We start from the raw sequence: 144,179 nt of genomic DNA, 5'->3' as shown, positions 1-144,179 counted from the left end.
GATGCACTGCTATCTGAAAACATTACAAAGTTAATTTGCATTGTCTCATGAGATGATCAAAAGCATTATAGTAATATAAATTAATATGGAAATTTTTTTTACTATAATCGATTTTATTTAGCATTTTAGCCAAAGTCCATGAGACGAGCGACAACGAGCCACGCTGGTCACTTGAGTCACCACCTGCCTTTTTTTAGACTCGCAAAATTAGGGGGCAATGATCACATCCTGATACGACGGCTGAGCCGCAAATCGCCTTTGCGATGCTCCACATTGTTTGGCTATGCAGCCACAGAGTCACGTTTTTGCCAAAAATATCGGGGGGGGGAGCGCACGCAACCAAAAAACCCCCACACGCGAATCAGCACGACGGAGCGTAATTTTAATTTAAATAATCCGCAAGTCGGGGACGCCGTTGAGTCAAATGTTCAGCGCATGAGTCCCTTTACGACTTGGGTGAAGGCTCAACTCCTGATACAGCCGCGCATTGCGCCCAATTCCATCGTCTGGCGCGGGAGTTAAACCAATGGTGGGGTAAAGTGTGGGTACGAGGTATAGGCAAACTACCCTCTAGAGCTCGCTCCAGTGTGGAGGGAAAAACTGGAGGACCCAGAGAAAAATCCACGCGAAAACGGGGAGAAGATGCAAACTCCAAATATACAGTAGGCATCAGGGTTGGGATCGAACCTACGACCTCCTGCATCTCGACGCCTCATGGCCGGGCGAAGCTGCGGCTCAGGTAGCGGCCGTTCCCCCCCCCCTCGTGCGTGCGTCCGTGTGTGCGTGCGCATTTCTCCACGCACCGTTGTTTTCTCCCATGGGCCAAAGCGCTCAAGGGTGAGATATCAAAAAGGTCCCGTGCAATTCAGCATCAAAGAGGTGATCACACTCACAGCAAAGCTGCCCCCACCACCTCTCTCCTCCCCATCACCTCCTTCTTTCTGCCAGGCCACACGGTCATTGCACGGGCGACAATCGGCTGTCCGCCAACTTGTTGTATAAAGGCCTCGGACATCGCAACCTACTCTGCCAAATGACATCGGCAGCTGTCTTTCCATGTCCTATTAAAAACTTCGAAGTTGCTTACCCTATTAAATCCACAGAATTCTCCGCGTGCACCTGTATTCAAAAACCAAAACGAGGTTCCTGTTTAATTGCTCCATTACAAAGGACGCCAATGGAAGTGACGATGTCTCTGTGCTGCAATGTATAATTGGAATCAAACGCGAATGATTCTCTGATCGCTGCTCAACTGCTTGTTGGGATTCGCGACTGCAGCAGCCACAACAAGAAATGTTATTCTCTTTGATGCTGGGGTCCCTGGCGAGGGCACAAAGTGGAACACGTAAACAGAAACACGGCATTCTAGGCCTCCTGGCCACGGCACGTGAGCGCGCCGCACCGAGACAAAGGCAAAACAAAAACAAGGCGTATTCTTTGGGTCTTTCGGTAAAGTCACGTAGATCGGTTCAAAGAAAATAACAAAAACTACGACATTTCGATCGCAACACAAGCGGTCGTCATCACGACGTCATCACTATGACCGCTTGTATTGCGATCGAAACGTCGTAGTTTTTGGTTATTTTCTTTGAACCTATCTACGTGACTTTACCGAAAGACCCAAAGAAGATTAATTCCTGCAGTTACGAAAGCTGTAAGTCAAGATAAAAACATGGCGGTCGCACAGACCAACTTGAAACGTTTCTCCCACAGCCTTCAAATTTTAGAAAGTCAAGTTCAGAAAGTTTGGTTTAGAAAGTTTAAATGGACGTATAGCACCTGCTATGAATTTTTTGAGAAACAGTGAACGTTGAAAAAGACTGAACAAAAGCGTCCAAAGAGGCGTAGATCGCTGCACGCTTTGCATTATAATGATAGAGAGGAAAACATGGATGAGAGGATGTACACACGACGGCACATTGACCGTGAGGAAAAAATGACTGGGGCAGGACACTTCGCCCAGATGGGACGCTGGCCGGTGGTCGACAGAGCGGCAGCCAAATGCAAGAACGCACCCCGAGAGCACGTACGCCGTGGGGATGGAGAAATGAAATCAGCATGTGTGCCACGTGAATTGTTGCATCGTCACATTGTGAGAGACTGGCGCCGGAATTGAGAGACCTGAAACCAACAGTGGAAAGATGGTGGCTGATTGTGGGGAGCGATAGCATGGCGGTTAGCACGCTGCGCTACCCAAGTTGGATTCCTGCTCACGGATGACACTAGTGACGATTATCTGAATCGGTCCTGGGCCTCCCCCTAGGTCGACTCAGCCTCAAATTAGTACCTGCTGCGGTGCGAAATTATCGCCACTGGGAAGACAATGGCGGCCGGGTGTGGTGCTGGCCACCCACCCCCTTCGTGAGCCATGCCCGGCCTTCATTAGGTGTTTGCCCACACCACTTGCCCCAACAGTCTGTGCAGGCTATACGGGGGATCTTTGTTTGATGCTTTGTTTTTAAAACTCAACGACTTATCAGAACTTTGTCAACGACTGCTACGCAGAGGCCCTCGTGCGAGTCGCGCCGGTCCAGGCGGAGTTGTTTGACCATGCTTCGCCACGCCGGTCGGCGAGATTCCTGGCAGCGAACTGCTCAGACATCACCGGTGCTGCCCCCTCGTGCGTTGCTAAATGACACCCAGAGCAGCAGCAGCAGCAGCATCAGCAGCATCTCCCAGTGGGAAAAGCAAACAACATTTTTTTTTACAAAATACAAATACGGGGTGGGAGGGGGGGGGGATCAACAAACCAGGTCACTGTTTCCCGGCCATGAAGCTCGTCCATGCACGTGTGCACAAGCCAAGCTTTTTGCAGAAAACAGGATGCAAGTAATTCTTGAGCAGAGTGGCGGGAATGTGTCTTGTGGCGTGAGAACCACGGTCAGTTGTTGATCGTGACATCAAGAGCCGGCGGGGGGACCGGGAGTGGTGCGGGGGGGGGGTAGGACAAGCGTCCAATGATGCGCCTGCCAGAGCACCGAGCTCGCAACGCTGACAACAACCTGGCCCAGCCACATCACCGAAGCCTGCGGCAATAACATTTATTTGCACAGCGCGATAGCTCTGCTCTCCTCTTCCTCCTCCTCATTGACCTCTCCATCCCGCAAATGTTGCTTCCTACAGCGATGCTCGGTGCACCTCATATTGCATAGCAATTTGAGATGCTCTGCAAGCACCGATTGTGTTGTGTGGTGTAAAAGCGGTTGGATTGCGGGAAGTGGGGTATTGAATTTGCAACAACACCGGGGGATGTGGCGCACCGAAGGAAGCGGTAACGAGGTGCGTGCTGGCACATGTCCCCAACGATCCCTTGCCCTCCGTCGTGTTCGTGCCAAGTTAGTTATTTATTTTTGTTTACGCAAAATAAAAAAACATACATTTAAGTAAGCGAGATATTTCAGAGACTCTCTCGAAACGGCTTGATGCGGGGTCACAAGGGCTCACGCCGTCCCCGACAGCGAGGGTCACACGCGGCCCGCACATTGCGCGTGGGCTACAAGTACGGGCGCCCCTTCAGTCGGCAGACCGCTGGACGAGGGCCACCCCCTCGTCCAGCGGGTTGAAGGGAGGGCCGATAGGCGAGGGACATAATAAGTGCAGCACAACGATGCCTCACTTGCTGCTGCCGATGACCATCGCGTAGCCCTACGGCGTCGGTGCACGGCGGTCACCCGTCCGAGTGCTGCCGGCAGGCCCCCCAGCCTGCCGAGTTGGCGAGAGGAAACGAGATCGAAGGGGGGCATCGCGGGTGACTTTGCTCGCAGGCAACGCTCTTACGCGACCTCAATTCACGCGCCGCGGAAGCAGCTGCCAGCGTGAAGTCGCGAGCGACGCAACGGCGTGGCGCGCACGGGGGAGTTGTGGCGATTGTTTTTTTTCTTTCCGGGAGAAGGGCGGCACGCATCACAATCTCATTAACGTCCCGCCAGCGACACTTTCGTTGCCGAGAGAAAAAATAAAAAAACAAGAATAGCCATCCTTGTTTCAAGCCGAGAGAGCCCTGCTTCCCGTCTGGAATCGTTGACCAGGAACCGCACGGGTACCAGTGCCAACGTGGATTCGTGCCGGCTGGAGCCGCTCGCCCACCCCTTCTCCTCTCTAACCGTAAAACCCGGTGGAGGAAGATCGTTTTGGGGCATTGGCGTTGCACCGCCAGTAGCGCGATCGTCGCTCGTTGCAGAAAACTATACATTATTTGTAAAAAATATTTTACCAGGAAAGGCCCACTGAGCGACGCAGCTCTTTCTCAGAAGCGACCTGGCTACAAACTACAGCTCAAGGAAGCGGCTTAAAATACTCCAGACGCATGTTTCTATACTCGGTCGACGTGTACATTATTTTGCGAGCACGGAAAACGTCTCAACGCCATGGCCTGCAGTGACCAAATCGATATTAAAGGGAGTGTTTTGCAAATATGGAGGAACACTGGTCGCGCAGAGCCAGGCTTCACAAGCTCGCTTGCTGTACTGCCATCTCCTGGCCAATTCGAGGCCTGGCGGGGTTTGGGAATCCCGCAAATCTGCGTTGGCTCGCTAACCTGAATCAAAATCAGAATACTTATTCATACCGGAGAAATATAATGAGCTGTAAAGCTCTTTTCCACAGATGTCCACCGTCGCCTCCGAAGTGCCGGACGGTAGAAGTGTGCCCGTACTCCCAAGCGGTGAGGGCCCGAGCCAGCAGCATCCCGTCTCTCGCGAGCCACCGCCCGCTCCCAATCCCTGTGACGAGCGCGGTGACGCGTGCACAACTTCCCAGCCGGCTCCCCCCCCACGGGGACTGCACCTGCCGCCACGTCCGCCAGCCCGCCCGCGCGCTAAATCAGGACTCTTCCCACAAGAAAGGCGGCCGTGTTAAAGAGGGGAACTGCCGACGGGAGGGGATGCTCGGTGTGGGTATTGTGAGAGAGTGGGGGGGGGGCTCTCCCAGACACCTTGGGGCTCTTCCCCTCCCCTCCCCCACGTGGGAATCTCAGAGAAAGAGAGACAGAGACTGTGTTTGACCGCAAAACACGGGACAGCCATACTGGCTTTGCTCACGTCCACGTACAAGCAAGTTACGTAATGGAGAATTTGACTGTTCGTTTTATACATCTGCGCCATTCGTCCAAATTGCACCGATCGCAATTGCTGAAGAAACGCCGACAAAAGTTGCAAGGCAGCCAGGCGAGGGTTGGCCCACCAACCCTCGCCTCCCTCCACAGTGCTGGACTACAGCAAGCTCCATCGGCGCCGTCCGGCTGTGGCCAGACACACGAGGCGAGCTGCAGTGTAGTAATTAGTGCGCTGGGCTACAAACACTGCAATCAGAATTTGATTCCCGGCCTCGAAGGTGGTATCTAAACCGGTTCGTACAGCCTTCCCCCCCAAATCCACTTTCAACGACCCGCACCGACCAGCACGGTGTTGGGGAGGTTTTCATCCAGCAGTGAATTTATAAAAGGTTGTAAATAAAAAATGATGGGGAAGATGATTGAAAACATTCAGTGTTCGCGAGCAACCTACTTCATGTACTTCCATCTACTGGCAGCTGCGCAATGATCTTTGCAAGGCCCATCAACTCTACCCAAAGCACCCGATGCTGGCCTTGGATGGAGCTGATTTACAATAATTTCCCTGACACTAGTAGTGGATATTCCACATTACTATGACAGTGGCGAGCAGAGAAGCACCAAAGTGGGCCTGCTATGAAGTGGTGCCACTCATTGTATTGGCGACCTTACAAAGGTGCCTTGAGTGCTGTATCCCACAGGGCGACCCGGCAAGAACTGGAAGTCATAAAAAAACAACACTTCCTCACACGTACAAGATTTTCCATGTGTGTGTGTATGATTTTCATTCCTGTGCGAGATGATGTGAAAGGTTAGCGCTGGGTGAAAGAGAACAGACAATGCAGGCAGTAGATGTTCGCTTTCTCCGCCGGTCTCGCGGGCCGGCGTGCCCGTCTCAGAATGGTGCCGTGGTGGCCAGATGTTAACTACCTCGCCTGGTATACAGGAGGACGTGGGTTCGATCCCAACCCGAACGCCTATAAATTTGGAGTTTGTGTGTTCTCCCCGTGGTCACGTGAATTTTTCTCCGGGTCCTCCACTTTGTCCCTCCACAATTAGAAACGTGCGTTGAGAGTATTTGGCTGCTATAAATTTCCACGTGATAAGCCACTTCATTGGGCTATCATTAGTGGCCAGGTCGCTTCTGAAAAAGACCTATATAGCTCAGTGGGCCTTATCTGGTAAAATAAAAAATAGTTTAGAAAATAGAATTCCGGGTTTCACAGCCATCGCGTGACGATAGCTCGAGACAGAAAGCGCTCTTTGCCTGGGGAAGCCTCGGCTGGGACCCTTCCAAGGATACCCTAGGTTGGGCTTGCAATGTTCAGGCATGTCATATAAATAAAAGTAAAGCAGTTTATAATGCACGCAATAATTCACGGAAGTGACAGAGTCTGAGGTACGGGGCCAATCTCAGTGTTGCTCAAAAATCAGGCAAGAGAGTTGGTGGAACTTTTAAGAGATAGGTGGGAGCCTTTAAGTCTTTTTTAAAAGTCAGTGGAGACTTGAACGCTGCTGCTGCGAATGCGCAGCAGCAGTGGGAACAATGATGATGATGACAATGATGATGGCCGCGTTCCAGACAGCGGGGGCTGCCACAGAGAAGCTCCGGCTGGCAGTGGCCACGGCCTGGCTCCTCGGTGCAGAGAGGAGGAAGGGGTTGTGAGTGGCGCTGTTGAGAGTTCTACCGTGAGCAGTAATGCAGGGTGACGGGAGAGCGAAGACAGATGAGGTGGACATTGTGGAGGTGTTTGAGTAAACAGAAGTAGATTGCTGAGAGGGAACCGGTGTGCGTCTGTGGGAAGAACACCGTGACTCTAAAAAAACCGAAATCACGTCAAGTATCTACATGCCTCAAGGCTCACCAGTGGAACACAATCTTGAAAATTAATTGTATTACGATCAGTCAGAAAATTATCTGTCCAAGCTGACTTGCGCTACAGGGAAGATATTATTTAGCACCAATGTAATGTTTGGGAGATGTTTGAGATTCCTCTTGTGGCACAGTTGCTTCTGCGATGTTTATATTTACTTTGTTTTGCTTTTGTCATTTTGGTGAGTCAAATCACTTTTCAGATGAGATGCATCCTGCTCCTCGAGAGTTCTCGGGTAAACAAAACTAAAAACTCAACTATATTGTCGCATAGATGTAAAGGTGCACAGGTTATAACAAAGTGGCCGATGCAGTGACTGGATGGACACATGGCTCACAAGCTTGAGTTTCGGCCTACTGCGGTTCACGCGCGTGGAGTCTGCTAGTAGCTTCTCGCTACTCCACAGTCCTCCACACACCCCGGGGCTCCCCACGATGAACGATCGCTGCCTTTCGGTCGCGGGGTTTGTACAGCCAGCACCGCTGAGTCTGGAGTGCTTTTTTGGAACATAGTATTTTACGAGACGCATCGACCTGTTATACTTGTTATTGACGGAGCACTGTCCACCAGATACACTGCAGGGGATTTGACTCCAGGATCTGACTTGGGTTTTTGGCGCAGCGATTATCCCTCCCCCCCCTGCACCCAAACAACCATAATCATTGCACTTGTAGACTAGGTCAGTGTCTGCTGATGTCGTGAACCGATTTTAGTAATCACCCCTGCATTAGTAATTTCTCTCTTCCTGTATGCGTAAGCCTCTGTTGGTCAAACAGTGCTTACCCAAATTCTGATGCATGCACGGCGATGACGGTGATGACGACGATAATGACGGTGATGATGACAGCGATGACGTGCACTTAACGATGACACCGAGGTTGCTGATACGGTAAAATGACCTTCAGTACATTTTGCATTTCGCATACCGCCTTGAGCGTTGTACCCAAAAGAAGAGATGGTGTGTCATGGGGAGTTAATGCTCTGCTTGCATCACAAGCCTTGGGCCAGTATCTCTGAATAAACTGGGTTCGAGCCCTGGGCTGGGTCATTTTCAGGGTGGCCAATGCCCATGTCACAGTACCAAACCAGTGACGATTAGAAGCGGTGTTTGGATTGCGGGCTCCCACATCTGTGCTGCAAGCCCACCACGTGCGCAGTGAACAACCTGAAACTAAACTGTTTTTCATTTGACCAGTTAAGGCCCACTGAGCTGTAAAGCTCTTTTACAGAATCGACCTGGCCAAGAATGATAGCCCAATGAATTGGCTTATTATCATGTGGAAATTTATAGCAGCCAAATTCTCTAACATGCTTCTAAATTTGGAGGGAAAAACCAAAGGACCCGGAGAAAAATCCACACGACCATAGGGAGAACATGCAAACTCCAAATATACAGGCATCGGGGTCGGGATCGAACCCACGACCCTCTGTAAACCGGGCGAGGCAGATAACATATCGCTACCGTGGCGCCCCAATCAAAGTGAATCGTACTCAAGGTATGCAGCGATGAATCCGTTAAAACTACTCGCGACATGCACACCGAACCAGCGAGCAGACATTCATTGTTTACAATGTGTGCCAATTAATTATTAGGGGTGTAATGATGCATCTGTACTCAATCGGAATCTAAATAACAATCAGCGTCCCCCCACTGTGAAGCCTTGGCTTCACATTCTTGAGATTTGGCGAGGCTTTCCTGGGTAAACGAGTGTCGTCCTAAAAAGCTCGTGTTATATGCAACTGAATCGCACGTGTAAGAATGTATCATTTTTGGATGCACTGACACTAAAAGTTAAATTATCTACGAATATTACATTTGGGCTAATAAACGAGACTCAAAAAACTTGGATATACTAAAATCGTTAAAGACAAAACATTGTAAAAAATCTGTCCTGAGTCGTGAAGAGTTTGTAAGATTGCCGTGTGGCAAATGGCAACATGCCTACTGATTAAATGCCAATTGTACAATGAAGCTAACGGGAAGTATGTATGTTGAACTTCTTTTGCACCGTACATAGCCAACCGTGCTAATCGCAGGTGCGGGGGAAGGAAATCGGAGGAAAGCATGAGAATAGATGACACAAGAGGTGAGAAAAACATTGATTTGATTCTTATATCGAATTGCGATGCCAAATTGCAATCATGTATCGAACAGTTGGAGGGGGTGAATTGTTACGGGCCAAGTGCGAAAGTAGTTTCATCCTCTCCTAATTGAGTGTAAAGAGTTTGCTACAAAAGAAGGGCCAGTGACCAAAACGTCACCTAATATAGATGTTTTATTCTAAGGCTACGCAGTGCTCCCTGTTTGTGCCGCGTAGAGGGTGGGGTTATTAACCAACTTGGGATTCTATTCCCAAACTGCTAACCTGAATACACACACCATCGGTATTCTATGCATAGTTTAAATATATTTTTTCGAGTGACATGACAAAGAAAAACAACCGGGTATTTCAGTGACGGAAGGGTTAACATAATAAGACAATACATGTTTTTTTTTGTAACAAAAAAAGTAACATGTGCACATCCTGTGCTTACAAAAAACACAACAGCAGCAGTGGCAGCAGTAGCCCTACAAGACATTCCCAGGGAATGCTACACACACACGCGCAAAGACAAAGATCCCCCGTATAGCCTTAACAGACTGTTGGGGTAAGTGCTGTTCGCGAGCACCGGTACACAGGGGGGTGGGTGGCCAGCACCACGCTCGACCGCCTTTTTTTCTCCCCAGTGGCGATGATTTTTACACACCGCACTACGTATTAATTTGAGGCCGAGTCGACCTAGGGGAGGTCCAGGACCAGTTCAGATAATCATCACTGGTGTTGATCACGAGTGGGAATTGAACTCGGGCCGCTGGGTTCGTAGCACACTACCTCTCACCACACACGCTAAAAACACACACATGCTAAACACACACACGCACTAAACCCAAAAACCCCAGGCTCTTACCATAAAATCTGATTCTTCCTGTTTGCATGTTTAGGCCCAGACCTCCGATCCAAATGTAAAACGTGAGTGGGCTACGAGGAATGTAGCCACGGTTACCAGCTCTCGCCGTGTTACGGGAGAACGCGACAGGGACGTTCTACGAGTTAGTCCGTGCCGCCACGCACTGCTGGCAGCGAATCTGAATTTCCTTGTGGAACTGACCCCGCAGAACAAGAGGGTGTGATGGCAAAAGTTGTTGTTTGTCTGCCAACTGGAAATAATTGGGGGGAATCTGAAAAATCACAAAAAATATTTTAAAACTACATAAAGATAAAAAAAAATCCACAGATAAGTGGTGATAAACCAAAGACTTTGCTCTGAAAATGATTGGCGAAGTTAAGCAAGGCTTTCCTGTCTAAAACTGCACTGTAATTATTATGGTATTGTAGTGCCCCTTCAATAACCAAACATCATTTTAACTTCAAGTGCTTTACCAAGTGAAGATGATCAGGGAGTTTATAACACAACATCCTTCACGCACTCATCACACACAGCACATGGACTGCAGATGCATCATCTCTCTCTCTAAATCAGCCCAGGCCCGCCCGTACACCACTTGAAATGTGTGTGACCACACCCACGATGAATCCCTTTCCTCACCCACCGCCCACTGTGAAAACAGACTCCGGTCCGTGCAGCGTCGAGGTCCTCAGTAGCCTCATCTTTCCTGCCATTTCTCAGTTGCTCTTCCTATTTCCGATTCGTTCTCATTTCTCTTTCCTTTCTCATTTATGTTCTGTACTCTCCCCTTCCCATGGTGTGCTTTGGGTACAAAGTTGCCAGTTAATTATTACCAACTTCAGAATAAGAGACATACTTCGACAGACAATTATGTTTGTGCTGTGGGTAACCACGAGTTGCCTACACCACCACGATTGTTTAGGATGCTTTGGAGTTCAGTGGAAATGTTCAAAAACCAAAATAAAAAAGCCCAACTAAGGCCGTGTGTTGAGCACTCTGCTAAAGAGCGTGACAAATAATACAGGGGATCAAAAATAAACAGAAAATAGTGATAATTAACAATGCCAATTATTGACCCTAAAATCCTCCAGATTAAAGTCTGTCATCAGGAGGGTCCTACATTGGTACATTTGGCCAATTTCACGAACGAGTATTTGGCAGCGTAGTTTACGAGCCCAGACCAAGTATTTTAGCCGGTTCCAATTTATTTAAGTGATCAATAACAGTGAATTGTGCGATAACAATTTGAAACGAATGGGGTTATCAAGTAATTCACTCTCATTAGCCGTGTAAATAGATCGGTACTACTGAAGTTTTTGCTATCTTACTTAGGTGGTGGTACCAATGTCTGCTGTGGCCCGTGGAGGAGTGGGAAGAAACTGGAGTGACCTGGAGAACACCGTCACACCGAGAATGGGAGAGCACTCAAAGTCCCAAACGGAGAGATGAAATTCAGGCAGACCAAATCGATATGGAACCTCGGGGTCCCATAAGCCCCCGGCTCTCGCATTAACTGCGTTGCGATGTCATTTTATGTCTGTTGAAGGAGAACGATATGGAAATCTACTCCTCTCAACGAGTTCTACACGATGCGCTAATCAAAGTTGCAAAGTTTTGTTGATGATTAGGGTCCTCGCTGCGCTTGGACGACATGACAACAGAATGATCCGCGCCAGGTGGGTAGCGGCGTTTGTGTGTGCGGTGGGATGGAGTCGCCAAAAATAAATAAATAAATTACTATTTTGACTTCCGTTTATTCGGGACCCCGGGGTCCCGCCATAAGGTTCATTTGTAGACTGAGCCCATCGCTGTACTGCCTTCGCATGGCCACCTCAAAACATGCCCATGGCCACGCACCGACGACAAGAGGCAAGCCCTGGAAGTGGCCGATCCAAGCACAAACCGGGCTCAAAGCTCCGAAGTCTCCGACATCCGATGAGATCAGGCACATGTGCTCAGAGTAAATGAATCTTACACGAACGAGTGTAAAAACACACGAATAAAGAGTAAAGCTTAATTAGGACATGTTGACAAGTAAGTGCCATAAGAAGGAAACAAACAAAATGCCCATAATTCTGTGATTGAGCCACTTAAACATTAAAAAACTGCTTTCTTACAAATCTGTTATTGTTAAACTATAAAATAAATTGTTTCCCGGAGTGTGAATTAGAGTAATCAGGGGTCCGTGCGTCACGGCCAACACGCTTGGCGCGTGACACAACCCCAGCTGAACGTCGCGCGTAGAGCTACGCTAATCTCCGCGTGACGTCACTGCACAGTCAAACCCATTTCCACCACGAGCAGCAGCAACAGCAGCAGGAGGCAGAGACATTTACTCCCGGCCGCTGGATTCCAGGGCCCCGGGTCCTAGGGGCCCCGGTCCTGGAAAATTGTCCGCACGTTCGCAGCACAGGAACCCCTTCGCTGTCGTCAGCAGTGACTTGTTGGGGGGCACGTGATGCCTCTCCATGCCTCATGGGAGGCGGTCGGTGTCGCACGGCGGGAATGGGCGGTGGTGACGGTGGTAGCGGTGAGGAATGGATGGTGGTAGCGGTGGGGAGTGGGTGGTGGCGATGGGCAGAGGTGGTCGTGGTGGTGAGGAGTGGTGGTGGTGGTGGTGGGGGGGGATGTGTGGTGATTGTGGCAGTGGGGACGGGGAGAGTTGGTGGTGGTGACCGTGGGGATGGGGATGGCAATGGAGATAGAGGGTGATAGCGATGGTGGCAGTGGAGATGGCAGTGGGGATAGGGGGTGGTGGTGGCAGTGAGACTGGGGAGTGGTGGCGGTGGAGATTGGGATGGACAGCGTTGGTGGTGAAGATGGCGAGTGGTGGTTAGCGGTGGGGAAGGGCAGAGTTGGTGGTGGTAGCGGTGGGGAGGCTGTGGAAACAGGGGGTGGCGGTGGTGGCAGGTGGTGGTGGTGGTCGTGTGGATAGGTAGTGGTGGGGATGGGGACAAATGATGGCAGTGGCGGTGGGGTGTCGGTGGGGGTAGTGGTGGGGCTAAATGTGGTGGGTGGGGGTGGGGGGCAGGCGCTGGACTTCAGGTGCACAGGAAATGCGGCATTCTCTGCGTCACGTCGAGTATTTAAAGGCCTCCGGGTGCCTCCACCCCCACCGCTCGTGCTTCCTCCCGGAAATAATTGTTGTGACATCGCTCTCCGGGGAAATTTCCCCCCCCCCCTCCACATCAACCCGACCACCTCTCTTCTGCCGAGTGTGTTTTCAAACACAAACACGCAGAGCCTCCGTTGATCTTTATGGGCCATAGGAAAGAGCGTGTGAGCAAACAGTCTTGAATAACGGCAAGACACACGGAGCAACGGTGTGGCCATCGCCACGCCCGGCTGCCTTTGTATCCCCAGCGCTGATGTTTGCATACCACACACCAGATATTCACTGAAGGCTGGGCCTGATGCGAGCCGTGACCGAGTGCAAGTTCAGATCCCTCTTGTCACTAATGTGTATTACGTGGCTGGAGAGCTGAATCCAAGTCAGTGCCTTTCATTAACAGCATAGAGTGTGAGCCACATGCACGCACACACAGACACATAGCTGAAAACTCATAAGCACACAGAACAACAGCCGCCATTCAACACTATGTGGTGGTGATGTCACCACGGTGCTTGTGCCAGACTCGGTGCGCTTTCAGACCACGTGAAGTGTGGAATGCTCGCTGGAACGAGGTTATGGGTTGACCAATTGAAATGACTGGCAGATGCACCACCTGTACTCCTGACTGTGTCAACTTGCTGTGCTTTAGCCACCCGGCACTCCACTCATTGTTGTGAGCATTGCTCCTCCACTCTCCGTTGTTGCAGGAGGGCGACCACCTCCAACTGCTCAGGAGCATCCTTCATGAGCCTCCTCCAAAGAGGTATATCTCGACACCTCAGGTACCAGTCATCGGCAAGTCCATTCAGCTCCATATCCTCTTGTACCGCATCAGTCCATCTCTTCTCTAGCCCATGCCGTGCCTGTTTAGCCCCCTCTATCCAGTCAAACAAAAGCTGTTTGCGCATGCGATGGTTGGGTATGCGGGCTACATGACCCAGCCAACGCAGCCTTGCCTGCCAGGAGCTCATCTTTGGGCCCGTGTCCAAATCGTTCAAGGATTTGTGAGCCCCTCACACAATCGAGCCTGGTTAAACCCGGGATGGCTCATAGGCAGGCCAGCTTGAATGTTTATGCTTGATTTGAAGCTTTCGTGACTGCAGGAATCCATACTCCTTGGTTCTTTCGGTAAAGTCACGTAGGTATAAAAATAATAGATCACGACGTTTCGATCGCAACACAAGCAATCGTCATCAGGTGGGACAACCACAGCAAGAAAAACTGCTGAACCTAACCAGCGTAGATGTTCCATTAGGGCCTCCTCCACAGAGGCCGATCTCGACACCATTGGCATCACTCATTGGCACGTCCACTCAACTTAAAGTTGCTGTGTACCAAATCGGCCCATCTTGACTCTAATCCGTGCCATGCCCATTTAACCCGCAAATGCTGTTGGGCATGTGGTTACATGACCCAGCCAACACATCCTTGCCTACCGGAGCCCAATCATGGAACTGTCCAGGTCTTTTAAGGATTTGCAAAGCTCGTCACAGAATGCAGTTTGGAACCCTGAAAACATAAAAAGCAACCCAAAACCCTAGCCTCCTGATGGTATCACAGGCCTTGACCAGGCGATGCTTAATTGCTCGTTTGAGCAATGAGAAGCTGACATCTGTAATTAAACCAACCCCTATTACCGGGGACAGCATAATCCTGGCATCATTCTCTCCACTCTCCATTATGTATGTATGTATGTTGAACTTCTTTCAAACCGTACGTAGCCAACCGTGCTAATCTGAGGTGCGCGGGAAGGACAACAAACTAAACAGAAAAGTAGTTCTAAAGAAATTAGTTTTCAATCCAGATGATTTATAAGTGCATAGCTCCAGTAGCTTCATAATATCGGAAGGAAGAGCATTCCAGATGGCCACAGAAGCACAACTGAAAGCGCGCGATGCAGTAACGATATTTGTTCGATGGCTAGCCAAAAGCCACTGCTGCGAGAATGACCGGAGTTTGTGTGAGGGGGGCGGTTACCTACGCCCCCCCTCAAACCACGGGACCCCCCAGACTTCAAAAGGCACCTCGCACGGTCGCACGCTTGCCGCTCAACGGAAAGCGTGGCGCGAGAGCCAAATGCAGCCTTCCCTTTCCAAAACACCTTTACACCCCCCAACCTCTCCCCTCGCTGCCGCTTGTTCCCATTGTCCAATTCCTGTTGTTTGGCCTCCAGGGGCACTGGCAACACAAGGGGGGCAAGTATTGGTTAACACAACCGGCGAGCAAGTGGACAACCAAGCGCCAGCCTTGCCCACGCGCTCACCAATAGAAGACGCGACGCACGCGGATAGCTCTCGTCTCGTAGCTACGCACCGGAGAAGCTTTGTTGACGCAGTGACGTCACCGCAACAAAGCACAGGAGTGACGCCACACGTGTCGGAAGAGTGCATCTGACCGTAACTTTAGAATATTATTTTCTCACAAACAAATCTTCAGACCTGTGTCAGATAGCGTACGATACATCTCCATGGTGTGTGTGTATATATACCCGGGCTAACTGTTATTTGGACCGTGTCTTCCTTGAATCTGGACTGCCTTTGGCAATTTATGGTAGTTACTGCTACTACCCGCTGGTCATCTGCGCAAGCACGCTTTGTTTGCCTGTATGGGGCTGAGGAACGGCAGCTCTCGTGACGTCTGGTTGCTGCCTCCTGGGAAAGAGACCCGCCAGGCCGAGCAGCCCCGACTATTTCTAGAGACATTGTAAACTTTCCACATGGAGCGTTTTAACAGAAGCGGGGGGGGGGGGGGGGGGAACGAGACCGTTGAGAGTGCGCCTCCTGTGCTAACGCGGTGCACCGCTCCTCGCTAAACGATCACAAATGTCAAAAAGTTTTTTTTAAGGGCTGCAGATTGCTTGGGATGAAAATGAAATACTTTTTTTGTTCAGCATGCTCTCGGCCAAGCTGTGTTTTCTGATTCCCGTAGTGTTCACTGTGCTGTCCCCGCATCACTTAGTGGGACAGATAAATCCTCAATTAGAACTCGCATGGCGAGAAGTGCAACCCCTTGTGTACGAGGGAACAACCCTGGGACAATGTCACAGAACTACTTCTCAAGTTAATTTTAATAGGCACTTTGATCTACGCTAGGGGAAAGCGTCTCAAGTCTGTCGATCATTCAGACATTTTAATTCGGAGCTCGAATATTCCCAACTATGTGAAACCTCCGGTTAAACGTTATGGTTTTTTTTTAGCAGGAATTGGTGGCTGAAATAACCTTTGACAGCATCGAATATCTTCTGAAAGATTCCGGGCACTCAATGCTGTGGATTTCACACCTGATGATGATTGCTTGTGTTGCAGTCGAAACGTCGTGATCATTTTATTATTTAATATTCATATTATTTAATTGTTTCCCTTATACGTGACTTTACTGAAAGAATCAAGATTATAGTTAATAGTTTAGTTTTAATTGAAATGCACATGACACATTAGGTGTCCAGCTTTATTTTTTTACAGAATTTGAGGAGCCATACGGACAACGTGACTGGCAAACGACTCGTAAGATCGTTTCCGCAGGGAAATGCCAGCAGCGAGGTGGCGTCACGCGTTCACGATGGTAACCCAACATTTGTGCGACCTGGCCCTAACGATCCACTCCAAGGGCAAGAGGGCGGAAGCCATCGATCCCCGTTCGGCTACATCGATGGTGACACACTGTTCAGAAACACTACCAATCAGCAAAACTCTTCATATCAAAAGGAAATTAAAATAAAAAAAATCGACTTCTTCAATTCCACGGGACGTAAGATTCCTCCTAACGAGCATCCTGAGTTTGAGATGAATAACTGCACTGGGGGGAGGGGGGGACGAAGGAGTGCGAGGGCCGCGTACCGTTGGTGGCAGCGGCGCTGATCTCCTTGAGCATTTCATGCTCCATGGCCGGGTGGTTGCAGATCTCCTCCCAGGAGCCGGTGATGCCGAGCCGGCCGGCCAGCTCTGTCAGCATCTTCAGGTTGGGAACGACGAAGCAGATGACGTAGGTCTGATCGCTGAGCGAGTGCCCGGGGGAGTGGAGGAGAGAAGTGCAACACAGGGAGAGAACACAAACTTCACAGAGAAGAACAGGGAGAGAACACAAAACCTCACACAGCACAACAGGAAGAGAATGCACAAACTTCACGCAGAAATATGTCCGAGGTGGAAACAAACTCAGGACTTCTTCCTGTAAAGGCATAAAGTGTGACCGCTGCCAACACCCTGCCGCCCCAAATTGTGTCCCTGCAGCCTGGCCCTCACCTGCTGGCGTAGGCACAGATGTTGTCAATGATGGGGCAGTTCTTAAGAGCGGACTCCACCTTGCCCAGAGACACGTACTCCCCGGCCTGCAGCTTCACCAGGTCCTTCTTACGGTCTACGCGAGTGTACACAGCAGACACCCCCCCCACCATCACAAGTCGTCAACTCTTATTGTAGAGTCACAATGGCAAGCGATGATTCCGAACTTGACGTTTCAGCTGACCGGCAACCATGGAAAAATATTGAGGTTAACGGAGAGGGTAATAAACACATACTGGGGTGAGGTCAACTCTGTTCAAATGGGGAGAACCTTCGCCCGCACAAACAAAGACAAAGCTTCTCCTTACAGCCTCAAGAGGCTGTTGGGACAAGTGCTGTTAACGAGCACCATTGAAGGCCGGCAACGGGGTGGGTGGCCAGCACCACGCCCGGCCGCCTTTGTCTCCCCAGCCGTGATGTTTACACACTGACCCATCCATAAGAGATTTTTTGGGTTAGATCGCGTAAATATATAAAAGTGTTGTTACAACCTGCCACCACCCGACACAGCCAACTAGTAAGGGTTGTCACGTAAAACAGAACGTGCCAATTCGTCACTAGTACAGCACACCGGTGTGTTGAAGAGGGCTCGCATAACGCACATGCATCATGTACGTTGACTCAGTAATCCACCCCCCCACTTGGCGCAAGAGCGCAGAAGGGTGGTCACCACATCTACAGCTGTATAGAAGGAACGAAACAGACTTCTCCACAAATCTGGCTGTCGCCTGATGAAGCTGGTTGTAATTACTGGTGAAACGTCGTACTCAGATTGTAAATGTTGTGGCTTGGCTCTCCAACACACACCGGTGTGCTGTACTAGTGACGAATTGGCACGTTCTGTTTACGTGACAACCCTTACTAGTTGGCTGTGTCGGGTGGTGGCAGGTTGTAACAACACTTTTATGGATGATATTGGTCGCGAAAGCCTCCTGCTGCTGCGTATTACACTGAACCAGGTGCTCCTTTGAGGCCGAGTCGACCCAGGACCAGTTCAGATAACTTTCACTGGTGTTTGCCATAAGCGGGAATTGAACTCAGGTCGCCGGGTACAGAGTGCAACGCACTAACCTACACGCGCACACACACGTGCACACACGTGCACACACACGTGCACACACACGTGCACACACACGAATAGTCGCACGTGGTGCGTAGCTGCACGTCACCTATGAGTCGGAGGCAGCCGCTGGGCAGGATCTCGCCGATGTCTCCCGTGCAGAACCAGCGCTGCGCCCTCGCGTCCGTGTGGAAGCCCTCGCGCGTCAGCTCCTCGTTGTTCAGGTAGCCCATCGTCACGTTGGGCCCCCCGATGAGAACCTCCCCCCGCGGGTTCGGGGAGTCGTTCACTGTGTAGCCGCCTGGTAGGAGAGGGGCGGAACGGCATTCACACAGCGCAATGTTCCATCTCCAACTACAATGTAACCTTCAATCTCCAACTACAATGTAATGTTCAATCTCCAACTACAATGCAATGTTCAATCTCCAACTACAATGCAATGTTCCATCTCCAACTACAATGTAATGTTCAATCTCCAACTACAAGGCAATGTTCAATCTCCAACTACAATGCAATGTTCCATCTCCAACTGCAACTCAGTCGGTGTTTTTGCCGTCCCTCTCCACCAGGGAGGCCTTTCCCTCAGCTCTTCCGATGTGTTCCTGGGTTGCGCTTCGTTCGGCACAATGTCCGACGTTTCGCTCCAAGCCCGAGACACGTTCGCCTCGCTTTGGCTTTGCTCACTTTCTGGAATGAACCCGCTTCATTTTGTGTAAACCTGTAAAATCAAAACTGGGGCAGAGTCTTCCTTGCTTAACCAAATGCTGATATGGAACACTGGTCAAAAAAAGGCCTCTTGTATTATGGGTCCAACATGTTACCGTCTAAATGCCAAATTTAATTTCATTAGGTTCCAAGAGAAGCTCTCATCAATTGCAGTGAAACGTCGGGACCCCATGCCGAACACCACATGATTGGTGGATCACACAGAGATGGAGCCATCAATTGCATGAGACAGATAATTGCAGAACAGTGAAATGGAATGTATAGAAGTTAGCAAAGCAAGTAGGCTTCTGACATGCTGGACAGCCGAGTTCAGGGTCTCTCTCCCCATACATGTGGGCACCTTATGGGAATAATGGGCCTTGCGTCCTTCATGAGAATGTAGAATATCCACCACTGGCTCATGACTGACAATCGAATGGGAGAGAGATAAACAAAACATACTCTTTGGTTCTTTCGGTAGAAAAATAAAATAAAAAATAATATATCACGACGTTTCGATCGCAACACAAGCGTTCGTCCTCAGGCGGAAAAAAATAATCCAGCAGTGGAACTGCTGAACCAGCGAGAGAGCTGTTACAACAAGAGGTTATATATGTGGCTAAGGGCACGCAAGCGGGGTCTGAGCTGGAAAGGAATTCCATCCCCGGACGCACGCACCTCAGTTGTGTTGATGGGGGAGATTATGGAGAGAGATTAGGGAGAGAGAGATTAGCATGAATGAGCTTCTGTCACCGCATAAGAGTATCATCCCCACATATGCGCACAACAGCAGTGTTAATGGGAGATTAGCACTATGTTGATGGGATCGATTAGGCAGGGAGATTAGGGGGATTAGCAAGTTAATGTAATGTCTATGTGTAACACAAGCTGTGGCGCTGCCAACTGCGCTATGAGAGGCAAGCGCGTCCACGCAAGAAAACCACCGCAACGGTGGTCACGCCAGGAAGACACACAGCCCATCACACAGACAGAACCATCGATACATCGAGGCTAAGGGAGCAGAGGTGGCCATATTAGTAAGACCCCAGCCCGTTAATGCAGAGGTACCTAACAGGGCAATGGAACTCAGAGTCGGAGACTTTGCTTGGTTAATAATGTCCTTCTAATGATTGCTCAGCTTTTAGCCATCTTCTCGGTTGAAATTGTCTCCGTGTTTATATATCTGGATGGCTTCATGGACAAATCTTTGATGGTAGCCTGAAGGTTTTCAGAGTACCTTGGTCTCGGAAAAAACAATATCGTGCGAGCCCACTGCGTTATAACAATGACCAGCTAGGGCAGAGGTATTGGTTCTGCCGTGTTTAAAATCTGCCTTGTGTTCGCGAACACGGTCCGAGACGTGTCGTGAAACTAAACAGTAAACGTCAAAGCGCTGGGGACACCAGCATCTCTGCTGGCAGCAGGCCTGCAGCAATAACGGAATATCCATTGCGTGGATGGCGGGGAGCAGTAAAACGTCATGAAATGTGAAGTTTCTGAGAGCCCGGCACAGGAAGGAGTTAATTTGTACCAAGTCGGAGTGTGCCGGGAACCAACATATGAAGAGGCCACACGTCTATGGCATGCATAGAGAGTATTTAGTGATGCCGTTGCATTGCCAGTGGTGCACAAGCACAAAAAATACAAAATCTTAATAGAATAACCCTCTGTGGTCTTGACAAGTATATAATGGGCATCCTTCTTCAGGGCACACAGAGAGACGGGAGAGGTGGCAGAGTGGACACAGAAGTGCGATGAGGCATTCAAAGTGGGTGGGTGGAATACGGTTGGGTGGGGGGTTGTTGGGGCCGAGAATACGAAAGACAAATAAAACATAAATATATCTTAAAATGTTTGTTTCTGAGTTGCGCTTTGCTATGAAAGTGAGCAGAGGATGTTTAGCGCTTTATTTTTCCTTTGAGGATATAAACAGAGGCCATGTGCTGGGCTGAGGGTGGCGGGGGTAGGGGGGAGGCCTCCATGGGGGGATGTTTAGAGTTGGGAGGAACATACGGCCTTGAACTTCACTCAAACAAGTGGGCAAAGAGCCCATGCGACGCGAGCACACACACACACAGCCCCCCCAGTTCAGCCCCATAGACCGCTGGGACAAGCACTATTAGCGAGCACCTCTTAGAGCCGGCATGGTGCAAGATAAGGTTTTGCAGCCAGCATCACGACCTTTGTATTCCCAATGTATTCCCATTGCTGATATTTCCCAAGCGCACTTATATTTAAGTCCGCGTTAACCTAGGAGAGGCCCAGACACAGGTTCAGATCCAATTCTCCAAGACCGGGGATCAAACTCAGCTGACGAGGATGAAGTGGTGTGCAAATCGCTGCACCCCTCACATATACCCAAAGCTAAAGATCCCCCATGTAGCTTACATAGACAGTTGGAGCAAGTGGTGTTAGCGAGCACCAATGACAAACGAGGGGAGTGGTGTGGTTAGCACCACGCCTGGCCGCCTGTGTCTCCAGTGCTGCTATTTATACAATGTACCAGGTACTCAATGAAGGCTGAGTCGACCTAGGGGAGGCCCAGGACCGGTTAAAAATTTACGCTGAGCTACCCACTACACTCACGCTCCACCCACACACATACATTCCAATCCAGCCACCCACAAACACACAATAAACAAGATACATACATATATATCGTATTCAAATGTAATATTAATGAAGTTTTTGTGTAGGATCCTAGACTTAACAACTAAAACTGCAAATTTAGATTTTAGTACAAATTTGCTGGACTTTGCTGAAAGATATCTGGGCTGAAAGGCCTTTGGTAAGTCCTTGCTTAAACGGCCGTTCACACAATGCGTTTTCGCAAAAACGTGCTTCTATGAGAAAATACTTTTCGCCCAAAGCGGAACATGCCCGTTTTCACAACGCGGTTTCTGAGCGGTCAACGACAAACTACTTTCTTGAGCTGTGCGGCTGAGCGGCGTAGGAATTCTGGGTATACGCCGCGTGGAATGATACAGTACGCGGTGGTGTACCTCATCTCAATTATTTGTCCCCCCATCTTACCGCGTGTGCGGACATCGTACCTTGCCAAATTTTATCGCTCCGTTATTTATGATGGGGAAACTGAATTTTTGCTGAACGCGGCACTTTTCAGGAAAGCATCTACCGTGTTAAACGAGGGATTGCGGTAAAACAACGCCAGCTCGTGGCATCTCTTTAATGGGCCTACACGTTACCATTGAGACTCAGGATTGGTCCTGCTTCACCAATGCCGATGGAAGATGTTGGTCGATAAAAGCCACTCATCAACACTAAATGTATTTTAACTGGGCAATAAAACAGGCATGGTTAGTTTATTTATTTATCGTAAGTCAACAATTATTTAGCAAAGGGATGTTTCATAATACCTGCAGAAAATCCACAGACACGAGTGGTGAGAAAACTCGGTTGCTTCCAGTCTGTCTCAAACTCACTTGCTGTACTCACGGCCCTCACAGGCATGGGTGCTTCACACACATGAAGGCAACTCCATCTGCGCATGAACAACCAACCCTGTTTGTAAGTCACTGGACGACAGGCGTGTGCCTCCATGCCTGGCCAGGTGCGCAGGTGTGTTATGCGCGCACGCGCGCAAGAGCACAACAACTCACCCTCCTCCCAGTTGCGCAGCTGGATCTCACAGCAGGATAGTGGAGCTCCCACGTGGCCCGTGCTGTAGTCTTGCACTGGCGGGCAAAGAGGATACAAGTTAGACAAAGATTCCCCCCGTATAGACTGTCAGGACAAGTCCTGTTAGTGAACACCTATGAAGGCGGGCACAGGAGTGAGTACCCAGCACCACGCCCAGCCACCATTGTCCCCCTCGTGGCGATGTTTACACACCACACCAGCTATTAATTTGAGGCCGAGTCGAACTAGGAGATGCCCAGGACCGGTTCTGAAAATAGTCACTGGTATTTGGCTGAGTGGCACTCGAACTCGGGTTGTTGGGTTTGTAGCGCCACAATACCGTGCACGCGCACACACACACAAAGGCTATCGATGCTAGTGCAGCGAGCAAGCGCCTCTTAATTCCAGTACGGTGTGCAATGCAGCGTGGGGCTCCTGGCTCCGAATCAGAATCTTCATTTAGACCCGGAAAAATCCGATGAGCTATGAAGCTCGTTTTCACAAATGTCCAGTAGACTGATGTTTACAATTGTAAATGTGTGGGTTTACTCTCCAACACACCGGTGTGCTGAATGAGTGGCATGCCTTGTTTACGTGCAAAACCTTACGAATTGGCTGTGTCGGGTGGTAGCGGGTTTAACGACACATTTATATTAACGCGATCTGACCCCCCAAAAAAAACCTGTATTATGGATGATTTAACACGTTGATTATGAATTATGGATGATGTTAACATCTCTCACCATTTGTTCAACCTCATTAATATTGCTGTTGTCATGAGTAAGACTCACTAACCAAGTTGCTGCTGCAGTTTTACTTCTCAGACTCAATGATTCTTTGCAAAAGGTTTGGTGTTTGAACATCTCAACACCTAAATTTCGATTTAAAGCTTTCGTGACAGCAGGGATTCATCTTATTGGTTCTTTCGGTAAAGTCACGTAGAAGGTAAATAATAAAATAATAAAAATTAAACATAATAAAATACAATTCTCACGACGTTTTGGCCACAACGCAAGCAGCCGTCCTCAGGTGAAGAACAGGTCTGTCGGAAAGACGGCTGCTTGCGTTGTGGCCAAAACGTCGTGAGAATTGTATTTTATTATGTTTAATTTTTATTATTTTATTATTTCCCTTCTACGTGACTTTACCGAAAGAACCAACAAGATGAATCTCAACACCTGTTCTATTGCCAGAGAGGGTAAAACCTGTTCTTATTTTTTCAGACTCAATGCTGTTGTTACTGCTGTGGGCAGGACCCATGAACACTGAAACATCTGCTGCTGTGTTACCCATGGGTCAGTCTCATGACTAGAGTTGCTGCTGGTGTTCTGGGATACTCACGCTCGGCGATAGTGCCGGCAGCGCAGGTCTCCGTGAGCCCGTAGCCCTGCCCCACAGGGCAGCAGAAGCACACGTTCATGAAGCGCTGCGTGCGCGGGGACAGCGGCGCCGCGCCCGACAACAGCAGCCTCACGTTGCCGCCCAGCAGCGCACGAAGCTTGTTGAACACGAGACTGTGCACCGCAGGGGAAATCCACACAGTCGCGCGTTCCTCAAACGTTCTCTCTCCTGTTTGCCCACGATGTTAAAAAAAATGTTGCCCCTTACGTCAAATTAAGTATATTTTTAAAAAAGTTTAAATTATTTTGCTGATTGGCCATGTCAATCGCCGAGCCAGCATAGATAAGAGGCCAGTTTTGTTCAGGTGCTTATGCAAAACCAGCCTCTCGTGTTTAATGAGCTGGATGGTCTCAGCCGGATCGCCAGTGACTGCATGAAAACACTCATCAATTGGCCAATTACACCTTAATATGTAGAGGACCCCAGAGCTTGGGCAATTGTTGGTGCCAGCTCATCGTGTGACTGCTTTCCTCATCGGCTGTGCTTTCTCGTGCCTCCGAGTCATTCTCTCTCATTGAGTGCGAGCTAATATTCTGTGGAGCATTTTACATCGAAATGATTATCGTTAAAAATGCAACGTAAATCTTTTCGTTATCCCTTTTGCATTTTTCAGTTATCGAGCCTTGAGACGAAGACATTTCCATTCGGACCACCCTACAGTTATCAGTGCATCACTCTGTGAGAGAACAGCCCGACTAAAAGATTACTTTTCGGAACTACTTCTGAATTGATTCGAGTACAATTATTTTATCCACACGAGGGACACACCTTTTATATGCCCTGATAGGAGTCACATGGAAATGAAATGTATTATAGATACATCTCAGAGCTGGAATTTGGAAAAACTAAATGAAAAACGAAATTTACATACAATGGCTTTTTTGTGTCACGAGATTCAAATTCACTCAAAACTTGAAGAGTCAAAAGTTGAAACTTCGCTAATAAACTGAAGTGTCAGCAGTTGTCAGTTTGCTTAACTGAAGTGTTTTATCGGTTGCCAAATCGCGAAACAACTGAAGTCACTGGTTGCCAGTTTGCTCAACAATCGAGGCGTCACCGGTTGCAGAGCGGCGTGTCGAAGCCTCGCTCCAGCTGCTCCAGCTTGTAGTTGTAGGCCAGCTTGAAGACGATCCTCTGCAGGAGGCTCATGCACTGCACCTTGCCCATGACGCCTTTGTAGATGCGCTCCATGATCTCCTGCAGAGACCAGGGCGAGGGGCGCACCAATGTGCGCATTTATGTTGAACGTCTTTTGCAGCGTACGCAGCCGACCGTTCTAGCCGCAAGTGGCGGCATCAGGGGAGGAGCGGACATAGACGGGCGTGGCCAGTGTTGGGAGAATGTGGCCGAGGGTTCACATTACTATTATCACGAAGCTTGTTTAGCCAGAAAGGCCTCTCTGAATTTCAAGACTCTTTTTTTTCATGAGGGTCCTGACAATTTTTCGCAGTAGGGGGGTGATGCTGCTACATGTCATCCCAAATGAGTAATTTGAAGGTTATTTTTTAGCATTTAGATATTTGGCCAATATCAGTTACATTCTATGTTTTTTCGCTATGAGAGGAAACCAGAGAACCCAGAACAGGGGGGAGAACGTACAAACCCCACACAGAAAGGTGCGTGAGTGGGGAATAGACCACAGACCCTTCTTGCCGTAGGGCACCAATGTAACCACTGCGCCACCCACACATGTGTAACGAAATAAATGGGCCGTTCTATGGCGACAGTGGGTGTACTATACATCGCCGTGGCGTGCGATGTACTTACGTGGCGGACAACATCGTGTGTCCATAATATTGGTCGCGAAAGCCCACGTGTTAAGCATCGTGTGTGTTGCCGAGTGAGGCCGGCTCTAGTAGAGCACGGCGTGCGATGCACCGTCATCGGGTACACCCCGTAGGCGGGTGTAGTACCAGCCCTAGCGGGGCTTGGTGAGCGCTGGGATAGCACGGGCACCGCGCGTGGCGTGCGGGCTCCCACAGGGGGAGCGGGAGAGTGTCAGCCCAGGGACAGGGTTGCCCCGGGCCATGACACTCTGGTTGACCCCGTACACACGTGATCCGGAGTGTCCATAGAGAGGCCCCCAGGTGGGGGGGGGCTAGGGGGTGATCACGTGTCCGGGGGGAGCTCTCGAGAGGGGTCGGGAGGGAGCTTAGAACGCTCGCGAAGGTGGGCGGGGCCTGGGCGGAGCCGGCCCCGACGCGGGAAGATGTAAGGTGGGTCCCTGAGAGGGACCGGGGTCGCTTCGTTCTGCAACCTGGAAGCTCCACGCTCTCTGTCTGAAGTGGCCCGGGACCCGAGGGGGGGTCCAGTCCGTCGTATCCATAACTCCTGTATGGTAGTGTAGTTAGCTGGGTGGTCACCACTCTAGGCTGTATCTGGTGAAGGGGCAGTTACCCCTTTGTATAGACGTGTTGTGTTATAAATGTGTTGCCTCTCAAGAACAACGTCTGCGACTCGGTTGGACTCGCTACATATGTATGTTGAACTTCTTTCGCATCGTACGAAGCCAACCGTGCCAATCGGAGGTGCACAAAGATCCACACACAGCAGACTCGCCGTCGCAGAATACTCACGGGAACGGCAGCCATGAGTGTCGGCCTCAGAATGGTCACGTCCCCCTGGCTGCCCTTCTTGATGCGAGTCGACTGCGGGGTGGCGGAGAGAAGACAGCCGTCGGGAAGCGGGGATCAACGAGTGAGGAAGCAACGTCACACAGTGTCCCACGGCAGGAGGCAGGCGATAGCACGGCCTCACCGCGTGCACCACGTGGTCTTTCTTTCCGACGGCTGATGTGGATGCAGAGCAACAACGACAATTTAACATTCAGGTGGTCAAGCCACACAACCGCGTCAGAAGTAGCGAGGAGTGTATCTCTGTATTTGTGGATCGGCCATTCCATCGTTATATGTTGTACGGGCTGTTCTGGATAACCACAGTCACACACCGCTGGAGAGTGTTGCTGTCACCACACTGTGTGGTGACGGCATTCAGCTCACAGCTGGCGGGTGCGGGTTTAACATTTCCACGTGATAAGCCACTTCGTTGATCTATCATTTGTGGACAGGTTGCTCCTGAAAAAGAGCTATCAGAATATTTTATTTCAGAATCAGAATTTGTATTCATACTGGAGGAAGCTGATGAACGATACAGCTCTTTTTCACAGATGTCCAGTAGTTTCACAGATGCCCGGTCGACAGTCTTTTATTTTATTACATTCGTTTACCACGGCAAGCCTCGAGTCAGTCTCATGAATCTCTTCCAGGAGGGTCTAGTGAAGTTCGTTTTTTGCAGTCGGGTCCTGCTGTGTGTTCTGAGAGCGCGGTGTTCACCTCTGACGCAGTCTGTTCCGTTGTTGACGGATTCTCGGTAAAGATCACTTTGATGTCATTGTTGTTGTGCCCATGTACCATGGGAACACCCTTGCAATCTCGCTGGGTAACCGGTTGAATGGGACTTTCCGTGTAACAAATAAACATTGATCTATTGATGTATAATCCCAAATGAGTGAAATCTCATTCAACCGTTCCCATTCCGATGACGTACGTGTACGTCATAGGCTTTTCCTCCAATTCCGTTCCGATGACATACACGTACGGTAAAATAAAATAACTTTATCGGTACCAAGGCTCCCACAAGGCCATTACGAGAGGGGGTGTGGCACAGTTTTTGGCGCCAGCTATCATAGAGTGCGGTGGTCGTGTCGCTACTCTTCCCTGCGGTGAGTACAATGTCTTTAAAACCAATGGTGCTATGCCTCTCTAAATAAAAATGAATGCCAACCACTTGTGCGTTCGAAGATTCGGCGGCAAACGGGACACCCACCCTGCAACTTACAAATGTCTCAGAACGGGAAAGGGTTGAGAGGGTAACTTAGTCCCTCCATTCCTACCACAGAACCACTTTGAATGCGGCCAATCTTGTCAGACGATTATGAAGGCCATAACAAAGATGACGGTAAAGACAATGGTGATGACTATAAAAACTAAAGATAACGATGGAGATGATGATGATGGTGGTGGTAAGTGGTGCTGATGACCCTCAAGATGGTGGTGATGACTGTCAAGATGCAAATTGATGCCAACAATGAAAACGAAAGTGAATATGATGACTATGATGGCAGTCATGCATATTTACTGCTTGTTGACGAGAGCGGAGATAAAATAAAGCTCACGATGATAACGATATGAGTAATACTTAAGTCGATTGACAATGATGATGAAGGTGAAAATAAAGACAATAAGGACGATAAACCTGGAAACACGTAAAGGAAACCACAATGATTGTCAAGTCTGGACAGGAGATTGATGAATTATGTTGATTATTATACAAACAGAGACAATATCATCCATAAGTGGTTTTTGGGTTAGATCGCGTAAATATATAAATGTGTCCTTAAAACCCGCCACACAGCCAACTAGTAAGGGTTGTCACGTAAACAGAACGTGCCAATTCGTCACGAGTACAGCACTAGTGTATAGTGTAGTGTATAGTGTAGTGTATAGTGTAGTGTATAGTGTAGTGTATAGTCGTGTAGTGTATTGTGTATAGTAGTGTATAATGTAGTGTACTAGTACAGCACACCGGTTGTGTGTTGGAGAGCCAAGCCACAACATTTACAAACTGAGTACGACGCTTCGCCAGTAATTACAACTAGCTTCATCAGGTGACAGCCAGATTTGTGGAGAAGTCTGTTTCGTTCCTTCTATAGAGGTGTAGATGTGGTGACCACCCTTCTGCGCTCTTGCACAATGATGGGGGGGGGGATTACTGAGTCAACGTACATTATGCATGTACATTATGCGAGCCCTTTGAACTTGTCCTTCCTGTCTATTGTGTTTATTAAAATAGCCCTACCAACAGTAATCCCTATTGAAGTACGCTGCCCTTTGTAGGCATGCATTTAAAGAATGTATTATTTGATGATTCGCTTCCACGCAGCACTAAGACGGTAGCTCTCCGAACGTTTAAAATTATTTTGATTTCTTTCAATTTCGATAGATTCTCTAATTAGTCTTGGCCAGTAGTAGCTAGTTTTGCACAAAACTTCAACATTATCGAAATCAATAATATTGATCATTCTTAACACTGTAACATAAAGGTGATGATCAGCAGAGGTGGGACAAAGTCATTGTTATGCAAGTCACAAGTAAGTCTCAAGTCTTTGCTCTCGAGTCCCGAGTCAAGTCGAGTCAAAGATGAGGCAAGTCCAAGTCGAGTCTGAAGTCATCAAAATCATGACTCGAGTCTGACTCGAGTCCAAGTCGCATGACTTGAGTCCACACCTCTGAGGTGGGACAAAGTCATTGTTGTGCAAGTCACAAGTAAGTCTCAAGTCTTTGCTCTCGAGTCCCGAGTCAAGTCGAGTCAAAGATGAGGCAAGTCCAAGTCGAGTCTGAAGTCATCAAAATCATGACTCGAGTCTGACTCGAGTCCAAGTCGCATGACTCGAGTCCACACCTCTGATGATCAGGCTTTGGGTTAGGACGATGATTACTACAAGGACGACGACGGCGGTGTTGAAGCTCACACAGAGACGGCGATCGCGATGGTGCCAAAGGCAGCAGTGGCGGCCATACCTGGTGCCGTTCTCCTACCTGGTCTGTGAGCGTCTGCGCCGACGAGTAGCCGATGCGGCAGCCCCGGGAGAGGCAGACCATCTCGGCGCCCAGCTCCAGCACGTGCGCCAAGGGCAGGTACCCGATATACGTGTCATCTCCACTGCGAGGCGACACGGCACAGGGCAGCAGAGCCGCTCAACAACCCGCCATGCAGACCACCACCGGTGGTAAGAAGAGGCTTTGCCCTTGATGGCAATAACAAATATATAACATTTGCAAGGCACCAAGTCTTCATTTGCCACACATACCCGTGGAAAAAAATGCAAACAAACATCCCCCGATAATGTTTGCATCGACTTTGAAACCAAATGGCCTACACCTCTATGGCCTTGTCTCACCAGTGTTAGAGTGGAGAACAAGACTAAAAGGTCCCATAGATGCAACGGGTGGCGATTGAGATCCTGCAGGCATGCGTACCTTCGAGCGTGCGTGCGTGGCAACAGTTCGCATGCAGTGCTACAGCTCCGTGGACACCGGTTACTCATGTGACACATCGTAGCGTCACTGGCACACAGCGGGGGGGGGGGGGAGGCGCAATCCCCCTGCCGCGGGGCGCGCCGGCCTCACCAGATGTCGTTGATGCGCAGGTACATGCCGGTGATGGCCGCCACCAGGTTGGAGTGGGCAATGCGCACGCCCTTGGGGATGCCGGTGGAGCCGCTCGTGTACATCACCACGGCCAGGTCGCGCGGGCCGGGACGATCGCGCGCGCGCTGCCCTGCGCTCGCACACCCAACGCAACACAGTCACCCCGCCTCCCTGCGTAACCCACACGACAAGGCTGCTTGGGGCGACTGATATTGCAGGCGAACGCCTACGGAGGTCGGCGCGCAGCACGAAGGGGGTGGTGTGACCGGCACCATGCCCGGCAAGCCTTCGTCTCCCCCAATGCAGACGTTTACTCATCGCGCGAGATCGGTCTCACCGGTTCAGAAATCCGTCGTCGGTGTTGGCCGCGAGCGGGAATTAAACTCGGGCTGCGGGGTTTGTAGCGCAGTACGTCAACTGCCGTGCCACCACTCACCACCCGCACGGGGGGAGGGGGTCTTTGTCTTGTGTGTACATGTACGTGTGGTTTAGCAGTCGGTGCGAGCGTATACACATGTATATCTGTAATTTAACACGTAGGCCTTCGCGACTGATATTATGAAATCAGTGGTTTTGGGGTTCTCATTGCCACGTGGGTAAAATGCCAATGTGTGTCATACACCGTCCTCCACCCCACACAGCCAAATAAATGAAGTTTTCACGGAAGAAACGTGCCATCTATTTAAGGCCGAAGGCTGGAGTACATTTTGACAATTCTGTAAATTGCCTGATGATGCTGGTTGTTCCGAAATGTCAAATGTTGTGGATTGCTCTCCAAAACACCGATGAGCTGAAGCAATAACAAATTGGCACGTTTGTTCATCACACGACAGTGCTATTTATCTCACTGTGTCAGGTGGAAGAGGGTGTAACCACACATCAATTGTGCTTTTACTCACATGATGATCCGACCCAAAAACCCATTACCAATTGCGTGCGCACGAGTGTCTTTGTGCTCATGCTGTTGAGCGCGAGTGCGTGCACGTGTGCACGTGGTGCGTCCTTGCGTGTGTGACGTACGGTGCTGGGGTTTATCGCCGAGCTCCTCCACGTCGCTCATGCCCATCACCTCGATGCCGCGGGGCAGTTTGACCCCGGCAATGCCGCTCGACGTGCCGTCCACCAGCACCACGTAGCGCAGGCGCGGCACCTGCATGAGGATCGCCTGCGACGCGGCCACGGAGTTGGGGAGGTCAGTGACGGTCAGCGCGCAAATAAAGCACTCCGCTGGTTTATTATTATTTGTAATTCTTATATTGCTTGTTTGCCCAGGAAAGCCCCGCTCTTTGTCTGGAGGGTCCTGCCAGTGTTTGTAGTAAGGTTTGATATTTCTACTTGTAATCCCAATTGCGTGGGTGCCGCGGTGGCTATGAGATGTTAACTACTCCGCCTGGTGTGCAGGAGGACGTGGGTTCGATCCCGAGCCTGACGCCTGCTGCTGTATATCTGGAGTTTTCACGTGCTCCCCGTGGTCGTGTGGATTTTTATCCAGGTCCTCTGGTTTTTCCCTCCACATTTAGAAACATGCGTTTAGAGTAAAATCTTGACTTAAAGCTTTCGTAACTGCAGGAATTCATATTCTTTGGGTCTTTCGGTAAAGTCACGTAGATAGGTTGAAAGAAAATAACAAAAAAACTATGACGTTTTGATCGCGAAACAAGCGGTCGTCATCAGGAAGAGGGGGTTATAGCTTCTAAAGGTAAACAACCCAATCTTCCTGATGACGGACGCTTGTGTTGCGATCGAAACGTCGTAGTTTTTTGGTATTTTCTTTGAACCTATCTACGTGACTTCACCGAAAGACCCAAAGAATATGCGTTTAGAGTATTTGGCTTCTATTGGTAGTGTCTTCAAAAATTACTCACACCGTCACGTTGTTACAAGTCACCTGCTTACACTTTATTCACCTGTTCTCGTGCCAGTTCTAGGCACTCCTATAACTAACAGTACGGTCACATCTACTTAACTTATCTATTCTGCACCTCACTTATCCTGCACAGAGCAGCTCTGCTCTCAGCGTCTCCGCACACAGCGTCTCCGCACACAGCGTCTCCACCACTGCCCTCACCTACGCTCCCTCAGACCCGCTCACCCGTCTGTCCCAGGCGGGGGGTTCAGCCAACACCCGCCCGGCGACGGCGTGAGGGTTGAGGTCCCGTTGACGGCTGGAGCGGCAGCAGCGAGATGTCTTCACTCTTGGTTGCCGGCGACAACAACTCCCCTCGCTCACACACGGACCGTTTATATCCCCCTGCTCATCCCGAGCCCTCACGTGTTTCCACGTAAGCTGCCGCCAGGCCGGCGCCAGTTGTCCCATTAATCTCTTGTCATCACCCCCCATCTCCCGTCTCCTAGGCGCCAACCTCCGGACACAGCATAGCAGCTGTTTGGCCTCCGTTGCACCCGCTTAACTGTGGGCACCGCGTATTTCTCTGCTCTACATATACATTTACAGACAATAAGCTATCATCTGTGGACAGGTCACTTCTGAAAAAGTGCTATATAGCTCAGTGGGGCCTTAGCTGGTACAATAAGGATAGCTTCGTTTTAGTTCAGATGAGAGACTGCCCTGGTCTCTGTGGAGTTATCACCCAACTAAACAAAACCAACTTGACACTGGGAAGGTATTCCAGGTGACGGGCAATACCTGCAGTTTCTTTTCGAGCAGGTCGGCGCTGGTGATGACGTGCGTGACCCCGGACTCGTTGAGGCCGTAAGCAATTGCATCCTCGCCCAGCGTTGCGTAGAGCGTCACCACTGTGTAACAACGGCAACAACAAACAACAACAATGGTCAGCCCTCACAGGTATGACAACAACGACATGTATGTATGTATGTATTTTGGACTTTCTTTGCACCGTACGTGGCCAAGCATGCTAATCGGAAGTGCGAGAGACACATTATCCATGTGTGCACATGCAACATCTCACGTATAAACACTCAAACTGGCAGAAAACATCTTAATATTTATACTGGACTTCAGATTCTGGGGCAATCGCCAGGAACCACAGACAAGCATGACAGCATCCCGAGTCTTTAAGGATCATGGGAAAGACAAAATACAGATAGGGGTGATGAAACTTTATGAGCAGATAATTACTATAATCATGAACGCAATTTCTAATGCGCACATATCTCAAGAATCAGATGCATTGTTCGAACGCGGTCTCGGGAGGCACGGAGCCAGAGTTCAGTCCCTCGAATTGCTGGCCTGAACAGTTCAAGTTCATTTATTTTCAAGTTCATTTATTAGGTATAGCCCTGTGAGCCATTCGGCTCTTGAATCGGGTGCAACCGCAACAAACAAAAAACATGAACAAGAAAACATATTAAAGTGAATATGTGCAAACAGAAAATCCAAGAAAAGACAGCAAAATATTGCAGAAAAAGCACCGTACACCAACACTGTGTGCAAAAATCCCAGTGGGATGCAAGTCAACAGAAGAGCCAGATGGGTAAGCCAGAACAGGAGAGCCTGAATAGGAGAGCCGGAACAGAAGAGCCTGAACAGGAGAGCCTGAACAGGAGAGCCTGAACAGGAGAGCCTGAACAGGAGAGTCTGAACAGGAGAGCCTGAACAGGAGAGCCAGAACAGGAAAGCCTGAACAGGAGAGCCTGTAGACAAAAGAGGGAACAGGCGAGCCGGAATTGGTGAGCAAGGAAAGGTGAGTCTTGAGCTGTTGTTTGAAGGCGGTGCTTGATTGCAACGTTTGTGCAGCGGGAAAGCATTCAAAATATATGCCTCTGATGAGTACACGGATAAACCTTTTGACAATCTACCGCAGGACGAGGGCCTCCACACGCACAGGCACTGGGATTTTTTTGACCACAACTCCACTAAGATGGTCTGTGCGGGTTGGTTGAAAGCATAGACACGGGAGCTTAGAAGTACATTACAACATTGGATTGTTCTGCACCGCTATCTGATGCCCACAAGACAAATCCCCTCAGCCGACAAAACCTGTTATACATGGTGGTCACCCACCCAGTCTCAACCCAGGCTCACCCCTGCTTAGCTTCCGAAGAATTGACAAGATCGGGAGCATTCCTAGTGATTTGGTCTGAGGCGCTCCACAAATGAACACAACTGAAACGTGGAAGAAAATATCAATAGAATTAGTGACAACGACCCCATGCCAGACTTTCCTGAAAAGTTTGCTTAGTTTCAGCGAGGCTTTCCTGGATGAATAAACGGATACTGCAGCAGAAGAAGCAGCAGCAGCTGTTGTAACTATTCTCTTCGATGTGTAAACACGTGCGCACGGGCGCTGGGTGCGTGCGTGCCAGCACTGTAAACGAGCAGTGCGTGGGAATGCATCTGTGCGTGCGTTCGCGTCCCTGCTTGTGACGCACCGCTCGCTGGCTCTCACAGCCAGCTGTGTTTGAGACCACTTCCTGCCGCCCCCCTCCCCAACTAACCCCCACCCCCTCCCCTACTCGTCCCCCACCTCTCCACTAAAACTACTTCCTACAGCCCGGCAACCCTCTCCCCTCCACCTCCCATACCAACCGGCATCCTACTTCCTTTAAGAGCAGGTCATCAGTGGGGACAGCAATCACACTAAAGCAATGACTTCCTTTCTGACAAACCTCCCCCACGTCTTTCAAAAAAGAGTCACATACAGAGTGATATTGAAGCTAAAAATAATAATAAAAAAGTCTAAAGTGGGTGGTGCTCATCCCGACTGAGTCTGTGAGGAAGCTACTTGCTGTACTACCTGATACTGGAACCACATTGTTCCTTGGTATTTGGGTTAGAGTTAACAATGTACCAGGAGTGGGCTCCCGATGTCATGGTAATGCCGAATAATCAGGTCTAGAGATGGGCATTGTGGATGGTCTACTTCGCCAACCGCAAAGTAACCAACCTCGAGATTTGAATACACGTGGATGTAGGTCTCTAACCCAAGTACTTCCGTTTACCTGTTGACCAACCGTGAGCATCTCGGTTTGAGTGATACGCGAATGAAGAGTCGTCACGCCGAGTTGTGAAATCAGAATTTGCGCTGCTGCGTGGCATGCGCCATGTTGTGTTGCAGACTCGCAAGAAGAGACGCAAGGAGACACCGCTGGCTGTCGCTGCCCACCCCTCTCTCTTCTCCACATTGCTACCTCTGCCATCGCTCATATTCACGCTCGTCTCACAACATAATTGTATATTTAACATTTGTGATTCTTGTATTACCTTTTTGTGCTTAAACATATCAGACTAGATTGATATACATTTTTCATGTTTGTCATTTTTTTCTAATTTTACGTAAATTTCAAGTATGGCCCCTCAGCGTACGAGCAGAAGCGTTGGTGATTTAAGTGCCTCATCATCATCAAAAGTTAATGCAGATTAATTTACTGTACTTTTCTTAATTAAACATGTTCTTAAACGTCACTGACGTTCCATTTATGTAGTGCGTTGTGGTTAATTTTAGTGAACATAAACAATGTTTATGAGATTCATATGTTCACTCACGACCTTGGTCCATTAACTCTATTTTCCCCATCAGGTTTTAAGTTTACCAACGGGAAGGGTTTTCAGGAACCGAACCCTCGCGTTGGCAAGGCATTACTGTATTTATGTATTTATTTATTCTGTGCAGAAATGAAAATGTGATGTCGCATTAAGTGTTCTTCCCGCCAAAAGTGCCGTCACATGCCGTCATTTTGACCGTACGTGGCATCACTTTTACTTTAATTATTAAAATCGAAGGCGGTTACTTGAAAAATAACAGTTTTTTTACCGATGGAAGTCCACGAAGAAATACAAAAGTATTTGCATGTAATAGTTTGAAATGCAAACACACTCTGCCCTGAAAGCTACCCATCGTCGGCTTCCATGCTGATAATTAAACACTTGCCAAGACAAACGCGTGCTCAAAAGCGTTACAGAATACACGTGCGTGCTTGACATTTCCTGACTTGTTCTGGGATTTATGCCCGGCCTTCAGACCGCCTGCCTCTTCCCTCTGGATTGGTGCCCAAAAATCTAAATTTGTTCAGGAGGGTACTGATTGAGCTGTTTTGAACATTCTGTTTCGATTAATCTTTACACAGCTGGGCGGTGCTGTCACTTGCATGCACGTGCATGTGAAGGTGGATATGAGTGCGTGTAAATGCGTGCGTCGTGTAGTGTAGCGGTTAGCACGCTGCACTACGAACCCGGCGACACTAGTTCGATTCCCGCTTACGGCCAACACCCGTGACGATTTTCTGAACCGGTCTTGGGCCTCCACTATGTTGACTCGGCCTCAAATGAGTACCTGGTGCAGTGTGTAAACATCGCCACTGGGAAGACAAAGGCGGCCGGGCGTGGTGTTGGCCACCCACCCCCTTGTGTGCCGTGTTGGCCTTCATAGGTGCTCACTAACATAATCTGTAAAAGGCTATGAGGGGAATCGTTGCCTTTGTATCATGTAATTGCTGCGGATACGTACGCGTACGTGGACGCACATTTGAGCGTGCATTGTTGTGCGTGCACGGATGCAGGTGGGTGGGTGTACGTAACGCGCGTACTCGTGCGCGTCACGCGAGCGCACCCGTGCGTGTTCACGTATGCGAGCGCACGTGAAGATGTGCGCGCATCCATGTGCGCGCACGAACAGCACGTGCCGTCGCTCGCGCGGCCGTGCGCGAGCGCCAATTCTCACCGGGGAAGTTGTACTTGAAGCAGGCGATGGCGCTCACCACCCACTCGGCGCGGGTCTCGCAGAAGATGGCGATGTTGGCGCGGGGTTGCTGTCCCAAGGCGGCGAGGCCGCTGCCCAGCTTCATGGCCCGCTTGTCCACGCCCTCAAACGACATCCACTCGTAGTTGCCGAAGATGGCCTGCGGGCCAAGGGCAGAGGGTGCAACCAACAGCTCCCAGACGACGGGAATATAAATCGAGCTGGATGACCCCCCCCCTCTCTCACGGTCCTGTGATGTAACAATCCACACAGCACCTGCACACCGCAACCCGGTTCCGTAGCCCCGTTTCCAGAGTGGACGTGCCATCGGGTAGTTTCTTATCATAGACAAAGGTGGCTAAGCTCCTTTGGCTTGCACCTGTGCACAGTGGTGAGATGTTAACTACCTCGCCTGATAAACAGGATGGGGGTTCGATCCCGACCCTGACGCCTGTTCTATATTCGGAATTTGCATGTCTCTAACTGTGGTTGCGTGGAATTTTTCTCCGGGTCCCGTCTGTCCAATATAGCATCTGATGAAGCTGATTGTAATTATCAGCGAAACGTCGTACTCAAATTTTTAAAATGCTGTTGATTCTCTCTTCAGCACACCAGTGGGCTAAAGAAGTGAATAATTTTGTCCTTTGAAAAACGTGACACATTTTTTACATTTATAAATAACGCGATCTGACCCAAAAACCAATATTATGAGTAAGTACATATGCCAATACTTGTTCACCGTGTTTAGTCTGGTCTCCCGCGTGGTCCGCACTTAGTACTATAGCCTAGTTTAAACCAAAAATTGCAGTGCTCATGAGCTTAAAGCATCCTGGCTCACACTGCCGCCCAGTGACGCATGCTGGTGTTGCAGGGTGAGTAAAGACCGATACCAAACGCGTAGAACAAATTGACTTTGTGGATATGTTTTTTTTTACTTTACCAGGCAAGGTCCCACTGAGTTATACAGCTCTTTTTCAGAAGAGACCTGGCCACAAATGATAGTTTAACGAAGTGGTTTATCATGTGGACATTTATAGCAGCCAAATACTCTAAATGTATGATTCGAAATGTGTAGGGAAAAACGAAAGGAAGAACACGCAAACTCCAAATATAAAGCAGGCATCAGGGCCGGGATCGACCCCACGACCTCCTCTATACTATGCGAGGTAGTTATCATCTCACCACCACGGCGCCATAACATGGGCAGCTGCCTGAATTCGAACCTCGGATCTCAGTGGCATTGTCTCAGTGCTCTGATCTCTCAGCCACCCGGTTACCACCTCTGTGAGCGCCAGCTCAACGCTCCGACCTCTGAGACCGCTCTCTACCTCTCTGCGAGCCCCGACTCGGCGCTCTGACCGGTGAGCCGCCCTGCCGAACCTCTCCTCTGCAAGCCACTACCTTCTTGAAGAGCTTTCCGTTGGGCTGCATCTCCTCCTCCTCGCTCAGCAGCACGCGCGTGCCCAGGCAGTCGTGGATGGCAAATCGGTCCACGGCCATCTCGAACACGCGGTCCAACGTGTCCACGCCCGGCGCCAGCGTGCTCTGCAGCCCGCTGGAGTCGCTGACGGTGCGGTACGGCCCCCCTGTCCTCGTGCAAGTCGACACCGAGAGCGCCGCGGCGGGAAAACGACGACGGCGGCGGACGGGACAAGCGGATGGATGGTGTAGGGAACAAAGTGAGGTGCGCGATAGAATTTCTTTTTTTGCTAAATAATTAATTTTGTTTGTTTTTCGCATCGCGTAATTTTTTCCGATTTTTACTTTCGACATCACATTGTGAGAATAGGAATACATACGGAAATCTCATGAAGTAGTGAGGAAACCCCCCATGTGATGAGGAAACAGGATTGGAGAAAATACGCACGTGAGATTAGTTTCTTATAAACAGTATGAACTCGTTATCACGAACCGTGCTTAGAACGATCCCCCGCTTATTACGAGCAGAGCTGCACACACGCTGCCAGATAGCCAATCCTCATTCGTTTTTTTATAGTGTACTGTACAGCACAGTTTACAGACTACCTATGCAGTACTGTGTACTGTGTGGTGTACTGCATAGAACACTGTACTGTAGAGTACCCTGCATGGTGAAAACTGTTCACATGTATGACACACTGTACTGTACAGTGAATACCGTACACATGTATCACGTGGATGCAACATTTGTATATTGCATCAGATTCGGAGGCGTGTACAAATACAATTGTACACTTATGTGCCGATGCATTCAAGGCTCAATTCATTCAACCTATTTACAGTGAACACCCTGACAAAGTTAACTTTCTTGCAGGTCCCCAAGTGGTGAGTTTTAATTTATTCCACTTTCAGCATCATCTCATGAGATGAAGAATTAATTTGTTCAGAAATCTCACAGAGAAATGCCAAGCCCACGTTTCCTACAAAGGCAGAGCAAGGGATTGTTCACAGGACTTTTGAAAACATCCTTCAATTGGCATTTTTTTTATTCTTTACACAAAAAAGGTTACACTTTCCAATACACTCTGCTTTGAGATTGTCACATAACAGTCAAGAGGTGGAATTTTGCCAAACACGTTTTTGAAAACGGTTGTTATGTGCCGTCATTGTTTTTGCATGTTTAGCTTGTTGTCCTTCCTCTGCAGCTCCGAATAGCACGGTTGGCTCCGTGCGGTGCGAAGGAAGTTCAACATACATTCCATACATTGATGACTAAGGCGGAGGCCGTTGAGAAGGGTGGCTGCCTGGAGTTGAACCCAGGTATCTCGGCTGTGCCTGGTCAGTGCCCTGACCGTGGGCCACCTGGCCACCGTTGTCATTCAAATCCACACCTGGCCACCTTTGTGGCCAGGTGTGGATTTGAATGACAATTACCGAGCAGACGCTGTAAAAGAGCAGCATTCACAGTGGCGGGCAAGGGAGAGAAGATTAAGCAAAGGATGTGAGACGTGGAACGTTTGGCATTTATAATAATTTGCTTCTTTCTCCCACTGGCATCTCAGTACCAGCTGTGTAACATCACTGGATGTCAGTGAATGAAAGCTAGAGAGACAAGCCCAACAAGTACTTCCCAAGTCCTTTAACTTGGCCTCTTATCCAGACGAAGTGGTAGTGTTACCTGCGCTGTCTGAAGCCAACTCTACCGTTCATGTAGAGGGGAGATTACAAGGTCAAGAGGTCATCACAGCCAATGCTATTGATGCCACCACACATCCACTTATCTTCTTTTGTTCCTTCCAATAAATCGTACAATTATTTCACAGTTGATACCAAAGCTCATCATCACTACCATTTCATGCAGCTTGAAATATTCCCGTTGGTCTCCGACCTCAGGACGCCAAAGCGATGTCTGTCTGGGTAACCGACCCTCCACTTCTTCATCCATCCTGCACTTGTCCCACCCAAAACAACCATCTCTCCACGATTACATCTACGATACTTTCCTGACACATTCTATTCCTAAACTCCCAAGTTACTGACCCTATCCTCCTTCATCCTGCACACATGCCCCATTCATGACAACCTTCTCTTCCCGATTATGTGTACATATGGGGCAATTGTTGGGGTTGGGGCAGTCAGCAGTAGACCACATGGGGTCGAATGTGCCAAGAACAGCTTCGATGCACCTGTCAAGTTTCTGTGAAGATAACAATGCCAATCAGCATCAACAGATCACATGGGTAACAGTGTAAGGACCATTAATATTATGGAGGAGTGTAGAGGATCACAGATGGATTTGGTGACACTGTGGTTGGCACACTGTGTCATGAACCCAGAGACCAGAGTTGCCTAAAAATAATCAATTTGCATCGTCGCTATGGAGAACGTAAATAACAAAATGGATAAGCAAACGATATGTCTCCAAAATATATCTGCCTCTCCATGTAAAGAATACAATTATTCTGTACACAACCATTCAGCACGACATGTAGAAACCGGTCCGTAAGTGACACGGCAAACCCACCGTAACAAAAATAAGTGCAGGCCAGAATACCATAAGTTTCAAACAACATAAAGGCAAAAGTACACCATTTCTGTGCATACGCAAACAAACACTTTTTGTGTTTAGTTTGTTGTCCTTCCCCTGAACCTCCAATTAGTACGGTTGGCTACGTAGGGTGCAAAATAAGTTCAACATACATACAAGGATAAGTGTTATCTGTTCGTCTATTGAGTTGGCTAACGTCAGTGGTAGAGAGGTCCAGGGCGAAATTCAAAATTCACTTCACCAACCCGCAACGACCAGCCACAGCGGTGGCGACGAACATTCCAATAACCCCCACGATCGATGCGGCACGGGGGGGGGGGGGGCCCTCATCCGGCCCGTCTCACACGGGCGCCCACGGCGTCACACGCCGCTTACCTCTCCCGGCGCCGCTCGTGGATTTGAGGCGTGCCACGGCCTCCAGGCGCCTCCGCCGGGCCTCGTCCGGGAAGAGGAGCCGGGGCAGCGCCGAGATGGCCGACACGGCCCACAGCAGGGCGCGCAGGGGCAGCACCAGCGGCCAGGGCAGCTCCTGTCGCAGGTCCATTTCTGGGACGAGCCGGAGGGCAGGTGGCCCGGAGGGAGCGGCGGGCTGTTTCCGGGCGAGCAGCGGCAGCCAGCCGGAGGATGGGCGACGACGACGATGGGGTCACCGGTCAAGAGTTCAACTCAGGTTGATGGCGTCTCAGTCCTGCACCGTCAAGGAAAAAGAGTTTGATTCCACTTCATATTTTTGCTAAATCGTATTAACATCCTCAATATCAGCATATTGCTATAAAGAGGAAGAAAAATCATATGTACGCACGGATTATGTGCGCACGTGTTGTCTAATGAAGTGTTTAAAACGTAGCGTGAAAGACATCAGGCAGCTGTCAGAGAAAATCGCCGTTGCACATTTGCAAACATGGTCCTCTTTGGTTTGGATCTCAAAGTTTTGGTAGTTTTGTTTCGATCTGATTATCTTTACAAGAGTTAGTGTGGCCTCCCCCACCCCAATCCACAATATGGATGGATGGATGGATAGACGGAGCTGATGCATACACGCTTTCAACCTCAGTTGCAAAGCGTTAAAAAGTCAAAAGCGGCAGACTGACATCTGGACAAAACACATCTTGGCGATTTGCCACATCACCTTGGCAATGTGTTCCATCGGTTGGTAATGAAGACATGGCTCGTTTTGCCAAAAAAATTATGAAAAGGAACATTCATCAGTATGTGAACCGGGCCTAAAGTGTCTCAAACAAGCATAGGTTAGTGCTCGTCACTTATGACTCTGAGACAGTGGTGGAAATTCCACAATCCTATGGTGGGGGGACAGTTTGTCCAAAGGGAAACTACTACTGACTTCCCACAAAGTGATACGTACATTCCATCAATCACTCACAGAATAAAAATTTTTCCTGGAGAAATCCGATGAGCTATGAAGCTCTTTTTCACAGATGTTCAGGACATTTATATTGAGCCAAGTGCTCGACTAACCACAGTGCCACCAAACCAGATTCAGATTATCATCATAATCCTCATCGTTACACGACTGCCAATGCATATAAACATTTGTGTCCGCCATTCTGCATCTAACCAGACAACCAGAGTCGAATACGTTTGAGCAATACACCAAAACATAAATATCCATCTTTCCTGTGACAATTTAGTTGCAGATGCTTTATTGAAGATGGGATTTGTGCTACGGCAGATATGTGGTAATGTGACAAGACCATTAGCATCCACTTTCCAGCAGACTGCACTCAAGATATGTATAGCAGAATCAACTCCACACCTGCAATTGTTGAATTTGTAATTGTGAAAAGTCCCTTTTGAATATATACAGTAGATTTAAAGTCCAAAATAAATAAGCAGACGATGTCTCCCTTTACATACCTGTTCCTCCAACTACAAAATATTGGAATTTTGCCTCACTTGATACAGTAAATTTAGCTGTGACGGTCCCACCTGATGACGGAGACTTGTGTTGCATCCGAAACGTCGTGATTTATAATTTTATTTCTATTATTTTTATTATTTATTTTTACCTACATGACTTTACCGAAAAAACCTAAGAGTACGAATCCTTGCAGTCACGAAAGCTTCAACTCTAGAATTACAAAATATAAGTAAAACAAGATGCTCTCTGGGAGTCAAAAATTTCAGCAGCATTAGTTGAGCACAAGCAACAGTCTGCACCGCTTTTGACAGTGTCTCACCAGCAGTCCGGCTTGTTTGAACCAACGCTGAGCTGCAAGGATACGGGTCCTCGTTCGATGCAAAATTATTTCTGTAATACATAACATTATCGTTAGCTTTGTCACAGAGAACATAAGTAAGCAAATAAATAGGCAGACAATATATATTCATATAGTGCCCAAGCGTTCGCTCGGGACACACGTCCGAGGGTGGAGCGTGAACGGGGGGGGGGGGGACGAGGCGTGACGTCAGCACCACACGGGCACCCGGCGTAACGCTGTGGGATGGCGGGTGATGGCATCATCACGCAGATGTGCACGACGATGCCGCCACCACCACGCACGCGCTGCACTCGCGGCGGGAGCCAGGCAGCAAATCAGCCGGCAAAACTTTTTTTCTCATATAGTATGATATATTCTCCACGCAAAAGGTAAAGATTGTTATTTTATAGTACTGTATGGGGGTGGTAGTTCGTAATGTTTTGAATTTTTTATTGCATTCAATCAATTATCAGTGTGTTCCACCCACTCAATGCAAGTGTCTGCGTGCCTCCCACACACTAACTCAGCATGGAATTCCCGACATTACAGCAATTCACAGCCTTTTATCAATGCACCTTTGGATGAAGGCCTCCCCATGCTGTGTCAGTCATGGGGGTTGTTTGACCATACCAGGCTGGATTGTATGAGCTCACAAATCCTTTAAAAAGTCCCATCGGTGAGCTTCTCTGGCAGGCAAGGCTGCGTTGGCTGGGTCATGTAGCCCGCATGCCCAGCCACCGCATGCGCAAACAGCTTTTGTTCGGCTGGATAGAGGGGGCTAAACGGGAGCAGCATGGGCGACAGAAGAGATGGACTGATGCGGTACAAGAGGATGTGGAGCCGAGTGGACTTGCTGATGACTGGTACCAGCGGTGTCAAGATCGGCCTCAATGGAGGAGGCTCGTTAAAGACGCTACTGGGCGGTTGGAGGCAGTCGCCCTCCAGCAACAATGCAGGGAAGAGGAGCGATGCTCACAACAACGAGAGGCGCTACGGGCAGCTAAAACACAGCAAGTTGGCACAGTAGAGGGCAAAGATGGTGCATCGGCCAGCTATCTCAGTCAGCGCATGGCATCTGGGTCTGTTCCGTGACCTGCATTCGGGCATTCGACACATCACGTGGCCTTAAAGTGCACATTTCCTGGCACAAGCGCCGTAGCGAAGTCACCGCCTCTTAGTGGCGAATGGCGGTTGTTGTTGATCATACGTCACCAAGCTGGCGAGTGTGGGTTGGTGAACAGAGGGGCCCGAACTACTGGTTAAGATATCAGTTACAGGAAGGGTTTTTTTTTGTTCCTGGGGAAAAAAATCCACAAAATCCAAATACTTATGCACTTTTCCTGCATGAGGTAACTGTAAACTGACTTTCCACTCAGACATAAGTGAGGCCCTGAGTATCTGTGGGGGTAAGGTGGCGAGATGTTAATTACCTGGCCTGGTAAACAGGAGGTCGTGGGTTTGATTCTAACCCTGACGCCTGCTGTATATTTGGAGTTTGCGTGTCTCTCTCCCTGTGGTTGTGTGGATTTTTCTCCAGGTCCTCTGGTTTTTCCTTCCACATTTAGAATCAACATGCATTTAGAGTATTTGGGTGTTATGAATTTCCACAAAAGACAAGACACTTCTTTGAAGTGGCCAGGTCGCTTCTGAAAAAGAGCTATATAGCAGTGGGCGTTACCTGGTAAAATAAAAAAAATAGTTTAGTTTATCCGAACCCTAATTATATTATCTGGAAGTTTGTAGCAGTAGCGCCACATTCCCATGGAGGGCGCTGTGGTGCACCCGCTGACGAGGTGGGAACGCGTTTACCCGGCAGGCTATGCACCCTGTATGTCTGTGTAGGTTGTTAACAGCTCAGATGACTCGAGATCTGAGCTGCGGTGAACAACCTCATGACGCTGGATGTCATCTCCGGCGAAACGTCGCACTCATAGAAATGTTGCGAGATTATTCTCCATCACAGCGATGGTGCTGCTGAAGCGGTCATAAATTCGTCACGATTCATTCCCGTGGCACTTTTATTGATTGGCAGTGTAGAGTGGAGGAAGGTTTACAAAACAATTTATTTACACAACCTAACCCAAAATAAGCATTATAAATCGCAGAGGTATGCATAACTATACCAGTGAACGGCAGCATCGATGACAAAAAAACATGACTTTTTACCCACATCATTGAGGCCTGTATTTTATTAACTTTGGAAAGTTTCCTCATTTGGGATTTAGGCAATTAGAGCGCTGGCATGTGGTCACTGGCTCTTGCGACTCAAGGTTAATACAATATTTATAATAACCATGTAACAAGCATCATCCAGGCTCAAATACCTGCTTCCAAATTGGGTGATTGTCCTACACAATATAATCTACAGCAGCATAACTCTACACTGTTTACGAATCTATCACAGGTGCAACAGGAGTGTGAATGTAGGGATTTCATAGTAATCTGAAAAAATAGGCAATGTTGATGGCTCTCTATAATTGACAGTGTTGTGAAATAGATGTTACGAATCATGGACTCATCGATTGATGTTGATTCTTAAGCTCATGATCCACGCATCAAATCGTTACATGCGCAATGTTCTTAGGAGTAAATGTTTTACATAATGGGCAAAATATATCCCCTGTAGCCACCGGTAGCTACTACATTCAGTAAATTTTTCAACTAAACTATTTTTTTTATTTTACCAAGTAAGGCCCACTGAGGTACGTAGCTCTTTTTCAGAAGTGACCTGGCAATCACAAATGGTAGGTCAACGAAGTGGCTTATCACGTGGAAGTTTATTGCAGACAAATACTCTAAACACACATTGATTCTAAATGTAGAGAGAAAACGCGGAGGGAAGAACGCATTCTTCAATTGTAGTGCACTGATGGTCTCAGCCAACGACTGAACACAAACATCCATCAAGTTAATTTGGTTCTGCACTTATTTTTGATAAATTACAGCTCTGCTAAGTAAAACGATATCGGTTTGACTGTTATGGGATGAGCATTGCTTTTACGTGCAGAGCAAGTGAAGACTTTCAGCCGACTACTGTGCAAGGGATGTCGCTTGAAAAGTGGATTTCCAAAGTAGCTCTGGAACATTTCTTTCTGTGGGCCCATTATCTAACATGAACCGCTGCTCAGCCAGAAGTCCTAATGGATACTTTATGTCATGACTTGATGTTGATTATACAATCCGGGGGTTGGGAATTAATTAAATTAATAATGACCCTAAATAGCAACAATTCATTGATAATTCATCGACTCAGAAGTTTTTGGTTTCCTCCGGTATGAATGAACACTCATTAATTGGCCGAAAACATCTTAACAAATAGAGGACTGTAGAGCTTGGGAGCGCGGACACACCGCCCCGGTTGCCTTCCAGTTTGTCTGCGGTTCCTCAGCAATTGTGAGACCCAATTTGCATGACCGACAGAAGTATATATATATATAATAAACGTTATTGTTGTATTGTATTATAGAGGGAATCTATGAATCTGAAGTGGTACCACTCACATGCACATTTATTAATGGGAAATGACACACCGTTGCAAGCTAGATTCGATGCCAATACTGAGAGCATGATAAAAATGTTTCTATTAATTAACTGTTTCTTTACCATCGCTTGTATTAAATGTTCTCATTCACTATCGCACTTTCATTTGGACATCAATCCACATTAATTTGCAACGTTTGTGCGCACATCTGTTTTATACTTTAATAAAACGGACATCCCTAATCCACTGCTGGATGAGGTTCTGTCGGTTCTGGGGAATGTTTGACCATGTGCTACCACAGAGAAGGGGGGAAAGAGGACAGGACCAGTTCAGAGATCAATCAAACCATCCTCCTTCTTGGGATGGCTGATGTGGACGTAGAGACGTAACTAGAATTCCACATTGACGTGGTTGAGCCAGATAATTGCATCAGGAGTAGTGGAGTGAATCGCTCCTGTGATACCTCCTTCGAACTTATCTTGCGTTCACAGTATGTACGCATGTTGAACTTCTTTTGTAAAGTACGTAGCCAACCATGCTAATCGGATGTGCGGGGGAAGGAAAACAAACAAAATACAAAAAGCAGTTTTAAACAAATGGGTATTCAATCCAGATTATTTAAAAGTGCACAGCTCCAGTGGCTTCCAAATATCGGAAGGAAGAGCATTCCAGACCGCCGCAAAAGTGCATATGAAAGCGCGCGATGCGGTGACCATTAGCGGAGTACACAAACGACTGCGCCACTGTTCCTCCACCCCCACCCCCCAAATCTGGTTTATACACAAAACTGTATAAACGAACACGCAGCGTGACGCCACAGCGACACACTGCAGATTGTCCCGAGCCATGTGGTTCAAACTCTGTGCATTTCTCGTCCTAGCGGGGGCATGGGGCTTGGCTTATCTGCTGGTCATCTGTCCAACCAAAACACACGACGGCGATGCTGTGGGATAGAAAGTGATCCATGTTTAGTTTGCGATGAAGCAACCCCACATTTTCCATAGTCCAAATTCACTAGTGCCGCTTGTTGTTTCCAGATGAAAGATTCTAACACAGCACTCCAAGGCAATCATCGGCATTTGGATGATGCTGATGATAATGATAAATAATATTTAAGGGAATGATGATCATGAATTTTGCTTTGACTTGAATTAACTTGAACCTAACTTTGGAGCCTTCTTTAGTGAGGTATTCTAACATTGCCTGCTCTCTCCTCCCATTAGATATAAAAATTACTTTGTCAGCAAATGTGAGATGATTAATATTTCCTGTTTATATAGTATCTAGAGTACAATATTTAGCAAACCTCTTGTGAAAATCGCTCGAATAACTTCGTTGAAAGTGTCTCCATGTCTGATTACCCTTCGATTAATTGTATCGTGCACTTTGCAGAAGGGTCATTGCCGGAAACGTCGCCTATGTTTTTCCTTATAAGGAGTGTTATTGACTCTGGTCTTGAGTTTTTAATATGCATTGTGGTCCTGTCTTCATGTAATCAAGTAGAAACATCACAATCAATTAACAAGTTTGCCAAACAATAGGATATATGTATGTAATAGGCACAAAAGCAGCAGAGTATGTAATGTGTTAGTTTTATATTGTGTCAACGTTCATGCAAATTGCATCTCACAATCGCCGTGGAACCAAAGATGAGCTGAAAGGCAGCAATCAGGCGGGGTGAGCCGGCGCTACCAACAATTGCCTAAGCTCTGCAATCCTCTACATATATATTAAGGTGTTTTCAGCCAACTAACGAGTGTTTATACATGTGGGAGGAAACTGGAGCACCCCGAGAAAATCCACGTGTGCAAGGGGGCAACACTCTATCCGAGAGCAGAAGGGACAGACGATATCAGTCCGCACTTTGCTGTACTGCCTTTCCCCAGCAAGCCAGGGTATGGCACCTGCTTGATGCCCATGGGAAAGAAGCTTCGCAAGATGTGTGCGATGGATACCTAGGACAGAGGATGATGATGATGGTCGTGGTAGTATTGATAACTATTATGATGATGATTATGACAATAAAGATAACGGTGAAGATGAAGGTGCTCATGAGAATGAAGAATGATGAGGACACGTGATAATGACTATTCTTCTTCGTGTCTCCTGTACAACCTATTAAGTATTTTCCCAATATTCTGAACAAGCCACCGCTTCTGGTGTTTTGCCAAATCTTGAAGAGTGCATTGTGGTGCTGCAGGGCATCTCAGGAGATGATCAATGGTTTGCTTCTCCTGACAAGCACATTGTTCGGTTGTGCAGAAGCCCCATGATTTCATGAGAGATGCATTTGCAGAAACCCACTCTCAGTCTGTTTAGGCTCCGCCATGTGTGCCATTTGGAATTGGAGCCAGATGAGAGCTCCTCACTGGAAATGACGATTCCTCGCCGGCTCCATTCAGTAGCTTCGCCACTTAATTCTTCCCATTACTTTTCCCAAAGGGAAGTTCTAGCAGATTCTGGTGATGTGGTCAGTGGTACGGTGGACCACAAGAAGCTGTTTCTCAATGACAGACGACGGTGTGCTGGCTGATGGCCATGTAGCGGATGACGGACGTCCCACTCTAGGATTTGCCAGTCGTGGTCACCTGCTACTCTCCTCCGAATGTTAGGGGGCACTATGCCAGATAGTGCATATAGGCAAGGAACAGGGGTAGCTTTCAGGCACCCCGATATGATTCTGATTATAATGATAAATATTACGAGGATAGATATCATAAAGATGATGATACAAATACCGGTTAAGATCACGATGAAGGCTAACGATGAAAACGAAGATGGCAGTGCTAACTTTGTTGTTAGTTTCAGCATGGGAAAGACACCGAGTCTCTAGACTTGTAAGTTTACAGGCACAGAACAAATAAACAACAGGGACATGCGGACTGCGGGAGTGTTCTCCAGAGGAGGCAGTCTTCTTGTTATTCTGCTTCTCATGGCGATCCGCCCCACATCGATCTCCCTCTCAATGCAGCGACGTGGAGGAGCGGTGGCGCTGCAGTAGTCCTCCGGCAAATGCCTACGAGCCAGCGCGGGGTTGGTGGCTCACGCAGATATTTGTTTAACTTACAAACCCACTCGGTCCCAACGAATGGTGGAACAGCGAGAAGATTCATAAAATAATTTGTGCAAACATTTGAGTGTTTGCACCTCATATAAATGCGTGCTGCAGTTTTCTCATAAATCGAAAGTAAAAGTGTAAAATTACAGTCTCAGTCTCTTACTACTGTCCCTCTGACTTCTCCATTTGTGCGCTATGAAGAAGGGCCATTGTGCAAAACGTCACCTATTGTATAGTTTCCCCTTGAAGGCCACCATGTTATTGATAATAAACGTTTTTTGGTTACTATGTTATTGACGAACGTGTTAAGTTTATTGTTGTTTGAGCGCCACTGCCAACGACGCAGCAGTAGTGTCACCGAAGAACTTGCTTCCACATTAAAAAAGAAAATCGCCAAACGTGCTAGTGTGGGACTCTCCTTAAAAAGCATATTGAAATTAAGAGAGGCTTTCCTAGTTTTTAATATGGCGTTATATTGTGTTCATTAATTCCTTTTAAACGGAAACCAGTTGCAGGTACAGCCCAAAAATGACACCCATCACTGGGGCTGCAACCCAGGAATGTTGATGTTCTGGCTCAGTATGCTGACAAAGCATCGGGCTCTCTGAAATAGCCAGTGCTCGGGACTTGAACTCAGGAGCTTCTGGGTCAGTGCGCCAGCATTGGGACATCAAGCCAAGGGAACAATCCAGCCATAAAACATCGGTTCTTACAGGAACATTCATACAAAAAATACACGTCACCTCCACCACGTTTTTGCAACCACAGACGAACACAGCTCAACATGCGCATAAAAGGGGTTATTACCTAACAGCCAAACTGAGGCATATTTCTTATATGTCACCTCTGCCTGCGGCTCCCTGCAAAATTCTGGCAAGGGCATGCAATCATAAATGACTCGTAGCAATGCACATGCGATGATTACAGTTCACTGTGGGTCATCTTCTCACATGCTGACACTTCAGTACTGGCTCAAAAGTGCAAGGCCGAGGGTTGCGCAACCCATCATAATTAAACCCATCATTACCACATACACAGCCATCGATACCACGACCATAATCATTAGCGCGGTGACGTGGCCTGGCGGTAGCTCGTTCACCACTTGTTGCAGTTTCGCGGTTCGAATCTAGCGGCCGCCCCGATTAACACAGCAATATGCAATAACCACAATAATAATACTACTACGCGCGCCGTTTGCTGCACAGTGGACGTTAAAGATTCCCGGACGTCATTCGCAAGGGTAGGCCATTGTGTCAGGGTCCAAATTTGTCAAATTCGAAGATTACACCACAAATTACTCAATCGGGATTACTCTGCTCCATACTGGCAGACTAAGTCCCCAGGTCACTCTTGCAAATGAGACTCAACCTGGTCTCTTGAGTCTAACCTGGTTCAATAATACAAACTTGAAATGTGACCTACCAATTCCACAATGATCGATCAATCAAAAACAGACCACTACCATTATTATCATTACCAACATTACGGCCATCATGAATTCAACGTCAGTATCACATACACGATATCACAATCGTCATCTACTGCTCAATCATTGCCATCTCCACCAGCGGCAATACCGCACATGCAGTTCCATTATCATTCCCATCAACAGTGTCAACATCAGCATCTCCACCACCATCAACACAACATACACTCCACTGCTATCATTACAATCACCATCAACATTCTCGTTGAATCTTAATGGATCCTAACTTTACTATGGGAGTATCAATTTTGCTTTAGACAGATTGTAGTCACTCATTTACATAAATTAGATGCCTAAATATGTTGCTAATGCTCAAAACAGTACATCCACTTCATGTCTTTGCTACAAATTCGAAGTTACTGGGGCTCCATTAAGGAGCTGGATGAAGCAATTAAACCCGAGTAACTGATCAAAGCTGGTTCCCAAAGTTGGAGACGCCAACCAGAGCTAAGAGGAATGTTTGCAAACAAGCAAAACACATGTTGGCTTGGCAGCTACCCATGTGAGTGTGTGTGTGTGATTTGAAAAGTGGGGAGAGGCAGTGTAGTGGTTAGAGCACTGCGCTATGAACCCGGCAATCTGAGTTCCATTCCCGCTCATAGCCACCACCAGTGACGATTATCTGAACCGGTCCTTAGCCTCCCATAGCTCGATTCAGCCTCAAATGAGTACCTGGTGCAGTGTGTCAACATCGCCACTGGGGAGAAAAAGGTGGCTGGCCGTGGTGCTGGCCACCCACCCCTCATGTCCCGTGCCGGTCTTCATATGTGCTCACCAACCGAACTTGTCCCGACAATCTGTTAAGGCTATACATGAAATATTTGTCTTGCATTCAAATAGGATGAGCAGCGCTCGCCATCATCCAGAGCATACATACTGTATCTGGATTTGATTGTGTATTATCATATTATTGGTGTTACCCTTCTCTTACTCACTGAAGCCTCGCGACTGTTTCCAGGAGGTTCCAGTGCCGAGTTTTCACAAAATAGTGGGGTTGCGATGACAGAATAGTGGGGGGTTATATTTGAATCCCAATTGAGTAAATGAGTTCCAGACAGTGATCCTTCTTCAGAGTGAAGAGATTCAATGCAAACGATCATTGAGAGGGCTACATGTTGTGGCACGGAGGTAAAACTTAAACATGGTATAGGAACAAATCCTTCATGGCTACATGCTTTAAGCAACGCAACATGCTAAGGACATATGAACCCGATATACTGATGAAAGCCCTTCAGCGACATCACAAAATAAAAAAAAGCATGGGCATTTAACTGTAAAAATAGACTCAATACCTGTTCCTTGAAACTTGAGTCACTTGTCCTTAAAGAACAGTGGCTTTGTTCGTCATGGCCACTGAAAGTTAGATAAACTATTTATATTTTACCAGGTAAGGCCCAATTAACTATATCGCTCTTTTTCAGAAGCGACCTGGCTTAAAATTCGCAGTGGCTTATAATATGGAAATTCATATCAGTCAAATACTCTAAACGCATGTTTCTAAATGTGGAAGGAAAAAACGGAGAACCTGGAAAAAAATCCATGCGACCACGGGCAGCGAGAGACACGCAAACTCCAAATATACAGGCCTCAGGGTCAGGATCGAACCCACGACCTCCTGCATACCAGGCGAGGTAGTTAACATCTCACCACCGGTGAGCGTGCTGGAGATGCACTATCGACAATGTTCACTCTCTCGTTTACCAGAGAGAAGTTATGAAAAAGTCGGCCACAAACGAGCAGTAAGCAGCTTAGTGGACGTCCCCCCCCCCCCTCCATAACTGAACAAGGTACAGAGCGTTTAATAGGCTTCGCTTAATCGTACGTAAACGCTGTGAAACAAAATTAAACCGATAAGCGGCCGCAAGCTGTGGCTTTGCACAATAAATGAAAGGTGCTGTGTGGCTGCCACTCGTGCGCGGAATTCCTCGCTCGATCTTAAACTGAGACCGACCGCAAAGAAAACCCCTCGGGTTCAAAGTCGGTTGAAGCGAGAGCTTGCGAAACTCTCAAACCTTTCTCCAAAATGGGACGGACAGAGAGACGGATGGCTGTCCGAGCGGAGACATGCTTGAGCCCAGCGGACAGATGAATCGTCAAAAGGCATCGAATTGAACTGGCAGTAGCATCGCAATGTTCAGTCGAGTGTTCAAAGCACAGCACCATCTGGCCGGATACGATCAAGATTTTGCAATCGAGGATGAGCAACCGACTATTATGTAGCAATTATATCTACCGATTATTATTCTATTATTGCAATAACTAACTGAAAAGTCCTTAAAAGGAAATGTATGCATTCTTTACAAAATATATATATATTACTGTGTTCACTGGGTAGAGTAAGAATGTTGTGAATGTCTAAAAAATTATTAAAATGTTAAGTTGCAAATTTGTTGCGCGCATGTTAGGGTGCCACTCAATATGCTTCTGGAAATGTCCAATCTCAGTTTCCTGGGGTCACAACCTCTCAGTGCGTTCCGTTTGGTGTAAAAGTCAACAGCTGAGAATGTCTTTCTAATCTTCTAACATTTACTGGTTGCTTGGGATCCCCCCAATTATCCTCCTCATCTATGCCTCTACTATGCCTCTATATTGAGTGGCACCCTACCAGTCACCCACCACTCATCTACTCACTCAGGATCCCCTATTCCTCTTCTGTTTATGCCGATACGATGTGCTTTCTGCATTGACCGTAACTCATTTTTCAACTCCATCGAGTGACCAGTAAATAATGAAAATTATATTTAAACTCGCAGTGCTTCAGTTTAGCTCAAAGACCCCCCCCCCCCCATTATTAGCCTTAACAGATTGTTGGGGCACATACCCAATCATTTACCTACCCCTTCACCTACTCAACCACCAACTCACGCACTCACCTATTCACTCAGGACCCCTACCCATTGGTCTCTGCATGTATGCCTAAACTATGACTGACTATATGTGCGTGTGTATGGACTCCAATGCGTTTTCAACTCAGGTTGAGCAACCAGTAAGTAGTGAGGGATTGTCTTTAAACTTGTGGCGCTTCAGTTTAACAGGCAAATGAATAAAACCGGGAGTTGTGACCTTGAACAAACGAAAATAACTTTAGTTTTTGAGTGGCAGCCAAGTGCATTAGCTTCCGTAGAGTCTGCGCACGCTTTACAGGCAAAGGCGGCACAATGTACAGCAGGTGCAGACGGGCGCTGAGATAGGAAGATCATTTAACTATCTAATATAATAAGGGATAAATTATAGTTGAGTGAATGTCAGGGAGGTGGAGCAGTAAACTCGGTGACCCGAGATCGATTTTGGGCCACGTCCAGCACCAGTGCCACGTCCAGCCCCAGTGATCATCCCAACAGCCCCTGGGGGTCCCTCGACGCTCCCCCAGGCTGCACTGACCGGTGTGGTGAAGTATGGCCAAACAACCCCATGACGAGCAAAAAGTGGGTTCAAAAAGGGCTGAAATGTATTTTTTATACAGAATGGCAGCATCATTTGATTATTCAATGACAATCAATAAACATACATTAATGAAATCAAATTTGAATAATCACCAGAAAACGTACAATGTAAATCCACTGCTGGAAGCGGGCCTCCCCACATTGCACAGGTTGCAGGGCGTTATTTGGCCGTACTTCGGCTGGTCAGACGAACTCTCCCGTCTCTTCGTGCAGTTCAGTGGCCGATCCAGGCCCAATGACCTTCCGCCCTCTTCTCTCCATTGGTCGCGGTGCAGCACGGCAGCAGTACGGCAGCAGTACGGCAGCAGACAGCCGTCAGCCGCCACCCCCGGCCCTCACAGTTGCGCAACAATCGCTACAACGCACCCCCACTCCGAATCCCTCCCCTCTCCCCATCCACAGCAGCGTCAAGGCCCAGACATAGCCTCTTCCTCCTCCCTCTCATCCCTCTCTGATGCAGCCTCTTCCTCCTCCCGATCCTCATCTCTCCTGACCCTTTGCTCCTGTTTCTTTTCCATACTTGTCCTCTCATTCCCCATTCTCTCTCTCTCTCTTCCCCTTCCCGTTCCATTGTCTTTTCCGATAAATGATATCCTACTCTTGCAAATGATGTCAGGGGGTCGATACCATTCAAGCAGATGGCCCATTGTATTATTATGGTTATTACACACTGCAGTATTAATCAGCGTTGCCCCGAGATTTGAACCATGCACCTCTGCAACAATCGGCAAGTTCACTCCCTGCTACTATTTTTATTTTACCAGGTGAGGCCCACTGAGCTATATAGCTGACAGCTCAACGAAACACTCTAAATGCATGATGTTGATGCTAAATGTGGAGGGAAAAACCGCAGGACCCGGAAAAAACTTAATGCGATCACGGGGAGAACATGCAAACTTAAAATATACAGCAGGTGTCAGGGTCCGGATCTAACCCACGACCTCCTGCATACCAGGCGAGGTAGTTACCATCTCGCCACCATAGCGCCAACAACTACCGCGAGGCCATGTCACATCACCCATAGAGTTCGTTCTGTTATATATATATATTATTTAATAATTGGAAATTTTATTTGAAGTGAGCAAAGATAATCAGGATATAACGATCTTTTGAAAAACAGACAATATGATTATCGTAGATCCTACATCATATGAAACATCATAGCGTCACCACCTCGCGGTAGTTATTTCTCTTACTCGTGAATGGAAACCCACTGTGAGCAAAGGTCACCCCTTCTCCCATGTAAAAGAGATCATCAATGTCAGTCGGCTCTCACCTGGGTAAATGAAGGGCACAGGTACAAGACGAGATGAAGGCCCATCGACCCCCAAAGCAACGCACCAAGCACAACACACACATGTACCATTCACAAGTGGTTTTGCAGCAGCATTAATAATATAATAATATAAAAACATACACTAAGCAAAGACTTACTTAACAGCTGAAGTCACACCGTGCCACTCTTTCAGAGCTGGGCATTGTGGGGCATCACGTGACCGCACTTCAGATTATACCGATTAGCGCTTGGGGCAATGTCCGCTGCCAGATATTGCAATCATTTTTTTCACGGCATAACCCCCGTTATTAAGCATGCAGATTAGCAGTGTGCCCGAGAGTGCACGTGAGTGCTATTTACTCTGCTCAGTTTCATCACGAATCAAGACTCCAATCGTTCTAGTATCAGAGACAGGTCATGAAGGTCAAGCATCCTATCTGACTGGGGGCGTGCCGGCGTGCACCGAGCCATGTGGTGGTCAGGTGACGGCAGTACAGTAAGCGGATTTTGACTTGTCTGTGCCCAACTGCTTGTTATCTCCCTCGTATACAATGAGTTTCTTTGAACACTTTAATTTCCTCACACACATACAAACAAAAATACTGCTGAAGGAGAAAATGGCCAAACATTCCAATCTGGGACCCTTCTGAGAATGAGTGAGGATTCAAGGAAAACACAGCATTGTGAGTTTCATGGGGAATTTCCGTGAAAGATGACACTGCAGTGCCCCTCCAATAGGAATCGCTTCAACAGGCTTCTAGCTCGTGATTCAGTCAATCTCTGAAAGGGGTATTTCACTGCATGTCAATCATACAGAAAACAGCAAAATGCCCCTTAACCACCATAAATTGGCAGTGCGATGTCACAGATATGAGACATTCTGGATAACAAGAGCTCCTTCCGAATCGTAACACAATTTATCTGCGAGCTTCGCTGTGTCGTTATCTCCACTGCTGCAGACTGTTATTGTGAATCCCAATACCACCGATCGCAACATTTCCATGCCAAGGTTAAACCAGGGCCATAGCAATGCCCAGGCTTGAACCAACTGTGCCTGAACGGCCTCAGTGTCACGTCTCCATGAACCCGGTGGTCTCTCACCCCCCTCATCCGTGTGGGCTCATCACCCCCTTACTCACTATCTATCCACTGTGGTTGCCACAGGGGCAAGATGTCAACTTCCTCGCCTGGTATACACGAGGGAGGTTCGATCCAGACCCTAACGCCTGCTGTAAATTTGGAGTGTGCATGTTCTCCCCGTGGTCGTGTGCATTTTTATCCAGATCCTCCTGTTTTTCTTCCACATTTAAAAACATCACGCGTTTAGAGTATTTGGCTGCTATACATTTTCACATGATGATACGCCACTTCACCGAGCGATCATTTGTGGCCAAGTTGCTCCTGAAAAAGAGTTACATAGCGCAGTGGGCCTTACCTAATAAAATTAAAAATAATTTAGTTTATCTCTCTCTATGCTCCCCCACACTGGCCAGGAAGCAATGGCTTATGGAGCTGGATGCTGTGGCCTGCGATTGGATGCTTTAGAGGCAGGTGTTGATGGATGATGTGGATTAGGAGAAAATCCCAAACATGCTGAGTTGTGGTGTCGCAGAAAACGGCAGTGAAACAAGTAGGTTCATCATCCCCATCTATACAGACCCTTGAGTGTTAGTCTACCGTATATGTGGATGTTTTGCCGGTACTCTGCTTTTCTCCCACAAGCAGAATAGAGCTTAAAATGGAGTTAGCCAAGCAACCCAGTGCGGAACCCTCCTAAAATAAAGTAATTGTACTCTTCTGCAGTGTAGCTTCGTAGGTAAATAAGGATGATCACCAATATGACTGCGCATCACTGAATGTTGATACCGAGGCTCCCCGGCAGCACATCTCAAGACACCCTGCAGCAGGGCCACCCCCACCCCCCCCCCCACGTTGCCTCAAAAAGGAGAAGTATATAGACGTTAATGTTTTTGGGCAATGGCCGTTCTGTACAGCACAGAGGCCTTGCTCAGGCCTCCCTGGGCCTAGGTGCTAAGCAGGAGAGGGTTGTGCAACAAAATCTATTTCTATACTGTACTTCTAAGCTCCCCGACATGTGCTCTACGCCTTCACCAAACCATTCCCAACATCTCACACTGGGTCAACCTTAAGTCTAACACACTGGCGTTTATTTATCATTAAAGAGTGCTTATTTTAGGCCGAGTCAGTCTAGGGGTGATGTAAGGGGGCCACGTTTGGATTACGAGCAGAGGGCAGAATTTCCATCCTGACCGCTGGGATCATAGTGTCGTACATTAACCACAGTAAAACCACTACTTCCCATTCATTACATACATAATGACCCGTACTAACATACATATTCGCACAAATGCACCTCTAATTCACCCAGGAAGGCCTCACTGAGTCTCAAAACTATTTTTTTATGGCCAGTCCTGTTTTGTGATGTTTGGCCAATTTCAAGTATGAACGTTTGACATCTGGGAGCATCCGGAGAACAGCCACTCAATATGCGAGGAAACACTCAAAGCTCCACACTGCTACATTCAAAAATGCACTGTTGTGCTTTTCCATTTCCTGGTCATCTCACTGACCAAGTCTATGACACCTGCTAAGATTAGATAATTCCACATTAAAATGAACGTACCCCCTGTGAATGATATTGGGGAGCGGTGGTGCAGTGGTCAGAGCGCTGCGTTGTGAACCTGGCTGACGGGATTTGGATCCCAAGCCATAGTTGTTAGCATCAGTGGCGAGTGACATCTGCAACACACTCACCAGCATTCGCCAACCCGCAGTGGCCAGGGCGGTGAAGTATGGGGAGGTTAGTATCCAGCCAGTGGATTCATGAAGGGCTATACAAAATATACTATTTCTTAGGATTATTTTCGTGACTGACACCACTTTCATGTTTTGTAACATTAACATTCTCATTTCAAAACAACACAAACTCAAAAAGAACGGCTTTTGGCATGGTGGTGCCCCATTTCATTCCAAAACAAATATTGTGTTTTCTCAACGGACGCTCGCTCGCCTGCTCACAATAAAGCCCTTGTCCCATGTGAAAGACGTGTACTCGATCTGCTTCTCGGCTCCCAATGCAAAACTCACATTCTCTAGATTACAAGTCACACTTTTCCCCCTGTATTTTAAAACAAACTAAAACTAAACTAATAAAAAAAAAATTACCAGGTAAGGCCCACTTAGCTATACAGCTCTTTTTTCATAGGAGACCTGGCCACAAATGATAGCTCAGCGAAGTGGCTTATCACGTGTAAATTTATAGCAGCCAAATATTCAAAATGCATGTTTTTAAATCTGGAGGGAAAAACCAAAGAACCTGGAGAAAAATTCACGTGACCACAGAGAGAACATGCAAGCTCCAACTATACAGGCATCAAGGTTGGGATGGAACCCTCGACCTCCTATATACCAGGCAATGTAGTTAACATCTCGCTACCGTGGCGCTGTAATACGATAAAAGGGGCATTAAATAAAGCGGACACTTGGAAGTGGCCGTGTCTTTGGCTATGTATGGTATTGCGACGTCAAAAAGGGGCATGTCTTGTGTTTTAGATCGCTAATTGCGATCCAAAACAACTCCGCAGGAAATTTGTTTCTGCCTGCCCCAAGCCAGGATAGGAGGACAGTTGGCGGCTGGTGGCAACCGGCCGTAAAACCTTAAAGCCAAAACATGGACAGTCGTTGCAAACAAGTGGCCCTCAGTCCCCCTTAGCCTACGAGTGGGCAGAGGATGCGAAGAATCTCGGGACCCAATGACTCTGCCGCGGCAGGGAGTGCAGACCCAGACGGTGGTAGTTACGTTGTCTGCACATATAAAAATGGAGAAACAAAACGGAAAGAGCAGAAGGTTGTTCGAGAGGAAGATAAGTTTGGCCACGTGGAATATTGGAACAATGACAGGAAAAGGTCAGGAATAAGCGGACCGCTTAAGAAGGAAAGTCGACATCACATGCATCCAGGGAACAAAATGGAAAGGCAGCAAAGCGAAAGAGATTGGATGAGGTTTTAAATTGTTATACCATGGAACCTCAGCAAGGCGACATGGGGTTGGAGCTGTGCTGAGTGAGGAGATTAAGACAAAGGTGGTGGAAGTCAGATGAGTGAATGACAGACTGATCATAGTTAGACTAGTACTGGACAGTGGAGTTGTAAATGTGGTGCGTGAATGCCCTCCAGATGGGCTGCAGTGGGCAAGAGAAGGATGCATTTTGGGAGAGCTTAAACCAGGAGTTTCAGAGCTTACCGGTAGATGAAGCAGTGGTGATGGGCGCAGACCTAAACGGAAGAGTGGGAAGAGGTAAGGACGGATATGAAAGGAACCATGAAGGATGTGGATATGGCAGTAAGAATGCGGGAGGAGAGGACATTCTTCGAATGGCCCAGGCGAATGATCTTGCAGTGGTGACTGCCTACTTCCAGAAGCAGGAGGGACATCTGGTGACCTACCAGAGTGGAGAGGTGAAGAGCCAGATAGATGTTATTTTGGTGAGGAGGAAGCACCTGAAAGGAGTGGAGAACTGCAAAGTAATCCCTGGAGAGTGTGTGACTGGACAACATCGACTACTTGTGGCAGATTGCATAGTGTCAGAAGTTAAGAACAGGGAGGTGAGACAAAAGAACTGAAGTAGGGTGAAGTGGTGGCGACTGAACAATGAGAAAGAAAACTTCTGCAGGCAAGCTTTAAAGAACTTAAACAGCATAAGGCCTAGGAGGAGCGTGAATGAAATGTGGGAACACCTGGCAAGTGGAATACTGAAAGCAGCAGGTAGTACGGTGGGAGTGAGCAGAGGAAGACCGATGCAACAGAAGGAAACAAGGTGGTGGAGTGATAAAGCGGAAAAGGCAACAAGAGAAAAAAAGGTCAAGTTTATAAAGTGGCAGAACACGAGCGAGAGAGAACATCCAGATGAATACCTGGCAGCGAGAAGAGAGACAGATCGAGTGGTAACAATGTCAAAAACAACAGCATCTGCACAACTCTACCAGAAGCTTGACAGCAAAGAAGGAAACCCACCGTTAACGGAGCTAAACTTTACAAAATTGTTTAAGAGAAAAAGCGGAAGCGGCGTGAGGCGTGCTGGAAATGGCTGCACAAAATTGAGATTTTAATTAAAAATCTACATAAATAATATTTTCTCATTTACATTTTTCAAATTCCGCTGGCAAATCAATGAGCAGAATCAATAACATGTAATTAATGCAAACGATTCTTTCCTGGATCCAGCTGGTCACGTCATGTATAAGTGGCACGCCCCCCTCGTTTCATTTTCTTTGATTGGCTAAGCGCCGCTTGTATTTCAGTCCGCTTTTATCGTATTACAGCGACCTCAAAAATTGGAGGTGCACCTTAAGAGTCCCAGCACCGTGGCCTCGATTGCCACCACAGCCCCTTCCACAATTGCATGGGTGCTTTTCATTTCAATTACAATTGCTGAGCAAAGGCCCAAACAATGCCAAGCAGCCAGCAACAAACAGCATGAACGAAGGTGTCATAGACAAAGAGTCCATTCGTTTCTTGAATTCGGTGAGGTTATAAGAACTTGGGGAAGAGAGACGATCAGTTGAGCAGTTTGAAGGAAGAAGCAGAGAGAGGTGTTGTGATCTGCCGTGGTGGTGGTCGAATACTGTGGGGATGGAGCGAGTCGGTCTGGCTGACCGAGTCCTCAACGTGGACGAAGGGATCAATTCACGGTAGAGTAGCAATAGAAATGTGATAAGACACTACGTATTTGGCTGCTATAAATGTCCACGTGATGAGCCACTTCGTTGAGCTGTCAGTTGTGATCAGGTCGCTTCTGAAAAAGAGCTACGTAGCACAGTGGGCCTTGCCTGGTAAAATTAAAAGTTTATTTCTAGTTTTGTTTATGTTCATGATTTTTTATTTTAGCAATCATAATCTTCCACAGCACAGAATAATACATATTTGTATCTCCATGGCTTTCCAGGTTAGGTTAGGTCCACTCCCGGTCAGGTGTTGGATTTTGTCTCATAAATCCACATTGACATAACCAGGGCAGCCGTTGCAGGCATCCAACTCGGTCTGTTGCATCGCTTTGGCTAGGCTCTTCCAAACCGCCTAAAATAAACATGATAATTTAAACAAATGCTCCACGAGTTTGATTTAAAAATAACATGGAACGATGTTTACGAACGCGGGTCACCCCGGCCAAAAAATAAAACACGGCCATTTAGCCCGCTCTCCCCAGTAACGGAATTCACCCAGTCGAGACCGAGCGACTCTTAACGGCGGCCACCCAAAGTGTCCTCCGCGTGTCCCCATGCCGACCCAGCCCGCGACCGCGAAGGTTAATGCGGACACGTGGGGCTTACAGCGAGTCGGGTCAGTGGATTCCAAGCAGCGCGTCACGCTCGCTCCGCTCAGTTGGGTCGCCATTACTATCAATAGGTGTAAGTGCCAAGAGTGCCGTGGTGGACCGGTACGCATGATGATCTGCGACGACAAGCTTGTCAGCCGGTGACCTAGGACGCCACGGCTGGCACATTGCACCGTTTCCAGTGACTTGTGCTGCAGCCTGTCCTGTTGTCTCAGCCAAGATTAATTTCTACAGGTACAAAACCACAGTATTTTGGAAATCAAGATGCAATAATTCACATTGCGGAGTCAATGCATGTATCCATACATTGATTATTGCTTGAATTAATCCATTAAAATTCGTATTTAGCGAGACCTGAGGTTGGGACGGGCGGTAATTGACATCATTGTCGTCGTAACTCAACATCAACCAGTTACGCTAGCAGCGGTGCTGCGGAGAGCTTCCTGCGTTTTAGAGGTCGGATTTTCATTTTGAAACGGCTGCCGATTTGTAATCGATTAATCCACATCATCAATTGAATAGTTTTGGCACCGATGCTCAAATACATGAATGGAGTTTAAAACGTGAACATCGCATGCAGAACATACCCACACTCTGGAATGCGAAGAGGCATTAATGGGTTCTCATGAGCTGCATTGGCCAGGGTGAGATTAACAGAGATTAGTGCCCAGGAACGTGCTACAGAACCCCACACAACTTGACCTTTGGACTACATACAGATGAATGCAGAGTACTCACCATTGCAGTGTCAAATCAACATCAACAGGTTCATATAGTCAATGACACTGATGTAAGAGCAACTCGCCATTGTTTCTTTTATTCTGCCAGATCCTGCAAGCATTGCATAGCCAACATCCAACCTCCAAAATCTGGGGTGCGATGGTGGCGAGACATTAACTACCTCGCCTGGTATACAGGAGGTCATGGGTTCGATCCCAACCCTGCGGCCTATTGTATGTTTGGAGTTTACATGCATCTCTCCCCGTAGTCGTGTGGATTTTTCTCCGGATCCTCCGATTTTTCCCTCCACATTTAGAATCGACACGCTTTAAGATTATTTGGCCGCTATAAGTTTCCATGTGATTCGCCACTTTCATTGCGATATCACTTGTGGCCAGGTCTCTTCTGAAAAAGAGCTACTTAGCTCAGCCCGCCGTACCTGGTGAAATAAATAAAAGTAGTGCAGTAATAGTAAATCGCAGAGGTGTGGACTCGAGTCATGTGACTTGGACTCGAGTCAGACTCGAGTCATGAATTTGATGACTTGCGACTCGACTTGGACTTGCATAACAATGACTTTGTCCCACCTCTGGTAAATCGTAATCTAACTTTGCAGTAATTCAAAATCTGGCTCTAGGTGTCCCCTTCCCCTTGATCGCCGACCTTCAGGTGCCACTGCAACGTGGTCTCGGTCGCCTGCACTCCTCCTCCACCATTCCACGCACGTGCCACATGCACACAGTGGAACCTCTCGAAGCCAGACTAATTGGGGCGGACAGCCTTTCCGGTGGTAGGGGACATCCGGTATACTGATAATAATCCATTAGTGTACGATTAAATTAAAGTTAATTAATCACCGAATTACATGTTTATACTTGCTATGCAGAGAATGTAATCAACACTTCATAACGTGATGAAATATGTATTTATGCTTAAAACATTATCACAATTTAATCCACGCCACATGAAGCAGAGGTGGAAGCCTGCTTCTTAATACCCAAAAAACAGGCAAAGGTTGAAACCCCAAAATCAAAGGCTGACTCTTACGGGCTTACGGAGGTATTTTTAAGAAGACAGTACCGTAGATATGCAAAATAAATGTACAAAACAGGGAAGAGCACAATAGAGACAGACAGCATGAGAGCGAGGCAGTCCTAGCAAAGCACGTTAATGAGAGTGGTTGGTGTTCATGTGCTCAGCCGAATTCCATGCAACAGATAAGTATAGCACATCAACATGTTATAATTGCTAGTGCATATAACGCCTTTTCCTAATGTATGCAGCTTAATTGACAAGTAAACCGTTTTCTAGTCAGAGGTTTTATCTATTTTATGTATAGCCATTAATAAAACAAAACATACAACGTAACTGGTATTGACGAAACATTCCGATGCTGAAAAAATTACTTGCAAATTATTCAATTAGGATTACACATCAACATTACCACCAACTGTAAAAACTATATTACTAAAAACCAAAAGCTATTTTCTCTTACCAGGTAAGGCCCACTTGTCAACTATATGGCTCTTTTTCAGAAGCAACCTGGCCACAAATGATAGATCAACGAAGTGGCTTATCATGTGGAAATTTATAGCAGCCAAATACTCTAAACGCATGTTTCTAAATGTGGAGGGAAAAACCAGAGGGCCCAGAAAAAAACACACACGACCACCGGGAAAACATGCAAACTCCAAATATACAGCAGGCGTCAGGGTCGGGATCGAACCCAAGACCTCCTGTATACCAGGCAAGGGAGTTAACATCTCCTAGCCACTGCGGGACTCAAAAACTTGGAAGGACCCTCCTGAAAATGTTGTTGAGACTCAGGGAGGTTTTCTGGGTAAACCACAAAGTGAAGTTAATTTCATTGGAACCTCATTTGCCAGAAGAAAAAATATGATAATTTATTTATTTGCCCACCTTTCTGTATTGCCCAAATTTCTGACTTAAGTCTGGTTTACAGAGGGTTTTACTGTAACAAATACTGTACTGGGCAACCCATAAACGAACAGAGTACCTGCTATCACGATACCACGAATTAAAACTCGGAGTAAAGCGCACACACACGCATATGTACAACCATGCAGAGCCATGGCAACCCGTCATGAGTGTGCAAGGAAGCCCTGTACCTCAAGACCCAGTGGTGGCATATGCCTGCGATGCGGCGCTTTGGATGGGGGATTGATGGATCACACCGAGATCCTCACGTACTCAACACACCCACCTGCAAGTAGGCTGCTGACCTGTCCTTGCCCAACTTGAATGTTATTAATTTCTATACATGGATTATGTCTGGGTACCCCAGTTTCTAACCACATGTCAAGTAACTTAATTGCAAACCATCAAGCAGTACTGTATAGTTATTCACAAGCAGAAACTCGATATATTGTTGATGTGGATTAACAATGGCATGGCCAAGAGAATGTGGAATGTTCAATCCTGGATATAAGGATTTTGCACAATCATTATCCTCTTGGGATTAATAAAAACACTGCTACTTAGTGGAAGTTAACGGTGATTGTCCATTGGACTGATGTCTGCTATAGGACTGTGGAATTTCCACCACTGGCTTAGAACTACCATGAGAGAAAAGTGCCTCATTGATTGAGCAGGGAGACACCCTGACGACTTTCACTTGACCCTGGTACCCTTGGATTTGCTTCAGCTCCTTCAGTTGCCTGCTACAAGGAACTAGCCAAACACTCCAGGCAACTCTGCTGACGAAGAGGCCGTAGACTCGGCGAGCACTTACCTTTCAATGCGTTACCTTTAAGAAGGGAAGTGCCTGCTATGTTAGGTCAATTTCTCCATTTGGAGTTTCCAGCTCAATAAGGGATTACCAAGAACCCAAGGATGAAATGCTGCATATCATGGGTCTCTCTTCAATATGATTACCAGGGATGCAATGTGTCTTTTGATTTTTTTCATCATTACTCCACTTTATTACCCAGAAAAACTTCACTATGTCCCATGACTCGTTTTCAAGAGCGTCCTGCCAAGGTTTTGTAATCGGGGGCAATTATTGCTACATATATTCCAAGGCATCTTTAATGCCCACAATGAAGCAGCTGACGCATTATTGTATGATTAATACATGCGCTGGGTTCAAGCCATTAACCTCCACAACAAGCGTCTACCACTGAGCCATGTCACCGCCCCAAACTTCACTCTTACTTTAACTTGTAATCGAAATGAGTTTTTGACTTTTAAAGGATTTGTCAGTTACCCATGAGAATATATAAAAATTGTATAATTATGATAATATATTCTAATAGGTAACTTACAGTTACCATGAGTATAAATAACAAGATTTATATATTCTAATGGGTAACTGTTCACATGCAAATTAAAGACTTCATTTGGAAACAAGTCGTAAAATATATTTTGTATCAGGGTCCCATGTTGTCTCCAACTAATTATTCACTCAATCTCCTCCCACCTCTCTGTCGCCCAGATGAGGCGCACTCCAGACACCCACGGCTGCTACGTCCATTTCCTGATGACCCAGGCCATGGCTGAAAGTGAGAGAGACGGTGTCGTCTTCTGACGTTATCGACCAGAGAGTCTAATTGTCAATAAGATGGGTGCTGGTTATGGCGGACTAACAGTGAAGGATATAAAAGTAGCCTATGTGGTGGGGATTAGCGTCCATGTTTAGACAGTCGTCTCTACGTCACTGTGAATGTTTTAAAAATGATCGGTGTGCGTTTGAATGATTCTACTCCCACAAAATGTAATTATTACTGAACAATGCGTTCTCACTGGGGTAAGGTGACTTTCAAAATTCACAGGATATGTAGATTGGAATAAGAACCCTTGTAGGTGTATGCATCTATTTAACCGACAAACTATTACAAGAAATCCATTGCACATCATCGTACAAAACATTTAAGACATTCAACAGTTTCACGTTTTTCTCTTCATAAACACTGAATGAAGAAGGCTTCCTTCGGTCTGAATGAAGAAACTAGCAGATTTAGTTTTTCAATATTAAACTCCGGTAAAATCTTTCCCTAACAGCAACACAAGTACAACAATGAACATCCACTGTGCCGCAACAAACGAGATCGGTTAAAACAAATGCAGATCTCACCCAGATAGGATCGCGTGATGATTTATTACAGAAACAATCCTCGTGTAAATGTCCATGCCAGTGCAGTGCTGGTGAGCTAGAGTATTAAACACTTTATACGAACAAATAAAATAATCACTTTATTTAATCATGTCAGTTTACAAACTACACTTACTAAAAGACGCGGATCCCAATTATCCTGCTGATGAAAGTAGTTTACGAAACACCGTCCCGCCGTCCGCTCGGCCGATGGAGAGAGGAACACAGCAATGTGGGAACCTTTGCCTTGCATGACAAAAGTCTCTTTGACGTGTTTATTCATCAGTGACTAAGTGTCGGAAATTGCACTGCATGCAATCAATGCTGCTGATTATATTTACTGCAAATATTGCAACCAAAGTTGCGTATCAGTGGACTCTCACCTGCCTAAAGAGTCTCTGTCTGCATAACGTGTTCACGGGCTGTTTATACTTTAAAACATATATTCCAATTGTGTCATCGGCATGAGACCATGTTTCCCCTCGCTGTAACTCTCACGGAGAACAGTGCACCACCTTGCATCAGACGATAGCGCCAGAAGATGCTGTCAGAACTATTTACAATCATAAAAACGGCTCTATCCTCACTCGGCGCACAACTTTTCTTTGCACTGAATAAAATAGTTTCAGGCATTAAACTCAAATCGAACCGCTTCATTCTCCGAGCTTCAATTCAGCCAACTTTACAAAACCAATTTGTTGTTGCTCTGGTTCTCTAATGCAGTTCATCGGTGACCCAGACACAGGCCATCAACTCGCCACACTTACAAAGCACATTCAACCGTAGGTGGATGAAACCTGCATTTAAACCCAGCATCTCAGCACTGCTGGCTTGGTACAAGGCACTATCCTTCTCTGTATGTTGAACTACTTTCGCACAGGCAACCCAGCAACTTCGATGTGCTGCTCATAGTCAACGCGCCTCCCTGCTCAAACCAAACAATTGGCAATGCTCGCCTCTGTCATGGAAATTCCACATTTCCATGACAGGGGCCGGAAACCCCAAAGGGCGAACACTGATGTGATACTGTATGTCACACAATGAATGGCAACGCATCAAGACCTCGCAGTCGTAATGCAACTCAATGTCAAGACTGCAGAGCGTCTGTGGTTACCTTTGTTATTAAGCCTGACGTAGTGGACCGCGAAGTGCAACGCTCTTCCATTTGTCGTCGTTCAATGAGAGATAAATCTGCGGAAGCCCCAGGGAGACGCCAAATGTCTAAGGAAGGCCTTTATAGACGTCTGAGGAATAGCCATTGGGAATCTACGTTAGAACAACCATTCTCAGCAGAAACAACGCAGCGCCGTCATCTCATGAAGCCGCAGCAGCAGCACGAGGAGGAGGAGGATGAGACACCACGAAGAGGAGATGAGACACCACGAGGAGGAGGATGATGAGACACCACGAGGAGGAGGATGAGACACCACGAGGAGGAGGATGAGACACCACGAGGCGAGTCTGGGGAGCTTGAACACAGCAGCCCCGCACAGTCGGCGACCTGCGTTGTTGTTGTTGTATCCCCAGACCACCACGTCAGTGGCAATTACCTCAACCGGCCCTGGGCCTCAGCCCTCAACCCAGCCCCGACTTGGGGCAGGGTGAGAAGTGCGGTCGATGCCACCATGATGGGCCACGCATCGTCTCGACAGATCGCACGTTAGCCCGCCAGCGGCTTTACTCGTACAGAGCGCAGTATAGAACCCCGTACTGTACTCTGGGCCATTACTGAATTAGATCATTCGCCATCTGAGGAAGCCGCATTCGCTCAGGCAGAGAAATCCCTCAATAATGCCGAGGTCGCACGCACAGACAAAGTAGGCCCGCCTGCCCGCACCATCACCACAGACACAAGCAGCAGCGGCACCACGACAACACCACGTTACGAGTCATTCTCTCGGCGGCAAAGAGTTCACTGCGCGAGTGTATGATGTAGAGAGAGACGTGGAGGCTGCTGCTGCTCCACGCGGTGTTAGCGACTGCGCGCCGACCAAGCCGCCCCCCCCCCGATACATTCGCGGCATCGCGACAATAAGACCCAGCCCACCTTGGCGGTCGGAAGGGCGCTCGCCTCACGCGAACGTCGCAATCGCCGGCGGTGTTGACGAATGCCGCGCGTTCTCCGCTGTTGTGGTTATAAATCAAATCATGAATTTGTGCTTTGAATTCGTTCAATTGTTTTATTTTATTTATTCCAAGCGCCGGGTTCGAACCCGCGTCACTCCCCTTGCAGGCGTCACACCCCCCAGCCCCCCACGTGATGTCACCGCCACGCCGCCACGCGATTGGTCGGCACGCGCTTGCTGACGGCCATAGGCGGATTGCACTGCGGTGGCGACGTCACCCGCGTGCTGCCGGTACAAGTGCGGCCATGTTGCTAAGGGAGGTAGGGGGTAGGAGGCGGGCGGTGGTGACGTCACCCAGGCGCTTGCCGGTACAAGGGCGGCCATGTTGCTAAGGGAGGTGGGGTAGGAGGCGAGCGGGTGGAGCAGTGATGAACGCACTGCGCTCGTCCACTATTGAACCTGAGTTCGATCCCCGGTCACGACTAACGTTTTGTGGTGAGCGGTATACTGATAACTGTTCAATTAAAAGATTGTTTGTGGAGAAGTCCACCTAGCTTCATCAGGCGACAGACAGATCTCTGCACAAATGTGGCTGTCGCCTGATGAAGCTCGTTGAATTTTCTGGCGAATCATAAATGTGGTGGCTTGGCTCTCCAACACACAACCGGTGTGATGTACTAGTGACGAATTGGCACGTTCTGTTTACGTGACTTGCATCCCACTGGGATTTTTTGCACACAGCGTTGGTGTACGGTGTTTTTTCTGCAATATTTTGCTGTCTTTTCTTGGATTTTCTGTTTGCACTTAGTCACATATTCACTTTAAGATGTTTTCTTGTTCATGTTTTAGTTTTTTGTTTGTTGCGGTTGCACCAGATTCAAGAGCGGAATGGCTCACAGGACTATACCTAATAAATGAACTTGAACGTGACAACCCTTACTAGTTGGCTGTGTCGAGTGGTGGCGGGTTTTAAGGACACATTTATATATTTACGCGATCTAACCCCCCAAAAAACTATTATGGATTAAAGCCTACGTGTTAAACTCTATAGCTCTTATTAAGAAGCGATGTGGCCACAAATGACAGTGGCTTATAACGTGTAAATGTAGAGCAGTAGGCCAATTCTCGTGTAGACGAACTGGTTCTGCTTCGTGACAACCACCCCCACCCCGCTGCCCGGCGCGGCCTAGTGCTCCCGGGTAGTCAACGCCGGCGATGGTCGGAGGTCTTTGTCCATCCGAAGAGCTCGGTTGGCCATGTACGGTGCGAAAGAAGTTCAGCGTGCACACATAGAGAAGTGTATTGACAAAGGTCGCATTGCTAATAAGGGAAGCGTCATTGTGAAAGGGATTCTGGAAACGACGTCGCAGGCCAGATGCCAGTCGCAGGCTGCCAGATGACGTCACCCATCGCGCAGCTCGCTCACATTGGCCACTCGGTGTCCTCTCGGCGCGGGCCCCGCGGTCAGAGTAACCACGCGGAACATCGACCACCTCTCACTCTTGCCGCCAATTAGCATCGAATGCGAATCGCGTGATTCGATAACAGTCGTGCTGGGACACAGAGCCATAGACCCACAAGACTCACACATAGACCCATAGACTCACACAGAGACCCACAAGACTCACACAGAGACCCACAAGACTCACACATAGACCATAGACTCACACATAGACCCACAAGACTCACACAGCAGAGACCCATAGACTCACACATAGACCCACAAGACTCACACAGCAGAGACCCATAGACTCACACATAGACCATAGACTCACACAGAGACCCATAGACTCACACAGAGACCCATAGACTCACACAGAGACACATAGACTCACACAGCGACCCATAGACTTACACAGAGACCCACAAGACGCACACAGAGACCCACAAGACTCACACAGATATCCACAAGACTCACACAGAGACCCACAAGACTCACACATAGACCATAGACTCACACATAGACCCACAAGACTCACACAGCAGAGACCCATAGACTCACACAGACCCAGAGACTCGCACACACCCGGAGACTCACACACACACACATAGACCCACAAGACTCACACACAGACCCACTCTCATAGAGACCCATAGACTTTCATAGAGACCCATAGACTCACACAGAGACCCATAGATTCAACAGACATACCCACAGACTCACATAGACCCTGAGACTCAAACAGAAACCATAGACTCACACAGAGACCATATACTCATAGAGACAAGACTCAGAGAACAATAGACTCACAGAGACCCAAAGCCTCACAAAGATCCATATAAATCCAGAGACCCATAACGTAGAGACAAATATCACGTGCAGATCCATAAACTCACAGATATCTCTTACGAACTGCCTCTATAAAATGAACGTGCAAACTTTCTGCGGATCATCTTGAAATCGCGTGTAAATGAATGCACAGAGCAACTGCACCGCAATTCCAGTCTTCCCAGCTGCCAGTGCCGCGTCCTCTCGTGGCCGCAGGGCCCCGCGGGGCGCGTCCCGCGTGGGGCGACTGCGGCTCCTACGCAACGCGTCCCGGGCTCCGGGAGGGATTCTCTCGCCCATCTCTCGCCTCTCACGCCTCTCACGCCTCTCAATGTCTCAATGTGAAATACAAAGGTGGCGCGGGGGGGGGGGGAGCTTCCACCCATGGGGCGACTGCGCAACGCGTCCCGGGCTCCGGGAGGGATTCTCTCGCCCCTCTCACGCCTCGCCACTCTCGCCTCGCCTCTCACGCCTCTCACGCTGTCTCAATGTGAGATAAAAAGGTGGCAGATAGCGCCAGTGGTACAACGCGGGCGCGAACCCGGATCCATGTCCACAAAGTGACATTCAGAAGTAACCACTCGGAGGAGGCGCTCACGGCCACTTTAAAGACGGCGACTTTAGGGCAGCTGGGCAGGTGACTCCCTCTGTGGATGTCGTTTTGTCCTTGAACATCATGCCATCAATATATTTGTGTTATTTTCTTTGAACCTATCTACTTGACTTTACCGAAAGACCCAAAGAATATCGTCAGCAACTCAAGGTCTGCTATCGTCAGTAGAAATAATAAATACATCAACAACATTCTTTATTGCTACATGTGCGATGAATGTGAGTTTTTGAAGGAAGGTCATTGCCCAGAACGTTGCCCCTACCAGCGTTATTGACAAACGTGTTGAGTTCCTCTTCTGTATGTGCCGCGTTGTGGCGATACATTGATCATCGCCCCCTGCTGGCAGCGGGCGATGATTGCCTGGGAGACGAATGTTCTCCTATCACGCTTTCTTGGGTTATCACTTCGTTAAACTTGAACGGTGGAGTCCCGCGTGCTGGGAGGTGGTTCTCTTAATTACTGACACTGCTGCCTTCTGCAAGGCTGATCTCTGAACTTCCTCAGCTGCGAGCATAACCTAAAAACCAGCTTAACCCAAGACCAGCTCAACCCAAGACCACCTCAACCCAAGACCACCTCAACCCAAGACCAGCTCAACCCAAGACCACCTCAACCCAAAACCACCTCAACCCAAGACCACCTCAACCCAAGACCACCTCAACCCAAGACCAGCTCAACCCAAGACCACCTCAACCCAAGCCCACCTCAACCTAAAGCCCACTGAACTATTAGATTACTTTTCAGAAGCGACTTGGCCACAATTAATAGTTCAATGAAGTGGCTGTGGAAATGTGAAGCCGCCAAATAATCTAATTCATCTAAACGCATGTTTTTAAATGTGGAGGGAAAATCCGGAGGACCTGGACAAAAATCCACGCGACCACGGGGAGAACATGGAAACTCCAAATAAACAGCAGCAGGTGTCCGTCAGGGTCGAATCCTCGACCTCCTGCATACCAGGCGAGGAAGTTAACATCACGGCACCGGAATCGCCTTGTGAAGTAGCATATTGTCACGTGGTAAACATGTTGCCGAGCTCATCATAGATACAATGATCAAATAATATGTGTCTCCTGTGCAGCCTCTTGAGATCGCATTTAGAATGTATAAATAAATGCACGTAATAATTGCACCCATAGGCGGAATTTCTATATTTGGGGGGGGGGGGGGGGGTTCGCTTTGTCCATCACATTAGGAATCGCGGGTGCATATAATTAATATATATTTAATCTTAATTGTAAACTACTCAAAATAAATAAACGAAGGTGTCGAGTTTGGCGGGGCCGTTGCCCCCGCCAACTCCGTCCATGAATCCACCACAATTCCAATGATCCGAGGCTCCGGCTGCAGCCTGGCGGAGTCGCGTCCGCTCGTGGCCGCAGGGACTCGCGGCACGCGGAGCGCGGCGCGGGGGGGGGGGGAGCTTCCACCCATGGGGCGACTGCGCAACGCGTCCCGGGCTCCGGGAGGGATTCTCTCGCCCCTCTCACGCCTCGCCACTCTCGCCTCGCCTCTCACGCCTCTCACGCTGTCTCAATGTGAGATAAAAAGGTGGCAGATAGCGCCAGAGGTGCAACGCGGGCGCGAACCCGGATCCATGTCTACAAAGTTACATTCAGAAGTAACCACTCGGCCACGCCGCCACCCGCTGGGAGGAGGCGCTCACGGCCACTTTAAAGACGGCGACTTTAGGGCAGCTGGGCAGGTGACTCCTCTATGGGTGTCGTTTTGTTCTTGTGCATCATGGCATCAATATGGTCAGCAACTCAATGTCGAGATCTGCTATCGTCAGTAGAAATGACATACATTAACAACTAACATTCTTCATTGCTACATGTGCGGTGAAGAATGTGAGCTTTTGATGGAAAGTCATTGTCCATTGATAAATGTGTTGAGTTTCTACTTGACGTGTGCCGCGTTGTGGCGATACGAAGATCATCGCCCCCTGCTGGCAGTGGACGATGATTGCCTGGCAGACGAATTCTAAATTGAACGGTGGAGGCCCGCGTGCTGGGAAGAAAAGCTCAACTTAAAACCAGCCCAACCCAACTATCCATCTATACTGTGTATACATTATACTAAAACACAATGTGGCGTATAATAAAAACATGAAATGAGAAATGTACTATAATACATTTTATTATAAACGATTATTGTGTTATTAAAAATGATTAAATTGATTATCCGAGCAAATACTTGTATTTTATCTGACTATTGAAAAAGTTGTTCGGTTGTTGTTAAGGCGAGATCGAGCCTGCATTTACTCCGATGTACATTGCCAGGAACAGGATACAAAACAAGTGCCACTATGAGGTTTCATCTTCTTGAGACCAATTTCGTGCTTGTCAACAAGTGTGGTCACGAGATTAAACAGATTATTTGAATGACGTAAAAACAATGTCACTCTCCGTGAACCTCCTATGCACCGTATGTAGCCAGCCGTGCTAATCCGAGGTGCGGAAACCCGCTATCACCACCCTTCACTGCCCAGAATGGGGAAGTATGGTCAAGTTAACCCCTGTGACCCGCACGGCATGAGCATACAGCTTCCCGTGAACATCTTGTGGGAAGTTGTCCTTGTGGTGGGCCTTGTGAGATTAGTGTTCCCGCCGTAGGAATATGTAATCTTATCTTAATGAGATGTATATATAGCGCCTTTACGAAGGCGCTTTACAGCAATTATAATATCGTATATAGTATGACAATAATTCGAAATAAAGAATTGGGTTATTGTAAGTGGTGGTGTAGTTGTGATGCAGTAAAACAGGGATTGGTAAGGAAGGGTTGGGATAGGCCTGGTCGTAGCTGGGGGGGGGGGGGGCGACAGAAATTTTGGTGGCTGAAAAGTAATGAGGCATCATTGCATTGGGAAGACAAAGAGGGACGAGGAGGGCCTGGAGCCAGGAGGGAGAAGGGGGCCACTGCGAGCGAGTCCCCGCACCACCGACGCCGCCAGCTTGGTCTGTGCAGCGCAGCAGCGGAGTTACCGCAGGCACCACGAGGAGGAGCGCGCAGCCTCGGCCGGGCTGGCGTGGGCAGGTGGCACCACCAGCAGCAGCAGAGACGTGGGGCCAGTGAGCCACCACGAATGGGCGCGTCCTGGTGAGTGCTGGGATGAGTGCGCGTTGGGCTGTTGTTGACGTGGGAGAGGAGTGGTTCTCAACCTTTTGGTTTGGCGACTGTGCTACAACCTTAGTTGACCCCATTGGAACCTCCTTTGCCAGTAGCAAAATATGATAATTGTTTTTTTACCCTTTTATCTGGCAACAAAACTGACACCATTTTTACAAGGAGTCATGTTTGCATTGACCACAATACCTGCGTAGGAATGCAAACAAAAAACACAACTCTGATCATGTATGCACTGTCCTTGAAATCGATTGGTCCACACCCGAGACAGATTTTCTTAGAGCCGAGTCTCACATGGTGTTGGACCAGATGAATTTTGTTTTAACCGAGTAGTAACCCCCTTGCCTGACCCAACGTGGTTATGAGAAATGCATGTTCGAAGAATGAACATCGATATTTTAAATAATTGTCCATGTTATGAGATATCCTAACTCGCCAGTAACTGTCACGCGCATTTTTTACGATCAATGAGTTTATACAGGTCTTTTATATCGTAGTAGTTATGGGCTTACATGTCATCGTAGTTATTTTACATTGGCAGATTAATCAAACATGAGTATTTCCCAATGACTCTCACGTGTGATATAATTCCACACATTTATTAATCACCTCACGTGCCCCTGGGACATTGCCACGTGGGTGCTCCCAGAGGTCCGCGGTCCCCCGGTTGAGAGCCGTGGGGGGGGGAAGCGTCGGATGCGTTTTGGTGGATGAGGCAGCTTGGTGGATTCTACGATAATAATCACGAGACCACGTTCCAGGAAAGTTGAACATTTACTTCACGAGTTTACTCTGCGCGTCTCGTTCGTGTGCTTTGCTGTTACTCCCAGAGAGCTCTTAGTCATCTCATTACTGTGACTCTATAATCTGAAACGCATGGAAGCTAAAAATAAACTTTGTTTTATTCTACCAGGTGCAAGGACCGCTGAGCTACGTAGCTCTTTGTCAGAAGCGACCTGGCCACAACTGACAGCTCAACCAAGTGGCTTATCACGTGGATATTTACAGCATCCCAATACTCTAAACGCATATTCTTTACATGTGGAGGGAAAAACCCGGAGAAAAATCCACACGACCACAGGCTCGAACCCACGAGCCTGTGGTTGCATAGCTGGCAAGGTCGTTAACATCTGTCCAGTGCGGCGCCCCTCGCATGAGACCAATAAACAAATACAGAACAAAGAGACACAATGGGAAGGGGGGGGCATTGCTGATGATGCTGGATCCGCAGTGGGTATCACACGTCCCCTGCCGAGGAGACATGGGGGTCACCAGACGTCACGACGGGTGGCGCATCCCAGAACAAACACCGCTTGTTGATTCACCTCACCCCTCACCCTCACAGGCAGCTCGGGCCGGGGTGAGGAGTTAGTCGTGAGTTGTGGACACCACTCACCCTGGTCACGTGTATGTGTGTCGGACTTCTTGCGCACCGTACGTAGCCAACCGTGTTGATCAGAGATAACATAGATACCAACGGACGTACGTGGCTATCCATATGCTTACACAGAAACGCATCGGTTTGCATACAGACTACAGAAGTGCAGTGGTTTATAGCGCATCGCGCTACGACCCTGGCCACCTGAGTTTGATTCACGACCAATAAAAAGTGACGAATATGTTTTTACCGGTCCTGGGCCTTCCCTAGGTCGACTCGGCCTTAAATGAGAGTCTGGTGTGGTTTGTATTAAACATCGGCACTGGGGAGACAAAGGCGGCCGGGCGTTGTGTTGGCCACCCACCCCCTCGTGTTCCCGTGCCGGCGTCTTAATCGGTGCTAGTCAACAACACTTTCCCCACGGATATATGGGGGATCTTTGTATTTAGCTGTTGTCAATGCTTGTGGGTTGTCTGTTGCAATAAGTTGCGTGTTGGACGCATCATCGCCTGTGCGTTGTGTCAGTGTTACACAGCGCGCGTGTTGTGTGGATGTTACACAACGCTTGTGGGTGATGATGTTATGCAACGCGCGTGTATCTGTTGTCCACGCGTCTGTCCGTGTCTGTGGGAGCGGTCGTGGAGCGGTCAGCGCTACGCTGCGCTACGAACCCGGCCGGCCGAGTTCAATTCACGCTCACGGCCAACACCGGTGACGATTATCTGAACCGGTTCTGGGCCACCCCGAGGTTGACTCAGCCGCAAGTGAGTAGCTGGTGCGGTGTGTAAACGTCGCCACTGGGGAGACAAAGGCGGCCGGGCGTGGTGCTGGCCACCCACCCCCCGGTGCGCTGTGCCGGCTTCTTCATATATGCTCGCTAACAGCATTTGCCCCAACGGTCTGCAAAAGGCTATAGGGAGGTATATGTCTAAGTGTGTCTTGTCTCCTGGACATCGGTGAAAAAGAGCTTCATAGCTCATCGGATTCCTCCAGTATACACAAAGATTCTGAGTCTGAATCGGGAGCACTGGCCAAGTCAGCCGTCAGTCCAACTCCTACGTGCCCAATCCCCGACGCCCCCCCCCCCATCTCTGCATCTGGGACAATGTCCAACACGCAGGCGGTTTTATAGAGGGCCCACCACAGCTTAGGATGGATGGATGGGGGTGGTGGTCGCCAGAGTGTTCTAGTAAACAATGCATGCGTCCGCCATAGAGGGCGGTTTCTTTCTTCTTCCAAGAAATCTGTGAAGCCGCGAGGCCGGTGGTGGGGCGGCCTCTCGCGTTGGGTTCGCTGTGCACATGAGCGCTGAGGGTTCAGCTTAATGAGGACAGTGATGGTGATCGTGATGATCATGATCATCACGATCACCATCGATCTTAAACTGTAACAGGCAGCACTGCCGGACTTGGACGATTGTCAGTAAATTACATAACCCTGACATTGATCCATTATAGACTAACCCTGACACCCTAACCCTGACATTGATCCCTGATACCGTAACCCAATATACTCACCTGACACCCTAACCCTGACACCCTAACCCTTACCCACTAACCCTGCCACACGACCCTGACACCTTAACCCGCTAACCCTGACACGCGAGTTGGTACGAACAGCCCTCCAACTGTCCCTGACCCGAACCAACCAGCCACTCGGCACAGCCCAGAGAGCGCATGGTACAGAGCAGAAGGAGGCGTCTCCTGGTTCCTCCTGAGCCCTCTCCAGCCCCTCTCCTTCCCTCTCCTAGTCCCTCCCTCCCTCCCCGCCACCCACTCCCACAATCTCCCCCCTCTCTCACACTGCGCGCTCTCTCTCTCTCTTACACTCCCGGTCTCGCCGGGCTCATCTTCACTCGTTCGCATTTCGCCGGGTGCGCGGAGCATTGGATTCCCTCTCCCCCAATCGCGTCCTCTCCCCGGCTCCGCTCTCCTCTGCTCCCATCTTATCCACTATTCTCCTTTTGAACTCCCCTCCTCTTACTCTCTACTCCCCTCTTCCTCTGTTTCCCACCACTCCTAACTCCTATCTCTACTCCACTCCCCTCTCTGCTCCACTCCCCTCTGCGTTGCACTCTCCCATCTCTGCGCCTCTCTCACCCGACCGCCACCTGACTCGATCCATCAGTAGCAGCAGCTGCGTCGTCTGTGGTCGCGCGGGGGCTGTGGGGAGGAGCGGGGGTCCCGCCTGCAGGATGGGAGCCGTCCGCGTGTGCTCGCTGCTCTCCGCGCTCTTGCTGCTGGGCGCAAGCTACTACCTGTACCGGCCCCTCCCCGACTCCGTGGCCGAGCCGTACAAGCTGATGATGCTGGACGCCGTCTTGCGCACCGCCAATCACGTGGTGAGGAAGCGGAGACCCAGGGCGCTGAGACCCAGAGCGCTGAGACCTGGGTGCTGAGACCTGGGTGCTGAGACCTGGGCGCTGAGACCTGGGCGCTGAGACCTAGATCCTGAGACCCAGGGTGATGAAACCCAGGGTGCTGACACCAGGGTCCTGAGACCAAGGTGCCGAGACCTGAGTGACAGTATAGCTTCGTGTGCGCGCGTGAACGTCTTCAAATTCGAAGCGATTTCCTGGTTCAGAAATTGGTGCTCATCTTCCGTTTACAGGGAGTGATGGAAATTCCACATTACTATGGTGGAGGGCGCTTGTATACATATGACGCCCACTGTTGTAGCAGAGTGTGAGTTGTAGGTGAGTGCTCTAGGTGAGTGTGGATTTCAGGTGAGTCATGTAGGCGAGTTTGGTTGGTAGGTGAGTGTTACAAGTGAGTGTGGCTGATAGTTGAGTATGCGTCACAGGTGACTCGCCTCTATGTTTGACCTTTGACTGGCACACGCGCTTGGGAGCTGCCTGTCCAGCTCCGAGTCCACTCGCTTGGGTGGCAATTCGGATTATCGCTCTCTCTGTAAAGCTTACAGCTAGGGCCGGATTAATACAGACTCTAGGGGCTGCTACAGTCGTATAGAAGGCAAAGCATGTTTGTTGTCGGGTGATTGTGGGTTGTAGGTGAGTGGATGAGTGTTATAGGCGAGTGCTGTCGGTGAGTATTGCAGGTGAGTGTTGCGGATGAGTCAGTGTTGTAGGTGAGTGTAGGGATTAATTGAGGGCTGTGGGTGAGTGTTGTATGTGAGTGTGGATTGTAGGTGAGTGTTGTTGGTGAGTGTAGTAGATGAGCATTGCAGGTGAGTGTTGAATTCACATAGGTCAGAGTGTCAGGGTCAGGGTGTCAGGGTTAGTGTGTCAGGGTTAGTGTGTCAGGGTTAGGGTGTCAGGGTTAGTGTGTCAGGGTTAGTGTGTCAGGGTTAGGGTGTCAGGGTTAGGGTGTCAGCCCCGCGGGGTGAGCGTGGGTGCACGTGGGGTCGTGCCCGTGACAGCAGCGACCTTTCAATGCCAGCTCTGTCGCGGTCACTGCTTCAACATTCACCCATGCTGAGCGCCATGGGGCAGTGTTCATTTGTTCGTGGATACCGATGCTGGGGCCCCAAAACGGAAGTTAAACAGACACTGGCTTTGACGAAGCGCTGGCTGGAGGTGAATTAAGGGGGTTATCGTCAGAGGGGTGGAGTAATCCTGCAGCGCACTGCACTATAAACCCGGCGGAGTGGTGGCGCAGCGGTTAGCGCACTGCACTAACAACCCGGCGGAGCGGTGGCGCAGCGGTTAGCGCACTGCACTATGAACCCCGTGGAGTGGTGGCGCAGCGGTTAGCGCACTGCACTATGAACCCGGCAGAGTGGTGGCGCAGTGGTTAGCGCACTGCACTATGAGCCCCGTGGAGTGGTGGCACAGTGGTTAGCGCACTGCACTATGAACCCGGCGGACTGGTGGCGCAGCGGTTAGCGCACTGCACTATGAATCCTGCGTAGCGGTGGTGCAGCGGTTAGCGCACTGCACTATGAACCCAGCCACCGAAGTTCAATACAAGTAGCCAGGGACAGCATTGGTGGTGAGTGGGAGTGGCATCAGTCCGGAGCTGTGCTCCCCATCCCCCATTAACCCAGAATCAGAATCCTTATTTAAACTAGAGGAACCCGAGGAGCTATGAAGCTCTTTTTCACAGATATCTCCGCACTGACCAGGTTAGAACGGCCAATCGACTGAATCTCTTTGCCTCATGCCCACGTTGGCCAGGAGATATTTACTACCTCGCCTGGTATGCAGCAGGTGGGGGGTTCGATCCCGACCCTGACGCCTGCTGTTGTGTATTTGGGGTTTGCGTGCCTCTCTCTCCGTGGTCGCGTGGGTTTTTCTCCGGATTCTCTGGTTTGTTCCTCCACATTTAGAAACTTGCGTTTAGAGTATTTGGCTGCAATACATTTCCACATGATGATAAGCCACTTCGTTGAGCTATCAGTAGTCACCAGGTCACTTCTGAAAAAGAGCTACGTTGCTCAGTGGACCTTACCTCGTAAATTAAAAGTTTACATATAGTTGCGTTTGAAGCATCTACGTTCCATTGGTCATCATCCCCACACATCTCCTTTATCTCTGGGAGTGTGGGCCGGTGATTCCCAAGTCCCAGCGTGGCCCCTGCCTCCGTGTCCCCGCAGACATGTCTCGACGCAGCTCACGCCCCTCGTGCGTGTCCCCGTCCTGCTCCCCACCGTGTGCCAGGCCACTCTGGGCAAGCTTCTGCGACTGGTCGACCCGGAGGTGGTCCTGCGCAACGTGGTGCCCCGCGTGCCCGCTCGCTCCGACGCGTGGGTGACGGTGCGCGACACCGAGCTGGGCGGCGTGCGCGTGCGAGCGTTCGTGTCCTCGCACGCCGCGGGGCTCAAGCGCGGCGTCATCTACCTGCACGGCGGAGGATGGGCGTACGGAACCACGCGTCAGTAGCACTGCCCCGCACAGCCTGCGAGATGTTGACTTCCTCGCCTGGTATGCAGGAGGTCGTGGGATCGATCCCGATCCTGACGATGCCTGCTGTAAATTTTGAGTTTGCGTGTCTCTCTCTCTCGCCGTGGTTGCGTTGATTTTTCTCCAGGTCCTTCGGTTTTTGCCTGCACGTTTAGAATTGGCATGCATTTAGAGTATTTGGCTGCGATAAATTTCCACGTGATGATAAGCCGCTTGGTTTACCTATCATTTGTGGCTTCTGAAAAAGAGCTAAATGGCTATTATCTGGTAAAATCAAAAAGAGTTTTAGTTTGAAGTTAATACAGACAGTCCCCGACTTACAAACGCCCGACTTGTGAACATCCGCACTTACGAAAGAGCTATCACAAGATATACATTTTTTTACAATCCAACTTGCTGAACGTAAATGAACCTTGACACATTGTATAACACTGACCGTACGTGCATTTAAATAACGACACATTATCGTGTTTTGAGTTACGAACGGGTCTCAGCAACGGAACCCGCTCGTAAGTCGGGGACTGCCCGTACACAGCGGAGAGTGGCGCTGGGTGAAGGACCACGGCATTTGGGTTGGGGCCGGTGTAAGTGGCCGACTGGATCATTGTTTAGGGTATGGATGGGGCTGGTACTAATGGTTTGGGTATTGGAAGGGCTAGTACTGGACGCTAACTCGCTAATTGCTTAAGGTATTAAAACTAAACTATTGTTATTTTACCAGGTAAGGCCCACGGGGCTAAAGCACTCTTTTTCAGAAACGACTTGGCCGCAAAATTATAACGCAACGAAGTGGCTTATCATAACGTGGAAATTTATAGCAGCCAAATACTCTGAATGCGTGATGGTGATTCTAAATGTGGAGGGAAAAACCGGAGAACCCGGATCAAAATCCATGTGACCACAGGAAGAGAGACACGCAAACTCCAAATATACAGCAGCAGGCGTCAGGGTTGGGATCGGGATCGAACCCATGACCTCCTTCATACCAGGCGAGGTCGGTAACATCTTGCCACCGTGGCACCATTGATTAGGCCGGTCCTATTTGCTCAGTGATTCTTAACCTGGAGTGCACCCTGCACCCCCTCTGGGTGCGAGATGCCCTTGTCCAGATTTTTTTTGAAGGTAAATCATCGAAACACAAATTAAGCACGGGCACATAAGTACAACTACTTTTTTCATCAAGTATATGTATTTATTAACGTACTTTTTTGGGATTTAGAACCAAACGGGTGCAAGGCTGCAGTAAAGGTGAAGAACAAGCATTATTATTCTTTGGGTCTTTCAGTAAAGTCACGTAGATAGAGAAAATAATAACAACGATAAAGTGAATAAAAATATCACGACGTTTCGATCGCAACACAAGCGGTCGTCATCAGGAAAAGGAGTTAGCCTCTAAAGGCAAACTGTTTATAAAGGTTTGGAGATGGACGTAGCCCAAGTGTATCAGCAGCACCAGTAGCATGGGCGGGGCAGCCATGCCAATGCAGCAGCCATGCCAATGCAGCAGCAATGCCAATGCAGCAGCAATGCCAATGCAGCAGCAATGCCAATGCAGCAGCAATGCCAATGCAGCAGCAATGCCAATGCAGGGGCAATGCCAATGCAGCAGCAATGCCAATGCAGGGGCAATGCCAATGCAGGGGCAATGCCAATGCAGCAGCAATGCCAATGCAGCAGCAATGCCAATGCAGCAGCAATGCCAATGCAGCAGCAATGCCAATGCAGCAGCAATGCCAATGCAGCAGCAATGCCAATGCAGGGGCAATGCCAATGCAGGGGCAATGCCAATGCAGCAGCAATGCCAATGCAGCAGCAATGCCAATGCAGCAGCCATGCCAATGCAGCAGCCATGCCAATGTAACAGCAATGCCAATGCAGCAGCAATGCCAATGCAGCAGCAATGCCAATGCAGCAGCAATGCCAAAGCAGGGGCAATGCCAATGTAACAGCAATGCCAATGCAGCAGCAATGCCAATGCAGCAGCCATGCCAATGTAGCAGCCATGCCAATGTAACAGCAATGCCAATGCAGCAGCAATGCCAATGCAGCAGCAATGCCAATGCAGCAGCCATGCCAATGTAACAGCAATGCCAATGCAGCAGCAATGCCAATGCAGCAGCAATGCCAATGCAGCAGCAATGCCAATGCAGCAGCAATGCCAATGCAGCATCAATGCCAATGCAGCATCAATGCCAATGCAGCAGCAATGCCAATGCAGCAGCAATGCCAATGCAGCAGCAATGCCAATGCAGCAGCAATGCCAATGCAGCAGCAATGCCAATGCAGCAGCAATGCCAATGCAGCAGCAATGCCAATGCAGCAGCAATGCCAATGCAGCAGCAATGCCAATGCAGCAGCAATGCCAATGCAGCAGCAATGCCAATGCAGCAGCAATGCCAATGCAGCAGCAATGCCAATGCAGCAACAATGCCAATGCAAGGGCAATGCTATAAACTTCCACGTGATGAGCCACTTCATTGAGCTATCACAACATTGAGCGGGGAGAACCTGCAAACCCCAAATATACAGCAAGCTTTCAGGGTCTGGATCCAACCCACGACCTCCTGCATACCAGGCGAGGGAGTTTACATCTCCTAGCCACCGCGGTGCCCCATGACGATCATTGATCTGACTAAATCGATACGATGAGCACAAAATGAATGAATGAGTGAACCCGCATCTTTCAGAGTCTCTCACTGCAGGGGAATGGAGGATGATGATGATGGGGGAGGGGGGCTCCCACTTCACAGAGGTCACCACTGACTCTCGCGCCCGTGTTTGTGTGAACGAAGAGGACGGCGAGCGGTGGTGCAGCGGTTAGCGTGCTGAACTATGAACCCGGCGACCCATGTTCAATTCCCACTCATGACTATCAACATCAGTGACGATTATCTGAATCGATCCTGGGCCTCCCCCAGGTCGACTCAGCCGCAATTGAGTACCCGGTGCAGTGTGCAAACATCGCTACTGGGAAGACAAAAGCGGACAGGCGTGGTGTTGGCAGGCCACCCCCTCGTGTGCCGTGCCGGCCTTCATAGGCGCTACTCGCTAGCAGCACTTGCCCCAACAGTCTGTTAAGGCTACACGGGGGACCTTTTTGTTTTGCAGAGGACGTTGGCAACGACCACCAGTGCCGTGAAGCGGCACGCCGACTCGACGCGGTCGTCATCTCCGTGGAGTGAGTTCCTCCAGCGACCCCACACGCCGCCTCCCCCTCGTCCATCGGAGCACGCCTCCCCTTCCTCCCGGGGATGTTGCCCGTGGGTGTAAAGCCGTGACACCCACGGCAGCACGTGTATGTTTCCTAACCATGGTTAAGAAACCACAACCAGCCTCAACTTCATTTGTATAAATCCCTCGGAACGCCCAGCATGGGTGGGATCCACCTGTTTGGTGTGCTCTGCCATCGTTACACACGTCACACCTTCGTATGTAGAAGACCACAAAGCTTGGGGGAATGTGGATTTTACATCGGCTCACCGCCTAGCTGCGGTTCCTCCTCGCGCTTCTCTCTCATCGCCAGTGAGCGAATGTCTGTGCGGCGGTGGCGCGCTTCGAGCTGAAGTTATTGTCGTTAATTATGATGAAGAAAGACGTCCAAAATACACCAGCCTAATCTTGGATAATTTGCATTTGGCAGCCACTCACTCGTCCACTGACTTACCCATCCACCCACTCACTCACCCACTCACTCATCCACTGACTCACTCACCCACTCACTCATCCACTGACTCACCACACTGCAAGTCCCAACATTTATCTTTCTGCTTTTTCCTGTGCACCGATCCACTTTAGAAAGCCCCTCCCAGCCTCTGTTTGCCCGCAAGCTCTTTCAAGAATAACCTCGCTCAATCCCAGCAGCGCATTCTTACTCTCGTCGATCACAACAGCGACGTCGCCGCTTGTTGCTGGCCACTTGATGTGTTGGACCTTCGGGCCGGTGCACAGCAATGGCACGAAACAAAAAGCAAAAGGGTCCCAGGGCGCTGGGCCTCTCTTCCTCCCGGCTCTCCCACGACGTCTCCCGTGTGCCCAATTGTCCTCTCAGTGTCACGGTGACATTGGCGCATTCCACCGACTCTGAATCCTAATCCTCTCCGGCACGACCCCTGAGCGTGCCCTGCGAACAGCTTCGGTGGTGGTGGCTTTGGCGCGCCGTGACCCCACACTGTGACGTACTCCCTTAAGCCCTCTCATATGTCGCTCGGCCACCTCGCCCGGCGCCACCACAGCCGACTCCCACGTCTTCTGGCCCCATGCCCAGCCCCCACCTCCCCCGGCCCCCACCTCGCCCAGCCCCCACCTCCCCCGGCCTCCACCTCGCCCAACCCCCACCTCCCCCGGCCCCCACCTCCCCGGCCCCTACCTCGCCCGGCTCCCACCTCGCCCGGCTCCCACCTCGCCCGGCTCCCACCTCCCCCGGCCGCCGCCTCGCCCAGGCACCGCCTCGCCCGGCCTCCACCTCGCCCAACCCCCACCTCCCCCGGCCCCCACCTCCCCGGCCCCTACCTCGCCCGGCTCCCACCTCGCCCGGCTCCCACCTCGCCCGGCTCCCACCTCCCCCGGCCGCCGCCTCGCCCAGGCACCGCCTCGCCCGGCCCCACCTCCCCGGCCGCCGCCTCGCCCAGGCACTGCCTCGCCGGGCTCCCACCTCCCCCGCCGCCGCCTCGCCCAGGCACCGCCTCCCCCGGCCGCCGCCTCGCCCAGGCACCGCCTCGCCCGGCCGGTCCTCCATGCTGCTCAACACCTCGCGGACAGGAGCCGGCCCTTGGCAGCCCCCTGGGATACGCGGGGAAGGTGGCAATCTTAAAAAAACGATGACACCAATATACGATCAAGCAGACGCGGTAATGGAGAGACTGGATGATCCCCTGGAAGACGGAGAGAGGGGAACGGGGGTGGCTGATGCAGGTGGAGTGGGTTCACGAGATGGGTGATGCTGTGGTGAAATGGTTAGCTCACCGGTTCCATTCAATCTCCCGGTGCAGCAGTTGAAACAACAGGGCAAGTTTCCTATATTCCTCTCCAACCTCCCCCACCTCCGCCTCTGTCTACCCAGCAGTGGAAATTGGTACGCCAGATTGAGTCGTGTGTGGTGGGGTGTGGGCATTACCACCTGACCAGTGTGAAAGAGTAGGCCAAACACCCTCTAGAGGGGGGCTCTAGTTGACGGAGGGCCTTTCGGTAGCAGCGGCGTGAGAAGGGAATTGCAGGGGCTGCCCCTTTAACCTCGGTGAATGCCCCAGACTTGGCCAAAGGTTCAGTCCTCTCTGTGGAGGCAGAGTCGCCATCGCGTCCTCACTTGGCCACAGTCGCCACTGTGACTGGCAACGTATTGAATCACCCCAACACAATGGCGACATTCTTGTCGCGGAAACGCCGACCTGGCATTAATGATATTAGCGGTGGTGGTGGTGTTTGTTGTTATAGTGATGTTTGTGCTGCGGGTGCTCCTCTTCATCCGCGGGGCGTATCGCCATCCGAATGTGTAGCCACGTTGGAGACAACCCAAGCAGCAGCGGCTGGTGACAATATTTTTCATTTGGTTTAGAGGCAGGGGAGGGGTCGGGTCAGGTGGGATCAGATGGGGTCAGGTGTGGTGGGTTCAGGTCCCCGGGTGGGGTGGGGTCAGGTGGAGTCGGGTGTGGTGGGGTTGGGTGGGGTCTAGTGGAGTTGGGTGGGGTGGGTCGGGTGGGGTGTAGGGGGGTGGGGTCTAGTGGGGTCCTTTGGGGTGAGGTCGGGTGGGGTCAGGTGTGGCGGGGTGGGGTGGTTGCTGACAACGCCAAAACGTCTGGTTCGGGGACTTTGCCCGCCCGCGCCCTCCACGCACAGGTACCGCCTGGTGCCGGAGCACCGCTTCCCCGTGCCGCTGGAGGACTGCCTGCGCGCCACGCGCCACTTCCTGCGGCACGACACGCTGGCGGCCTTCTCCGTGGACCCCGCGCGCGTCGCCATCTCGGGGGACAGCGCCGGCGGGAACCTCGCGGTGGCCGTGGCTCTGCAGGTTGGCGGCGCTGCCGGGGGGCAAACCCGGAGGGCGGGAAGTGGGGCGCCTGCCGGCCCTCGCGCCGCTCTCCGTCTCTCTCTCTCTGGCGGCGCGGGGCTCTCGCACAGTCTCGAGCCCGCGTCGCACATTCACATGCTCATCTCTCACATTCACATGCTCATCTCTCACATTGACATGCTCATCTCTATACTCTTAGTTTTTTCGGTAAAGTCACGTAGGTAAAAAATGAAAAAAATGAAAAAATAAAAATCACGACGTTTCGGAGGCAACACAAGTCCCTGTCATCAGGTGGGACCGTCACAGCCAGATTTTGTGCATCAAATCTGGCTGTGATGCAGCAAATCTGGCTGTGACGGTCCCACCTCATGACGGAGACTTGTATTGCCTCCGAAACGTCGTGATTTTATTTTATTTTTATTAATTTTAATTTAATTTTTTACCTACGTGACTTTACCGAAAGAACTAAGAGTATGAATCCTTGCAGTCACGAAAGCTTCAAACATTAACATGCTCATCTCTCACAATAACATGATCATCTCTCACAATAACATGCTCATCTCTCACAGTAGCATCGCCACCTCCACGCCCTCGTCGTGGAGGTCGCCCTTCGATCAGACATTGACATGCTAATTTATCACATTAACATTACTAGCTCCGCCCACTTCGTTTATGACCATTGGGCTACACCCAATTTAAACCTTTTAAACAGTTTGCCTCAGCAGCTTTTGCTCTCTTTTTTCTTCCTGATGACGAACGCTTGTGTTGCGATCGAAACGTCGTCGTTTTTTTGTTATTTTTTGTTATTTTCTTTGAACTTATCTACGTGACTTTACCGAAAGACCCAAAGAATAAAAAAAACTGTTTAGTTTACAGTTGTGTATATATTGTTTGACAGCAGAGGGCAGTGTTGCTCTGTGGTTTTGCCTGATGAGCTAAAAGAAGGAACGAAACAGGAGGATTTCTGTTTCGAAGGAACGAAACAGGAGGGTTTCTCCACAAACCTGGTTGTCACCTGATGAAGCGAGTTGTAATTACTGACGACATGTACTCAGATTGCAAATGTTGCGGCTTTGCTCTCCAACACACCAGTGTGCTGTACTAGTAACGAATTGACACGTTCTGTTTACGTGACAACCCTTACTAGTTAGCTGTGTCGGGTGGTGGCGGGTTTAACGACACATTTATATATTTACGCGAGCTAATCCAAAATAACCTGTATTATGGACGATATTGGTTGGGAAAGCCTTCTGCGTGTTAAACGAACTAAAGGACATTTTTATTTTACCAGGTAAGGCCCACTGAATGTGTCCCTGTGCCTGCCTCTATAGCCCCCCCTCTCTTTCTCTCTCTGTGTGTGTGTGTGACTGCGTGAACCGCAGCTGGCGCGGGAGTCCAAGGAGGGCTCGGCGAGCCTCAAGCTGCAGGCGCTCATCTACCCGGTGCTGCAGGCGCTCGACTTCCAGACGCCGTCGTACCGGGACAACGCTCACGTGCCCATCCTGTACGCACGCACCATGGTGCGCATGTGGCTCGAGTACCTGGGTGAGCACGAGGAGGGGGGGAGGAGGAGGAAGGGCAGGGGGGAAGAGGGATGGAGGAAGGGGGGGGGGGTGGAGGTGCAGGAGGATGGGGGGAGGTGGAGTGGCGAAGGTGGAGGAGAAGGAAGTCGAGGAGGCGGTGGAGGGGGGACGGGGGGAAGGGGGGAGCTGCAACCACCACCACCACCACCACCAGGGCTTCATGTGAGTTGGGTCTGTCCAGGTTGGAGATTTGGAAAACGCTGCAGGATGCGGAGTGTTGCTGGGGCCTGGGGCGCCGTCAGTGTGCACCGCGGCGCTCGCTGCCTCATTGCGAAGGTGTCGGGGGCCGGCTCACCGCTGCTCCGCGTACGTGGCGTGAACGTCGTGCGTGCGTGCGTGGTGCAGGCGGGGACGTGGCGCTGACGGACGCGCTGCTGGAGAACGCACACTCGCGCCACGTGCTGCTCGACCCCAGCGGCCCCGGCGCCTTCGTGGACTGGCGCTCGCTGCTGCCGTCCCGCCGGCCGCGTGGCCCGGAGCCCCCCGAGGGCCCCGCGCGCCCGGACATCCTGGCCAAGATCCCGGCGCTGCTGGATCCCAGGGCCACGCCGCTCTTGGCCGGTGAGTGCGTCCACACGCCAAGTTCAAGACACCCCTACATAACAAGGGCGTCCAGCGATCACCGGAGGCCAGGATGTCACAAGGGCAGAATGCCCGAATATAAATTAGCAACAAGAACAACAGGGGCCCGTGTGGTGGGGCCCTCCTTTGTGTATGGGCCGGGGCCCTTGGGTCCGATCAAGGCCCCCTGACAGTCTCATCTAAGTAGGATCAATTTATATTTTTTAAGTAAAAAAATATTTCACCTGGAAAATCTCTCGAGATGGAACATCTTTGTTGCAAGGGGCTCTACAGGGTGACGATTTCCATGCACGTAGCACACGTGACGTAATGACCACAATGACAAAGGTCCCACATTAAGCCTCTACAGTCTGTTGGGATAAGTGCTCTTAGCGAGTAGCACCTAATGAAGACCGACATGACACATGAGTGGGCGGGTGGCCAGCATCACGGTCGGCCGCCTTTGTCTCCCCATTGCTGACACACCGCACCAGGTACTCACTTAAGGCTGAGCCAAGCTAGGAAAAGCCCTGGCCTAGTTCCGATGTTCGTGAGAGAAGAGTGAGCCAACTTCCAGCCACAGCATTTCAGCACCATGGACCAAGGCGCCAGCTTCATGCAGCGTGGGGCCTTGGCACAGCAGCCTGCACTTGCTTTGAGGTCGAGTGAGCTGCAATGTAAGAGTCAAACACAGAGACTGCTTGGCTTCCATCTTCCACGGAAACAATGGGGCCGGCGCTTTACTGGATTTTACTACAAACCACTGAAGGTGTGCGGTGAACATCAGATGGTGTGGTGAACACCAGATGCACGAGTGGAGAACACAAGGCCCTTTTGTGCGACTGTGGCTACGAGCTCCAAGTCGCGGAGCGTGTGACTTCGCACCGCCACAGACATAGATCTGAAAAGAGACAACAAAGCCTGTTAAAAGGAACGGGATGGAACAGGCTTGCCTGTAGACCAGTCAAGTTGATTTCCTCCTCCATCGAGCATTGAGACAGCACCTCCTATTAGCACGGTTGACTACGTATGGTGCGAAAGAAGTTCAACAGACAAGGGGTGCCGCAGTGGCGAGATGTTATCTACCTTGCCTGGTATGCAGGAAGTCGTGGGTTCAATTTTATCCATAGGCCAAGCACTGTTGATTTTCCTCACACAATGGTACTAATTTTATCGTCCACAATAAGATGATGAGCGGACGAGTCAACCGTCCAACCGGGATGTAAACTCGCGGACTTCTGATTATGAGCCGCTGGCTCCATCGCTGAGCCACTCGGCCGGGTGTAGAACTGGCATGCCAGGAGCTCTACGCTACAGTCACTCGAAGTCCAAACAATTGAGCCGAGCCAAGGTGTGGATCTGGGTGCCCAGCCACGCTGCGGTGCTGATGGTGGTGGTGCCTCTACTCGCGAATGGGTTCTGGTGGTCACCTGGTGGGTTACAGACGGGGTTCCGCTGAGTTCGCACCCCCAGCACGCCCCCGACTCCACTGCGTGACGCGCGATGCGGCACCGAGCCGGTTGCCATTTGCGTCGCCTTGTTGAGGGGGACATAGGGTCAAAGGTACCCGGAGTTTTGTCCAAAACGATTGGCTATCTATTCGGTATTTGAACATCTTCATGCCACAGAGGGTGTGAATCCTATTCTACTTAGTTCATCATTTCAATACTGGCAAGAAAAGGTCCCATAGATAGAACCTACCCTGTCATCCGTAACGCACAGCTGTGCGTGATGAGCTTGTGGTGCGAGCTTGACAGCTGCTGCGTCTTCCCTCCCGTCCCCCAACGGTGTGTGTGTGTGTGTGTGACGCCCGCTGCCTTCCCGCTCCTCTCTCCCCACTCGACGTCTCCACGTCCGCCCCATGGCCCCTCACGCCCGGCTCACCGCTACGAACCTCCTCCAGGTTCTCAACTCGTCTAACAAGATTAAACTGGAACACCTTGAACCTCTTTCTGGGCCTGCCCTCTCGGTTTCCCACCTCCGAGTGCACCCCACATCCATCTCCTTCTAATTTCTGACGCGGTTTGCATTGCGAGGCCGAGTGAGTGACTCAGAGCGCTCGGCTCGTGCGTCCGAGCGGTTGCGTCGTGACATTGAGTTGTCCTCGCCACGGCGTCCGGTGGTTGAGCCGCATTCGTATTTCCAGGTTCGAGCGGTCGAGCCGCGTGTCACCCGACCCCCCTCCCACTGCCCTCGCCCCCCCCCCACCACTGCCCGCCCGTCCTTCCCCCCCACCGTCCCCCCCCTCCGTCGTAGACGACGATTGGCTGCGCTTGCTGCCGCTCACGTACGTGGTGACGTGCGAGCACGACGTGCTGCGCGACGACGGCGCCCTGCTGGTGGCGCGTCTGGGCCCGCTGGGGGTCCCCGTGCAGCACCAGCACCTGGGGGACGGCTTCCACGGCATCTTGTCGCTCGTGCAGCAGCCCCTGCTGCACTTCGACATCGGCGTGCGCACCGTGGACATGTACATAGCCTGGCTCGACGAGCACCTCTAGGACCACCGCCACCTCCTACCCCTCACCCCTCACCCACCACCTCCTACGGCTCACCTGAACCCCTCACCCACCACCTCCTACCGCTCACCTCTCACCCACCACCTCCTACCGCTCACCTCTCACCCCTCACCCACCACCACGTACCGCTCACCTGCACCCCTCACCCACCACCTCCTACCGCTCACCCCTCACACACCACCTCCTACCGCTCACCTCTCACCCCTCACCCACCACCTCCTACCGCTCACCTGCACCCCTCACCCACCACCTCCTACCGCTCACCTCTCACCCACCACCTCCTACTGCTCACCTCTCACCCCTCACCCACCACCATGTACCGCTCACCTCTCACCCCTCACCCACCACCACGTACCGCTCACCCCTCACACACCACCTCCTACCGCTCACCTCTCACCCCTCACCCACCACCTCCTACCGCTCACCTGAACCCCTCACCCACCACCACGTACCGCTCACCTGTCACCTGCCCCCTCATACCACTTACCTCTCACCCGCCACATCATACAATCACCCCGGAATCAGATCAGACAACACAAAGGAGATGGAACAGATCAGACGACACAGAGATGGGAGTACAAACAAGACAGCAAACACAAGACAAGACCCATTGAGGAAAACGCAAAGGAGACGGTGACCGTACAGATGAAACGGTGCAAATCAGACGGTGTGGGACGTTGCAAATGAGACCGATATTATCAGTCCTGTTCATAAGGTGACCTGAATCGTCGCGCGGTATCAACGCACAGAGGGCCTACGTGCCTATCGTTCGATGTAATTTGGTGCAGCTTTTCTGTTTACACCGCAAGACGACCGCGTCAGGGCGCTCTGGGTTAGGTGACCAAACTAGGCTCTGCGTCAAGATGATTGTGTCTGACTGGGTGAAAGGACTATATTGTATAAGACTCTTAAGGATCAATAAATACGTCAGGTTCTGGTTTAAAATACTATATAACACCGTTAAGATGACTGCTTTCGACTCTTGGTTTTAACAGCTATGTCCGTCTCTGTTAAGATGAATAACTTGGACAACTCATTTAAGATGATTATTAGATTCTGGCTGAACATGGCTGCGTGTTTTCTGGCGGTCGGTTAAAATAACTCGCATTGAACACTGGGTTAAGCAGATGGATTTAGTCTGCTATGTTTTTTAATGTATGTGTGTTTGGCTGTAAGGTTTTGTCTTACTGTGTTTAAACTCTGGGTTAGGCATCTGTGTACGACTGCGTGTTAAGGTGTCCGAGTTAGACTCTGGGGTTAAGTCGATGGTGTGTTAGATTTGGGGTTATTAATGAATGCGTCGTATTGTTGTGGGTTAACACTGTGGCCATGCGTCCGTCTCCGACTCTTGTTCATGAATGAACGCGTTCGCTGGGGTTATATCGCGGTCGTTTTGTCCCCCCCCCTCACATCATGTTGGCCAACCCACAGACCCCTGTCCCGCACACATCTAATCAGCTAATCGCAATGTCTCCATTACATTCTCTGATTTTTAGATGAATAAAACATCATAATATTGTGGCCACATTCCACATTTTGGATGATCCGAAAAGATGTTTCGGATTGTTCTGAAATATGTCACAGAGTTTGCTGCCTAAAGAGATGCCATTTTGATGATACTTGACGTCATGTTTGCTTAAATTGTTAAAAACCTAAAACAATATGGCATTCGAATTATTGCTTTACTTAATAAAAATTTAACTGTTCATATTTAAAATTGTCAACATGGTTACATTTTGTGTATACAACTATATGTTATTAAAATATGATGCATGTTCATCTGGATATACGAAGCAAAAGCCAAAGTCAGGCGAAAGAAAATCCAATCCTCAAACATTTTTTTTACATCAGAAATTCATCCCAAATGTATGTGTCTACAGCCCATCACTAGTATGTTATTGCACTTTCCACGTGCTTTTGTTTACCTGGATACATTAATGAGATAATCAATTGCAATGGAAACATAGCCTGTGTGCAATTACTGCAAAGTGAAAAGTAAATTAAAGCGATTTAATGCAAAATACAAATATGAATTCAACTACCCGTGCTCCAGTGTCAATTTCTTAGATTTTCTGCGCGGCTTGTGTTTTTGCTTTATTCCGAAATGTATAGAGCAGTTGAAACCCAACGTGTTGGAGAACAGCGCAAGGAAGTGGACATCACAGAGCTACCGTTGAGATCCCCCACGCACAGTAGAGGGAAGCACTTCCCCACGCACTCTGCCACATGAGTTATTATGGATTTGTTGTGATGTTGCATGGAAAGCAAATCGATATTTTAACTATCAGTGCTCGTTTAATCAAATTAAGTGCAGGACAATTGAGCGCAGTCATTGGTTGTCTGGCTGAGATCGACAATTACACCTGAGAACCCGGTTTGATCACAGACGGCTGCCTGGATTCGAACCGATAATCTGAGGGGTGTAAGCTCAGCACTGGCCTCCGGGCCTGAGGCTTTTGGGCCTCCTGTCTGAATGATTGCCTTGGCCTGAATCCAAGACTGTGTTGTGATGAGTGACGATTCACAGCACCACCATTACCAAGTCGCCTCCAGGAACGCACAACCTGAGTAACGGCATCTCTCTTGTAGCCGTACCCTGCCGTGCTGTGTCCCAGGCTGCAGGAAGCAGAGCCGTATTATCCAATAGGCCACAGTAGACACTGTGCCTAGGGCCTACGAACAATTGAAGGCCCTACCATTTTTTTGCCATTTTTTTCGTTTGTATGATGCAAAATTTAACAAATATACCTTATTGAATAAATACATGTATATAGCACAAGGAGGATAGGCAACAGTGTATAGAGAGAGGCAGAGTCATGTCAATGTTTTATTCTTCATTGTAAGAGAGAAATTGACACCGGAGATGAACTTTGGAGATGTTTTTCATTGCAAAATTAGCAATAACATCGTCAAATGGTGTTTTCCCACACAATATCATTCTCAATATACAGTAGTGCAAGGTAAGACGATGCGTTGTTCTCCTATGGTTTATCGGAGACAGTTTTTGTCAGTTTAATACGTAGACTTTCGGGACCAATATCCATAATATAGGTTTTTGGGGTTTGATCGCTTGAATATTAATTTGTTAAACCCGACACCAGCTGACACAGCCAAATAGTAAGGTCTGTCACGTAAAAAGAACGTGCCAATTTGTTACTAGTACAGTAGTGACATGGGCAGCAGCAGCAGCAGTACCGAGATGAAGACAGTTATCACTAAAGGCCTACAATAACCTTAGTTTGGCCCTGGCAGTAAGATGAAGATTTATATCCTGGTTAATGACAAATAAGTAATATTTTTTAAAAAAACATTTTAAAAAAACACACTTTTATGAAATGTACTAGTAATGGAAGAACTGCACGACTGTGGGAAGTGGCCCCGAAGCTTGCCACAACGTAAGGGACCGTGGGCAATTACAGCCAACGTCAGTTGACCTTGGACAATTAGACCCAAGCCGAAATATAACATAAAAAAATAATGTTTAAAAATATATATTTTTTATGGTAGAATATAGTATTGTCATCAGTATAACATACGTATACCAAGTTTGCAGTCGATATCACATTGGTAAGTGGGTTAAAATTGAGTTACAAGATTTTAAGATACAACAACGACAACAACGACAACAATAGAGTGAGTGAAATAAAAGCGTGTAAAACATTTCAAAGTGCCCTTCAGGATTGCTGCCATAGCTTTAAACGTGACATCAGTGAGTTGTAATTGCCATGCCACTAAAGTCGGAATTACTTATTAACAGAGCCCCAAGCTCTTATCAACAGGGATACGCAACCCAGGTGTATATATGCAACTGCGGTCTGTTCTTCTATAATGCTGCGTGTTTTCAAAACACAAATTGGCTATAACGCGATATGAGGGGACACATTTTTATTGTGACACATTTATTGAACTTGCCGTGTGTCTGTTTATAATCTTTGAAATATTTGATATTACTATCTTAGGATTTACGAAGACTAACGAGCTGAAATTTTCAACACAGACTCGTCTCTCGGGACAATTCAAGATTTCGTTAAAAAAAATAAACGGTGCAGGTCCCGCCGATCCTGGGCTATTTGTGTTGTCGACTAAATTTTTATAATAATTTTTTGACTTAATTTTCATAATTCATCCTCGCTCATTTTACCCCCCCCCCCCTCTTTTTGAAATCTCAAATGGTCGCGCCCAGCAAACGTCTCCTTCAATCAGAGCGCCTGCTGTTTGGGGAGCCTTTTGACCAATGAGAGGCGCGCAAACATCGCCGCTCGTCATGGCGCCGGAGCAGCCACTTTGGTTCCCTCTAGCGCGAGACCAAGAATTATAATTTAAATTACTACTATTGATGTAATAATTGCAGTTATAATCGTAATAAATAGTATTGTCATTTGCTTTGCCACGCCTGTTTTGACGCGCGGAGGGCAACATGGTTATGCTCAAGTTGAGCGAGCAGGTGATCATGTTTTAGAATTAAATACGGTAATGTTATCCCTATTTTGATTTTTAAAAATTCTAATTATGATTTTTATATAAGCGCTTTAAATTACAGTGCTAGATCTGTGCACATTGAATACGGCCTGCGATATGCACTGTTAATATGTGCGTATTGTTATAGCATTGCAGTCTGTATGTGTCTTGCCGTCTGTACATATGTAATGACAGGGTGACACCTGTTGGCCTGGAGTGGTAATTACGGCCATGGCTGCATTACACAATGCCTTATTATAAGGGGGGCGTATCTGGGGTAAAGGTGAAAGGCGGAGTCAGTCGAGAAGCTCCGGGAACCAGCTGAAGGTTCTGGAAAGGGGGCGTGGCCAGAGAAGGAGTTGGCCACGCCGGGGCAGAGATCAGGGGGACCGAATCAGAGGAACCAGAGGTTCGGTGCGGGTCCTGGGTCCTGGCTGCGTCGCTGCTCGTCGTCATCTCTTCGTCTCCGACCACGTGGCTGATCTTCTGGAAGACTCTCTCCATCTCTGCGCTGGTCGAACAGCTTGCGCAGCGAAGCCGGAAATGGGGCTACGTGTTAGGATCGCCTATGTGTAGCTGCGTTACACAATATATCGCCCAGTGTGCTCTTAATAAATAAGAAGCCTTCTATTCGACGTGTCTCGGAAGTCACTCACTACACATACAATTAAAATGCCTTACACGTATCGTGCTGTTCTAAATGTAATTTACGACTTTGCAAACGACATGATCGTAATCCTAACTGTAATAGTCGTAATGCGTGCCATTAACTTTTACGTAGACTGTTTTTTGGAACAATGCGCATGCTTTCATTTATTGTATGGACAAGGGTTGACATAAGCAAAGTCATCATTGTCATCTGTACAGGGTCATAAAATGGGTAAAACCCAAACTTTGCAATGCACACACTTTTATTTGCACTCTAAATTACAAAATAAATTATTTTGACCCTAGAATTAATCACATTTGATATGCTGGATAAAAGTGGGTGGCTTGCATAAAGAAAATTAAACATATCAAAAGGAAGCCACCCACTTTAATTCAGCACATCAAATGTGATTAATTCTGGGGTCAAAATAATTGTTGTACTTTAGAATGCAAATAAGTGTGAGTGCATTTGAAAAGCTTGTTTTTACCTATTTTTTTTTATAATGCGGATGCGGATTGGATGTAATTCGATTGAGGGAATGGGACTACAACGCGCGAGTAGGAATAAGCAGTTGTACGGCTGCCTTAGCATAGCATCGGACAAGGCGGGATGCTGCTGGATACCCCTGGATGCTATCCACGCATCTCAGTCTTTTTTCGGCCTGCGTACGCATCTCACGTGATATCATGGACTGTGCTTTACCCTAAATTATGTATTATTTATTATAACGCGATTTTTACACAATGCGGTGTTCCTCAGGAACGCAACAACTACCGGGTTATGCGAACAGGCTACACATAATCACGAGCATCGTTTTAGAGAATATAAAATAGATGAGCAGATAATCCGTCTCATTCACATATCCGTGTCTCCACATAAGACGTAATATTTCTTAGACAACCCATTAGCAGTGTCGAAACCGGTCCAGAGTTTTGCTCGTCTTTAACCGATGCTGCTGAAGTTAAACACTCCCCAGAAGGCCGTACGGCTGACGGATCATTTACAAAATATTTGTCATTCGTGTGGAGAGATGTATGTGTGTAGGAGACATCGTCAACTGCGACAGCACTTTTTAACGTTAGTCATTACCGCCTTAGTATGGTGAGCGGACAGGCAGTATAAACTAGACTTTTTATTCTACCAGGTAAGGCCCACTGAGCTCTATTGCTCTTTTACAGAAGTGACCTGGCCACAAATGATAGATCAAAGAAGTGGCTTATCACGTGGAAATTTATAGCAGCCAAATACTCTAAACGCACATCGATTTTAAATGTGGAGGGAAAAAATAGAGGTCACGGAGAAAAATCCATGCGACCACGGGGAGAGAGAGAGAGAGAGAGACACAAACTCCAAATATACAGCTGCCGCCTATCCCGCCTTGACCTGCCACTGACCTCCAGTAAATGACCAAGAGTGTGGGCTCATCCGTTATGACACTGCAATGCCTGGGTCCTCACCTCAGTCACCTGCCGCCTCGCGTGCTTCCCACCGCCTCCGCTGCCGGTGTTGCAAGCTCAGCAATTCGGAACCAATCAAGGAGCCCACCACAGAGTTTTGAATCTAACAGGCCGCCCTTGTAAATACTGCGCATGTGTGTGTGCAAAAGGCAAAAGTGCAGCCCTCCAATTGCATTCTGCCACCACTGCTGGCGGAAGGACATCCACTGGAAGGGGCTCCAGAGTGTATTTGGTCTACTCTTCCACCCACGACTTGCCGATCTATTAACTGTGGAGTGTCCAATCATGCCGCTGGGTGGATGGCGGCAGGCGGATTTAGCAAACGTGTGCCGTCGTCTCAACTGCCGGGCGACCTGAGCGGCGCAAGTCCGGTGCGCCGCTCACCACCCCACCACTGGCAGGGTCTATTTTGGCAGATTGGGCCTAAGCCCAGTGTAAACACGTGACCTCATCCCCTCCCCCACAGTCATAATACCAATGCAAATATGTGTGCGATGTGCCAGACTGTCTGTTTGGTCTGCCAGCCAAGACTGGGCGTTGGAAGGAATGTCATCTTTGCTCTGCCAAATGCAAATCATCCAATTTTCGGCTGGTGGGTTTCATTGGAAGTAATTTTTCATAAAAACGATAATTTCAACTTATAACCCTGCGCCACCGTCGCTCTCGCTCACTCCCTCTTGTAGAGAGAGGACGATCCATAGACCGCAGAGGAAGCACAGAGAAGGCGGGATAGGCGGCAGCCACGCGAACAAGCCTCCGCAAAATCCCCCCTTCTCCCCCCAAAGGTCTGCGGTCATCTCTATGTAGTGACATGGAATGGGTCACGATGGTGCATAGCGCTGGTTGCTGGCAAAGAAGGGGATCTGCTGCTGTAGCAGCCCTGCCTGCCAGCAGGTCACGTGATGGGCCGGAGAGAGGGATGTGGGGCAGAGGTGACGGAGGGGCCACGCGAGGTGACGCCCGGGAGCCTTCTAGTAGGTTCTAGAAGGGGGGCGTGGCCGGGGGCGGAGCGAGGCCACGCTGAGTGGATAGAAGGGAGACCCCGACCAAGACTCGCAGCTGTTGTTGGGAGTGGAACCTGTGGGGCTACAAGAATCTTCGTCACCGTCTGTGTCATCGTCTTCACGTCTTCAGCGTTGTTGGTCAGGCAGCCTGTTGCTGTCCTGCCCAAAGTAAAGAGAGTGCCTCCTACTACTCGTGTCTCTGAAGTGAATCACTACATATGTGTAGTGATACACTCAGAGACACTAGGAGTAGGAGGCACTCTATTTATTACCGCCTTCACAGGGTACAAGGGGTAACTACACTCCAGTCAGGACAGCTGGCAGACTGCCTCACTGACGACGCCGAGAAGGTGAAGACGCGGACGGAGACTCCAGCAGCCCGACGGGATCCCACTCACAGCGACAGCCTCGAGCCTTCCCTCGGGCTCCCCTTTTATCCTCCTGGCGTGGCCTCGCTCCGCCCCCGGCCACGCCCCCTTTCTAGAACCTTCTCGCGGGCTCCCGAGCTCGCCTCACGTGGCCCCTCTGTCACCTTTGCCCTGCATCCCTCTCTCTGCTTGTCACGTGACCTGCTGACAGACAGGGCTGCTGCAGATCCCTTTCTCTGCCAGCAACCCGCGCTATGCTCCGTAGTGACCCATTCCATGTCACTACATATATGAAGATGTGACAGTATCGGTCGATTGATGCTTGTTCACAGGTGGGAGGAACCCGCAGCACCCGGAGAAAACCCACGCGGGTGTGTGGGGGACAACTCGGGTGGGGACCGGCGGAGTCCACATTTGTTGTTCTGCATTCTACTGGCGACTCACGGTGTGGAGTTCAACACCCAAAGAAAGGGAGGGAGTTTGAAAGTTTTTGTTGCATCATTATGTCAATAACAACGAGTACACACAAGTATTGTAATTATTGAATGGGGATTAACAAACGTGATTGATGGGCGTGTGTGGTTTAATGCATAGCGATCCTCATACCAGGCATGCAACACTCCCTCCATTCCTGAATTGAAATCGATTATTCTGCTCACGATACAGGCATTGAATCGTGTGTGTGTGTGAGAAGTGATGATTTACAATTTTATCCACACACTATGCCAGAGACCTATGACAAAATCGCCCAGAATGCACCCGATCTCATCAAGTCTCAAAAGCTAAGCAGGCTTTGAGCCTGTCGCCTGCTTGGATGGGTGACCATTGCATGATAGACAGCTGCGGGGCTGTGTCACGATCTGTGTGTACCCAAGTCACTCTTAAAAATGAGACGATCTTCATCTATTGAGTTCTGAGCTGATTAAACAAAGTGAACTTGAAACTTTAAATTGAAATGAGATTGGCGTTTTCCGAGACCGTACTATATTGAACTTTTGCACCGTACGTAGCCAACCGCGCTAATCGGAGGTGCGGGGAAGGAAAACACCAGCGGTGTGCTTGCGATAGACTAGTTAGCACATTGCCCGCACTCACCAGCAGACATCAGTGCACCACCTTGATGGGCAACGCCTTCATGGGCTGGGATGACGTCATCAGCTCTGTCGGGCGCGCAACGCCCGAGTAGCTGACACAATATCAGAGGGCCGCTAGAGAATCTGGAAGGTTTGCTCTGAACTCTTAAGTTGGCTATAAACTGTGAAGTTTGCTCTCAACTGTAACCTGACAGACGTCGCACGTGACAGCCGTTTGTCAGGTTACTTGCAAAGATAACAAGAGAGAATGCTGAGATTGTATAATCGAGTTGAACCACGAGAGAGGGCTCGTGGCTCATAAAGGTTTATAAGTCGGCTCGTTATTCGCATGATCGGGCAGACCTCTGGCAGGTGCTGTAGTTGCTGCCACCGCCAACTCTCTTGGGTTGCGGCCATCATTGTGAGAGAGTTGCTTGGCTCAATGGAGCCTCACCAGCTGAGATAATAGAGTCTTAGTCTGTGAGTCTCTTTGTTACTTTATGGGTATCTATATAAGTTTATGGACCTCTGTAATATATGGGTATCTAGGCAACCTATGGGTCTCCGTATAACTATATAGGTCTTTATGTAATCTATGGGTCTATGGGACTCTAATCTATGAGTCTATAACTATGGGTTTCTATGTAATCTATGAGTCTCTATATAACTCTTTGGGTCTCTATATAATCTATGAGTCTCGATATAATCTATGGGTCTCTAGACACAAATGTGAAAACGTCCCCCATCGTCGTGCTGCTGTCAAACCACAATGATGTCAAAGATGCGGCGGCCCTCACACTGGTGATGTCTGTTCAGTGAAAGTGGCCCCCTCTGAAAATTAGTGAGGAACACTGCTCTACATGGTGGTTCAGATGTCTTTATGACCCCAATTGAATTCTATAAAATGTCATATTTTTGGAGGTAATGTTTATTTGAAACAGAAGTGAAAATTCAAAGAAAAAACTTTTAGGGGTCAATGAATTTGGGGTCACAAGACATCTGAACCACCTTGTTCAAAAAACAATAAACGTCATACGTCACCACGTCACCTGTGCCAGGCCAGGTGCACTTTGAGGCCACGTGAAGTGAACTGCACGCAGGAGGTCACGGGACAGACCCAGCAGGTGACATGGGTTGACTGAGATGGCTGGCAGATGCACCACCTGCGCCCTCTACTCTGCTATTTTATCCGACCCGACGCTCCGCTCGTTGTTGTGAGCGTCACTCCTCCGCCCTCCGTTGTTGTTGGGGGTGACTGCCTCCACCTGCCCAGTAGCGTCCTTCGCGAACCTCTTCCATCGAGGCCACGCGCACTCACACGGTGCGTTATTGACGCGCGTGTCGAGGCGATTGTTGAGTGAGTTGTGCACCACTGCCAGCCAACACGGCAGCGGCACCAGACGTTGTGTTTAACTTTGGAAATGCTGCGGACAGTACAGACATATTCCGGGGGAGTGTGTGGGGTATGTTGGTGAGAGTTGCCGTGTTGTTGATGTTGTTGATGTTGTTGATGTTGTTGATGTTGTTGTGGTGTTTGCCAACGATTAATTCTGTTTACGTGAAGAACGAGGAGTATAGCATTGTAATAAAATCACGAATTTAAATGAAGCAAATGAGACGAAGAAGTTGCTCAAGACGTAAGTTTCCTCCCTCGTGCTGTCCCTGTGTGTGTGTGGCAATGTGGTCGTGTGGGCGGAGCGCGCTCTGCCACCCGCGGCTTGCACGCGGAGACCCCCAGTCCCGGGTGGGTCCGAGTGTCACTGCTGTGCACGAGACTCTCGGCAAGTTTTTGTTTCAAGCGGACCTTGCCACATGTCATGGCCTTTCTCAATGTGCGCGTGTGTTATACCTGGTCACTAATTTGTAAATGCACTTCATACAACTAAGTTGATTATGATTCTTTAATCCGTGTTATGACTGTCGTTCCCCCCACCATGTTTACTGCGATTGTCCTGCGGGGGGCGTCCTGTAGCGAGACGGAAGGTTCACATTTCACCTCCAGCAGACGCAACTCCATCGCGTTATGAGAACGTCCCCACAGAAGTGGATATCACAGAGCTACTCGAAGGCACGCATCTCTACCTGAACATCGCATCGCCAGGGCCACCACAGTGGCGAAATGTTCACTGCCTCTTCTTGGTTCTTTCGGTAAAGTCACGTACTTACTTCCCTTCTACGCGACTTTACCGAAAGAACCAAGAAGATGAATCCCTGCAGTCACGAAAGCTTTAAATCGAAAGTTCACTGCATCGTCTGGCAGAGACTCAAGCAGCAGGTCGTGGGTTCGATCCCGACCCTGTAAAATTGGAATTTGCATGTTCGCCTCGTGGCCTCATGGATTTTACTCCGGGTCTTAGTCGCGTGAGCTAACCCCAGATTTGTTTTTAAGATTTTCTCAGACGTAACTTTGAACTAAAAGTACAACCGCATTTTTGGGCGCATGCCACCGATTCACGACAATTGAGGACCCGTCGTCATCACAGCTGGGTTCGAACTCAGCGCTCTGACCGCGTGAGCCACCCAGCCAGTCACTTCAACCCTTCACCCATTCCCTTTTGTCATATTTTTACAGCTGCCGCCGCCGCCGCTTTGCAGTTCTGCAGGTGACACAAAGCAAAGTGTAATCCCTAACAAGACGCGAGTCATAGAGAGAATATTTACCCACATTGGGAGCTCTTTAAACTGCAGCCCGATGACAGGGAGCATAAAACCCATTCTCTCGCCTCGGCCGTCCATGCCGCCACCACTTGGGCGGGTGCAGTCACGAGACTTCGCCTGCTGCCTCAGCACCCGAACCCTTCAGCTCGGTGCGGGAAGGGTCGGGGGAGAGTGGGGGGGGGGAGTTGCGTGAGTGGGCACACATTGCCCCCCCACCCTCACCCCCCTCCTCACCAGCCATCGGTGAGCACAGGGCCGCCTTTAAAAACGGAGTGACCTGGCTGCAGGCTCCTGTTCACCCCTCCGCGGCGCATTCCGACGTGCTCCACTTCTCTTCCTCGCTCCCACACCCCGTCTCTCTCCATCTCTCACGCACTCTCTCCCCGTGGCTCTTTCCATCTCTCACGCTCTCTCTCCCCGTGTTTCGCTCCACCTCTCACGCTCCCACGCCCCGTGTCTCTCCATCTATCCCGCTCCCACACCCCGTCTCTCTTCCTCGCTCCCACACCCCGTCTCTCTCCACCTCTCCCCGTCTCTCTCCCCGCGTCTCTCCATCTCTCCCAAATTCTTCCCTAAACCCCCCTCTCACTCCCCCTGTCTCTCTCGTGTTTCATTGCGTGTTTTGTTTGCTTCGCCCCGCAAGTTGACTTTTCAAGTGCAGGGCGTTTGGAGATGACCTCGGCCACGATGAGCCTGGCGTCTGCTGTGCCGCTTCTTCTCTGCGCGCTGGCGCTGCTGAGCGTGCTGCAGGGGACTGCAGGTAGGAGATGCGAGATGCCACGTGGGAACCTGATCCTCCCCGAGGTCTCCCGATGCACCACACACCATACCAATTGACCACATGCAGACACTCCATACCAATGTGCCACACGCACCATCTTGATGCACCACACACATCACCCTGATGGACCACACTCCATACCAATGAACCACACACTCCATACCAATGTGCCACACGCACCACCCTGATGCACCACATACTCTATACCAATGCACCACACGCACCATCAATTGACATGTCTAGATTGTGGTGTCGGCACACAATGGTCTACTCTTCGCCGAACAACGTCACGGAATGACTCACGTTCACAGCGAAGAAGCCGGTGCGTGCGTATTTTCGGTTTGTACACCCGCAGTGTTTACCAGGGTGGCCTCTGGGGTGTAACCGCGAACGTCTGCAATGAGCAGTGAGCATGCCACCGCTCACATCCCCCGTCCACCAGCAATTGACAAATTGTCACGATTTGGCAGTCGTGGTTCGATTTAATTGTCTTCTTTCTGTTTCTCATTGATTTTTCATCTGGTTTGCATGTTGTGTTTGCCAGTAACAACACATGTCCAGTCAATCGTCTACAGGACAGTAATGCGATAGTAATAATGATTTACAGGCCTTTCTTAATCGAAGGCCTCAACTTTGTGCCAGTCCTGGACATTGTCTGGCTCTACCTCACGACGCTGTTTAACACGAAGGAGGCTTTCACGACCAATATCCAGAACAGAGGTATTTTGGGTTAGATCGTTAAACCTGCCACCACCTGACATAGCCAATTAGTAAGGTTTGTGACGTAAACAAAACGTGCCAAGTCGTTACTAGTTCAGCACACACCGGTTGTGTGTTGGACAGCAAACCCACAACAACATTTACAATTCGAACACTTTGAGGTTTCAGTGGTAAATTACAACCACCCTCATCAGGCGACAGCCGGAATTGTGGAGAAATCCTGTTTCCGCCTTAAATACGCTGGTCGGTTTCAGTGAAAGAGCAGTTTCCCGAGGACCTGTCCACAGACATCACTTTGCCACTGATGTTTGCTGCATCCGGAAACTTAAACGTATGTCGTCAGGCTCCCGATGTAGTGTGATCACATTTGCATGTTATGTTGCAAATAATGTGCAAAAAAGTGTTAATACGCACATTCGTTGGCATATATGATGCATATATATTGTTTAAACTGATGCAAATATAAATGCATGCCTGTCACTCACCAAATATTCACTCCGTACATGCCAATGATGTGTTTTGCATTTTCTAGCTTTGTGTCGAACTGGCACCGATATCTCACAGAGGCGCCTTGCCTCCTCACATTTTGCAGTGTGCCACCACCACCACTGCTTTAACCAATTCTGCCTCTGCTGATGAGATACTGATTGTCTAAATCGGTCCAGAGTTTTTCTGCTGTTGAGCCAGTACCGCTGAAACATTTTCACTCAAAAATGACCGTGTGGCTGATATGATGTGTAGAAAATACTTGTTTTACGAGTTGGGACGTGTGGTGGCAAGGAAGGGGAAGATCGTCAAGTTATTTTAGTTACTCTCAGGCACACATCTCTACCTAAAAATCACATGGCCAGGGGTATCACGGTGGCGAAATGTTAACTACCTCGCCTGGTATGCAGGAGGCCGTGGGTTCAATCCCGACCCTGATACCTGTAAAATTAGAATTTACATGTTCTCTCCGTGGCCGCGTAGATTTTTCTCCGGGTCCTCTGATTTCCCCCTCCACATTTGGAAACATGCGTTTAGAGTATTTTTGTCTGCTATAAATTTCCACGTGATAAGCCACTTCGTTTAGCTATCATTTGTGGTCAGGTGGCTTCTGAAAGGCTATTTCGCTCAGTGGGCCTTTCCTGGTAAAATAAAAATCGTCTAGTTTCCACAGGTATCTAGTAGTTATTCACATCAGTCAACACCCAATGAGTAACAACCAAACATTCTTGCTTCCATCATCGCAGTCAATCACAACACAGAGCCCCTTGACACGTTCCCATGAAGGGAATGTTGTTCTAAATTGCGGCAAGTTTGTAATGTCACGTGGTGTGGAAGGTGAAGGGCTATGAAAGGGAGGCATTATTAAAAGTGGGTGTTTGGGTAAGAGGAAAATTATTTTCATTTTAATTAAATAAAGTGTCGTCCAGGCCCCTTATAACGAGCCCCAGAATGCCACGGCACTCTGTAACCCATGGACAGCTTTTCTAAAATCCACCACTGGATGGTGAGGGCCTTACCACGCCTTAATATATAATACAAACTCGCACAACATCTACAGCAGCCAGAGCACATTCTCAATGAACCGGCGATCAGCATAATTTAATACAGTAGTTTGTTTTTCTATTCATGTCTGTTGACCGGGGTGTGATGTTCATTGTATAAATTCATACCGTGTAAAGTTATACATTTAAAATGTGTGTGTGTGTATACGTGGTCACTACGTGTATACGTGTGGGGAGCGGTAGTGTAGCAGTGAGCACACTGCGCTACGAACCCGGCCAAGCGAGTTCGATTCCCGCTCACGGCCAACACGAGTGAGGATTATCTGAACCGGTTCTGGGCCTCCCCTAGGTAGACTCAGTTTCAAATGAGTACCTGGTGCGGTGTGGTAAACATCGCCCCTCGTGATATAAAGGAGGCCGGGCGTGGTGATGGCCACCCATCCCCTCGTGTGCCGTGCGGGCATTCATTGGTGCTACTCGCGAACAGCACTTGCCCCAACAGTCTGTTAAAGATACACGGGGGGGGGGGGCCTTTGTCTTTGTGGTCTTTACGTCATGCGCGTGCTGTGTGCGCGTGAATCAACACCCCGGGGCGGATAGCCCCTTGCAACGGAGATGTTTCATCTCGAGGGATTTTCACATTAAAAATAAAGTTGATGCTGCTCAGATGAGATTGGCAGGGGGCCTGATGGCGCCCAAGGACCCGGGCGTCACACAAAGGAGCGCCCCACCACACGGGCCCGTGTTGCTGTTGTTGTTGCTGCTCATATATATTTATATATATAAAAATATATAATATATTCGGGCATTCTGCCCTCGTGACATCCTGGCCTCAGTGACCTCTGGGCGCCCTTGTTATGTAGGGGTGTCTTGGACGTGCCTTTGACGCGCCTCTGATGAACGTTTTAGTGAGCGCAGTCCACGTTTGAATTTTGTTGTAGAGCGAGTGGTGCTTGCTTTTTCAGGTCACGGTTGCTACGAGATGTTACCGACCTCGCCTGGTGATCCCGACCCTGACACTTGTTGTATATTTGGAGTTTGCGTGTTCTCCCCCGTGGTCGCGTGGATTTTTATCTGGGTCCTCCAGTTTTTCCCTCCACATTTAGAATCAACGTCACGCGTCTAATATTGCACATTCCTAGAGCTATCATTTGTGGCCAGGTCGCTTCTGAAAGAAAAGCTACATAGCTCAGTGAGCCTTACCTGGTCAAATAAAACTAGTTTTATAGTTTAGTTTTAGTTCAGGTCAAAAAGGTCAACAGCTCGATTGCACATCGAGGCATTGCTCATCTGCTAGTAATTCGAGCCAGTGGTGGTAATTCCACATTCCTATGGCGGGGCGCAGCCACTCCTGTTGACTTAGCCACAAAGTGGTGCTCCTCATGGTGTTGCCCATCAGCAGGATGAGGCTTGCTTCAACCAATGCGCGTGAACTACCAGCGATGTTTTGCCGGAAGCCCGTGTGGCTGATGGGATGTGCTCCGAATCTTTTAACTAGAAACATTTTTACGTGGATGGGCAGATCAAATTAAGTTGATTTCGTTTAAGCCGGTTAAGAACTCAAGAAGACGAGACAAGATAGCTTCATGCACAAGGGTGGCTTGGGTCACCAATGCTTCGGATGCGTATTTATTTGTCTGATTATTTATTTTGTCAATGATTATTTAGGGTTACGTGATCCTAGAATGGCCACTTTCATTATATGAAGCAATCATTAACGGGAGCTACGGGTGAGCTGATAAGATCAAGTGGAGAGCGACTGCGCAAACGGGCACCCCCATGCAAGATCATGGACCTACACCTCCCCCCGTGTAGCTCAAGTCGATGGTTGTGCTGTTAGCCGGCAGCTATTGAGCCGGCAGGCGCACGAGGGAGTTGGGTGGCCGATACCACGCCCGACCGCCTTTGTCTCTTCAGTGCTGGTGTCTACACCCGGCATCATTCAATGGAGGTATTCACTTTAGGCTGGAATCTACCTCTGAGCGGGGGCGGACCAGTTCAGATACTCGTCACTGCTGCTGGCAATGAGCGGAATTCGAACTCGGGCCGCCGGGTTCGTAGTGCAGCGCGCTAACCGCTACACCACCGCTCCCCACATTAACACAAAACAAAGACAAAGATCCCCCGTATAGTCTCAACAGACTGTTGGGGCAAGGGCTGTTGGCGAGTAGCACTTATGAAAGCCGGCACGGCACACGAGGGGGTGGGTGGCCAGCACCATACGCACGCACACACTCACACGCTCTCCTTCCCTCACACACACACACTCTCCCTTACACACACACACTCACACACACACACTCACTCACACACTCACACACACTCACACATTGTCACACACTCACTCACACACTCTCACACACACAAACACTCTCACACTCTCTCCTTCCCTCACACACACACACTCACACACTCACACAAACACTCTTACACACTCACACACCTCCCACACACACACTCACACACACACTCACATACACTCACACACTCTCACAAACACAAACACTCTCTCACACATTCACACACACACACTCTCACACACACTCGCACACACACACTCTCACACACACTCACAAACACTCCCACAAACACTCCCACACACTCACGCGCTGTCTCGCTGTCATGGCGCCAAGTCGCACTGAGGCAACCCGCGATGAAGGGGGGAATTGTAGCCGCGTGAGCTGCGGTCACGGCTGGGCATCGACTCGCCGCTCACCCCACAACCCTCACCCCCTGCACCCTCACCCCACAACCCTCACCCCCTTGCATCCTCACCCCACAACCTCACCCCCTGCACCCTCGCCCCACAACCCTCACCCCACACCCTCACCCCACAACCCTCACCCCCTTGCACCCTCACCCCACACCCTCACCCCACAACGCTCACCCCACACCCTCACCCCCTGCACCCTCACCCCACAACCTCACCCCCTACACCCTCACCCCACAACCCTCACCTCACACACTCACCTCACACTCACCTCACACTCACCTCACACACTCACCTCACACACACACCCCACACCCTCATCCCGCACCCTCACCCCGCACACTCACCTCACACTCACCCCACAACCTCACCTCACACACTGACCTCACCCGCACCCTCACCCCGCACCCTCACCTCACACACTCACATCACACACTCACCTCACACACTCATCCCGCACCCTCACCTCACATACTCACCTCACACACTCACATCACACACTCACCTCACACACTCACCTCACACACTCATCCCGCACCCTCACCCCGCACCCTCACCTCACACACTCATCTCACACACTCACCTCACCTCACACACTCACCTCACACACTCACCTCACACACTCACCTCACACTCACCTCACACACTCACCTCACACACTCACCCCACACCCTCATCACGCACCCTCACCCCACAACCTCACCTCACACACTCACCTCACACACTCATCCCGCACCCTCACCCCGCACCCTCACCTCACACACTCACCTCACACACTCACCTCACACACTCACCTCACACACTCATCCCGCACCCTCACCCCGCACCCTCGCCTGACACACTCACCTCACACTTGCACCATCACCTCACACACCTCACACACACACCTCACACACACACCTCACACACTCAACTCACACACTCACCTCACACTCAACTCACACCCTCACCCTGCACCCTTACACACTCACCTCACACACTCACCTCACACACTCACCTCACACTCACCTCACACACTCACCTCACACTCACCTCACACTCACCTCGCACACTCACCTCACACTCACCTCACACACTCACCTCACACACTCACCTCACACACACTCACCTAACACTTGCACCATCACCTCACACACTCACCTCACACACACAGACTGTGCCTCAACTTTTGCGTGCGCACTCCCTGGGGACGGTGCCGATGTTGGTGATGACGATGTGTAAGAGAAACATTCACGGAGATACAAATATGCGAAGGAGACTTCTATTTTGCTATTTCATTCCTGACCGTTTGCAGATTCAACACCGATCAAAGTCAACTCAACATTGAGCAATTTAGTTTTTTTCTCGCGGTGAACATCGGTGTCGGTACCACCACCAGCACCACCAGCAGCAGCAGCACGCCTGTGTCTCCCCATCTTGTCCCCGCGTGTCTGAGCCTTCATCTTGTCCGTGTATCTATCCTCGTCTGCGTGTGCAGGCGTCCACGCGTCTCTCCGCTGGTGCACCATATCGACGGGCGAGGAGAACAAGTGCAGCGCCATGAAGATTGCGCTGACCGGGGCGGGCATCTCGCCGCCGCTGCAGTGCGTGCGCGCAGGCGACCGCAAGGAGTGCGTGCAGAAGATCGAGGCAAGGGCCGACACGCGCCCCCTCTCTCCGTGTCTCCTCGTGTCTCATCCCCTGTGCGTCTCATCCACTGTGTCTCATCCTCTGTGCGCCTCCTTGTGTCTCATCCCCTGTGCGTCTCCCCTTCCCTTGCATCCCTTCCTCCCGAGTCTCCTCTCGAGTGTCATCTTCCCGTGTTCCCTAGCCCCCCACATCGTTGCAGACAACTGCACAAAGCCACTCCGCGGAGTGAAGTTTCCACCTCCGTTGGCACCGATTACCACCGCGAACCCGGAGGGAACCTCGCACTCAGCACCACCCTCCTCATCGTGTCGTGTCGCTTTGTTTCTTCGTGCCACCGCCCGGCCACCCTTCCTCGCACAGGACGGCCACGCCGACGCGGTGAGCCTGGACTCTGGGGAGGTGTTCACCGCGGGGAAATACCACGGCCTGCAGGTGGCGGCTGCCGAGGCCTATACAGGTGTGTAAGACCCCTACACAGGTGTGTAAGACCCCTATACAGGTGTGTAAGACCCTACACAGGTGTGTAAGCCCCCTGTACAGGTGTGTAAGCCCCCTGTACAGGTGTGTAAGACCTTGTACAGGTGTGTAAGCCCCTATACAGGTGTGTAAGCCCCCTGTACAGGTGTGTAAGACGCCTATACAGGTGTGTAAGCCCCCTGTACAGGTGTGTAAGATACATAGCGAGAGCTATGTATCTTGGTAATATATGTCTGTCTATAGTTTTCTGGTTAGATTTTATGTCGCTATTTCATTATACCTGATGATGATTGCTTGTGTTGCAATCGAAACGTCGTATTCTATTATTTAATTTAATTTATTATTTTATCTTTAGACGTGACTTAACCGAAAGAACCAAATAATAATTCCTGCAGTCACGAAAGTTCTAAAATTAGGATTGAACCACTTCTACGGGGAAGTTTTAAGCTTATCTTTTTTTTTTCTGGCGACTTGTTTTCTCTGCCTGTATCCTCTTTAGAATGTTCACACTCAAATTCTAACTTAGCAATCTTTGAAATACGTAATCAACCAGGCTATGCGTTAATTGTGTGTTGACCGACCCTCTGTGTTGTATTACATTACATTTCGATATTTTACTAGGTTATTTAATTTTAGTGTGTCTTTCTCCTGATTTTCAGGCTTGCTTGCCGTGTAATCGTTCTTGCAGCACCAATTGATATGCTAATATTTTCTCTAACCCCCCTCCCTCTCTCTGCCTCCGCCCCCCCTCTGTCTATTTAAGGCCACCACACAGAGACGATCACCCCTCTCTGTTACCTGTGTTGCTCTCGCTATGTATCTTGGTAATATCTGTCTGCTAATATGTCTGTCTATAGTTTTCTGGTTAGATTCTATGTCGCTATTTCATTATACCTGATGATGATTGCTTGTGTTGCAATCGAAACGTCGTATTCTATTATTTAATTTAATTTATTATTTTATCTTTAGACGTGACTTAACCGAAAGAACCAAATAATAATTCCTGCAGTCACGAAAGTTCTAAAATTAAGATCGCACAGACTTGACTCAAGGGTACATTTAACATGCAGGCTTAAACATAACTTCAACCGAGCTGACAACTGCTCTTGGAGTTTAAGCCAGGTCCTCGGTTAAGAAAACCTGAGACCCGCCTCCCACCCCCCAACAGTTACAGACTCAAGACCATCTGAAGACGATACCTTGAGCTAATGTTCAACAACAAGTCTCCGCCTCTCCAGTTGATGCAGTTTACACACAACGTGAACTTGTGCTGTCACTCGCTCAATATTTAGGGCTCAAATTCCAAACTTGATAATTGCAAAGTTTGTGAAAAAAAATGTGATTAACTTTGTCCCCCACAATCTCCGGTGGGCAGGTTGTTTTACGCCAAACGTTTGCCCTGACGAATTGTGCCGTGCGACCGCCACCGTGTGAGAACGCCGGCTCTCTGCTGGGGCTCTCGCCCTCTCCAGGGAAAGGGGCTGGTAGAGATGGCAGCGCTGAGGGCCACTTTTGGCCAACACCGCGGAGAGCCCTGCATTCACAACAAACGTGTTCGAGGGCCGACATCGATGAGCCAAGGTTGTTGTAGAACGACGAGTGAGAACTTGTAGAAGAAGTGCAGTGGAAGTTACCGGGTGGCATAGACGTCAGACGTCTTAGCTGGAAGAAAAAAACATGTTTAAGTTTTTTTTAATCGCATTTAAATATTTAACCTGGAAAATCCCTTCTGAGCCAGGAAGCCACCGAGATTAAACCAGTTTCTCGAGCGGAGTGGATTGGTGGTCTCAGTCCAGTAACTAGTTAAAGTATAGTAAAAAAAACCCTCATAAAATGTAATTTGTTTATTTACTTATTAACTCCGTCTCCTTCCGAGACGTCTGCAAGTTGCAGGGTGGGTGTCCCGTTCACCGCTGATCTCGGAACGCTCAAGCGGTTAGCGTTAATTTTATGTAGAGAGGTGCAGCGCCGTTGTGTTTAAAGACGTTGTACTCACCGCAGAGAAGTGTAGCGACCCGACCGCAGTCCACGATAGCTGGCGCAAAACTTTGCCACACGCCTTCCCGCATGGCCTTGTGGGAGTCTCGGTGTACCGATAGCTAATTTATTTATTTTTGATTTTCGGTTCGTTTGACGTACACGCACGTCATCGCAACGGGAAAGGGTTAATGTGGCTGAATTCCAGTTCTGACATTTCAAATATCGGTTTGACCGTCCGCTATAGACACGCTCGATGTTGAAACCAGATGTCATTTCACACCTGCCAAATCACCACCGCGTGTCCCCACGCCGTGGTTCCTTCAACGCAGGCGTTGTCTGCGCCCCGCTGGACAGCGCCTGGTGCAGTGTGCATGTGCACGCCGGCGCTGCGGAGACACAAGTGGTCGGGCGTGGCACTGGCCCTTAGAGCGCATTGAAGGGCCACTGCCCGAAACGTCGCCTTTTATATTTGTATTTTTTACTTACAAGGCCCACAGTGTTATTGACGAACGTGTCCGGGCATTGTTGTTGTCATTATCTGTGCCTGTCTGAATCCCTGCAGTCACGAAAGCTTTAAATCGAAATGTGCCTGTCTTCTTGTTATGTCGTACGGTTTGCTGCACAACAGCAGACTTATTATAGGGGAGGCGCAAATTGTCAACGGTTCATTTGCTTGTACCCCACTGTCAGAGCAATACGACAAAAAACAACTCTAAGCTATTTTTATTTTTCCAGGTAAGGCTCACTGAGCTATGGAGCTCTTTTCCAGAAGCGACCTGGCCACAACTGATAGCTCAGCGAACCAAATACTCTAAAACGCGTGGTGATGTTGATTCTAACTGTGGAGGGAAAAACCGGAGGACCCAGAAAAAAAATGGACGCGACCACGAGGAGAAAGAGAGACAGGAAAACTCCACATATACAGGAATCAGGGTCCTTTTCGAACCCATGACCTCCTGTATACCAGGCGAGGGAGTTAACATCTCGCCACCCGAGAAAGCCTCACTCAAAAATAAAACAAACACTCCTCCTCGTGTGTTTGTAAAGGATGCCTCTACACGCCGCCTCTGTGACCCCCTTCCCCGCTACTGCTGCCCCCCCCCACCACCCTCCGATGCCCCCTGCCCCCCACGTGGAGTAGCGAGCACCGTGGACCCCACCTACTTCGCCGTGGCCGTGGTGCGCAAGGCGGCGCCGGCGAGCGTGACGTTCCGCACGCTGCGGGGGACGCGCTCGTGCCACACGGGGCTCGGCCGCACCGCCGGGTGGCTCATCCCCGTGGGGAGGCTGCGGGAGAGCGGCGAGATCAAGGGGGACGGCTGCGACATCCCCAAGGGTGAGAGCTTTGACTCGGCCGCATAGCGGTCGATGGGTTCGATTCCCCGACTCGGGCGCCGGTGCATCTGAGTGTAGTTTGGATTTTCTCCCCCTGATCTTCAGTGTGTGTACGTGTGTGTATATGTGTGTCTATGTGTACGTATGTGTGAACGTGTGGGGAGACACAGGTGGTTGGGCGTGGTGCTGGCCACCCACCCTCTCGTGTACTGCTCTGGCCTTCATAGGTGCTCGCTAACGGCACTTGCCCCAACAGTCTGTTAAGGCTATATGGGGGATCTTTGTCTTTGTATCCATGGGGAGTGGTGGTGCAGCGGTTAGCGCGCTGCGCTATGAACCTGGCGACTGAGTTCCATTAATGCTAACGGCCAACACCAGTGACAATTATCGAAATTGGTCCAGGCCCTCTCCTAGGTCGACTCAGCCTCAAATGAGTACCTGGTGCGGTGTAAACATCGCCACTGGGGAGACAAAGGTGGTCGGGTGTGGTGCTGGCCACCCACCTCCCTCGTGTGCCGTACCGGCCTTCAGAGGTGCTCGCTAACAGCACTTGCCCCAACAGTCTGTTAAGGCTATAGGGGGATCTTTGTCTTGTATGTGTGTATGAATGGGGAGTGATTGTGTGTGGTTAGCGCTATAAACCTGGCAACTCGAGTTTCATTCCCGCTCACGGCCACACCAGTGACCATTATCTGAACTGGTTATGGGCCTCCCCTAGGTCGACTCAGCCTCAAATGAGTACCTGCTGGGGTGCTGGCCACCCACTCCCTCGTTTGACGTGCCGGCCTTCATTGGTGCTCGTTAACAGCACTTGCCCCAACAGTCTGTTAAAGCTATACTGGGGGATCTTTGTCTTTGTACGTAGAGGTGGCAAGTTTCTTCAACGCGAGCTGCGTGCCGGGCGCGGGCAACCTTCCGCCCAGCCTGTGCCACCTGTGCATCGGGAACGAGGCGGGGGGAGAGAAGTGCGCAGCCTCCAACCACGAGCGATTCTTCGGCTACACTGGAGCCTTCCGGTAGGTAGCTCACACAACCGCAGACAGCCTCAACGGACTGCTGGGAAAGTGCTGTGAGCGAGCACCTTGAGGAGGCCCAGGACTGGTTCAGATAATCCTCACTGCTTTTGGCCGTGAGTGGGAATCGAACCCCGGTCGCCGGGTTCGTAGAGCAAGGTGCTAAACACGACACTACTGCTCCCCACACGCACACGCACACACAAGCTTACAAACACACGTTTGTCCCACCATTCTGTTCACCTTTGTATTGTGCAGCTGTCTGGCGTCAGGATCAGGGGATGTGGCCTTTGTGAAGCACACGACTGTCACAGACAACACAGACGGTGAGTGGGCCATTGCCGCCATTGCCATCATCATCATCATCGCCATCGTGGCCATCATCAACAGATGTACATCCGCGTGTACTCAAATGTCGCGGTTGGTAAATCCGCAGTTGGCAAGGGATGACTACAAATCAAGCTCCTCTCAACTGCCACCTCGACCTCTGTGCCCCCACCCCCCCCCCCCCCAACTGTCGCGTCTCCCCAGGTCACAACCCCGACGAGTGGGCACGCGGCCTTCTCTCCACGGACTTTGAGCTGCTCTGTCCGAGTGGAACTCGTCTCCCTGTCACGGGTTTTAAGTCCTGCAACCTGGCCAGTGTTCCTCCGCACGCCGTGGTCACGCGCTCCAGCTCCGATCCCCGCTGGATCTTCGAAATCCTCGACGCCGCGCAGGTCAGTGAGCACGTCGCCACGTCGCTGTCGCACGATGCTGCCTGCGACTTGGTCCTGCTGTTCCGCGTCTAAGGTGGTGTTCCGCTCTCACGTGATGCTGTACGACGCTGTATTAGACACTGTTCTTTCCATGTTATGAAATTACGTTCTGGAGCACCTTGAGCTAAGGGGCTCTCCAAATATAAAATAAAATAAGACGTGAAACGTCTGTCCATGCGTCTGCGAGCAGAAGCAATTTGGCAACGACAATGGGACGCGGTTCAAGATGTTCGACTCGAGCGGCTTCCAGGGGACCGACCTGCTCTTCAAGGACTCCACCGTCAGCCTCTTCTACCCAGAAGGCCGCCTGGGCTACAAGGAGTGGCTGGGCGGCGGCTTGCTGGAGTCCATGGAGGGCATGGACTGCAATGGCGCCAAGCCCGCAGGTGAGGCCGTTCCCCGCTACTGGCCCGCCATGAACTCCTGTTATGAAACATTAATCAAGCGTGCATTGTGTGTGTGTTTTTTGTTATTATGTAATGATGATGATGAATGTTAAACTTGTAATGCTGCGCTTCCACACGGTATCCACTCAGTCTGGAAAAGAGAGAGAGGACGACTCTGAGGTGACAGGAGGGGGAGTAACTACAAACGACAGAGCGGGAAGTCAGCAGCAGCAGCAGCAGCCATCTGATGAGCCAGCGCTACCAATAGTTGCCCAAGCTCTGCAGTCCTCTATGTATGAAGGTGTTATCGGCCAATTCATGAGCGTTTACATGTGGGAGGAAATTAGAGCACCCGAGGGAGAAACACCCGATCCCATACAGACGGAACAGGTGGAGTCCACATTTGCTGCACCGCCGTCTGGCAAGCCAGGATATGGCTCCTTCTTGATTCCCATGAGAAGGGAGTTTGACAAGATTCGTGTGATCCACCAACCCTCACTGCACGGTTGGCTACGTACGGTGCGAAAGAAGTTCAACATCAATACAATACTCTCAGCCTTGCCCAGAACACCAACTCAAGAGCTGAATGTGTGGCCGTCTTATCATTTGCACCACCAGCTCGGTCCTCACATCGTTACTCCCCCACCTCCCCCTTTGTCTTCCTCACAGTGGTGAGCTCCGTGGCCCTGGTGGCGGTTGCGACCGCACTCTGGGCCATTCTCCTCGCCTGAGCCGCACGGCCCTAAGGGGCCACGGGCGGCACCAGGGGTGGGTGGGGGGGAGGGGGGGGAGCAGGCCCCAGGACTTCTGATCGGTGCAGTGACACCGTCCAGCTGGGGAGGAGGGTTTGATCTGTACGAAGTGTTGTCCGCTCGTGGATCCGGGTTGAGGCTAGGACATCCGTCATGGGTTTTCGTGGCGCGTGCAGGAGGAATTCATGGAGTGACTACAATGTGATGGCAGTTGCTTCACTATAATCAGAGCTTTCTCACGTATTGCCCCACAGACTCACGTAGAGAGCCCCAGACTCACATAGAGACCCACAGACTCACATAGAGACCCACAGACTCACATAGAGACCCCCAGACTCACACAGAGACCCCCAGACTCATAGAGACCCACAGACTCACATAGAGACCCACAGACTCACATGGAGACCCACAGACTCACATAGAGACCCACAGACTCACATAGAGACCCACAGACTCACATAGAGACCCACAGACAGTCCCATTGAGAAACTGGAACCAATGACTGATGCTCGAGTGGCCAAGGGCCAGACCATCGCCCGTGGAGCCTCTCATCTCTGGAGCTTTCGCCACACACTGCTACGGGCATCTTCAGAGGAGCTGAACTCCTGAACATTAACTCCTTATGGTGCACTTTTTTCGCACCGTACATAGCCAATTACGATAATTATCAGAGGTGCGGCTGAAGGACAAAAACTAAACACAAAAAGCAGTTCTGAAGAAATGAGTTTTCAATCTGGATAATTTAAAAGTGCATAGCTCCAGTGGCTTCCTAATATCGAAAGGAAGAGCGTTCCAGACGGCCATAAAAGCGCATCTGAAAGCATGCGATGCAGTAACTATATTTATTCGATGGCTCGCCAAAAGCTGCTGCTGCGAGGATGACCGGAGTTTGTGCGATGAAAATGTATGCTCCTTGACGAAATCAGCAGGTTATTGTGATTCATTTGTGGCCTCGCACTTGGTGTGTAATGATGCCAGGAGGTACCGCGTGGCGACGCCCTAGGGATGAAATGTTCGACGTGCAACAGTCTGACCCGAAAGAGCACGCTCGAAATCGAGCGATCGTTCGTTGAAATTAATTACAATCCGCCGATGGTGCCGACTCGTCGACTCGCGAGGGGAGAGGGCGCAGCGCGCGAGTCGAAATGTTGCAGGCCGAGTTCATAGCCTTCTTCTCGACCCGGGGCTGTGAGCCGATCGCGAACGCGTGGCCGCGTCTCTGTTGGACGCAAGCCCCGTGGGCTTCTGCGTGGGTCTCCTTCCCCTCCCTCCTCCGAAACTTCCAGCCAGGGTTGCCGCCTGTCCTGGTTTTTCCCAGGATCGTTCTCTCGTTGAGGTAGCTGTCCTAGGAAGTCTCTTAAGTCTTCCCGGGTTTTTCTGTCAGTCTCCACTCAAGACGGTGCATTTAGAGGTAAGCTCTCCCCTCGTTTGGTATTTCGCGGTGGCGAGATGTTAACTACCTTGCCTGGTATACAGAAGGTTGTGGGTTCGATACCGACCCTGATGCCTGTATATTTTGAGTTGGCGTGTTCTCCCACGTGGTCGCGTGGATTTTTCTCCAGGTCCTCCTGTTTTCCCCTCCACATTTAGAATCAGCGTGCGTTTAAGAGTATTTGGCTACTATAATCGCTTCTGAAAAAGAGCTACGTAGCTCAGTGGACCTTATCTGGTTAAAATAAAAAATAGATTCGTTTTATTCCACCCATGATAAGTCCAGGCTTTGTTTTTGTGCCTGAGAGATAACAACCGTACCCCCAGCGCCCACGAGCATCTGCATCGCAACCAACCGAGTTTGACCATTTCTGAGTCTGTCCCTCGCAGCTCTGTGGCAGCCCCTTTCCACCGGAAGGAACCAGGGAACCACCGTGGCGATGACGGAGCTCTCTTTAACCTTTGACACAGTTGAGACAAAAAAAATCGTGACCACATTTTAATCTTGCATCCTGCTAATCTTCTGGGTATTTGGAAACATCTCTGAATCATCTTTCCCCCGTTCCGCTCCTTTAATTTTGTATCCCAGCCGAGAGTCGAGATGCGTTCTGTGAAGTGAAATGTGGGTAAGACGCGGGAGGGGGGGGGGTATAAAGTTTGTATGTTTTGGGGGTGGGGGTCGGAACGTCAACTGCGAGGGGGCGACTGCCTGAGCCGGGCACCCCCCTCCCAGCAACCTCCATTCCATGAGCCCCCCCCCAACCCACCACGGTTACAGCGCTCCCACCACTTGCCAAGGCGTCCCCACGCACTGTGGAGGCAGCACTGCCGGCTCTGACCCGGCCTCCATTCCAGTTGGTGTAGTTGTGACATTGTTGTTGTTGTTGCGGTAGGTTGTTGTTGTGTCAGGTTGTTGTTGTTGTTTTTAAATTTTGACTTAAAAGTTTCGTGACTGTATGAATTAATATTATATGGTTCTTTCGGTAAAGTCATGTAGATAGAAAAATAATAAAAATGAAAATAAAGTTAATAAAAAAATAATAAAATATCACGTTTCGGTCGCTTGTGTTGCGATCGAAACGTCGTGATATTTATTATTGTTATTATTTTTCTATCTACGTGACTTTACCGAAGGAACCATAGAATATGTTGTTGCTGTTGTTCTTTTGCCCTGGGCCCTGATGACTGCACTAAGAGGCTCCCGCCGGCCCTGAAGCACCGCGGAGCTGCTGACGCTGCAGACCGCAGCGGTGCCACGTGGGGCTCAGGGGGTGAGCTGCTGCTGCTGCACGACGGGGCGTGGGGGACTAATCTGGCTGCACTGCGCGTCCTCGAGATAACGAGGTGGTCCATCACACCGTGTGGTGTATCGATAACGGGAGGTTTTACTGTGGGGGCGGACCCATACAAATATGAAAGTAATTGGAACAAGTTGAAAGTTGCTTCCCCGACAACTCGAATATTGAACAGCGTGCAAAGCAATGCTGACTTGTTGGTGGCTGCGTCTCCACTCGGCCACCCAGTATACTTGGAACGTTGGCCCGACGTTGGGCCAATGGATCCAACCACGTGCCAGCCAATATTGGCCCAATGGCGAATGTTTACTGGGTGGCCACAGACCAAACCCGGACATATGTCGCAGTCAGCACTCGGTCTTATTACCATCATCAGCATTCTGTTGCAGTTGCCTGTGATACAGTTTCACACAATACCGGTACCAGGCCACAGTACAAATACATTCCTGCCACCCAAACACAGACAACTATTCATGGACCGTACCAGGTAACACCTGGACAGGTGGCAACGGGCATCTCCACGTGCAGTCCATCTCCAGTTGAGGACTGACTGCACACTGTGCAGTGCCTTGTGTGCAGCACTGGATTGTGTGTCCCAGAATTGGCTCTTTGTCATTTCCAGTGGTCTTACTGGCATTCTTTTCAACTTTTATATTGCTTTTTTAATTTTATATCAAATTTAAAAAAGCACACGTAAAAGCAATTCAAGCTGTACATGGGGTTTTGTTTAGATGATGGATATATCACGGGGCACCACACCCCCGAATTGGCCCAGTTTTTTGAGGATGCGCTGTAACTGAATGTAATTCATTTTACTGTTCCTATAAACATTGTAGCCGTAATTATGTTAGCTTTGATCTGCACAAAATCTACGAATAAATGTTATCTGACGTCAACGGTCTTCATTGTATTTCTAAAACACGTGGATGTTTTAAAGTCCTGGCCCATAGTTTCACCCAAGGGTTGATGTGGACAAGCGATCTCCTTGTCGTCCGGCTGCTGCTGCTGATGTAGATGCAGAGTAACAACTACAATGTCACTTCCAGGTGGTCAAGCCAGCAGATAACCACGCCGTGCTTAGCGCGGAGTGTCTCGCTGCGATGTCTCCCTCGGGCATCGCATGGTTATAAGCAGTGAGCTACATAAACAAGCAGTGAGCTGTATATCAACACTCTCCTGTGTTGTTAAAGCTGTGGCTACAGTGGTTGGCACGGGCCCTTGTGCAAGCAAGGACCCGTTGGGCCCTGGTGGAGTAGCATCGCCTACACAACTCGTGGTTTATTGGCCCTCAGGGCTCGAAGTCGACAGGTAAAGGCCGTCCTTCCAGGTCGCCCAGATTGAGGTCACCTTGACAGTGCAACTGTCATGTCCTTCGATCTACTTTATCACTGAGATGTCCTTCGATCTACTTTATCACTGAGATGTCCTTCGATCTACTTTATTACTGAGATGTCCTTCAATCTACTTTATCACTGAGATGTCCTTCAATCTACTTTATCACTGAGATGTCCTTCAATCTACTTTATCACTGATATGTCCTTCAATCTACTTTATCACTGAGATGTCCTTCAATCTACTTTATCACTGAGATGTCCTTCAATCTACTTTATTACTGAGATGTCCTTCAATCTACTTTATCACTGATATGTCCTTCAATCTACTTTATCACTGAGATGTCCTTCAAACTACTTTATCACTGATATGTCCTTCAATCTACTTTATCACTGAGATGTCCTTCAATCTACTTTATCACTGTCTCATCCATCATCTCACCCACCATCTCACCCACCATCTCATCCATCATCTCATCCATCATCTCACCCACCATCTCACCCATCATCTCACCCATCACCTCACCTATTATCTCACTCACCATCTCACCCACCATCTCACCCATCACCTCACCTATTATCTCACCCATCATCTCACCCATCACCTCACCTATTATCTCACTCACCATCTCACCCACCATCTTCCCCATCATCTCACCCACCATCTCACTCATCATCTCACCCATCATCTCATCCATCATCTCACTCATCATCTCATCCATCATCTCACTCATCACAGCGATGGTTTACCACTCCGCTACTCCTGGCACACTCATCTGGCCCGACCACCTCAATGTCAACCCCACAGCTGTTGCTCTACAGCAGCATCAGCCACGCGGTGGAGACGAATAAAACACGACGGACACAACGATGAAACAAACAATGACAATAAACTTTATTGAAAAAGGAACATCTTTTACATTTCGGTTGTCAGAATAGCCACACAGTGCGATTTTGTCTCCTTGGTGAGTGTGCTCCTTTAGCTTTTTGTTTGAATACTTACTCACAAATTATCTGGTGATGCTACTGCTGCACTTGCAGCACAAACAACAACAAACTCAAACAGTATTATTGAAGTTGTACTAAATAGTTAACACAAATTATTGAATAGAGCAAGGTTATTATAAGAGACGGGTAATTCCATGAACCTTTCCTCCTTATAGACAGATGGAACAGCGAGCGAGTGAGTTAACGACAAAGTGAATGCATGCACGCTCTCAAGCTTGCAATGAAAAAGCGTTGAGAATGCCAAGCGAACCATTTCCACGCTTGTGACATTTACATTGGCGGAGGCCGGAGACCACAATCTCTTGCTGTTCGTGTGGGAACCCTCTTCACCGCGTGGATGTTTCTGGCTGAACAACGTCGGGGGATAATGAAAAGTTGGTGACTGCCACGGGGGGTGCGCCACGGTGACAAGATGTCAACTCCCTCGCCTGGTATGTAGGAGGTCGTAGGTTCGATCCCTACCCTGATGCCTGCTGCCCATGTGGAGTTTGCGTGTTCTCCCCGTGGCATTTGGATGCTATAAATTTGGTTGCTATATATGTCCACATGATAAGCCACTTCATTGAGTTATCATTTGTGGCCAGATCACTTCTGAAAAAGAGCTATATAGCTCAGTGGGCCTTACGTGGTAAAATAGAAAATAGTTGAGTGTTAGTTGAGTAGTTACAATTTCTGGCCGCAGGTGGTAAAACATGCACCGCCATATCCGGAATCACCGACGACACCACGACCCGCGCTGCCGGCACTTGTGACGGGTACTGCAAGATCCGACCGTGTGTGTCCAGTGCTCGCCGAGCTGTATCGACTCCTGGTTGCCGAACGAGTACATTATAAAGTCGCATTCATTACACACAAAGTTCACTTAAAGCTTTCGTGACTGCAGGAATTCATATTCTTTGGGTCTTTCGGTAAAGCCGAGTAGATGGAAAAATAATAAAATTATCACGACGTTTCGATCGCAACACAAGCAATCGTCATCAGGTGAAAAATATATAGCGAGAGAGCTGCCGAGGCAGGAGAAAATATTTTTTCACTTGATGATGATTGCTTGTGTTGCGATCGAAACGTCGTGATAATTGTATTATTTTCTATCTACGTGGCTTTACCGAAAGACCCAAATAATACACACAAAGTGCTTGGCACAAATGAACCACGATACCTCGTTGATCTCGTCAAGGAACACGAACCGTCACACGAACTCCAGTCATCCTCGCAGTGGCTCATTGCTGGATATCGAATAAAGACGGTCACTGCATTGCACTTTCAGATGCACTTCTGCGGCCGTCTGGAACGCTCTTCCGATATTAGGAAGCCACTGGAGCTATGCACTTTCAAATCTAGATTGAAAATTAATTTCTTTAAAACTGCTTTTTGTGTTTAGTTTGTTGTCCTTCCCCTGCACCTCCTATTAGCACGGTTGGCTATGTACGGTGCGAATGAATTTGAACATACATACATACTCTCATGTGAAGGGTGGGGATGAAGAGGAGTTGGCAGCAGCGGGTGTGCAGTGCCCACCCCTCACTGGGGCAGCCGCCTGACGAACCTCCCTTCCACCTCCTGTCTTCTCTTTGAGTTCTTGTTCTTCGCACTCCGGGCCCTCCCTTCTCCCACGACCTTCAGGTGGGGGGTGGGCAGCCAACACGGCCGAGGGAAGGGAGATGAACGTGGGTCACACAGCGGTGGTCCGCGACGCCTGCCGAGATCGCACGCCCGGTGAAGTGGCTGTCGAGGACGCAGGCGGAACTGCATCGGGACCCACGGGCTGAGAGGGTGGCCGGGAGGGTGACGTGGAGGGTGACCGAGAGGGCGACTGAGGCCCGTGCTAACCGCGGCCATTTCGACACCAATTGGGGCTCAGAAGCTGCCAAAAGCAGTCCCAGCACACGCTTGTGGCGCGATTTCTATTGGTCCAACCACGCGAAGGGGGATCTCGAACGGAGCCCGAGTTCTCGTCGCACGTCGCCGATATCCTCTCGCAGACCCTCACTCCTGAATCCTCCCCTGGCTGTCGAGCCCTGCCCTCCGCTATTGCGCTCCCCGCAGCGCAAGTGTGGCGAGTCGCACCCCTGCTACGTGTCGGTAGATCCCACGAGCGGAGGCTAAAGGGCAGTTCTGCCTGCGCCTGCAGAGCCGAACGATGGAGCACGTCGGTCGACCGCCACCCGCCCATCGTCGTCGAACAACGGACGGCGCCACCAGATTGAATTCGCCATTTTGCGGGGCAGTGCCCTCGAACGGCCAAAAAAGGGACGAAGTCAATTTACAAGCCCACCCGCGGAAAGCGCCGTCCCAGAGAAGGACCGGCCACTCGCCGTACAGCGGCACCCCACCCAGTCTCACCGGCTCCGGAGGGGGACCGTGCGGGGGTCCCTGCAGCTCCTCAATCAGACGTCCGAGATGCTCAGTCTGGCCGCGCGACTCGTCCAGGAGCCGCTCCAGCTCTTCGCGCCGCAGACGCTCGTACTCCAGTTGTGCTCGTAGCTCCTGCGCCTCCCTGCGGTCCGCCCGGTCACACCGCAAGCCTAACCCCGCTCAGAGCTGGCAGGCCCCCGAGAACCAGCCCTCCTTCATCGGCGCCGCCCACTTCTACGTGGCCCTGCCCACTCGACCACTAGCCACGCCCACAAAGCGAGTGCCCCACCCACTACTTAGGTAACCCCACCCCTTGGCCCGTATCAAGTGGCACGGCTTATGCAGCGTAATAAAACAACCCCTGGCCAAGATGGGGCAAAGTGCAGGGCAAATGTTGCGTTTACCTGCGCGCAATGTCAGTCAGCACACCGCGAGGACGCAGCTGGTTGTGAGATGTTAACTACCTCGCCTGGTATACAGGAGGCCGTGGTTTTTATCCCAGCCCTGGTGCCTGCTGTATATTTAGAGTTTGCGTGTCTCTCCCCCTGTGGTCGAGTGGATTTCTCTCCGGCATCTCCAGTTTTTCCCTCCACATTTAGAATCAACATCACGCTTTTAGAGTATTTAGCTGCTATACACTTTCTGCATGATGATAAGCCACTTCGTTCAGCTGTCATTTGTGACAGCCAGATCACTTCTGAAAAGGAGCTATACAGCTCAGTGGGCCTTACCTGGCAAAATAAAATTCGCTTAGTTGTAGCTCGGTTGTGCAGTGGAGGGCCCTGGTGTTGGAGGGTTGCGGTGGGGGGCAGGGGTGGGGGCGGGGGAGCCCCCCACCCCCCCCCCCCGGGGTTTCCGGCATTCTCACCGCTCGAGCCGGCGCTGCTCCCCGCGCCGCTGCTCGTCCTCCTGCACGACGCCGCCCAGCTGCTTCGCGTTGCTCCTCGCGATGCCCAGGAGCCGCTCCAGCTCCGCAACCCGGGCCTGCGCACGTCCTACGCACGCACACACGCGCATGCACACACACGCACGTGGGGGTGTGTATAGTGGGGAGCGGTGGTGTAGCGGTTAGCGCGCTGCGCTACGAACCGAGCAACCCGAGTTTGAACCCGCTCACGGCCAACACCAGTGATGACTATTTGAACCGGGCCTGGGCCTCCCCTAGGTCAACTCGATCTCAAATGAGTTCCTGGTGCAGTGTGTAAACATTACCACTGGGGAGACAAAGGCGGCTGGGCGTGGTGCCCCAATAGTTTATTGAGGGGGTTCTTTGTCTTTATAGAGAAGTCGTCTCAGTCAATAAAACCAAAACACCTGGGTCTGTGTGTGAAGAGGGAAGTCCCTGGCCTTGCTCGGCCCCCAACCAGATTCTGATACCTTCCTTGCGAGACCCCCCGCGCATCAGGGTTCGGTTCCAGCTTAGCATGGCAAATAGTCGGTGGAAAACCAGCCGTGCCGTGAGGGCGCCGCGTTGGCTCGGCGCAGAGATGCCAATGGAAAAAAGGGTTAAAGGGGATCTGTAAATAACCCTGCCCTGGCAAGATGTTAACTCACTTGCCTGGTGTACAGGAGGTCGTGGGTTCGATCCAGACCCTGACACTGGCACCTGTATATTTGGATTTTGCATGTTCTCCCCGTGGTCTCGTGGATTTGTCTCTGGGTCCTCTGGTTTTTCTCTCCACATTTAGAAGCAACATCACGCGTTTAGAGTATTTAGCTGCTATAAATGTCCACGTGATAATCCACTTCGTTGACCTATAATTTGTGATAGCCAGGTCGCTTCTGAAAAATAGCTATACAGCTCTCAGTGGGCCTTACCTGCTGAGATAAAAACAACAATAGTGTTAATAGTTTAATAAAAACCGCGGAGTGGGCGCTCCGCGGTGCTCACTTCGTGCCGCTCTGCGCTGCTCGGCGGAGGGCGTCGGAGCGTCGGAGCGGTCCATGGCGCCGGCCGGCGCTGCCTCTCCTTCCGAGGAGTCCGAGTCCGAGTCGACCCGCCCGGCCGCCAGGAGTCTCACGGCCGCCAGCTGAGCGAACCTGCGAGGAGTGCGCCACGGGGGGGTGAGGGGCAGGGGGGGGGGGGCCCGGTGGTGGGGCTGGCAGTGGAGCTGAGCGGTGAAGGAAGAAGTGAAAAGTCCGCAGGGTAACTAACTATGAACTATTTTTATTTTGCCAGGTGAGGCCCACTGAGCTTCATAGCTCTTTTGCAGAAGTGACCTGGCCACAAATGATAGCTCAACGCAGTGGACATTTATAGTATAGTAGCCAAATACTCTAAATGCACGTTACAGTCGCATACCTGTCAACCCATTATCAGTGCCCTACTTATGACAGACCAATTTCGACGTTATTGGTCACCCCGTGCCCTTATAAATATCAACGTTCATCCTACAACGTCCCATCACAAGGGAGAAACACAAACAAATATACGAAAAAATGTTTCCCGTATTGAAGCGTCTGTACACCGTATGGACCTGAAAACTCAATTTCCCTGTACAGGAATACGGGGTAAACCATTTGGGTTGACAGCTTTGCAGTGAGGTCGCGAATTGGGAGAGCCGAGCGGTTTGGGAGGCCGAGGTCACAACAAATGAAAGGTCAGGCCAAAGCCTCACCCCCGCGAAGGTCACGCAAATGTGGACCCAGATTATTGCCCCCATCCATCCTTGCCCTGCTCCTCAGCCACTGCCCCCGTCGCCCCCTCCTCCTTCACCCCAACTCAGCACCCCCCCCCCCAGCACCCCCACCCACAGCAAACCCCCCGTGTCACCTCTTGGCCGTGTCACGGGGGGTTTCGCCTGCGTCGTTGCGTGCGTGCGCGTTCGCTCCGGCCTGCAGCAGCCACTGGAGGCAGTCGAGGTGACCCTGTCCTGCAGCTGCAAAAACAAAGATCCCCCGCATAGTCTTAACAGACTGTTGGGGCAAATGCTGTTAGCGAGCAGCACCTATTAACAGCCGGCACGGCACACGAGGCGGTGGGTGGCCAACGCCTTTGTCTCCCTAGTGGCGATGTTTACACACCACACCAGGTACTCATTTGAGGCTGGGTCGACCTACTGGAGGCCCAGGATCGGTTCAAATAATTGTCACCGGTGTTGGCCGTGAGCGGGAATCGAACTTGGGTCGTAGCCGGAGTCGTAGAGCAGCGCGCTCACCGCTAGACCAGCGCCACTCACCACACAGACTGAAGCTGCACACGCACAGACACTCAGGGTGAGTATGAGACTGCCAACTAGGGTGAGAGAATTGCAGCCAAAGTGAGGCAATGCCAACCTAAGTGAGGCAATGCCAGACCAGGGGAGACCAAGTGGGTTCATGCCGACCATAGGTGAGACGATGCCAACCCACGTGAGACTGGGCTACCCGATACTAATGCACTGATGCAGTGAGTTTCCCTTCGGAAGTGCCCTCCTACGGACGTCTGTCTGTGACGACGTCAACGGTGCTGTTTGTTGCTGGTCGCTTGGCGTTTTGGGCCTCGTCTCCCTCCTCCTCCCCCTCCTCACCCTTGTGGAGGGGGGTGCCCCCTCCGCCGTCCCGCTCATTGACCGTGATGACCCCCGACTCGACGAGGCGACGGAGCGACTCCAGGTCTCCCGCGTAGGCCGCCACGTGCGCAGGGAACGCCAGATCTGGTGGGGGTGCGATGGACCAGACAGCGATAGAACAGATGCGGGGATCAACGCCAAAGTGATTTCCTGATCACATGAGCGGACGGTGCGATAGAAGTTCAACATACATACATTGAGCCATTGGTGGTCATCTGTTTATAGAACCCCGAGACAGTGGCGGAAATTCCACATTCCTGTGACCGGGGGCGAATCTATCCATTGGGCAACCGCTCTTAGCTTTCGCGCAATGTGTGAATAATTTTCATCGACCCCAGAGAGATGATGGGCTGAGTGAACCCCCTGACGAGGGGATGAACTCGCGACCTTTAGATCGTGAGCCGCTCGTTCAGCCATCTGGCAAACTCATTACACGCTATTGTGGAGCATTATGGGTAAACGCATATTCAGTTATTAAGTCCAACTCCGTTCTGTTTCTCTACATTTACACACAGGCATGTTTGACTCGTCACCCTATTGGCTTCATTTTCAGAACAGACATTGAGTGCAGTGTTTCTGAATGGTGCGTTGAAATCTGTGCTGCGGTATCCTGCAATACACTTAAACACAGCAACATGGGGCACCAAATCTCGATACAAATCAATTGCTGCTGTCACCCAAACTAAACTATTTAAAACTCGAACAATTTGTATTCTACCAGGTAAAGTCCACTGAGCTGTGTAGTTCTTTTCCAGAAGCGACCTGGCTATTACAAATGTTAGCTCAACGAAGTGGCTTATCATGACGTGGAAATGTATCGCAGTCAAATACTCTAAACGCGTGATGTTGATTCTAAGTGTGGAGGGCCTGGAGAAAAATCCACGCGAACACAGGGAGAGACACGCAAACCCAAATACACAGCAGCAGGCATCAGTGTCGGGATCAAACCCACGACCTCCTGTACACCAGGCGAGGTAGTTAACATCTCCTAGCCACCGCGGCACCCCAAACAAACACATGCCAACTTCCCAAAGGAGCGCCCGAGTCAAACCCGGGCAGGTGGCAACCCCCAGCATCCCCCCACCCCCGCGGGGGCTTTTGTGCCACACAGATGGATTCATTATACCCACCGGTCGCCACCGCCCGTGGCCCCCCTCCCCCGCCCCTCAAACTGGACACGCACCCTCATCGTGCCCCCCCGGGGGGGGCCGCGTCCTGGCAGCCCGCGCCACCTCCACGGCGGCGGCGCGGTGGTGCCTCCGCGCCGCGTCCTCCGGGGTCTCCCCGTGGTCGTTGCGGGCGCCCAGCGCCGCCGGGGCCCCCGCGGGGCCGGCGCTCAGCGTGAAGCGCAGGCACGGCACGTGGCCCTCGGCGGCGGCCAGGTGAGCTGGGGGGAGGGGCGTGGCAGGGAGAGGAGAGAGGTGTGGGGTGGGGGGAGGGAGGGAGTCAATGCCGGTCAAACTTGAGAGATGGTCGAGGTCAAGAGGTCATCATGCTGTGCTGGTTGATGGCTGGTGGAGCAATGACAGGCGACCACTCCTCCAGTGTGTCGTGGATCTCTCCCCTTGTCTTCCCATCCCTAGCCACCCTCTCCGCGTGTCTCCCCGTGTCTCCCCTTGTCTCTGCTTAGCCACCCTCTCCGCGTGTCTCCTCGTGTATTGTATCCCTCTCTCCCCTCGTCTCCCTCTCGTCACCGTCTCGTCGCGTCTTCCCCGTGCCCCGTGTCTCCCCCCCCCGCTCGCCGTACCGGCCGTGTTCCCAGCGGAGTCAGTGTCGTCGAGGCGCGCCCCCCATCGCACCAGCAGCTGCAGGCAGCCGAGTCGCCCGTGGAAGGCGGCGCAGTGAGCGGGGCCCCAGCCGCGTGCGTCCGGGGCGCTCGCGTCCTGAGTGGGGGGGGGGGTTGAGTGGGGGGTAGTTGAGTGGGGAGGGCGGGGCGGTTGAGTGGTGGGGGGGGTGAGGAGGGGGGGTCATGGGCAGGTGAGGGCCGGGTCAGTGCAGGGGGATTTAGAGGCTGCTCCCCAGGCCCTGGGATATTGAATATTTAGATTGTGTTTACTGCTATAAAGTTCCACGTCATGAGCCACTTTGTTGAGCTGTGGTTTGTGATGGCCAAGTCGCTTTCTGAAAAATAAGTTAATAGCTCAGTGGGCTTTGCCTGCTATGATGGGGATTGTTGACTTTTATTTGTGTTTGGGTGATTTGTTTGACTTTCCTGTACTTTGCATCCTTTCGTGTTTTCATGCCGTTTGTTGTTGCAACGTTCTTACCCCGTGCCCCTATTGACCATCTGTGAAGAAAGAGCTTCATAGCTCATCGGATACCTCCAATATAAATACATATTCTGATTCTGATAAATACACGAAATTCAATAGACATTAGCATGACTCCAAGCGATCGTCTCAACAATGGTGTTAACTTGTAACCGCGCGCCACCAACGCCGCCGCCGCTCAGCATCCGCTCGCTGTCCTACGAAAAGAGGACGACTCCAAGAGGCGCCAGGGGGAGGAAGGACAGCCGAGCGGGAAGGCAGCAGCAGCAGTAACCACACGGTGAGCAGGCACCAACAATTGCCCAAGCACTGCGGTCCTCTATATATGAAGGTGTTTACATGTGGAAGGGAAACCGGAGCACCCGGAGAAACCCCACGTGTGCGAGGGGGAAACGCGACATCCCATACAGACGGGACAGGTGGAGTCAACGCCTTCTCCTGGCGAGCCGGGGTCCGGCTCCTCGATGCCCGCGGGAAGTGAGTTTCACAAACCACGTTTGTGTGTGCGGTGATCCACCACGTTTCAGGACCGTCTCACCCCACCCCAATCCCCGTGAAAGTTGCACTCGATCTGCCATTGGGACAAGTGGCCGTTCGCTTTGATTCTAACTTGGAACCGAAGCATCCGAGGTGAGTGGCCACGGGCGGTGTCGTGGCCCCGGGACGACTCACGGCGCCGGCGCGGAGGAGCGTGAGCAGCGTGAAGGAGTGGCCGTGCCCCGCCGAGAGGTGGGCGGCCGTGCAGCCGCGGGCGTCCGCTCGGGATACGTCGGCCCCGCTCGCCAGCAGCGCCTGCGGGGCGACGAGGCGGCGGTGGTGAGACGTGAACTCTCTCGTCGGCTCCATTCCGACCCCGACGAGTGCTGCTGCATGTTTGGAGTTTGGGTGTCTCTCTCTCTCTCCCCGTGGTCGCGTGGATTTTTCTCCGGGTCCTCCGGTCCCCCACCCCCCCCCCCCCACGTAATAATCAACATCACACGTTGACAATATTTGGCTACTGCTCTATACATTTCCACATGATAAGCCACTTCGTTGAGCTATCAGTTGTGATAGCCATGTGGCCTCTGAAGAAGAGCTACACAGCTCAGTGTACTTGGCCTGGTAAAATATAAAAGGTGTAATAGTTTTAGTTTAACCCCAGTGCCCCCCCCCCCCCCATCTCACCTGGGCGCACGCGTGCTGCCCACGCAGAGCCGCCACGTGGAGCGCGGTCCAGCCACGGCCGGCGGTCGCCTCTGGGTCAGCTCCGTGCCACAGCAGCCAGTGCATGCACTACACACACACACAGTGCACACACACACACATCCAGTACACACACACAGTACACACACACATTGCACACACACAGACACAGTGCACACACACAATGCACACACACACAGATCCAGTACACACACACACACAGTGCACACACACACAGTGCACACACACATCCAGTACACACACACACACACACAGTGCACACACACAGTGCACACACACACAGTACACACACACAGTGCACACACACACAGTGCACACACACACACACAGTGCACACACACAGCCAGTGCTCACACACACACACTACCACTCCCCACACACACACACTACTGCTCCCCACAAACACACACAGCTAGTGCTCACACCGCACCAACACGGCTCGCCGCTTGTCGCACATGTTCGCGGTTCGATGCCGTAAGGCCGCCCTGGTAAATACTGCAGTTGTATTAATAGCATTGCCACCTTTTTTTCACGGGAAAACCCTGAAACATATATCTCAGTCAGTCCAGGTGTATCAACACGGTGCAGTTTACTGCAATAAAGATCGACACGATACCGCTATCACGTCTCGGTACGAACCAATTCCTGCTGCCCGAACAGACGCGCTGATTCCCAGACAAAGTCGAAGAGCTTTGCTGCTCAAATGAGGAATTAGGCATTGGAGCTCATCTGCTTACAGACGTGTAGATCTCATCATGGGAAATCCACGATCCTATGGCGAGGGCGAGTCTATCCATAGGACAACCACCTTTGACTTCCATGTTAAGCAGTATTTAATTGTATCGACCCAGGAGGGATGATGTGTTAAGCCAGTGTTCTCCATTGAAAGGCGCTGGTGGCCTTTCTTGTGGCCCCTGACGTCCGGCCCCCGACAAGACACAAAAGTGAAATCCCCCCCCCCTCCCACCATCATCATCGTGGTCGTGCTGTCAAACCCAACAGTGGTTTAAAATGCGTGGCGGTCCTCACGCTGACGATGTCTTATCGGGGAAAGTGGCTTCCCCCCCCCCCCCACTCTGAAAATGAACACTGGGCAGAGCCCACTAGGAACCCGTGTGTGACCTCCTTCCGATGGAGATCCGCTCGCCATACCACCGGGCAACCTGAGCGGACTAGACGGACAACCGTGGCCGCAGGCGCTGTGTGTGTCCGCTTGTTGATCAGACATCGATGTGGGAGCCCCGCACCTCCAGGCTCCCCGCATGCGCAGCCCAGTGCAGGGGGCTCATGCCGTGCAGGGGGTCCGCCTGGGAGAGGCTCGCTCCGCACCGGTGCAGCAGCTCCAGGGCGGGCGCGTCTCCGGCACGGACCGCATCGTGCACGCTCGCGTAGCGGGGCTCCACGTGGCGGGGCTCCACGGGGGCTGGGGGGGGGCAGGGGGGGGGCGAGGTGGGGGAGCAGAGGGGGGGGGGGGCGAGCAAGGCAAGAGGGCAGGGTGGGGGAGCACGAGTACGTACAGCTGCTGTTTGTATGTTGAACTTCTTTCGCACCGTACGTAGGCAACCGTGCTCATCGGAAGTCCGTGTCGGCGCACGCTTAGATTGAGGTGCCCACAGGAGGGACGGTGTGTGCGTGAGTGGGTGTGTTGGGTGAGTGGGTGTGTGGGTGAGTAGGTGTGTGCGTGTGTGGGTGTGTGGGTGAGTGGGTGTGTGGATGAGTGGGTGTGTGGGTGAGTGGGTGTGTGCGTGAGTGGGTGTGTGGGTGAGTGGGTGTGTGCGTGAGTGGGTGTGTGCGTGTGTGGGTGTGTGGGTGAGTGGGTCAGTGGATGAGTGGGTGTGTGGGTGAGTGGGTGTGTGCGTGAGTGGGTGTGTGGGTGAGTGGGTGTGTGCGTGAGTGGGTGTGTGGGTGAGTGGGTGTGTGCGTGAGTGGGTGTGTGCGTGAGTGGGTGAGTGAGTGGGTGAGCGGGTGTGTGGGTGTGTGAGTGAGTGAGGTGAGTGGGTGTGTGGGTGAGTGGGTGTGTGCGTGAGTGGGTGTGTGCGTGAGTGGGTGTGTGGGTGTGTGCGTGAGTGGGTGTGTGGGTGTGTGCGTGAGTGGGTGTGTGGGTGAGTGGGTGTGTGAGTGAGTGGGTGTGTGGGTGAGTGGGTGTGTGCGTGAGTGGGTGTGTGGGTGTGTGCGTGAGTGGGTGTGTGGGTGTGTGCGTGAGTGGGTGTGTGGGTGTGTGCGTGAGTGGGTGTGTGGGTGTGTGCGTGAGTGGGTGTGTGGGTGTGTGCGTGAGTGGGTGAGTGGGTGTGTGGGTGTGTGGGTGAGTGGGTGTGTGGGTGAGTGAGTGAGGTGGTGAGGTGGTGAATACCGGAGCTCACGCTGGCGTTGTCTGAACACTCTGTCGGCATGAGGGCGGGAGAGAGGCGCTGAGGGAGGCGAGGGAGGTGAGGATGAGAGGAGAGAGGCGAGGGAGGTGAGGATGAGAGGAGAGAGACGGTGAGGGGGGTGAGGATGAGAGGAGAGAGGCGAGGGAGGTGAGGATGAGAGGAGAGAGACGGTGAGGGAGGTGAGGTGGGTGAGGATGAGAGGCGGTGATGATGAGGAGAGAAAGAGGGAAGCCGAGGGAGGTGTGGGAAGCGGTCACGTCACAACACGCGGGCGCCATGACAACAGCCGCCAGGGAGACTGCCAGAGAGCAACAGCGCTAGTGTGTTAGTGTGTGGGGAGCGGTAGTATGTGTGTGTGTCTGTGTGTGTGTCTGTGTGTGTGTCTGTGTGTGTGTTAGTGTGTGGGGAGCGGTAGTATGTGTGTGTGTGTGTCTGTGTGTGTGTGTCTGTGTGTGTGTGTGTGTGTCTGTGTGTGTGTGTCTGTGTGTGTGTGTCTGTGTGTCTGTGTGTGTTTGGGGAGCGGTAGTGTGTGTGTGTCTGTGTGTGTGTGTGTCTGTGTGTGTGTGTCTGTGTGTTTGTGTGTTTGGGGAGCGGTAGTGTGTGTGTGTCTGTGTGTGTGTGTGTCTGTGTGTTTGTGTGTTTGGGGAGCGGTAGTGTGTGTGTGTCTGTGTGTGTGTGTGTCTGTGTGTGTGTGTCTGTGTGTGTCTGTGTGTGTGTGTCTGTGTGTGTGTGTCTGTGTGTGTGTCTGTGTGTGTGTCTGTGTGTGTGTCTGTGTGTGTCTGTGTGTGTGTATATGTGTGTGTGTCTGTGTGTGTCTGTGTGTGTGTCTGTGTGTGTATGTGTGTGTGTCTGTGTGTGTGGGGAGCGGTAGTGTGTGTGTGTGTCTGTGTGTGTGTCTGTGTGTGTGTGTCTGTGTGTCTGTGTGTGTTTGGGGAGCGGTAGTGTGTGTGTGTCTGTGTGTGTGTGTCTGTGTGTGTGTGTCTGTGTGTTTGTGTGTTTGGGGAGCGGTAGTGTGTGTGTGTCTGTGTGTGTGTGTCTGTGTGTGTGTGTCTGTGTGTTTGTGTGTTTGGGGAGCGGTAGTGTGTGTGTGTGTCTGTGTGTGTGTGTGGGGAGCGGTAGTGTGTGTGTGTCTGTGTGTGTGTGTCTGTGTGTGTGTGTCTGTGTGTTTGTGTGTTTGGGGAGCGGTAGTGTGTGTGTGTCTGTGTGTGTGTGTGGGGAGCGGTAGTGTGTGTGTGTCTGTGTGTGTGTGTCTGTGTGTGTGTGTCTGTGTGTTTGTGTGTTTGGGGAGCGGTAGTGTAGTGGTTAGCGCCACGCTGCGCTATGAACCTGGCGACCCGGGTTCGATTCCCGCTCACGTCCAACACCAGTCACGATTATCTGAACGGGTCCCGGGCCTCCCCTAGGTCGACTCAGCCTGATATGAGTACCTGGTACGGTGTGTAAACATCGCCACTGGAAGACAAAGGCAGTCGGGCGTGGTGTTGGCCACCCACCCCTCGTGTACCGTTCCGGCCTTTATAGATGCTCGCTAACAGCACTTGCCACTAGTCTGTTAAGGCTTTACGGGAGATCTTTATCTTTTTTAGTGTGTGTGTTAGTGTGTATGTTAGTGTGTGTGAAGACCTACATCTCTGCTTTATTGACCTGGTCAAGGCCTATGACACCATCAGTAGGCCTGGGCTCTGGGTTGTTCTTCGTGCTTTCGGAGTCCCTGACCCTCTGCTCACGATCATTAAGGACCTTCATAATGGAGGGCAGGCCCGGGTAAAACTACGTGGCCGGGAGTCAGAGCCTTTCCCTGTACACCTTGGGGTGCGACAGGGATGTCCTCTGGCTCCCATATTATTTAACATAATATTTGACGACGTAGTTCGAGAAGCTTTCCATGGCTGTACCGGAGGAATTTCCATCTGGTACAGATATAACGGGAGGCTGATCGATGCCTGGTTGCGGTCGAGGGATAGCTCCCTATTGGACAACCATGTTAAGTATGTTGATGATCTAGTGATTGCTGCCCGCTCAGAGGAGGAGTTGGAGGCGCTGCTGCTGAACCTGGAATGGGCCACTAAGAGGTGGGGTCTTACCATCAGCCCCACCAAAACTAAGCAACTGCCTGGGTATTTTGTGCCACCAAACACTCCACCCCCTCAATTCCCCATTGGTGATAGAGCAGTTGTGCAGAGACGGGAGCGTTTCCCATACCTGGGCAGCAGAGGTCTCACTCCGAATCAGTCAGGCGGTATTATCTTTTCATCGGCTGCACAATGCTGTGTGGAAGCTACCTGATCTGTCGCTCTGCACGAAGCTTCGGGTCTTTTCAGCCACAGTCATGCCCTCCCTTATCTATTCATGTGAAACGTGGCACCCTCTAATGGAACATCTGCGCCAGTTATAAACATTTAGGCTGGCATGCTTACGATCCATCCTGGGTTTAACGAGGCTGGATTGTGTGAGGAGCTCACAAATTCTAGAAAGATCTAGACACATTCCCATTAGTGAGTTACTCCGGCAGGCAAGGCTGTGTTGGCTGGGTCATGTAACCCGCATGTCCAGCCACCGCATGCCCAAACAGCTTCTGTTTGGCAGCACAGACTGGGCTACACGTGCACGACACGGGCTAGAGAAGAGAAGGAGTGATGCGGTACAGGAGGACGTGGAGCTGAGTGGACTTGCCGATGACTGGTACCAGCGGTGTCAAGATCGGCCCTGTGGAGGAGGCTCGTGAAGGACACTACTGGGCAGTTGGAGGCAATCGCCCTCCAACAACAACGGAGGGCGGAGGAGCGACGCTCACAACAACGAGCGGAGCGCTGGGTGGCTAAAGCACAGCAAGTTGGCACAGTAGGGGGCACAGCTGGTGCATCAGCCAGTCATCTCGGTCATCTCGGTCATCTCGGTCAGTCGACCCGTGGCACCTGAGTCTGCCCCGTGACCTCCTGCCAGCGGGCGTTCGACACTTCACGTGGCCTCAAGGTGCACATGGCCTGGCACAAGCGTCGTGGTGACGTCACCGCCACTTAGAGGGGAATGGCGGTTGTTATTGTTGTGTGTGTTAGTATATGAGTGTGTGTTGGTGTGTGTGTTAGTGTGTGTTAGTATATGAGTGTGTGTTAGTGTTTGTGTTAGTGTGTGTATAAGTGTGAACATGTTTGTCTGACCCTGTATTACAAACAGGGTTTGCCAGGCTTGTCTGTTCGTGATGTCAACCAGCAGGTGGCAGACTTGATCAATTTTTGCAATCTATAAAATGTATACATGTACAATGATAAGCGACGTTTCGGGCTATGGCCCTTCTTCATAATACCATTAATGTTCTATAAAAAAGGGTCATTGTCTGAAACGTCACCTATTATTTATTAATCTCACACACCACGCCCACGTGCAGGATGCACTGCCAAATACACGGATCCATAAATAATAATATAAAAAATACATAGACAAATACAAGGACACATTCGAACACATACACACAAGACAAAGATCCCCCGTATAGCCTTTACCAGACTGTTGGGGCAAGTGATGGCAGCGACCGGCACGGCACACGAGGGCGTGGGTGGCCAGCACCACGCCCGGCCGCTTTTGTCTCCCCAGTAGTGATGTTCACACAGCGCACCAGGCACTCATTCCACCCAGCCCACATCCCACACACACACACACGCCGCACAACCAACACGCACATTCCGCATGCCAGTGTTGATGGCAGATATCATAGTGCAATGTCATTTAGGTGCTAGGTTCATAGAGCTGCACTCCCACGAAGCCGTAACTTAAGCTCCTCAGCAGAGGTGCAGCATTGATGTGCCCTTGATGGAACCAGATGCATAGCTCAGATGTGCTGATGTTGGTCGCTCGCCACGGATGTACTCTCCCTGGCATGGCCCCCATGATGCTTGTCTCTTCATTGCATGTGTCTCTCGGTGTGTCCTCCGGGTTTTCCCTTCACATTTACACACGTGCGTTGAGACTATTTGACTACTGCTCGACATTCCCACGTGATAAGCCTCTTCGTCGAGCTACCATTCGTGGCCAGATCACTTCCGAAAAAGAGCTGTATATCTCAGTGCGCCTTACCTGGTCAAATATAAATACTTTAATTTGTGTGTCTTCTTCACAATTCTCTATCTGTGTATGTCTGTGTCTGCCCTTTTACATTATGTAATTGGCTGTGCTTCTGTCTGTGTGTGTTCTAAATAATTACATGTGATTCTGTCTGGGTCTGTCTCTCTGCATGTGTCTGTGAGTGTGCCCGTCATTCTATAGTGGGGAGCGGTGGTGCAGCAGTTAGCGCGATGCTGCGCTACGAACCCAGCAACCTGGGTTAGATTCCCGCTCACGCCCAACACCAGTGACGATTATGTGAACCGGTCCTGGGCCTTCCCCAGGTCGACTCAGCCTCAAATGAGTACCTGGTGCGGTGTGTAAACATCGCCACTGGGGAGACAAAGGCGGTCTATGGTGGTGCTGGCCACCCACCCCCTCGTGTGCCGTGCCGGCCTTCATAGGTGCTCGCTAACAGCACTTGCCACTAGTCTGTTAAGGCTATACGGGGGATCTTTGTCTTTGTCATTCTACATAGTTTTCTGTGATTCTGTCTCCCCGTGTCTACAATGTCTCTTACCTATCACTCCCCACCTGTCTTATCAGTCCATGTCTTTCTGGAACACTTTGCTGTTTATTCCAGAAATTTTCTGTTGCGTGTAGTCACTTTAAGATGTTTCTTGTTCATGTTTTTGTTTGTTGCGGTTGAACCCGAGTCAAGAGCCGCATGGCTCACAGGGTTATACCTAATAAATGAAACTGAAATAAATGAAACTTTCTGCGTATTTCTTCATTTGCATCAGTCTCTGTAAATGCCAACGACGATCCAAGTCTGTTTATCTCTGCGCATTTCTCTCCACGTGTCTCTCTCCACGTGTCTCTCTCCGCGTGTCTCTCTCCGCGTGTCTCTCTCCGCGTGTCTCTCTCCGCGTGTCTCTCTCCGCGTGTCTCTCTCCGCGTGTCTCTCTCCGCGTGTCTCTCTCCGCGTGTCTCTCTCCGCGTGTCTCTCTCCGCGTGTCTCTCTCCACGTGTCTCTCTCCACGTGTCTCTCTCCACGTGTCTCTCTCCACGTGTCTCTCCACGTGTCTCTCTCCACGTGTCTCTCTCCACGTGTCTCTCTCCACGTGTCTCTCTCCACGTGTCTCTCTCCACGTGTCTCTCTCCACGTGTCTCTCTCCACGTGTCTCTCTCCACGTGTCTCTCTCCACGTGTCTCTCTCCACGTCTCTCTCCACGTTTCTCCACGTGTCTCTCCACGTGTCTCTCTCCACGTGTCTCTCTCCACGTGTCTCTCTCCACGTGTCTCTCTCCACGTGTCTCTCTCCACGTGTCTCTCTCCACGTGTCTCTCCACGTGTCTCTCTCCACGTGTCTCTCTCCACGTGTCTCTCTCCACGTGTCTCTCTCCACGTGTCTCTCTCCACGTGTCTCTCTCCACGTGTCTCTCTCCACGTGTCTCTCTCCACGTGTCTCTCTCCACGTGTCTCTCTCCACGTGTCTCTCTCCACGTGTCTCTCTCCACGTCTCTCTCTCCACGTGTCTCTCTCCACGTGTCTCTCTCCACGTGTCTCTCTCCACGTGTCTCTCTCCACGTGTCTCTCTCCACGTGTCTCTCTCCACGTGTCTCTCTCCACGTGTCTCTCTCCACGTGTCTCCACGTGTCTCTCCACGTGTCTCTCTCCACGTGTCTCTCTCCACGTGTCTCTCTCCACGTGTCTCTCTCCACGTGTCTCTCTCCACGTGTCTCTCTCCACGTGTCTCTCTCCACGTGTCGCTCTGTGTCTCTAAAGACTTTCCCTCGTCTGCTCAGGGACCTTATGCGCTGCAGTGGAAGGATGCCTCTGCTCGGGGATTATTTTATCACTGAGCATCGTCCTGGCCACTGAGCTGTGGAGCTGTTTTTCAGAAGCGGCCTGGCCACAACTGACAGCTCAACGAAGTGGCTGATCACGTGTAAATTTATAGCAGCCAAATACTTTAAACATGTGATGTTGATTCTAAATGTGGAGGGAAAACCCGGAGGACCCGGATAAAAATCCACGCGACCATGGGGAGAACACGCAACATCCAAATATACAACAGGCGTCGGGGTCGGGATCGGGATCGAACCCACGAATACCTGTATACCTGGCGAGGTAGTTGACATCTCCCCCATCGCTCCATGCGGTGTGCCAGGTGCGTAAATATTTTCTGGGTTAACAACCCAGACGGACGCAGCTGAAATGGAGGCCAGTCGCTGCGTATGCGGTTAAACTGGTTCGCGTGACTCATTCAGCGCGCTTAGCTGAGCATGCCATCAATAACTGTTTCTTGTACAGACTGGTCCCGTCATAGGAATGTGGATGTTACACCACTATCGCTTTAGGTCAGTTCGACCTTGAGGAAGAGACTTTTTCCTCTCTCAATTGGCTCAGCACGGGTTCTAAATGAATGTCTCTGACGAGTGCGATGGGGAGGTTTGGACGGTGGGTCGATACTAACGCGGGAGTGACAGTCACAGGCTGGAACGCGTCCACGAGAGAGAGACGTGCATCGTGGAGATGGAGCAATGAAATCATCTCGCGTGCAGGCGCTGGGTGGATTACCGCAGGATCGCCAGGGATGACGATGGCTTGGAGGGGGAAGGGGGGCTTCATCCAGTAGTGGATTGATCATGGTAGTGTAGCGGTTAGCGTTCACGATCAACGCCAGTGACGATTATTTAAACCGGTCCTGGGCCTCCTCTCCTGGGTCGACTCAGCCTCAAATGAGTACCTGGTGCGATGTGTAAACATCGCCACCGGGGAGACAAAGGCGGCCGGGCGTGGTGCTGATCACCCACCCCCTCGCGTGCCGTACCGGCCTCTTATAGGTGCTCGTTAACAGCACTTGCCCCAACAGTCTGTTACAGGCTACACGGGGGATCTTTGTCTTTGTGTGGGGGGGGGCGGTAGTGCAGTGTTTAACGCGCAGCGCTATGAACCCGGCCACCCGAGTTCGATTCTCGCTCAAGGCCAACACCAGTAACGATGATCTGAACCGGTCCTGAGTCTCTCCTAAGTCGACTCAGCCTCAAATGAGTACCTGGTGCGATGGTGTAAGCATCACCACTGGGGAGAGACAAAGGCGGCCGAGCGTGGTGCTGACCACCCAACCCCCTTTACGCCGTGTCGGCCTCCATATGCGCTCACGATTATCCCTCAACCCAACAGCCTGTGAGGTTATACGGGGAACCTATGTCTGCGTGTGTATGTTGTGTGAATGTGCGTGTGTGTGTGTAGAGACAACCATCACACATTTCTATTCACGCATTGGCTGCACCCTACACACGCGCGAGCGAGTCGAGTCTCTGATGAGCGAGATTAGAGCTCGCTCACGGCCAAGGATATCCACTTCAAAGCATTGCTCCTCCACCTCTCTCTCTACATCGGCTTGAGCCTCCCACACATCACGTGACTTCTGCATGCGGTCGCCCCCATTCTAAATCCCTCCCGTCTCATCTATGGGGGTCCTCCGTTTTTTCCCCCTCCACATTTAGTATCAGAATGTTGTTCGGTGTATTTGACTGCTATAAATGTCCACGTGATAAGCCACTTGGTTGAGCTATCGTATCTGGCCAGGTCGCTTCTGAAAAATAGATTTACAGCTCAGCGGGCCTTACCTGGTAAAATAAAACACCATGACACCCGTGACTCTACTCCCCTTGATGTGCCAACAAGGTTTTATAATGTAAGTTGATGTAAACCATGACAAGAAGAGCATTGGTGATATGAAAATAGGCAGGTGAATGGGTGATAGGCAAACATTGTTTAGTTACGCAGAGTCAACATTTACTTCTGTTCAAACTAATCATGGATAATGCTTCTTTTTGCAAATGGTGGAAATTCTACGTCATTATTACAGGGACCAGTATCGCAAACGAGCAGATAACAGGTCGCTCCCCCAGAGTGGCACTGTGATATAGCCAGGACCACTCGAGTGCGCCACTCTGCAAGGATCACTAAAGATCGCTTGGTAGATTATTGCCTCGCGGGATTGTGAGAGACAGAAACACTTTGAGAGGCATTCCTCCAGAAGCGGATCGATAACGGCTGATGATGACGACGACGATGATAGCACTCTCAGTTTTGTGTCTGATCAACTCTGTCTGCCCTACATTGATCACGTCTCTGGTGTCGCTCCTCTGCCATTCGGGAGGAGTCTGGATCAAACTCCTTCCTTCCTGTCCGATCTTGAGCGATCTCCTCCAATTCGCCCCCCTCCTCCAAGCCGTCGGTCAAGCAGCAGCAGCAGCAGCTCCCTCCTCTCTCCGCCTTCTTCGCTTCCCGACCCTCGTTGACGAAGCGTCCGTCTGTTGGGCAGTGACGAGGCCCAGCGGCCGCGCGTTCGCCGCTTTCTTGCAGAGGTTCAGGGATCGATACAGACAGCTGCCCTGGTTAATGCTGCGGTTGTGTAATACTCATAATAGTTGAAATACATAATAATACATGCCATCTGTTTTTCAATGGCCAGAAAGAGATATACTGATGCCATTCATAGGAGGCGTCAAGGTCCACATTTGACAAAATTCTAAAATTTGCGAATTGGGAAAATAAATCGATTGTAATCATCGCCCCCGCTACTGGCAGCAGCCCAATGCCCCAGCTCACTCTCGTAACGGAGACTTGGCCGGGTCAAACAAAGTAAAGGTGAGCCTTTACGAGTGTCTCCCAGGCACCATCTCTTGCCTGGTCTGGGTCGTTCCGATGCGACCTCCACGCAGCTGGTATTCTCCATTCGACGCCACAACCCCCACATCTCGAGATGTCCCAGCCGTCTGGCGTCCTCCTTCCTCAGAGTCCGAGCGTCCCCCAGACACGACTCTGCACTCCCGGGGCGCTCTACACGCGACACGCCACTTGCCATCGGCATCTCATCTCAACAACACGAAGGGCACCCCCAGTGGCAGCTGCCCCCCGTTGGACACAACGTTGACTCAAGCATCTGGCCTGCACACGGGCATTAGTCTGCCGGTAGAGGGGGGTAATGATCGCTACAGTTTGTAATCCGAGTGAAGTCACTTGGCTCCTATCACATTCGAGGGTTCTGTCGCGTCTCTCCGCATTTCCAAATGTTGCAACAAATCCTGTAGCGCCTCCACACGACAGCCTACGCCAAAGCCGACGACGTGTTAAACCGCCAAGTCTGCGGTGCGCATGCGATGTGGGCATCTCGTGACGATTGCCGTGAGGGGCAGATCGCTGATGACGCCGTGGCGAGCGTGAGACTGGGGCATGAGACGTGAGACTGGGGGTGAGACTGGGGGGCGAGACGTGAGATTGGGGGGTGAGACTGGAGGTGAGACTGGGGGTGAGACTGGGGGTGAGACTGGGGGGTGAGACTGGGGGTGAGACTGGGGCGTGTACCTTGTGCGGTCTGTTAGCCATCAGCACTGGGGAGACAAAGGCGGCCGGGCGTGGTGTTGGTCACATCGTGCGCCGTGCCGCTCTTCGTAGTTATTCGCTCACGCCACTTGCCCCAACAGCTTCATGCTGCACGCGGGACCTTTGCCTTTGTGTGTGCGTTCGTGCGTTAAAGAGCGGTGGTGCAGCGGTTAGCGCACTGCCCTGTGGACCCCG

General features: G+C 50.3%; 4 protein-coding genes across 6 annotated transcripts in view; 2 read left to right on the top strand and 2 right to left on the bottom strand.

The window, feature by feature from the left end:
- LOC144948968 (long-chain-fatty-acid--CoA ligase 4-like) overlaps positions 1–69,303 on the bottom strand; it is a 71,397-nt gene extending 2,094 nt beyond the window's left edge. The window contains exons 1-16 of one of the 3 annotated variants that reach the window (XM_078878751.1): positions 69,103–69,303; positions 66,384–66,459; positions 41,281–41,593; positions 38,340–38,524; positions 36,921–37,098; positions 32,927–33,036; positions 31,300–31,444; positions 30,259–30,409; positions 29,668–29,791; positions 26,647–26,718; positions 25,128–25,267; positions 24,011–24,183; positions 22,651–22,725; positions 18,435–18,626; positions 17,227–17,341; positions 16,822–16,979 (exon numbers count right to left, since the gene is read on the bottom strand). In XM_078878751.1, coding sequence (XP_078734877.1) covers positions 16,822–16,979; positions 17,227–17,341; positions 18,435–18,626; positions 22,651–22,725; positions 24,011–24,183; positions 25,128–25,267; positions 26,647–26,718; positions 29,668–29,791; positions 30,259–30,409; positions 31,300–31,444; positions 32,927–33,036; positions 36,921–37,098; positions 38,340–38,524; positions 41,281–41,449 — 1,987 coding nt within the window. In that variant the 5' untranslated portion in view covers positions 41,450–41,593; positions 66,384–66,459; positions 69,103–69,303. Of the gene's footprint in view, positions 1–16,821; positions 16,980–17,226; positions 17,342–18,434; positions 18,627–22,650; positions 22,726–24,010; positions 24,184–25,127; positions 25,268–26,646; positions 26,719–29,667; positions 29,792–30,258; positions 30,410–31,299; positions 31,445–32,926; positions 33,037–36,920; positions 37,099–38,339; positions 38,525–41,280; positions 41,594–43,103; positions 43,126–66,383; positions 66,460–69,102 lie in introns of those variants that run through there. The other 2 variants (XM_078878750.1, XM_078878752.1) reach the window with 2 other exon arrangements.
- Positions 69,304–78,295: 8,992 nt separating this feature from the next.
- On the top strand, positions 78,296–94,035 carry LOC144948967 (neutral cholesterol ester hydrolase 1-like). The gene is made up of 7 exons (XM_078878749.1): positions 78,296–78,851; positions 81,129–81,342; positions 84,480–84,549; positions 87,204–87,375; positions 88,758–88,920; positions 89,304–89,519; positions 91,776–94,035. The coding sequence occupies exons 1-7, from the start codon at positions 78,705–78,707 to the stop codon at positions 92,015–92,017; spliced, it is 1,224 nt and encodes a 407-aa protein (XP_078734875.1). The 5' UTR covers positions 78,296–78,704; the 3' UTR covers positions 92,018–94,035.
- Positions 94,036–104,012: 9,977 nt separating this feature from the next.
- On the top strand, positions 104,013–117,735 carry LOC144948810 (melanotransferrin-like). The gene is made up of 9 exons (XM_078878462.1): positions 104,013–104,462; positions 110,881–111,032; positions 111,393–111,489; positions 114,631–114,825; positions 115,690–115,840; positions 116,096–116,163; positions 116,369–116,556; positions 116,786–116,981; positions 117,651–117,735. The coding sequence occupies exons 1-9, from the start codon at positions 104,375–104,377 to the stop codon at positions 117,710–117,712; spliced, it is 1,197 nt and encodes a 398-aa protein (XP_078734588.1). The 5' UTR covers positions 104,013–104,374; the 3' UTR covers positions 117,713–117,735.
- A 5,142-nt stretch (positions 117,736–122,877) lies between these two features.
- Positions 122,878–134,918, bottom strand: LOC144948966 (ankyrin repeat domain-containing protein 42-like). The gene is made up of 12 exons (XM_078878748.1): positions 134,528–134,918; positions 133,425–133,600; positions 132,139–132,246; positions 131,647–131,766; positions 130,452–130,587; positions 129,888–130,091; positions 128,663–128,788; positions 127,927–128,032; positions 127,045–127,193; positions 126,022–126,148; positions 125,142–125,295; positions 122,878–124,415 (listed from the first exon to the last, which is right to left on the bottom strand). The coding sequence occupies exons 1-12, from the start codon at positions 134,565–134,567 to the stop codon at positions 124,320–124,322; spliced, it is 1,542 nt and encodes a 513-aa protein (XP_078734874.1). The 5' UTR covers positions 134,568–134,918; the 3' UTR covers positions 122,878–124,319.
- Between the last annotated feature and the right edge of the window lie 9,261 nt (positions 134,919–144,179).

Source organism: Lampetra fluviatilis, chromosome 51, assembly GCF_964198595.1.
Source record: "Lampetra fluviatilis chromosome 51, kcLamFluv1.1, whole genome shotgun sequence".
In the NCBI taxonomy this organism is placed as follows: Eukaryota; Metazoa; Chordata; class Hyperoartia; order Petromyzontiformes; family Petromyzontidae; genus Lampetra; species Lampetra fluviatilis.
Note: the sequence above shows the minus strand (reverse complement) of the source record. Positions and strands in the feature narration are given on the sequence as shown.

Coding starts and splice junctions, on each gene's coding strand:
- LOC144948967 (XM_078878749.1), top strand. CDS start 78,705: ATGGGAGCCGTCCGCGTGTGCTCGCTGCTCTCCGCGCTCTTGCTGCTG. Junction 78,852..81,128: donor TGCGCACCGCCAATCACGTG/GTGAGGAAGCGG, acceptor ACCGTGTGCCAG/GCCACTCTGGGCAAGCTTCT. Junction 88,921..89,303: donor CATGTGGCTCGAGTACCTGG/GTGAGCACGAGG, acceptor TGCGTGGTGCAG/GCGGGGACGTGGCGCTGACG.
- LOC144948810 (XM_078878462.1), top strand. CDS start 104,375: ATGACCTCGGCCACGATGAGCCTGGCGTCTGCTGTGCCGCTTCTTCTC. Junction 114,826..115,689: donor CGGCTGCGACATCCCCAAGG/GTGAGAGCTTTG, acceptor CTTTGTACGTAG/AGGTGGCAAGTTTCTTCAAC. Junction 116,164..116,368: donor TGTCACAGACAACACAGACG/GTGAGTGGGCCA, acceptor GCGTCTCCCCAG/GTCACAACCCCGACGAGTGG.
- LOC144948966 (XM_078878748.1), bottom strand. CDS start 134,567: ATGCCGACAGAGTGTTCAGACAACGCCAGCGTGAGCTCCG. Junction 130,588..131,646: donor CGCTCCTCCGCGCCGGCGCC/GTGAGTCGTCCC, acceptor CCCCCCACTCAG/GACGCGAGCGCCCCGGACGC. Junction 126,149..127,044: donor GCAGCGCAGAGCGGCACGAA/GTGAGCACCGCG, acceptor GTGCGTGCGTAG/GACGTGCGCAGGCCCGGGTT.